This window comes from Dipodomys merriami, unplaced genomic scaffold (genome assembly GCF_024711535.1).
Source record: "Dipodomys merriami isolate MVZ:Mamm:240054 unplaced genomic scaffold, mDipMer1.0.p SCAF_1043, whole genome shotgun sequence".
NCBI classification, from domain to species: domain Eukaryota; kingdom Metazoa; phylum Chordata; class Mammalia; order Rodentia; family Heteromyidae; genus Dipodomys; species Dipodomys merriami.
The window spans coordinates 141,879-286,057 of record NW_027202320.1 but is presented as its reverse complement, the minus strand read 5'-3'; the positions used below and the strand labels follow the sequence as shown (position 1 = coordinate 286,057).

The 144,179-nt window shown below is 42.7% G+C and overlaps 1 long non-coding RNA gene across 1 annotated transcript; it reads right to left on the bottom strand.

Annotated features, from left to right (window-relative positions):
• Positions 1-33,265: 33,265 nt before the first annotated feature.
• Positions 33,266-104,562, bottom strand: LOC138811172 (uncharacterized). The gene is made up of 13 exons (XR_011367328.1): positions 104,337-104,562; positions 99,343-99,496; positions 96,320-96,486; positions 90,078-90,157; positions 88,917-89,382; positions 87,260-87,402; positions 81,590-81,785; positions 63,029-63,183; positions 61,040-61,161; positions 59,504-59,542; positions 52,677-52,761; positions 43,415-43,632; positions 33,266-34,249 (listed from the first exon to the last, which is right to left on the bottom strand). It is a non-coding gene; the product is annotated as an uncharacterized lncRNA (long non-coding RNA).
• Between the last annotated feature and the right edge of the window lie 39,617 nt (positions 104,563-144,179).

Below are 144,179 nucleotides of genomic sequence, written 5' to 3'. Positions count from 1 at the left end.
GAAGTGGCACTGTGGCCAAGTGATAGAGGGCTCACCTTCAGTAAAAGAAGCTCAGAGATAGCACCCAGGCCCAGAGTTCAAGCCCCAAGACTGGCTAATTGTGTATATATATACTACATATATATGTGTATATATGTATACACACATATATACATGCACATACATATATACATTTATATAGATATGTATATGTATATAGAGAGAAACATAGACATATATACAAAAGCATATAGGAAGCTATGGGCTCATTAATAGGAATTATGTGGAGGAAGAGCTTTTTTGGCCTATGGTTCCAATGTATACTGAACCAAGACTGTTGCTGGTGGCTCATGTCTGTAATCCTAGCTATTCAGGAGGCAGAGATTTGAGGGTAGAAGTTCAAAGTCAGACTGAGGAGAAAAAGCTATGAGAAATCTCAAATTAACCAGCAGAAGTCCTGAACGTGGAGCTGTGGTTCAACTGATAGAGTGCTAGACTTAAGGAAAAAAGCTCCAGGACAGTGCCCAGGCCTTGAGTTCAAGCCCTAGTACTGGCATGAAAACCAAACCAAACCACACAGAATAATCATAGGGCTTCTATCACAGGCAGCTCACCTCTATACTCCATGAGCAGCCAGAAGAAATCTCCAAATTATCAAAGCCACCATATTGGATAATCTTTTTTCCTAAACAATTAACTTTATGTAATCCAAGACTTCAGTCAAACAAGAATCTCACTTAAAGTGAGATATATTCCCAAAGTAATCAGAAGGTAAGCTAGCTAGAAAGGATTTCTCAGTAGTGGGAAGTTAAGAAAGAGAAGAAAAAGTGACACTCGGAGTTCTCTTACTAGTCTTCACAGCTCATGATGTGTGAAAAGAATCACTTGAAGTTATGTGTAACAAGGAAATACAGTGTGGTTAATTTCCAGAAGGCCAATTAATGAGATTTCTGAACCAGGAGCTCAACCTGAAATCCTAGCTATTAAGGAGACTGAGATTAGAGGATTGTGATTCAAAGCCAGCCTAAGTAGGAAAATCTGTGAAAGTCTTATTTCCAATTAACCACTATAAAGCCAGTAGTGGATCTGTGGCTTAAGTAGTAGAGGGACAGCCTTGAGAAAAAAACTAAGGGAGAGTATAAGACCCTGAGTTGAAGCCATACTACTGACAAAATAAAGGAAGGGAAGAAGGGAATGAGGGAGAGGAAGTTAGGGAAGCAAAGGAAAGAAGGAAGGAGAGTAAAATTGAATCACTGATGATAATTACTCTTAGTGATTCAGGAGTTCTGGGTTGTAATGACTTTTCTGTCACTAGAGGACAGTGTTGAGTTTCCTAATGCAGGAATTACCAGGGCAAAATTGTGAGATCCTATAGAGAGCTCATCAGAACTAGATCCTAATTTTGGCTCCACTAATTGCTCATTGCTGCTTTGCATCATTTTGAACGAAGTCTTTCTATGTAAAATGTGGTTCATATTTATACATAGTTACAGGCAACAACAACAACAAAAGACCTATGAAAGTCTCTTCAAATAGGAACTTAGATGGCCTTATTGAGTGGGGGATAATAAAGCAAGGTTTTGTTATTATCTAGGGAAATAGAGGACAAGCATGATTAAGATTGAGATTGTGTAATATGAATTCGGCTTCCATCAATGTCTAAGTGTGATCTTTCATGATAAAGGCTGGCTTATGTTCCTCTTCCATATCACATGTTCCATGGTCATCATTCTCTCATCCTGACTGGGCAGGGATGTTTTCTTTGTTCCAAACCAAGTGAGAGTCAGTTCATTAACATGAACTCCTTACAATGACACAGATCTTGAATTTTTCTACCTTTCTATCATCAATATCTAATTCTAAAATAGAATGAGTATGTGGTGTTTTGCTTGTTTTTGTTTTTTAGTTTAGGCTGGACATCAGTGGCTCACACCTGTAATCCTAGCTACTCAGGAGGCTGAGATCTGAGGATCATAATTCAAAGCTAGCCAGGACAGGAAAGTCCATGAGACTCTTTATTTTATTTTATTTTATTTTATTTTATTTGAGAACATACTGTACAGAGGGGTTACAATTACATGGGCAGGATAATGCATACATTTCTTACCAAGCATTGCAGCCTCCTCCTTTGTTTACCCTTCACCTCCCTTCCCAGCCTCCCCCCTCCCCCCACCCAATTATACCCCCTCCACACCGACATTGTAAAGCTGGTTTTGACATGACATTTTGTACTTCTCATTGTTGCAACAGGTCCACCTGAATCCTTAAACGACTTGTTTGTCCCCATCTCCTCCACATGTTATACTGACATCAAATATAGTGAAAGCGGGGGTTACACTGTGGGGGAGGGACATACAAAGCAACAAAGAAATAATCTTATAAATGCGTTAGAAACACATGCATGAAAGAAACGAAAACATTAAAATACATATTTAAGGGTTCATTTTCCTAACATCACATTATCTGACCTTTTCCGCTTGACTCATACCTATACTATATATTGCAAATAAGGGAAACCATGGGACCTATGCTTCTTTGGGCCTGGCTTACTTCACTTAATATAATTTTTTCCAAACCTTTCCATTTCCTAACAAATGGGGAAATGTCATTCTTTCTGATGGAGGCATAGAATAGTCCATGAGACTCTTATCTCCAATTAGCCATCAGAAAAGCCAGAAATGACTTTGCTTTTACTTTGGTTCAAGTGGTAGATCATTAACCTTGAGTAAGAAAACTTAAGGACAGCACCCAGGCCCTGAGTTCTAGCCATAGGATTGGCACACACACAAAACAGTGTTCAATGTTTTCAGAAGTGGTGAGGTGTGACTCAAAGTAGTAGAGAGCTAGCTAGTAGAAGCTCAGGGATAGCACCCAGTTCAACAACAAATATCACACATATACATTGAAGCCAGCTCAAGATTTTTGTCTTCAGCTTTATTAGTATATAACTGTCTCTTCTAGTGCATAGACAGTAAGATCTCTGCTTAATGTCTTCAGCTTCACAGATGTTTTAGTCTGTGAACCCTGGGGCTTCCCACTGTGTGACATTCACATGCAGAGGGAAGGCCTCCCTTTCCTGCAGCTTCCTGTATGTTATGTTCCAGCAGCTTCTGTCACCTTCTTGCAGCTCAGGCAGGCTCTCCCCCCAGCCCCCCCAACCCCTTGGTCCCCACCCCCCTACTCCAGCCTTATCCTTTCAGGTCTCCTGCCTGGGACTCTCTGAATTATGTCCAGTCAGAGTCCTGCAGATTAAGTGATGCCTTGGGTAGGATTAAATCCAGAAAAGTTCCTTCTCCCATAGTCTAACTACTTCTCTCTTTAAAAAAATATCATTTTGGCCATTTCTAAGGTCTTCATAAGTCCTTTGTGGCTGAATGCTGGTGGCTCACACCTATAATCCCAGCTACTCAGAAGGCTGAGGTCTAAGGATCTTAATTCAAAGCCAACCCAGGCAGGAAAGTCTATGAGACTTTTCTCTCCAGTTGACCACCAAAAAGCTGGAAATGGAGCTGTGGTAGAGGACCAACCTTGAGTGAAAAAAGTGAAAAAATTAAGAGACAGTGCCCAGGTTCAAGCCCCGGTATGGGAACAAAAATTAAAATCTTTTTTTTCTTTTTTTTTTTTTTTTTGGTCCGGTCGTGGGGCCTGAACTCTGGGCCTGGGCGCTGTCCCTCAGCTCTTCAGCTCAAGGCTAGCGCTCTGCCACTTGAGCCACAGTGCCACTTCCGGCTTTTTTCTTTTTTTGCTTATATGGTGCTGAGGAATCGAACCCAGAGCCTCAGGCATGCAAGGCAAGCGCTCTACCTCTGAGCCATCTTCCCAGCCCCAAATTAAAATCTTTTATCCTCTATTTGGCTCAGTGTTTAAATACTGTCTGTGGGAAGGGTAAATTTGTTAGAATCTTTATTATAAAGATTAGAACATCACTCAGTTGGTATTCCTAGGTTGTAAAATGAGCTGAACTAAACAGAAATAGTGGCTTAGAGATACCATGTCTCATTAGATTTTATCTAAACCTTCTAGCACCTTTTTGTAAATTTGAAAAGATACATAGAAAAATAATTTCAGTAGACTATTTTCTTCAACTCAACTGATTGCAAGTGTTACTATTTCTAGAAATTACCAGTACAACATTAAGATGCTTTTCATTATTTTTACAATAAACCTGCAGTACGGATAATGGATTTTCAGCAGCCTAATTTAGGTGCTAAATCTTCAACAGTTTAAAAGAAATAATGTACTATGAAAACCATAGCTAAGTTCAATAAAAATCTTTAGATTGGTTCTATTTTAGTTGGACTTCAACACAGGGCCTAGGTACTGTCTCTTAGCTCTTTCACTCAAGGCTAATGTTCTACCACTTTTGACACACAGCTGTACTTCTGGTTTTCTGGTTAATTGGGGATACGAGTTGTATGGACTTTCCTGTTCAGACTGGTTGTGAACCACAATCCTCAGATATAATCCTCCTGGGTAGCTAGGACTACTAATAGGCATGAGAAACTAGCTCCGGGCTTGTTTAAAACTTTTTTTTTTTTTTGGGTACAGTCGTGGGGCCTGAACTCTGGGTCTAGGTGCTGTCCCTCAGCTCTTCAGCTCAAGGTTAGCGCTCTACCACTTGAGCCACAGCGCCACTTCCGGCTTTTTTTTTCTTTTTGCTTATGTGGTGCTGAGGAATCGAACCCAGGGCCTCAAGCATGCAAGGCAAGCGCTCTACCACTGAGCCACTTTCCCAGCCCTTGTTTAAAACTTTTAAGGTAAATCAACAGAAAATAAAATAAAATTCAGTCACATGTTAAATGTCCCCAGGTATTTGTGACTATTGGCTACCATATTGGACAAACTAGGCTTGGATGACAAGAAAGGATTTTTTTTATTTTTATTTTTGCTAAGCAAAGGAGCTTTTCTTTATTTTTTCTTTATTTTTTTATTTTATTTTATTTGAGAACATACTGTACAGAGGGGTTACAATTACATGGGCAGGATAATGTGTACATTTCTTACCAAGCATTGCAGCCTCCTCCTTTGTTTACCCTTCACCTCCCTTCCCAGCCTCCCCCCTCCCCCCACCCAATCATACCCCCCTCCCCCCCCCCACACCGACATTGTAAAGCTGGTTTTGACATGACATTTTGTACTTCTCATTGTTGCAACAGGTCCACCTGAATCCTTAAACGACTTGTTTGTCCCCATCTCCTCCACATGTTATACTGACATCAAATATAGTGAAAGCGGGGGTTACACTGTGGGGGAGGGACATACAAAGCAACAAAGAAATAATCTTATAAATGCGTTAGAAACACATGCATGAAAGAAACGAAAACATTAAAATACATATTTAAGGGTTCATTTTCCTAATATCACATTATCTGACCTTTTCCGCTTGACTCATACCTATACTAGATATTGCAAATAAGGGAAACCATGGGACCTATGCTTCTTTGGGCCTGGCTTACTTCACTTAATATAATTTTTTCCAAACCTTTCCATTTCCTAACAAATGGGGCAATGTCATTCTTTCTGATGGAGGCATAGAATTCCATTGTGTATATATACCACATTTTCTTGATACATTCATCTACTGAGGGGCATCTGGGTTGGTTCCATATCTTAGCTATGGTAAATAATGCTGCAATAACCATAGTTGTGCTGGTAGCTTTAGTGTGGTCTTGTTTGTAAACATTTGGGTAAATGCCCAAAAGTGGGATTGCTGGATCATAGGGGAGATCTATGTGAAGTCTTTTGAGGAACCTCCATACTGCTTTCCAAAGTGGTTGAACAAGTTTACATTCCCACCAACAATGAAGTAAGGTTCCTTTCTGTCCACATCCCCTCCAGCATCTGTTGTTGTTAGAGTTCTTGATTTTGCTGTTCTAACTGGAGTGAGGTGATATCTGAATGTTGTTTTGATTTGCATTTCTTTGATGGCTAGGGATGTTGAACATTTCTTCATGTGTCTATTGGCCATCCTTCTTTCTTCTTCAGAGAAGCTTCTCTTTAAGTCTTTCGCCCACTTATTTATTGGGCAGTTGTTTCTTTGAGGATTTGTTGTTGGGTGATTTAATTTTTTGAGTTCCAAGTATATTTTAGATATGAGACCCTTGTCCATTGTATGGCTAGTAAAGATCTTCTTCCAATCGGTGGGCTTTCTATTGATCTTGCTAGCTATGTCATTTGCCCTGCAGAAGCTCTGCAACCTTATGCAATCCCATTTGTCCAACCTTTCTTTGATTTGTTGTGTTTCCGGGTCTCTATTCAGAAAATTTCGGCCTGAGCCAAGGAGACCTAGGGTTTCTCCTATTCCATCCTGTAATGTTTTCAGAGTGTCTGCTTTGAGTTCAAGGTCTTTGATCCATTTGGAGTTGATTCTGGTGCAGGGTGATATATAAGGATCTAGCTTTAGTTTTCTACATGTAGTTAACCAATTTTGCCAGCACCATATACTGAAGAGGCTGTCTTTCTTCCATTCTATTGTTTTACCTTCCTTATCGAAGATTAGATGGCTATAGGTCTGTAGGTTCATTTCTGGGTTTGCAATTCTATTCCATTGGTCCTGAGGTCTGTTCTTATGCCAATACCAAGCTGTTTTGATTACTATGGCTTTATAGTAGAGTTTGAAATTTGGTATTGATATTCCTCCAGCAGTGTTCTTTCCGTTGAGGAGCGTTTTTGCTATTCGGGGTCTTTTATTGTTCCATATGAATTTTGGGATTGCCTCTTCTATTTCCTTGAAGAATGAGGGTGGAATTTTGATAGGTATCGCGTTGAATTTGTAGATAGCCTTGGGAAGTATTGCCATTTTCACGATGTTAATCTTGCCAATCCAGGAGCATGGGAGGTCTTGCCATTTTTTAAGTTCTGTGTTGATTTCCTTTTTCAAGATTTTAAAGTTTTCATCGTAGAGGTCCTTCACTTCTTTAGTTAAATTAATTCCTAGGTATTTTATTTTTTGTGGGGCTATTACAAATGGAGTTGCTTTCCTAATTTCAGCCACACTTTTCTCATTGTTGGCATACAGAAAAGCCATTGATTTTTGGGGGTTAATTTTATAACCTGCTACTTTGCCAAAGTTTTGAATCAGCTTGAGTAATTTGGGAGTGGAGTCTATGGGATTCTTTAAATACAAGATCATGTCATCTGCAAAGAGGGAGAGTTTTATTTCTTCTTTCCCTATTTGGATCCCCTTTATGTCTGCATCTTGTCTTATTGCTGTAGCTAGGCATTCTAATACTAGATTGAAGAGAAGTGGAGAGAGTGGGCATCCTTGTCTTGTTCCTGAGTTAAGAGGAAATGGCTTTAGTTTTTCACCATTGAGTATAATGCTGGCTGTAGGTTTGTCATATACAGCCTTTATTGTATTGAGGAATGATCCATGGATTCCTAATTTTTCCAGAACCTTCATCATAAAGGGGTGTTGGATCTTGTCAAATGCTTTTTCTGCATCTATTGAGATTACCATGTGGTTCTTATTCTTGCTCCTGTTGATGTGATGAATAATATTAATTGATTTGCGTACATTGAACCAGCTTTGCATCCCTGAAATGAATCCTGTTTGATCATGGTGTATGATTTTTTGGATGAATTGTTGAAGTCGATTGGCCAAAATTTTGTTGAGAAGTTTTGCATCAATGTTCATCAAAGAAATGGGTCTATAGTTCTCTTTCTTTGATGAGTCCCTGCCTGGTTTTGGGATGAGGGTTATGATGGCTTCATAGAATGTGTTCTGTAGTGAGCTTTCTCTTTCAATTTCATTGAAGAGTTGGAGGAGTATTGGTGTGAGCTCTGCTTTGAAGGCCTTGTAAAATTCCGCTGTAAAACCATCTGGTCCTGGACTTTTCTCAGCTGGGAGGTCTCTTATTGCTGTTTCTATTTCAATGCTTGATATGGGCCTGTTAAGCTGGTTTAACTCATCTTGGTTCAGTTTTGGCATGTCAATATTTGCTAGGAAAAGGTCCATTTCTGTCAAGTTCTCAAACTTATTAGCATAAAGTTTTGAGAATTATTCCCTTATAATGTTCTGAATCTTGGTTGTTTCCGTGGTGATGTTTCCATTCTCATCTCTGAGTTTATTAATTTGGGTGTGTTCTCTCCTTTTGCAAAGGAGCTTTTCTAGAAGACTTGAAGTATAATGTTACAGAAATTAACATCTAATATGCCTGTAATCACTTTTAGGAAATGCAAGAAATAAATTGCGTCTTTAAATATTTTAATATCTATGGGGCAGAAAAAGTTCCCTATGTGGGAGGCTGAGTATGGGAGGATTGTGATTTGAGGACAACTTAAGCAGAAGCTGCATGTGGTGGCACACAGCTGATGATAGCTAAAAGTAGGCATATCTGTCTATGGATCATGCCAGGGTGGAAAGTGAGACCCAATGCTTCACAGCAACCAGTAGGAAATCTGGGCAGGCAGGTTGGGTAGTATCATGCCAGTCTAGGAAATACAAAACCCTGAGTTCAAACTCTATTATGGAAAAAACAAATATTCCCCCATTTTACAAAAATCTTTTTCTAACACCAAAGCCAAATTAGTTTGCATAATGTACATCATTTGTGTGCAGAATATGTCAACAAATTACTGTTGTTTTAATACAACATATGTTCCTCCTTCTATGAATTTGCCCTTTTGGGATTCACATTTAATAATATCCTGGCTATAAAAGCCCACTGTGAAAGTGTGCCTTTTGTTATTGTTGACTGAATAATTAGAATGATGATGTTGACTGTTTAAAAAATGACCTTTTGGTATGGTGGTTATAATTGCCTTTACTCCTGAGACAGAAGAGTGCTTGAATTGGCTGAGGTGAAATTCCAGCTTAGTGAAATAACTCTAATAAATGGTATTTGACTGTGGGAACTAACATGTAGTTACAATTCAAATTTAAATAGATAAAATGTTTTCTTTTTCCAATTTGAAAAAGGACCATAGGGGAACTATCTGTTCCTGAATCAGAGTAGGAAACCCAAGGAGGACTTTCTGCTTTCTACCACCCAGGGAATGTGGGAGGAATTCTTAGTAACTATAGCAGAGGAGGGGATCATGACTGGGAAGATTTTTTTTTAGAGGAGAATCTGTGCATGTGTAAGATTGTTATCCCATAATGTAAGTATATGAATGAGATGTGACCTGTGTGCATGAGGCCCTAGTAGGACTTTATTGCCCAAAGGTCAAGCTAAAGGCACAAGGGGTTCCACTACACACATACCTCAATTTCCATTAGAACTGGCCTAGAATTGTAAGCACTCCCTGACCACAAAGGAAGTGGCATGGGAGGTACTGGGGAAGAGGAAGAGCTCAAGGTGTCTAGGCACCCATGACTAGGAGAGGGGTGTTGATCTGTGCATTCTTTCTCTGGGATGTGGGAGTATTAACATTTAGATTAATTTCTCAAGTTGTGCTATCGGATTTCTCTCTCTGGCCAGCTCACTTTAAATGGCTGTAACGCCTAAGGTCTCCTGTGAACTCCAGAAGTAGAAATGTTTGGGGAGAAGGGATTGAATCCATTCCGTCTTCCCTCAGCACCTCTGCACAGACCTTCTCTGTGTTCAGAATGGCAATGCATTTGTAAAGGTGTAAGCCTTTACATTCCCAGGACCTTAAAAGGGCAGTTTCTCCAGGTCTCTGAATGGGGCAATTGCTTGGCCAGGTCAGAGATAGAACCTCCTCCCTCCTCCTCCTCTACCTCCTCCTCCTCTACCTATTCCTCCATTCCCTCCTCCTCCTTCCCTCCTCCTCCTTCTCTCCTTCTTCATCCTCCTCCTCCTCCCCTCCTCCTCCTCCTCCTCCTCCTCCTCCTCCTCCTCCTCCTCCTCCTCCTCCTCCTCCTCTTCCTCCTCCTCCTCCTCCTCCTCCTCCTCTTCTTCTTCTTCTTCTTCTTCTTCTTCTTCTTCTTCTTCTTCTTCTTCTTCTTCTTCTTCTTCTTCTTCTTCTTCTTCTTCTTCTTCTTCTTCTTCTTCTTCTTCTATTCTTCTTCTTCTTCCTCCTCTTTTTCTTCTTCTATTCTTCTTCTATTCTTCTTCTCTCCTTTCCTCCTTCCCTTCCCTGAAAGTATTCCAGCCACCCCATATTTGGGAAGTAAGTCTAAATTTATTGATAATGCTAAGTTTGGTGTCTGTATATGCTTTGTAAAATAAAACAAAAAAAGTCTTATGCATTGCTTGCCAAAAAAGATGTGTTTTTTCTCTTTGAAAGACTTAACTCTGAGATGTCTCAGGACAGCACAATTTCAGACATATATACTCCTGTGCATCTGTTGGTCTGCCGAGGTGACAATAAAGACTCCTATAATTTGGCTCAGCCTCCTAAGTAGCTACGATTACTGGTGGGAGCCACTGCATTTCTGTTCACATCAAATAAGCATGCAACTGTTTCAAGTCAAGTACACTGAAGGGAGAGATTGGGAGAAGAAATCTGGGGTTTGCAGGGTGGCTATCAGATGAATGATTCTAAATTACAGAGCGGAGACTGATTTATATGTAATCAATTTGGATTTGGTTTCCCATCTTTAAGTGTAAGAACCAGCCAGGCAGTTCATGTCTCTGCAACCAACTGAATTCAGTTCTGAGTCTCAATTTTCAAGTTGACAAGTGTTGGGGTCTCCCTCTCCTTGTCTCAAGAGGTAACGCTGATCAAAACGTATTGTATTTACTTATTAAATGGAAGCTCCTATGCATAACTACCTAAAGATTATTCTTTAAAAAGAAATTTTTTTTAAAAGAGGAAAAAACTTTAGCAATGTGGCTTCAGTAGTTAATGTAACTAAAAAGGAAAAAATTTAAAGCCATAAAAGCTGGCCAAAGCAGGAACCTGTAACAGGATGTAACTAATACAAGGAGATAGGACTTAATTAAAATAGCTTTTTATTTCAAAGGTTATGCAAAGTTGTATGAGAGAAAGAAACCAAATTTTGACCAAAGATTGTAACTCTTTTTTTTGTCCTAGGACTTGAACTCAGGGCCTGGGCATTGTCCCTTCCTCAAGATTAGCATTCTAGTACTTTGAACCACAGGTCAACTCCTCATTTGGGGGTGGGTAATTGTACATAAAAGTCTCACAGACTTTCCTGCCGGGGCTGGTCTCAACCCTTGATCTTCAGATCTCAGCCTCCTGAATAGCCAGGATTACAGATATGAGGTACCAGGATATAGCTTGAAGACTGTAGTTCTCATATCCCCTTCCCCCAGTTATGTATTCAAAGCTACTGATCCTGTCTATATTTCTGAAGAAGGGCTGAAGTGCTGTCTTCCCCCCTGTCTACAAGGTAATAAATTTCCTTTCTCTCATCTTCACTGTGTGTCTTTATTTGGTTTATAGGGACAAGAGGCTGGAGCTGGTTTGTGGAATAGCTGGAAATTGGACCTAGGGTCTCCTATGCAGTAGTACACCAGCAATTCGTTCTACCATCAGGCTGTAACTTGAATGATATACCTGAGGGACAACCACATATGTCAAATGTCAGGTTTCTGAATAGAAGATTATTTTGAATTTTCTTTTGCAGGTTTTGTTTGTGGAGATGGCTGTAGTGGCATGCATGACCAGTTAAATTTCCTAGAGGACAAATGGGTAAGAGTGAATGGGGGAGGGGAGACAAGGAAGAGATGGAGGTCACTGGATTCTATTATATGGGAATAGTTTGCAAGATACAGAGAAGCCACATCTTGAGAGGTCAAATTGGGAATCTTTTTTTTTTTTCTTTTGGTCAGTTGTGGGGCTTGAACTCTGGACCTGAGCACTGTCCCTCAGCTCTTCAACTTAAGATGAGTGCTCTACCACTTGAGCCACAGTGACAGTGTCACGGAATTTCCTGCCTGGGCTAGCTTTGAACTGTGATCTTCAGATCTCAGCCTCCTTAGTAGCTAAGATTATAGGTGTGAGCCATCAGCGCTTGGCTGGGAGTCTTCAGTAAAATGTCGGTGACTACAGGTAGACTCCTGTCCCAAAGACCTGCAGCCCAGAACAGAGCTTGCACAAAGCTTTTAAAGGCAAAAACCATGTTGTGGGTGGGGACAAAGCTCACCACAAGCTAACCATATAAGATAACAATCAGAGGTGAGCATTCTCTATAGCAAAACTTTCCTGGGGCTAAACAGGATGACATGTATGCAACCCAAAAAATGGCCTGTCTCACCTCAAGGCTTTTCAAGAAGGTTCCCCTAACAAGTTCTCTTTTGGTTGTTGTTGTTGTTGTTGCCACTCATGGGTGCTGTCCCTTGAGCTTTTTTGCTCAAGGGTAGCACTCTACCTCTTTTGGGTTTTTTTGGTCGGGTCATGCGGCCTGAACTCTGGGCCTGGCACTGTCCCTCAGCTCTTCAGCTCAAGGCTAGCACTCTACCACTTGAGCCACAACACCACTTCTGGCTTTTTTTCTTTTTGCTTATATGGTGTTGAGGAATCGAACCCAGGGCCTCATGCATGCAAGGCAAGTGCTCTACCACTGAGCCACCTTCCCAGCCCCCACTCTACCTCTTTGATTCAGTTTTTCTGATTGTTAATTCGAGATGATATAAATCTCACAGACTTTCCTGTCCAGTCTGGCTTTGAAACACAGTTCCCAGATCTCAGCCTCTTGAGTAGCTACATTTACAGGTGTGAGTCACCAGTGCCCAGCTTGTATCTAACTCTTGAGTGTTTTTTGTCATCTGCTTGTCACTGTATGCTCAAATCAGCTATCAAAATTGAAAACAATAGCATTAGGTGTGCTCAGAAAAAGAGCCTGTTCTCCTGTGAGTGATTTCATGACTTTCCCCAGGGGTGGCCAGACCTGTACTCAGTCCACAGAGACACCATGGCCTTCTTCTGATGGACTCTAAAGCTTGAAGAGGGAGCCCCATCACCAGCTGCACTTTGTGGACATTATTGCCCATGCGTCCAGAGTCACATAGGATACCCTGCTCCCTGGGAAAGAAAGGGAGGGAAACTCCAACACTTGGCAACTAGAAAATTGAGACTCAGAACTGCATTTAGTTGGATATAGAGCAATGAACTGCTTTGCTATTTCTTACACTTAAAGATGGGGAACCAAATCCATATTGATTACACACAAACTAGTCTCTACTCTGTAGTTCAGAATCATTCATCGGATAGCCACACTGCAAGCCCCAAGATTTATTCTCCCAATTCTCTCTTCAGAGGCCTTGATTGGAAACAGTTCCATGCATATTTGATGTGAACAGAAAGGCAGTGGCTCCCACCTGTAATCCTAGCTACTCAGGAGGCTGAGGTCTAAGTATACTGGTTTGAAGCCAGCCCAGATAGAAAAATCTATGGGATTCTTATCTCCAACTAATGAGCAAAAAGCTAAAAGTAGAGTTTACTCAAGTGGTAAAATGCTAGCCTTGGGGAAAAAAAAAACTAAAGGACAGCCAGACCTTGGAGTTTAGTCTCTGTACTAGAATAAAAAGAAAAGGAAGGAAGGACAGGGAGGAAGGAAGGAAGTAAAGAAGAGGGAGGAAGTAAAGAAGAGGGAGGAAGGAAGAAGGACAAAGAAAAAGGGTCGGAGGAAAGAAGAGGGGGTTAGAGGGAGAGAAGAAGGGAAGGAAACCTAGTCTCATATGTATCACTATGGTTCTATCTCTAGCCAAGTAATTGCTTCGTTCAGAGACCTGGAGGAAGTTAATACTCTTTAAAGGTCCTGGGAATGTAAACGCTTACACCTTTACAAATGCACTTCCATTCTGCTGAAGAGAAAGGGTCTGTGCAGGAGCTCTGAAGGTAGATGGAATGGATGCAGTCCTTCTCTGCAAACATCATTTCTACTTTGAGGTTCACTGGAGACCTCAGTAGTTACAGCCATTTAAAGTGAGTTGGCAAAGAGAGAAATCCAATAACACAACTGGCATGAGAAATTAATCTACAGGTTAATACTTTCACATCCCAGACTCCTCTGGGCCCAGGGTTTGAAAGAACTGTAGCCGACTGCAATGTTAGCAGAGGGAATTGCTAGTCAAGGGCACCCTGAGAAGAGATGAAGATCTCGTTCCTGATAGGATGGAATTCAATTAGAAACTGGTCACACCCCACCCAAGTTTTTCAAAGCAAACCAGCCTATGGCCTTTCCCTGATGCCTATGCCCAACGTCCAACAGAGACAGACATGTGGCATTTTCTGTTTCTTTTTGGAGTCCCAGGTTGGGAAAAGCATGTACTCAGATAGGACAATGGGAGAACTGAGCATCTACATCAGGATACCACCAAAAAAAAATGTATACCAAAAACTAATGGACAACAAATCAAAAGAGCTGCTTTTACTAGTACTCTGCTGCTGCTGCTGCTGCTGCTGTTCTGTTTTGTTCTGTTGCTCTAGCTACTGAGCCAGTATGGTGGAGTGGGGATTTTGCTGATTGGCTGTCTCCCTTTTCATGGACCCTGTTGATGGGTTGTCTCTATTACAGACCATGGTTGGAAAGTTGCATACATGGGGAATATCTTGGGAGCATCTTCCACTTAGTCCCTTTCTTGCCCTTTCTTGCTCTTGGTGCACCTGGTCATTTTCTCCTGGCTATTGTGATTTCTCTGTCCACCATGTTTCCTTAAATGGGATCTCCACACTGGCTTCCATCTGACAGCTATAGAAACACATGTTCCTCAATTGGGAATGTTTTCCTAAGTCTACCTGTCCATCAATGGGAACCAGTGAACCTGGTTAGCTCTGAAAGTGAGTCGAAGGAATCTGTACTCAAATACTCATGGCAATGAGAGGAGTTGTTACCATTTGGGAGTGAATTTCATACGTGCAATTGCAAAACCCTGTTTTCCCTAACTTCAAGAAACTTGTTTAAGCATGATTGCAAATGAGAAACAGTTGTAGTGAAAATAAAATTCAAGAACATATGTTGCTTTTTTTTAGTCAAATGTTATTTTATTTAAAGATATAAGTAAAGCAGGTGTTAGTACAATGTCAAGGACACTGAAGACACAGTAGTTTAAAAAGATCCCTTATGAACCCCACACTATGGTGAAAAGATGAATATTAATCAAATTGTACTAATGAAACTGCACTGAGGGTTCTTCAAAAAATAGCCATCTCATTCCTGTCATCCTAGCTAAACAGGAGGCTGAGATCTAAGGATCATGGTTCAAAGCCAGCTACAGCAGGGAAATCTATAATGTTCCTATCTCCAATCAACCAGGAAAGAGCTAGAAGTGGTTCAAGTGACAGAGTACTAGCCTTGAGTAAAAAATGCTAAGAGATAGCACCCGGCCCTGAGTTCAAATCTTAGTACCAGCAAAAAAGAAAAGAAAAGAAATGGAGAGAGGGATTGGAGAAAGGAGAAGGAGTGTGGGGAAGGAGGGATGGAGAAAAAAGAGAGAGCAGAGCTTTGTTGTGTTTGAGTGATATGTGACCTAAAATGACACATGATAGGAAAGTAGCCCTGAGAAAGGAAGGGAGGGAAAGGGGAGGGGTGTAATAAAGAGTTTTGCGGGACTGGGAAAGTGGCTCAGTGTTAGAGTGCTTGCCTTGCATGCATGAAGCCCTGGGTTCGATTCCCCAGCACCACTTAAGCAAAAAGAAAAAGCCGGAAGTGGCACTGTGGCTCAAGTGGTAGAGTGCTAGCCTTGAGCTGAAGAGCTGAGGGACAGCACCCAGGCCCAGAGTTCAGGCCCCATGACCAGACCAAAAAAAAAAAAAAGAGTTTTGCTGTATTTGAGCCATGTAAATGACCTAGTAATGACCTGGTCAAAGGCCCTTGAAATGGGACAGGAAAAGCAAATGCTTTGTTCTCTGCAGCAGTGGCAGCTAGCTGGACCTAAAGCTATTCTATGAGGTCATAAAAGGACTATAGGCCAGGTGTTTGGTGGCTCATGCCTGTAATCCTACCTACTCTGAAGGCTGAGATCTGAGGATCAAAGCCAGCTTGCACAGGAAAGTCCTTTAAGACTCTTATCTCCAATAAACTGCTCAGAAAAACCAGGATTTGTGCTGTGGTTCAAGTGGCAGAGCACTAGCGTTGAGCATAAAGAAGCTTAGGGTCAGAGCCCAGGTCCTGAGTTCAAGCCCCGGGACTGAAAAAAAAAAAAAAACTATACACAGTGGAAACATTTCTCAAAGGGAGGCAATAACAGCCTAAACAACCTTGCCTGGAAACAGGGGATAGAACTGGGTGGGCCCAAGTGTATGTTTCTAGAAAATTCTGACACATGATAAACTCAAAGTAAGAGCAATTGCTATTTCAAGAGGGAAATATGCAAGGTACCATAAACATCAAGAAGTTCTCATAGAAGTTTTTTAACCTTAGACTTAAAGCTACAAGGCCAGTTCTAGCCACGTGAATATTGACAGCTTAGAACACTGACTTTTCTTACCTGCTGTTTCCTTCATAGCCAGAGAGGCCCAATTATGTCACCGCCTTCAGCCCAGCAACAAACCATGCCTGCTAATGCTTTCACCCCACCAGTGGCCACCACTAGAGCTGCAGCAGATCCTGATCTTGCTGTGTCACTGCCTGGAGAACTCAAGGAATGAAATCCACAGCAAGGAGTAAGTGTTAAAAGTTTTCAATTTATGCATGTGAGAAGAGGAGAGAGAAAGCGTTCTTGCTGGGTGAGAGGGGTCATGATAGCGGTTTGCCAACTAACTGGTTTAATCTATGGTGGGTTCTTTTCTTTTAATGTATATAGGTGTCATTTAACTTTTATGCTAATGATTTGCTGGAAGGTGACTTGCTCATTGGTCACGACCCATGATATTTTTAATTGGTCATTCCCTTTTAGCTCTTGGGGCATGGAATTACCTAAAGACATTTAAGACTATCCTACTTTCATTTTATCCAACCTATCTGGGTCAAAGGGAAGTTAGAATGCTTGGGAAGTTTTCTCAGATCATCCTCTCTCTCTCTCTCTCTCTCTCTCTCTCTCTCTTTTATTTATTTTTTTGTTGGTTGTGGGGCCTAACTCTGGGCCTGGGTGCTATCCCTCAGCTCTTCAGCTCAAGAGTAGCACTCTACCACTTGAGCCACAGTACCACTTCTGGCCTTTTCTGCTTATGGGTGTTGAGGAATCAAACCCAGGATCTCATGCATGCAAGGCAAGCACTCTACCACTAAGCCACCTTCCCAGCCCTATTTTTCTTTTTTTTTTTTTTTAAGAGAAATCTTGCAGGCTTATTCCTGATTTCTTCTGCCTGACTAATCTACCTATTCCAAGATATCTCTTTCTTTCTTTCTTTCTTTTTCTTTTTCATTTTTGTCAGTCCTGGGGCTTGAACTCAGGGCCTCAGGGTTGTCCTTGAGCTCTTTTGCTCAATATGAGTGCTCTACACTTAGAGCGACAGTGCCACTTCCAGTTTTCCGGTGGTTAAATGGAGATAAGCGTCTCACAGAACTGAGCTGGCTTGGAGCATTGATCCTTAGATCTCAATTTCCTGAGTAGCTATGATTACAGGCGTACCAGCTCCCAATACTACAGTTCTTTACATCCACAGCACTTGTGTGAATGTAACATACTACATACAGTATAGTCTATGTGCTTTCTATTCCTGGGCATAAAGCCTGCTAATGGATTCACTACCTGTGGAAATGGCCTACGGTAGACTTTTTTGATTGAATGTTAGGCCCATTTCTCACAAATCCATTTTCTTCCCTTCTTTTTTCAAATATGTAAGCAGCACCAAGTTTTTATTTTCTCACATGTTGCTCATCCAGTACGGGCTTTGTAGGTGCCTCCTCTAGTCACCTTCTCCTTTCCCCAGTACATCTGAACATCACCCCTGAAAGCTATAAGGTCTGGAAGGAGCAGCTGGCTGCTCCTTTATATTTGAGCTTAAGTGAATTAGAATGATCCCATCTCTGATCAGTCAATTCCAGGCGAGGCCTAATGTGGAAATAAGAGCCTTCCTCCGGGATTTATTTATTTATCTATCTTTAAGTAGTTGTACAAAGAGGTTTCAATTCAACACATCAGTTTAGAAGCGCAGGGCATCTTTTGAAAAAAAAATTTGGTTTTTGGTTTGAACTCAGAGCCTAGTCGCTGTCCCTGAGCTTCTTTACCCAAGGCTAGCCCTCTGCCACTTTGAGCTACAGCTCCCCTGCTGGTTTTCTTGTAGTTATTTGGAGATAATCTCATGGAATTTCCTGCTCAGGCCAGTTTGGAACCTTTATCCTCAAATCTCAGCCTCCTGAGTAGCTAGGATTATGGGCAAGAGCCATCAGCTATCAGCTGTACAATGCATCTTGATCCACGCCATTCCTTCCATCATTCTTCCCATCTCTCAACCCCACCCAAGTTACCTAGTTCCATTTTCACAGATGTACATTGAATATGATGATTGCATTCTCCAACCCTTCCTCTCTCCATCCCTCCACATCGTACCACCTCATCCACCTACCCCCCACCTCAAGTTCCAGCTTCCTGTTATCCATTTTGTTATAGTTTTTCAAAGAATTCTCCCCTGAATATACCATGTTATTTCCGTTAATGATATACCATATACTTTAGTTAATTCTTTTGTAGTATGTATCTCTGTGTGTGTGTGTGTGTGTGTGTGTGTGTGTGTGTGTGTGTGTGTGTGTGTGTGTGTATATATATATATATATGCACATGACTCAGTGTGTGCTTATATATATTTATAAATGAGGTCTGTCTTCCATCTATGAGAAAGAACATGTGATCTTTTGTCTTTCTGGACCAGAGTTACTTCCTTTAACATAATTTTTTAGCCTGACACCAGTGGCTTACACCTGTAATCCTAGCTACTTAGGAGGCTGAGATCTGAGGATCACGGCCCAAAGCCAGCCTAGGCAGGAGGGTCCATGAGACTCTTATCCTCAATGAACCACCAGAAAACTGTAAGTGTCACTATGGCTCAAAGGCTAGCCTTGAGCAGAAAAAGCTCAGGAACAGCACTCAGACCCAAGTTCAAGCCCTCCATCCAACAGAAACAAAAACAACTATAATTTTCCCCAGGCCCATTCATTTCTAGAGAGCTTCCTTTTCTCCCTGTATAGGCATTTGCAATTGCTGGCTACAGAAAAAGCTATTTTAACTCAAAAAAGTCTGGTACCGCACAGGGCTAAGGGGAGAGGTGAAATGATATAGACAGATCCTTCATGATATTATTAAAATGCAGAATCCTGCTAGCCTTGAAATTCATTTAAATGCTATACTTGCCAGTTCTATGAGCCTATAAATCCCCTTTATTGTTTAAATCAATTTGAACTGTACTTTTTTCTTATTTGTAACTCTAATGCGCCCCAAATGCTATTGACCATTCCATTAAGGATAGCAATTTGACATGTTCAAAAGTCTGAAAAGTGTGTATTACCCTCCAAGTCAGTACTTCCTCATCTCAGAATTTATCCTAGGTAAACAGTTGAGTGGCTATGAAGATATTTACATGCTTAAGCCCATACATAATGTTTCTCAGAACAGCTAAATACTGAAAGTTATGTAAATTGAAATATAAAGACACTGCCAAACACTGTCCAGCTCATGGATTATGCTAAATGAAATAACTACACATAGTTGACAGTGAAAGCTAGACCTCACTGATTAACTGGTTTTAATAATCTACTCTTATTTAAAAATATAGAACAACGATGATGTATTAAAAAAAAAACCTTTTAAGTATCAAGGTCATTACTTCAAAGCTTCTCATCCCTGTCTATATATTAATTATCTAGGAAAACCACTTAAAATTGGGCTCTCTGGTGATATGCATTTGAGTGGTTCAAGTGTACAGTGAAAAGTAAAAATTATTATTTTTTTAACCAGTAACTGGGCTTGAATTTGCTGCTTATGGCTAAGTGCACTACTGTATGAACCATTTCTCCAGCCTTGCTTTTTGTTGGTTATTTTGGTGATGGATTTTTGCAGACATTTTTGCCCAGTCAGGCCTCAAACTACAATCCTCTCAGTCTTAGTCTCTTGAATAGCTAGGATTTCAGACACAAGCCATTAGTGCCCACCTTACTACTTCTTTAATCCTCAGTTTTGCAGTTTTGACAATTCTTCTAAATATTACTAGTGTCACCTGCCTTGTGTGGATGATCAGATCTCAGATAACTTGTTAGTGGCTTGTGATATAGAAGGGTCTAGACTGTATGCAGAGAAATTTGATTTTAAAAGCCATCATGTTGACAGTAACATTGAATTGTCTTTTAGTGCATGAGGATCAACATGAGAGGAATTCTGGAGCAAAGAAAAAAGACTGAAGCCAGGTACCAGTGGTTCATGCCTGTAATCTTAGCTACTCAGGAGGCTGAGATTTGAAGATTGCAGTTCAAAACAGAAAAGTCAGAAAAGTTCAGAGCAGAAAAGTCCATGAGACTCTGATCTCCAATAAACTACTCAGAAATTGCCAGAAATGGTTCTGTAGCTCAAGAGGTAGAGCACTACCTTTCATCAGAAAAAGCTTTATTTATTCAAGGATGTGGGCTGAATGTTGAGCTAGCCAGCAAGAATTAGATTGACTACAGAAGGAAAGTAAGGTAGTTCAGAACCATTAACGGTAGGAGGATCAACTAGCTTCTAGGTATGGTTACATTTAGAACTCGTGTTTCTTACTGGTCATCATATGGAAAACTCTAGAAAGTGTCAGACAGAAGGTGGTGTTCTGTCTTTGTGTGAAACCCTGAAGAGCCTTAGAAGGAGATGGAATACTTGTGTATGCTTGTGTGTGTGTACGCGCATGTGCGCATACATGAACAGACCTAGGGTTTGAACTCTCGGCCTCGATGCAGTGTCTGAGCTTTTTTTTTTTTTTTTTTTTGCTCAAGGCTGGCACTCTACCACTTGAGCCACAGCTCCATTTCTGCCTTTTTTTCTTGGTAGTTATTTGGAGATGAGAATCTCAGAGGCTTTCCTGCTTGGGCTGACTTTGAACCACAATCCTACCACTACTCAGCCTCCTGAGTAGCTTGGGTGACAGTTGTGAGCCGCTGGCAGCTGGCAAAGGATTGTTTTGAATAGTCTAGAACTTTGGTTGGGAGAGGGGAAATGGTGGTAATTATTGGCTGCAAATACTTGGAGAACTAAGATATGAAAATAGAATAGATACTTTTATGTGCAGCAGAGAAGATAAAACCAGAACCAGTGCAAAACTGGGAACTGGTGACTCACACCTATAATCCCAGCTACTCAGTAGGCTGATATCTGAAGAGAGTGGTTTGTAGACAGCCCAGGTAGGAAAGTCTGTGAGACTCATCTCCAATTAACCAACAAAAAGCTAGAAGTAGTGCTGTGGCTCAAGTGGTTGAGCACCAACATTGAGAAAAAAATTTAAAAAATCAAAAGCTAGGGGACAGTGTCCAGGCCCTGAGTTCTAGCATAATTCCAGTATGCATGTGCACGTGCTGTGTGTGTGTGTGTGTGTGTGTGTGTGTGTGTGTGTGTGTGTGTGTGGTGTGGTGTGCTGTGCGCGTGCGTGCACACACACATGCATATAGACACAATTTTTTAAAAAAGATCAATGCACAATTAAAGAAAAAAAGATCAAGAAACAGCTTTTAGCTTAATTTAGGTTGGTCCCAAATAGAATGCATACACTTGTATAGAAGGAGGTTGTCCAGTCCTGGGAATGTTCATGTTATTCTGTTTCATAGGCTAGAATGCTTTCTAAATGGATTATCTAATTTGATCTCCCTAGGGGGGAAAATATATTTAGTCCCATTTCGTGGATGAGTGTCCAGACCTCAGGAATCCTACTTTCTCTGCCCAAAACAAAACAGTGGTGTGTGGGTCACAGTCACACACACACTCCTTTTCCAGGTTTTTCATTCATCTTGTTGCTACAGAGATGGGGGATAGGTAGATTCCAGTTTCTTTCTGAGTTTTCTCTTTTCTGAGAGTCCAGGGTATAGCATCTCTGCTTTTCACTTCCAGCGTCTACACATGTAGTGCAGTGACTGACGGCCTGCTTCCTCCTGAGTCTTAGGTGACTAATCTAAGTTTTTGAAAGGCCAATTATACAGTGTGTATACCTGGAAAATTTCAACTTTGTATTTCCTTCCAGTCTACTAGAATCTTCTCTTTCTCCTCCTCCTCCTCTTCCTTCTTTTGTACCAATCCTGGGGCTTAAACTTAGGGCCATGGTGCTGTTCTCGAGCTTTCTGGGGCAAGGCTAGTACTCTAAAACTTGAGCTGCACTTCTGACTTTTTTATTTAGTCGTTTATTGGAGATAAGAGTCTCATAGGCTTTCCTGTTCAGGCTGGTTTTGAACCTTGATCCTTAGATCTTAGCTCCTAAGTAGGTAGGATTATAAGAGTGAGCCACTGGTGCCTGGTTTTATTATTCTCTTTATACACAGTTGTAGTCTGTCTCTCAAGGTGCAGCTCAAATCTCATCACCCCCTAGAGCCTTCTTAGGGAATGAAATTTGGGACTTCTTTGAGCACCTGTAGTATGTATCCTGTGTCCTGTTTGTCTCAAGTCATGGAAATTCTGCTCTCCATGCTTCACATATGCCAGCCATAGCTTCTTGCTTGTGCTGTGGAATCCTCTATGGTGTATTTTCTTCTCCTTTTCTGGGGAACTGCACACCACCCACGGCAAAGCTGGAGTTGACCCAAAAAAAGGTAAGCAACTACTTGATGATTTTTTGTTTATCTCCGTGGTGTTTTGATCTTCTTATTAATAACATCTTACAATATGCCCCAAAACATTATAGAACTTCAACTCCAGCACTCAACCATCTTGTGTTTGACTTGTGGCTCTGCTACTTTCTATAAATGTGATCTTTTTTTGTCAGTCATGGGGTTTTAACTCAGGCTCTGGGTCATGTCCCTGAGCTTTTTTGCTCAAGGGTAGCACTCTACCACTTTGAGTCACAGTTCCACTTCCTGTTTTTTGGGGGTATTCTCATGGGAGGTTGGCATAAGACAAAGAAGTGTACACCCTGGCTAGTTTCTTAGGACTGGGTCACCAGGGCATTTCATTTTCCTTAGAAGATACTGGAGCCTCAGCAGTTTGCTTACTGAGAGGCTAGGATGACAGGCATGAGCCAGTGGCACCTAACAATGACCCTCATCTAAGTGAGGCCCTATGAAATCACATTTCCCATTAATAAATAAGGGTTCAATAGCCATCTTGCAGGCCTGTGAAGTAATGTAGGTAGAGGAAAGGCTGCAACTTGAACTTGAATTCAAGGCCTTAGTGCTGTCCTTTTGATGCTCAGTGCTAGCACTCTACCCTTTGAGCCACAGGTCCAATTCTGTCCTTTTGCTGATTAATTGAAGATGAGTGGCTTTAGAGTTTACTGACTAGACTGGCTTCCAACTGTGATCCTCAGATATTAGCTAGGATTACAGGCATTTACTTTGGACAGATGCATACAAGCCTCTTCACAGAATTTTCACAGTATTGTAGAGACATATCTCATCAGTTTCTCCGTCACTTTTCTACTACCATGTAGGACTTAGCCAGTCCCATAGGTGTCCTCTTAGTTCAGAAAAGGAGAACCATAGAGTTGACTTCCTTCTCTCTTCTTATTGGTACAGATCCCTTCACCATAACTGGGAGGAAGATGAACAAGTAAACCAGTAAGTGGATGTTGACACAAAAAGAAGTTCTGTTCCTGAAAACTGGGTATCTTTGAGGCTTCTGAACCAAAGTGCAAGTTTGTTTGTCTACCACTTATGAGGGTTGAGGCTTGGCACTTCAGTGAATGCCAAATGACACAGTTGTGAATGTGGTTGCAATTGTGGATTCTAGTGGATGACAGGGAAAGCAGTGTGCAGAAAATCAGATCCTGTGCAGAAACAACATTCTCACTGCCTATCACAGGGTGAATTTTGGAGAATTGTCTTTCAGAAGCTCCTGGAAGTATGTTGTGATGATCATTCTGCTCCCAGGAGTCTCCTTCCTTTCTCAACAGGCAAGTCTGCATATGTGATGGACAGCCACAGCATGAGTCCTGGCAGAAAGGGGTTGTGGTAGAAGGCTCAAGATTGGGAGGTCAGGCTCTCACTTTCCTTGTCACCAATCTGCCCACAGCAGCATTTGTTTCATCTTCACTGTGTGGATGGACTTATACAACGATGAATTCTATGAGCGTAAGGACCATGACACACTGAAAGAACTTACACAGTATGGCAAATTCAACTTGCCCTCTTCAGACTGGTCTTCCCCTTACATATTCTTCTTGACAAGTTGGAGGATTGTGTGACCAGTGAGTCCAAGAAAAAGGGAAGAAGTCCTTGTTTAGATGCCTCAAAGCCTGTGAGTAGGGATGGAACCTGGGTGTCTAGGGATGGGCCTGAATGGCCAAGAGCCCCTAGTACTACCTGGCTTGGCAAAATGTTCTTTTATGGATATTCTCTGCCAGGTAATTTTTCTTTTTGAAAATACATGAACATAGCCACTCATCAGTGTTCAGTCCAACTTCAAACTATACTGATCCCCCATTAGATCCTCATGGAAGTTTAGTTGCACCTTAACTTCTAGAGTCCACTCTAAAATCCTGTGCTTATTTCCATTCTCAGGTTAGCATTACTGTAGAGAAGCTTCTCTTGAACTCCAGATAAGGAATCTATTAGTGATGTTGGTGATGGTGACCAATGGAGATCTGGAACCATCCCTGCACTCCAGAAAGCATGTGAACATAGAGGGGTTTGTTCCATTGGTAGCAAAGCCCAAACAGGTTTTGAGCCCTGTGCACATTCCAGTGGTTCTGAACCCCACATGTGATGCAGGTGTACCTGCATGAACCACCAAGGAAGAACATGATCCAGGATGACTTCCATTGATGTTTAGAATCCACCTAGATCAGCTCCAAATTAGTCAAATCAGCACTTGTTTTGTTGTGCAGGATAAAGTATTACCCATGGGGCTAATGGAAAATGCCCCCAGTCTATGTTCAGGGGAATCAATAAGTGCCCAGCCAGTGATATTTGGAAAAATCTGAGTTTCTACAAAATCATATAACGAGGTCCTAGAAAAGTTTTGAAGCCTGACTTAAATGTGACAAGCAAAGAAATTTGCCAGTTTGAGGCAATTTAATATCCTGGGTGGTATTTATTGTCATTTTGGGAGTAGAAATCAGACATTTATGACCTACTAAAGTACTGTTCAATTGTGCTATAGGCTCTGAGTCCAGAGATTCAAATTTCTTTTTTTTTAATTTATTGTGAAAATACTGTACAGAGGGGTTACAATTACATGGGCAAGATTTCTATAACATATTAGCTCTCCATCATCTATACCTCCATTTCCAAGGAACACAAAGTTTTACAGGACTTCTACATTTCTACTTCTGTTTCCACAACTGTTCCATTTATATAATTGTTGGTTTGTAAATCTGGTAGTAGAGCTGCATACTGATAATCAACCACAGCTTTTGAAAAGGCAAATCTGAATGCCATCCCAGGGCAAAAACTGAACACCTCGTCTGAAAATTAACTGAAAACCACCTGCCTATGGCAGGGGTCAAGTAATAGAATACTTGCCTAGTCAACTTAAACTTCTGAGCTCTATGACAGGACAGCTTCTTATTTTTTTCTCTCTCTCAGTGATTCCCAAATTGAGAACACAAAATTCCTTACAACATTGGATATTTTTTCCACAGTGTTTTTGTCCAGGATTAAAACAATCTGAAGATAATTTCTCCTACATCAGAACAAATAATAAAGCCTCTAGCTTCTTGGCTTCAGCATACCTGCTCACTCGGCTTAGTCTTCCAACTCTTCTAAAACTGAATCTTTCAAACTATTATTCCAGCCAGGTGCTTGTGGTTCACACCTGCAGTCGTAGATACCAGGATGAGCTCTGAAGATTACAATTGAAAGCCAGCCTGGGCAGAAATAATCTGCTCTAACCATCCAAAAAAAAGCTGGAAGTGGAGCTGTGGTTTAAGCACTAGAGTGCTTGTCTTGAGCAAAAAAGCTAATGGACGGCACACAGGCATTGAGTACAAGTCCTTGGTCAGAAAAAAACACAAAACCCCATTATTCATAAAAAAATATCTTTTTCTTGTTCAAACTGCTATAATTTTGTTTAAATTTTAATTTCAGATTTTAGTCCTTTATTTTTGTATTATTTCCTTAGCTCCAGTTCTGACTCAATTTTCCTAATTCAGTCTATTTACCCTTGAGTCTGGTTAAGCATCGTCTGGACTAAATACACATTACCAACTTAGGTTATTAATTGTCAGGATTATTTTGGTAATAGAAAATGGTTTTTGTTGCTGTTGTTGCTCTGGTACTGGGATTAGAACTCAAGTCTTGGAGGCTCACAAAATGCTCCCAACTCCATAATTGCAGAGGTCAGCATATATTGCTTTTCTTATAAGATTCTTCTTCGGTTTACAGTATTTTTTTTTTTTTTACAATTTGGCTATTGCTCCATTTCCTGTTTTTGACTGATTAAGCGAATATGATGGAGTTATACAGGCTTTTCTGTCCTGGCTGACTTTGAATCCTAGCATCCTCAGAACTTAGATTACAGGTGAGTCTCCAGCATACATGAAATTGATTTTTTGAAGTTGTCCCTCACTATCATTTCTAAAATAGTTACATTGCATGTCATATCTGTAAAATTTAGGAAAATGAATGATTGATGTCAAGAGGTCCACCAGAAAAGCGGTTGGACAGACTCCAGATGGACAAAAGTAGGGAACTAACAGTGAAATCAGAGGTAATGGCAGGTACAGGGCAGGGAGAGGATAGAAAGGGGGATTAAAATGGAAACATTCAATACAATTCACATTTTAAAGGATATGTATGCCTATGTACATATAGACAGACACATATGTACACACACCTACCCAATGGAACATATACATATATTTCTGCCCTTTTTCTTCCTTTCCATTTCTTTATTATGCTTCTGAGTAACGAACTAAGGGTCTTTTACATACTAAACACATCTGAGCTTCCCTTCTGTCATTAAAGAATGACAAGCCAAATGTTTTCCTTCCATGTCAGTCTTGAGTAGCTAGGAGTACGGGTGTGAGCCACAAGTACCTACTCTGAACAAATTCTGGTATATCAAATTGTTAATGGAGAAGATTCATACACATGAATTTTTTTTTTTAAAAAGGAGATTGCTGATGAATACTTGCTTGTCTGACAGAAGGCATGGATTGAGACTAGAATAGCTGAATTCTAAATTTGTGATTGTTTTCTGTTTGGGTAGAGCTTGTAAGTGTTGATTCCAATATATTAAGTCTCTAAAGATTTTGGGGGAAAAAGGCATGGGTTGTGGAGGTTTGGGTTGTGGAGGTTTTTTTCTTCCCACAAGCTCCCATTCTTCCTTTTTCTATTATTTTGTTTTTATCATCATCCTAGTTGTATATTTTAATTATTGAAACTTTGTAACTCACCAATGTGAATTTTCCAAGCCTTATTATAATAATGTATTTCCTGACAACAGTAAAATAGATTTAGATTTAGATAATTATCGTTGTCTACATGGTTCCATAATTAATCAGGAAGGAAATCCATAATTAAATTAGTTATATGTAAATACATGTTATATTCTTTACACTATATTATATATAATATATTATATAAGATTGAATATGATTTTTTCAAACTATAAGAGCATTTAACATTTTTAGTCTCAGGGGTATTTTTTCACAAACTAGTGTAAAACATTATTGGGGAAAGTGGTGATATAACTTTGATTATAATTATATAAATATATATTTGTGTGTGTAGATATAACACTGTTTATAAATAGATGAATAAATACATGTGTATATACATTTGTGCATCTATCTACAAAGTGAATATAATTAAGTTGACCACATTATGTACCAAAAAAGAGCTATGAGTTGTATGTACAAGGTCCAGGCCTATAACCCTAGTTGTATAGGAAGGTGGGTTCTGAGTTTTAGCCTCTTTTACCATCATGGCATTAGACTTTGAGAGGAAGTCTGGGTCCCTCCAGGATAGCAAAGACACATATGCCGTGGGATCACCCTCCCTGACCCCAGAGAAAAGTCAGTAGAAATAAGGACAAGCTTCTTATCCTATGATAATCTACTCAATTCCTGTACCAAGATGGCCACCTGTAGATGGAAAGATAGCATTCCCTCCAAAAAGGTCTCAAAAGAGCCTTCTGAACTATAGTCTCTGACTATGCTGAATTAAAGATTATTTTTGTTCCCAAGCTGCAAACACATATAAATATGCCAATGGCTCCAGAGATGGACAAAGTCTTACAAATACTCACATAAAATTATATACTATGTTTCAATAATTCTGTGACAAATCATCAAAGGCATGTCTTGAATTTTTCTTTTCTTTGCTTTTTTAAAGAATGGAAACACACTGAGTGCATCAGGGGGCGAGGGATGGTTTGGTTGCTGAACTTTTGAATGTACTCCTGGGCATGGGAGATCCCTGTCTGGGTGACCTTTTATGGGGGTGGGTGTCCTCACAGCTTCACAAAACAATGGCCATAACTTCTATGACATCACAGATACTTTTGCCATGGCAGCAGATAAATTTCAGGCACTGATCTGGCCCTGAGGTGGACTCAGTTACATAGAGAGGCACAAAGCATGAGAGGAAATGACTGCTAGACACCAGGCTACAGCTTGATGAGCTGTCCTGACTGGTAACTAGGATTACTTGAGCTGGGACAGGCTCATTCCCATGCTAAGGCTCCTGAGCACTGTTGCAGGGGTTGGAGAAAAAGAAGTGAATGTGGCTGCCTCCATGCCTATTTCATGCTGAGAAGAAAACCAGAAATCATAATCACAATGTCATTGTGGTATTGTGGGTACAATTTCACAGTGGGGATAGGAAGAGACATCCCTGAGGAGGGGACATTTGATCTGAAAGCAGGGCCATCATCCATGCAATTTTCTGGGGGCAGATGTTCCAGGTAGCAAGAACAGCAAGTACATCCCCAATGGTGGGAACGGACCTGACTTGTTTAAGAAAAGGAAGACAGCACTGACATGCTGAGGTTCATGGAACAAGGAAGGACTGGAACAAGGAAGAAGAAAGAGATCAGAGATGAAGACAGGAATAAATTAGATATTGTGTGCTACTTGTTACAGGAAGAAAAGTTCTGATTTTACTCTAAATCTGACATGACCCACCAGAACCAATGTTCTTAAATTGTAACCAGACACACCGGACTAACCTAGAGAATACTTTTAAAATGTGGTGCTAGCCGGGTACTGGTGGCTCATACCTGGAATCCTAACTACCCCCAAGGCCAATATCTGAGGATGAGGTTTGAAGCAAGCCCAAAGAGGAAATTTGGTAAGACTGACTTTCAATTAACCACCAAAAATCTGGAAGTGATGCTGTGGTTCAAGAGGTAGAACATTAGCCTAGAACAAAAACACTAAGGGACAGTACCCAGGCTCAAAATTTAAATCTTCACAAGACAAACCAACAAACAAAATGTGCCCCGTTGTTCATCATTGGGCAATCTAGTTCAATATATTTGGTCTGAGCCTTGGAAATTATATCCTTAGCAAATGCTCTCCTCTGAAATTCTGCTTCATAGCCAGTTTTCAGAGCTCCAGCATCACCACTGTCTCCTCCCAGTTAGCACAGCAGCCTCTCACTGGAAATTTGAAGAAATCTTTTTAGTAATCATAAGAAATCTGATGATTTGTCCACATACATCAAATCAGTACTTGCCACATTCCACTATTCTGAATGTATTTAATCCCTTTTTGAGTTAATAAGCCTTAAGGATTAAAATCTATAGAATAGTTACTAAATTAATTCAACAATCACCATTCTTCCACCCAATCTTATAAGTTTATAAAAGCAGAGACTGCCGGGCACTCGTGGCTCATGCCTGTAATCCTAGCTACTTAGGAGGCTGAGATCTGGGGATCATGGTTTAAAACCAGCCTGGGAAGGTAACTCCGTGAAACTCTTATCTCCAATAAACCATCAGAAAACTGGAAGTGGTGCTGTAGCTCAAGAGGTGGAGCACTAGCCTTGAGCTGAAGAGCTTAAGGAAAGCGCTTAGGCCCAGAGTTCAAGCCCCATGACTGACCTAAATCAATCAATCAATCAATCAATAAAAAAGCATAGACTATACTGAAGTGTGCATATGATAATTTCTAACTATAATACTCTCATGAAATTGGGTTTTACAGAAACATCTTGATTGTTTGCCAAAGCAAAGAATAAATGATTTAAATAAGCTACCTAACATCTCAGAAGGAAAATGCTACTGGGTTTAGATCAACTTCATATACCCAGTACTGAGGAAATAAGTTTCAGAAATGGCAGAGGCAAAGTATTATAAAAATCACTTTATCATGAGGTACAACCAGGCTGCCTACATCAACCTTGCAGGAAAAATGGGATGAATGAAAAGCAACTAAGGCTTCTAAAATGAGCCAGTTGGTGGTGCTATATGCTTGCAATCCTCAGAAGCCTGAAAGCAGAGGGTCTGGATTCAAAGCCTGCCCAGGAAGAAAACCTTTTTCTCTGCAACCAGCAGATTGGAAACATCAGCTCTGTGCTCACAGCCCAGCTGGATGCCTTCTTCCCACAGAGCTTCAGACAACCAAGACCCCCCATCTGAAATATTGTCAAATATATTAAAATATTATATCCTGTTTGGGAGATAATATTTGAAAGATATATCAAAAACATTTCACTGACTTCTAAAGAAAGAGTGAAAGAGGAAATATGTGCTCACTAAAGGATAAGTTACCTACCAAAATGATATTAATATGGCTAGATGCCCATTTGGAAACTTATCCACTCAGCCATCTTTCCTCACATCTTGTCAGTTAGCCTGAACTGTCAGATTTTTTGATGCAAGGGATGTGTATGAGTATGTAGGTTGTAAAAGTAATAATGAAAAGCTAGACACTGGAGGCTCAGGCCTGTAATCCTAGCTACTCAGAAGGCTGAGATCTTAGGATCCCAGTTCAAAGCCAACCCATGCAAAAAGACCCTTACCTCCAATTAACCAGCAAAAGACAGAAAGCTGAGCTGTGGTTCAAAAGGCAGACTACCAGCCTTGCAACAATAACAAAAGTTAAGGGACAACATCCAGGCCCTGAATCCAAGCCCCGGTAGTGGCGCTCACACACAAAAAATAACCATGATACCACCACAGGATGTGCATATCTTAGGTAAGGATGCAGATGGATGGGATGATGACTGTATTGTAGCCCAGTCTGTGAAAAAACCTAGGTGAAATCTTTCCTCAATACATCTTCATTTCCCTCTACACATTTAAAATCACACACACACACACACACACACACACACACACACACACACACACACACACACACTTACATGGTTATATTTGTCTATATAATTATGTAAAATACATATCATACACACTTGCTTCCGAATTTTGTCCATCTTTTGGTTTTATAGGTAGTACAATATATCCAGGGTTTGGCTCATACTTGTAATTTCAGCTGCTCATGAAGGTGGGATCTGAAGATCACAGTTTGATGCCAACCCAAGGAAACAAATCCTCAAGATTCTTATTTCAATTAAGTAGCAAAAAGCCAGAAGTGGAAATGTGACTTAAATGACACAGTGACTGCATTGAGCAAAATAATCTAAGCAAGATACCAGACCTCCGTTCAAGCCTATGTACTGGCCCTCTAGCACTCCAAAAGCCAAAATCCCCAAAAGACCAAACCAAAAACATGTCAAAATATTTTATAACTTTTGAAGCAAAATCCAATGAGGCAATGTAGTTTGTTGAAGATTTGGTGGTAAAATGCTGAAAAACCCCAAATTCCACATGTGTTTAAATGATGCAACAGACAAGCAACCAAGTAAAAATTTCCCAATAATGTTCCTTAGTATCCACTGGGACCCTTGACAAAGATTTTTTTTCTATGCTTTTCAAAAAATCAGTTAATTTTCAGTAGTATAAATCTTTATTATAAGTTATAGAAGTTTTTTAAAGTTCCAAAGTGAATTGAATGTAAAACAAAAAGCACTTAATATTACCAGTTTCTATGCCTCTGGTAGAAAACCTGTAATACTGTGGCCTTTATGAATGAGGAGAGGGAAGACTGGTCATGAAATGTTGGGAAGAAGAGTTTCCAATTGACTGTTTGAAACCCAATCTTCTGCCCCCCACCCCAACAGGCAGAGGCTTGAACTCAGGGATTAGGTGCTGTCTTGAGCTTCTTCTGCTCAAAGCTAGCATTCTACCACCTGAGCCATGGCACCACTTCTAGCCTTTTCTGAGAAGTTTGTTAGAGTTGAGAGACTTACAAACTTTTATGTTTGGGATTGACTTCACATCTCAGTCTCCTGAGTAGCTAGGATTATAGTTGTTAGCTTCCCATGCCTGGCTTACATTCCACACTATTGAACACATAAAATTTAATTAGGAGGCTAAGATCTGGAGAATGGTGATTCAAAGCCAGGCCAGGCAGAAAAGTCTGCAACTCCATCTTCAACAAGCAAAGAGCTGGACTTGAGCAGTGGTTCAAGTAAGGTGAGTATGAGCCCCTGATTTCAAATACCATTATGGGCAAAAACAAAACAAAATAAAGCAATGCCCCAAATTGAAATAATAAAATTGCTCAATACCAAAATAATGGTCATTAAATAATGGTTTGAAGAGTAGAAAACAAATACACCCCTCCATAAATCCACATATAAAAATCTTCCAGTCAGATACCGGTGGCTCAAGCCTGCAATCCTAGCTACTCAAGAGGTTGAGATCTGAGGATTATGGTTCAAAGCCAGCCCAGGCAGGAAAGTCCCTGAGACTCTTATCTCAATAAACTACTCAGAAAACCAGAAGTGGCACTGTGGCTCAAGTAGTAGAGTGCTAGCCTTGAGCTGAAGAACGAGGGACGGTGCTTAGGCCCAGAATTAAAGTCCCATGACTGACAAAACAAAAAACAAAATCCAAAAAACAAAAAACAATAAACAAAAAAGAAACTTCCACAAAATATTTGAAATGGGTGAATTTTCAATAAGGAAACAACATTTTTCTTTCCTTTTTTTTCTTGCAACAGCAAAAGAGATGGTTTATTGTACATGTGTCACACTTGGCCACAACTATGAACAGAACTAGTCCAGAATGTCACAGGTCTGGGGCACAGGACCATCAGGGGATGCTTGGTTATGAGCAAGGTGTGTCTTTCAGAGATGATCTTGGCAATGAAAGTTCTGGATCCACTGGGAAATCACAGCGGCATGCAGTCCAGCATCTCAGTGTCCCAGCCTATGGCATTCCTTATTCCTCCTGCTCCTCTGGCCTCGATGGGTGCACAGACTGGTTTACTTAGACCTCTGCCTCATCTTTCTTCTTTTGCCCTTCAGCCTGCGCATTCACTTCCTCTACTTGGCTCTCATGGTGCTGTTTTTTCTAGGAAGATGGTGCTAAGGCAAAGAGCAGGAAACAACATTTTTCTACCTAAAGATGTCTATGGGGAGAACAGTGGAAGAAATAGATTTATTCCCAGATATTTAGACCAACATGCCAATTCTGACATATCTATGATGATAGAGACTAGCTTTAGAATGATAAAAATAAACCAAAGGACTACATCCCAAAGTATTGGACAAGGCTAACAAAGCAGAGTAGGGCATCAGGGTATAGGGTAAGAGCTATGTAGAAAAACTAGTTGTTCCTACAATGAAAAGTATTACCAGGCCTAGCAATTCAAGTTTGCCAAACCAAGTAGATTTTGAAAAATAGTCTGTTACTTATTATATTAAAGAAAAATTTAAACTTGTAGGCTCTTCAACTTTATATCAGACAACCTAAACTTTGCTCAGGGGACATGGTACTTAATATTTGGATCATCAAGTGCCAATTGCAAATTTAATTATACAAATAATAACTACTAATAGAGAATGTTAATGGTTTCTTACAGATGGAGCTGAAGGTAAAACTGCTAAGACTTTTCCCACGGAAGAGACTATTCTTATTACACCTCTTCCCATGGTCTTCATTTTTTTTTTTTAACAAAACTCGAATATTTCCACTTTATTCACCCAGATGTCCTTTTAACACTTCAAAGGCTGTTTTTGAGAAATAATAAAATTTTCAAAAGCACAAAAAATGCCGCCCAAGTTAAGAAGTTTTGAGATCAAGCAGATGAAAGGGAAAATTTGAGTAAGGAGCAAGTTTAGTGTCCTAGCCATGACAAAATCCTAAGAGTTAGTGAGTGAACACATGACTTTGCACATATCCACAGAATTGAGGTCACATGATGATTCTGGCTCCTGGTCCTCCTCTTTGCCTTCCTGGTCTGACACACCATTCTCTGGGATGCTGAGCTCTTCTTTAGGCTTTCTTCATTCCCCTCAAGTAACTCCTGCCTTATAGGCTTGCGCAAGATAGGCTTTTTCTTCATTTTGACATTTTGTTTAGGTTGAGAAAGCTATTTTTTTCTCCAATTCAATGCTGTTTGCCTATAAAAAAAATCACAATAAGGGGCTAGGAAGTTGGCTCAGTGGTAGAGCACTTGCCTTGCTTGCATGAGGCCCTGGGTTCGATTCCTCAGCACCACATAAGCAAAAAGAAAAAAACCCGGAAGTGGCGCTGTGGCTCAAGTGGTAGAGCACTAGCCTTGAGCTGAAGAGCTGAGGGACAGCGCTCAGGCCCAGAGTTCAGGCCCCACGACTGGACCCAAAAAAAAAAAATCACAATAAGAAAAACCCAACTAAGACAAGCATCCTTGGTTAAAGGCATTCTAGGTTGTAATCTCTGAACTCTTAGGAGCTACTTTACTCTTGGCTTTGACTGTCTTTTGTCTTCCTTCTCAATCAAACTCCCCCCACCCCCACTCCTAGGGCTTGAACTCAGGGCTTAGAATCTGTTCTTGTTTGCTTTTTTTCCCCCTCAAGGTTAGTGATTTTCCACTTGAGCTGCAGCTCCACTTCCATCTTTTTGGTGATTAATTGGAGATAACTGAACCATGATGCTCAGATCTCAGCCTTCTGAGTAGCTAGGATTACTCAATGAATTTTCAGGAAGAGGCATCATGATGTTATGGGATTTCATGAAGTCATAAATATGATGATACCCAAAACCTTGAACAAGGATATTCTCAACTTCACCCTAGCATAACCATTGAAGTGAGGGATTTTAAACACTTATACATTAGTACTGCTCATCCTCCCCTCAGACTTCAGGATCACACATCACATTTGACTATCAAGCCTCACTGGTTACCTGGAACTCCCAACAACAGTTTCTGCTTTCCTTTTACTTGGAGACCTGAAACTTGAAGATTAGGATTTACTTTGTTCAATTTTGAGTCTCCTCGGTATTTTTCTTTAATTTTTGTTAATCAGTTTTTAACTTGAAGTGATACTCTGCTAAGATCAAGGCAACCTAAGACATAGCATATCATTTTTAATTGTCTCTTTGCTTAGTTTACTTTAATCAAGGGATTAAGAAAGCTATTATAAGGTTTTTGGTGGGGGTAGAATTGTGAGGGGAAGGGCAAATGGACAAATGTGGTGGAAGTACTTTATGTGCTCCTAAAAAAGTAAACAATGAAGGTGGGGGAAAGTGGCTCACAACTTTAATCCTATCTATTCAGAAGGTTGTAAGCAGGAAAAATCAGTGAGTCTTATCTCCAAAAAACTACCAAAAGAAAGGAAATGGGTTGTAGCTCATGTGGTAGCATGCTAAGATTAAGCAAAAGGAGCATAGATATGGTACTCAGGCCCCGAGTTCAAGACCTAGAATAAGCACAAAACAAACTAACAAAACCTGCTGAAATTGCTTTAAGAAGGGTCTATGAGAGAAAAATGGTTAGGGTAGATTTGATTTGGGAACATTTGGTATCTGTCACAGTATATGCGAATAGATCCACTATAGGTTGCTCTGGAAATATTATTCCTTGTTCCATTATGAGCTATTTGGATTCACTATTTCAGTGTGAAGTGATATTTCTTGAGAGAAAATTGTCAGTTTGGAGCCCAGCACTGCTGGATCATGCCTATAGCCTTAGCTGCTCAGGAGGTGGAGATCTGAGGACCAATGTTTGAAGCCAGCCCATGAAAGAAAGTCCATGAGACTCATCTCCAAAAAACTACTAAAACACTCCTGGAAGTGGTGCTGTGACTCAAGTGGCACAGCACTAGTCCTGAGCAAAATTAGCTCAAAGACAGCACCCAAGCCCTCAGTTCTAACCCCAGGATCAGCATATACACAGAAAAAGTTTAGTATGACTTCTGAACGAGGTTTTGTACCATTTTTCCATGAGTTCATTTTCAGACAGCACTATGTCCTGTGGGAGCCTTATGTGTTCTGGCTTACATGGCATTTCTATTAGATGATACACAAAATTCCCTCACTCAAATTATATTCTTCAGTTAACAATCTATTATGGGAAAGAATTGAATTTCCCCATTTGTTTAAATACTCAATGAATTTAACAGTATAAATTTGTAGATTGCTATTTAAGTTATATTCCATTTCTATTAGTTTACTCTCTTAAAGTTCTTATTCTTAGTTTATGTAAGTATGTATGTATGTATGTATTTTGTTGGCCATGGGGTCTGAACAAAGGGCCTGGGAGCTGTCCCTCAGCTTTTCAGCTCAAGGCTAGTGCTCTACCACTTGAGCCACAGTACCACTTTCTGTTTTTCTGCTTATGTGGTTCTGAGGAATTGAACCCAGGGCCTCATGCATGTGAGGCAAGCACTCTACCATTCAGACACCTTCCCAGCCCCTCTTTGTTTAGTTTTAAAGTGCCTTTAATGACCTTTCTTATTATAAGATGATATAATTCTATAACTATATCTAGTTTTTTAATTGGTTGATGATTTCCCATAGATTCACAGCCATCAAAAGATACAAAGTATTTCCTTCACCCTTAAAAGAACAGCCAACTTCTGTTTCCTCAGAAGTTGCACAGAGGTTCTTCCTGCAGAGTATCCCATACTTATATCTAACACCATGTGACAGAACAGACAATAACAATGTCTTGTTATTCTGTTATCCTCAGAAAATAAAATGCTATTCAAAAAGACTTTGGACCTTTGTTTCCTCATGTTATTTATAATTTAAGGGAGCTCAATGCCAGACATTACTATTTTCTGTAGTTGTATGTTACAAGATCTACATTCATTCCCATGGAATGTTTTATTTTTGTTGGGTGTGGTGGTCCTTGTACTAGGGCTTCAACTCAGGACCTGGTAATGTCACTTCAGATTTTTGCTCAAGGCTGGGACTCTTCCACTTGAGCTACCTCACTGCTTCTGGCTTTTTAGTGTTAACTGGAAATAAGACTGGGTAGGTGATGGAGGGGGTATGACTGTGATACATTGTATCCATGTATGGGAACGTCACAACCTCCTTCTTGTACAACCAATACTTGCTAATAAAAAGAAAGATAATTAGAGGTCTAATTGTTCACAGTAAGTTTGTTGTAATTTCCCTTGTAATTTCCCTTCTTATGTCTTTCTCATTTTTTTCATGCTAGCATGTGCTCAGTGCTGACCCTTAGCTCTTTTTCTTATGGCTAGTACTTCAGCCACAGCTCTAGTTCCAGTTTTTGCTAGTTAATTGGAAGAAAGAAACTATCTGATATTTGTGCCTAGGTTGTCTCTGAACCTCAGTACTCAGATCACAGCATCCTGAGTAGCTAGGATTACAGGTGAGAGCTACTCAGATCCTTGTTGTCTCCTAAATTATCCCATGTCCATTTCACAATGGCAGTCCATTTCCATGGTTCCCAGCTTTGCAGCAAGAGCTTAATTATAATCCAACACCAAGTCTAACCTCACCACAGATGCTATGTTTTGTGTCATACTCTGACTATAGACACCCTTCTCCTGGCTGATGCATTGCAACAACCTAGATGGCTCTCATACTAGGCCACAAGGATAGGAAGCCAGGAAACACTAGCTTAGAAGCTGTTAAATCAGAGGAGCAAAAAGATATCGTAGTGCATTCTGCTGTGATCTTATTCTGATTTAAACAGCCTTGTCATCTATTACCAGGAGTAGCTTTGGCATCACATTCTGAGTAGTGACTGGGTGTAAGCTGGTGTGTCCGAGCTGACTATAGTATTGTCTTGAGCCTGTGCAGACTGAAGAGACAAGCCAGTGCCAGTAGCACACACATTGGAATAACAAAGCAACCTATAGTTAGGCATTGCCACTCTTTGTTCTAGAGTAATGAATGAATGACTCTCTAATTTCTTGACAAGAAATTCCTGCAGACCCATATGCAGCTGCCTCATCAGAGCAAGTAAAGAGGCTGGTGCTGCCTGGAGGAAACACTGTGAGAAGCTGCCAGAAAGCATCTGTTTACTGGACTCATGGGGCTCCTCTGTCCTCTAGAATTAATGACAAATGAGGAGCAAACACCTCCCCCTCTAGGCAGACATACACAGGAAGAGCATTGCCACAGCACAACAGGGGACTCCCACGACATACACTTGATCTGTGCTGTCAGAACTGAGAGTTTTATTTTGGGGGGGAGGGTCCGGTTGTGGGGCCTGAACTCTGGGCCTGTGCCCTGTCCCTCAGCTCTTCAGCTCAAGGCTAGTGCTCTACCACTTGAGCCATAGCGCCACTTCCGGCTTTCCATTTTGCTTATGTGGTGCTGAAGAATCGAACCCAGGGCCTCAGGCATGCAAGGCAAGCGCTCTACCACTGAGCCAACTTCCCAGCCCCAGAGCTGAGTTTTTAATGACACTTCATCCCACAGTGCTCCCTAAAACCTTCATCCCAACCCTGCTCCTTTCATGTCCCTGACAATGTTTATAGGCATCCCACATCCAGACTGAAGATGTTCCTTCATGTTTGGAGTAAGTCTGATCAGACTTTATATGGATCCACTGCTCAGTCAGGACTCTCGATCCCTCCCATCCCCATTTTGATACTGTGTGTCTCTTGACCTATTCCTGTCTTCTCTTTTCAAGATTCAGTCAGGGCCGGGTACAGGTGGCTCACACCTGTAATCCTAGCTACTTAGAAGTCTGAGATCTGAGGATCGTGGTTCAAAGCCAGCCCAGGGAGGAAAGTCCGTGAGACGCCTATCTCCAATAAACCACCAGAAAACCAGAAGTGGCTCTGTGGCTCAAGTCATAGAGTGCTAGCCTTGAGTTGAAAAGCTCAGGGACATCACCCAAGCCAAGCCCAGAGATCAAGGCCTATGACTCAAAAAATAAATAAATAAATAAAAGAAAGCAAAAACATACAAAGCTCAGAATGGCAAGCAGCTGAAAACAGGATGGAATAAACCAACATTATCTATGACAGTTTTCAGATTATGCAGAGAAATGCCTGCATTGTTGAAGCCCAAGCCCATCTGATAGCTGAGTTTTAGCTGGCTGGCATGCCCATGATGCCAGGTAATGATATTCACAAGTTTTGTGATATTATTCGATGACACAAATAGGCTTCAAGTTGGGAAGCTGAAAATTTTCTATTGATCTAGAAGGAGAAATATATCAGGACAAGAAATGGGATTAACACAATGCCAAAAGCAAAAGGCCATCCAATCCAAGGAAGACAGAATAACTCTGTCTCTGAAAAGATGATTCTCTCAAAGGAATCCTGAGCTGAGTATGGTGGTCTATGTTTGCAATCTCTGAATTTAGGAGGCTGAGTCAGAAGTTAGGTTGAGACTAGCCTAAGTTCCATGCCAAGAGAAGAACACAAAACCAAACCTCATCTTACAAAATAAAAGAAGGACTGGGAATGTGGCTTAGTAATAGAGTGCTGGCCTAGCACATACCTGAAGTCCTGGGTTTGGTTCCTCAGTACCACATAAAGAGAAAAGGCTGGAAGTGGTACTGAGGCTTGAGTGGCAGAGTGCTAGTCTTGAGCAAAAGAAACTCAAAATGCTTATGAATGTGTCATAAACAATCGCTTGAAAGCAAATAAAAAACTTTCGAATAAAAAAAAAGAAACTCAAAATGAATGGTGTTAGGAAAAATGTAAAATTAATGAAATAACATCTCTCTCCCTCCCCTATATCCCTTCCTGCTTTCCTCCCTCCCTCCTTTTCTCAGTACTAGGGTTTATACAAAGGATTTCATGCTTAGGCAGGTGTTTAACTCTTAATCCACACCACGGCCTTTTTGTACTTTAGTTTTTAAGTTAGGGCATCCTGTTTTCTTCCCATCCCAGGACCAGCCTCCCATCTAGCTGAGATTATTGGAATCAGCCCACCTTGATGATTGTGATCAGATCTCAATTTTTGCCTGGGTTGGTCTTGGATTGCAGTCCTCTCAATCTATGCCTCCCAAGTAGATGGTACTACAGGAGTGATCTATTATGCTTAGCCTTTAAAATGATCACTTAGAGCTGGGCACAAGTGGCTCCTGCCTGTAATCCTAGCCACTCAGGAACCTGAGATCTGAGGATCGAGATTCAAAGCCAACCAGTGCAGAAAAGACCATGAGACTCTTATCTCCAATAAACCACCAGAAAACCTAAGTGGTCCTGTGGCTCAAGTGGTAGAGTGCTAGCCTTTAGCTGAAGAGCTAAGGGACAGTAGTACCCAGGCCCAGAGTTCAAGTCCCAAGACAGACAAAAAAAAATCACTTAGGAAGATAAAAGAAAAACTCCTGAATTCTCACATTTATTTAAATAGCGGCTGCCAGTCCTATTTTATAAAGCACTTATGGGGCCCATGAAGTCTTTTATTTTTAAAATACAATAAAATAGTACTAGAGCAGTTGGGATATTGTTCTGCCAGTAACACAACTATAAGAGCCTCGGAGGGAGCAAGCAAGCCAGCTACAGGCCAGCGCCGCCGCCGCTTCTTCTGAGCGGCAGTGAGAAGCAGCAAGCAGCCATGGCTGGGGCACAGGCTCCTCAGGCCAGACCCTGCAGACTGGGAAGCCCCTCCAAATCCCTCCAGCGGCTGACCTCAGGCCTCAAAGGCTCCAGCGCCGAGCTTCCTGGGCTCATCCCTAGGCTGGAGGTGCAGTGTGAAACAGCAAAGGAGCCAGCGAGACTCCTCCAGTGTCAGGGCAACCAGGCAGGAGTGGAGCCAAATGGCCAAACTTGCAGCAGCGACTGCAGCAGTTGTTGCTGCCTCGTGCAGCATGGGCCAGGGCTCCTGCAGCTGCTCAGGCACAGCCAGAGGCGGAGAAAAACTCCAGGACTGACACAGCCCCCTTCCACCCAATCTGCCTAAGATCTGGGAGTTGGAGTGGGAGCAGAAGGAGAGGGGTTCATATGGGTGTTGGAGGCATAGGCCTGCAAAACCCCATCTGAGCACCTTTGTGCCCTGAGGGTGCATACAGGCATGCATCCCTTCCTTCCAATTTATTTATTTGTGTTGGTTGTGGGGCTTGAACTCTGGGCCTGGACGCTGTCCCTCAGCTCTTCAGCTGAAAGCAAGTGCCCTACCACCTGAGCCACAGGACCACTTCCAATTCTTCTCAGGGAGGAAGGGACACCCTTTCCTCCATGCTGGGCAAAGGTTCTGCCCCGGTGCAAGACTCAGGTAATGGTTTGCTCAAAGTACCATTCCTGCTTCATCTACTTAACCACGTAGAACAATGCGTGGAGACCCCCCCCCCCAATGTGTAATCACCTGTGCTTTACCTACTTTTACAACCTTGATTAGTGGAACTGCTCCACATTTGTTGACAAGGATTAGCTTTTTCTGTTTAAACTCTCATTGTCTGTGCTCCCATAAAACTGTTTAACTCTCTGCCCCTGACTGAAGATTTACTTCTCCTGCTTGTGTGCTGTATATAAGCATGTGATGTTTCAATAAATTTTGTCTATACCCACATGGTGTAGTCCCTTCTTGCCTATACCACACATCGTGTTCCCAGATCCCGCTGTGGAAACAGCAACAGATGGGGTTATGCCGGTTGATGCCTCTGACATCTCCCCCCTTTTTTGTTTGTTTAAGTACAACCGTAAGCAAGAGATCCTTTGCAGAAGGGATTTGCAGAAACTATTTTGGAATGTAGACAGCAATATCTTGACAAGACATAATGCAATCAATCCTGTAGAAACACTATGGGTAAAACTGTGCCACCAGGTATGAGGGTCCAATTGGTTTAGCACAGATGCAATTCCTCAGCCAGACCTTCATATCCCACCCCAGGGAGTTGTGCCAAGAAAGTCTCAATGACTTCCTGCTGTAACTAGTGGATGTCCCAAGTCAAATTTCCTTGCAAGACCGGCAGGTGGTAGTGAAGTCCCTGCCAAGTAATGTTAGAAGTGTTGAATCAAGTAGGAGTGATGCACAGTTTATTGAGCTCTAATCACACTTGAAGGTTAGCTGTTTCTGCAGATCAATTATCTGGTCTCCCATCCACTGCACCGTGTGTTGCAGGGTGTTCAGACGGGAATCAATGTCCTGTTTAATATTGTGCTGATGAGTCCATAGCTGGTGACAGTCCAGCCACTTCTCTACAAAGTCCTTGGTTTGGATGGAGGAATGCAGGGCCACTCCGGCAGTTGCAGCAGTCATGATGATAGCAGTCATTTCAAGGATCACAGCTATACTCAGACTCAGGAATCTCCTAGTTCTCTTCAGCAGTTGCTGGAAGACTCCTGTCAACAAACCAACAGTGGGGCTCTCCTGCCAAGGTCGGGTGAGGTTAACAGGCACCCAGACCCCTAAGCGAAATCTTAATATCAGGAGAGACTGAGAAGGCATATTAAAAGAAATAGTATGATTTAAGCATGTAAAGAGTCCAGGCTGCGTGGGTTCTCATTGATTGACACTGTCCCTGTGGGCTAGTACATAGGAAAGTTTAATACAACCCTGTACAGTAGAAGAATGGTTCCTGTAAAATGTATAATTTGCCTCATGGGCCCTAGTAAAGTGACCAATCCAATTCTGGGTTGTATAAAATTGGGTGGCAAGTTTTATAAATGCCACTGCTCAGGCCCTAAGTGTCCCCTGAAATTCATATGTGGCCTACGAGGCACAAGGCCTCCATCATGTCAGGTGAGCAAGCCAATGGGTTCTACATGATTTATAACTCCATTGTATAGACGTCACCATCAGAAGAATTATTAGTATACCAATCACCAACATGCTTTTCAGAATAATTGGCAATGAAACATCCATGAGGACCTCAATCTATAAATGAGATGTTATCATTATGCTGTATAATCTTTCCTCTAGGGTTTTGACACTGAGACCACTGAATAGAAACATAAACAAAATTCAATAATTAATGTCCTGGCATACTAGGTTAGGTGGTCGCCCAGTCTTATTTGTATAAGAATGATCCTTACCAATAAAATTTAAGGAAATTGTGCTGAATAGCCCCATATGATTGTTGATTTTATCATCAGGCAAGATGTATGCCCATACCTGTCTTCTGGTTGGTAAGCAAGGTGATGTCCCTAAACACAGTGGTAAAGACTCAAATCCTAAGGAAATAATATAAGGTATTCCTTCCTCACCTGGATGAGTAGGGTCTGCATGATCCCATGGTGGAGGAAAATACGTGCTGTCATTTGTATACACCACCGGACCTTGGTCTAGCTAATCCACTAATTTTAACAATGGTCGGTGAGGGACATAGGCCCAATATGCATGTTCACTACTCACTGCAGAAGTATTCACAAGCAGTGCAATCATGGCCAAAACAGATATTCAGGTATTCTAGGGGTTTTTGTACTGACCAGGGTGGCTTCGGTCTTGTGTCAACACCTTATTCTGACCCCATGTTGGTGGGGTCAAGCTGGTTTTCTTAAGATAAGGATGATGGCTTCCTCGGGACTTCAAGCTTAGGTCTGCAAAGCTGCGTACTAGATCTTCCTCAGGATTGTGTTGTGTTGTTTTTGCTTCTCTGGAGGTCGAATGAGTCAAAAAGGGACCCAGATGTTGCCAGTGGATCCATCTGGAATGATAGAAACACTGTTTTCCCTTATGGGGCATTAGTCTTAGTCTTCATTGATTAAATTTTTTAAACCATATGGGAATAGATAGTGAGGTGGTGCTAGAGGGATAAAATGCTTTTCAGCTTTAGTGAAAGGATCACTTTGAGTGAAATTTTAAACATTTAGAGTAAATAAGGTTAAGGCAAAAGTTTCCCTTGGGGATTCCCCTTTTTTGTTTTTTTAATAATTGAAGCTTAAATGTTTTATGGGTGTGTAAACAGTTGGCATTAGTCTACACAGGTTCATTAAAGAAGTTTTACCTAGGGACTAACTTTAGTAAACTCCCCTAATATTTTTCTGATTGTACACTGGCTTTTAGAATATGGTGTGGGGTAGTTTGTCAAGGTGACAACTTTTTACTAATTACATTTTATTCCAAACTAGAGTTTAGGCATAACTTTTTAACTTTTCATAACTGTATGGACCCTTTGGGGGGGGGGGCTTTAGCAGCATAGCCTGTTTAGTACTTTGGTTTGTAAAAGATTTAAATAGTCTAGGATGTTTAAAGGTAAGATCCATAAGAAGTTCCACTTGTAGGTGTTCAGTGGCAGTTTTGTAATTGACAAACAATTTATAAAAGCAGAACTAACAGTTAGTGATTACAAATTGCATCAAGGCAAATAGGGTGGTTGAGTCCACACAACTGCCTGTAGACATCCTGGTATCTAGGCTGGAGATGGGGGCATTGCACCCAGCTTCCAGGCCTGGAGGTGGGACAAGTCTTACCTTGAAATCCTACGAAAACATTACCTCCCCAAATGGGCAAAAGCATTGTTTAGCTCCTCAAATAGCCTAGGTGGGACAGGCAGGCCATCCTTTGGAATACAGATGTTTAGTGTAGCTCCTGGTGCGTAACTCTCTACTTAAGCCCTTATCTTTGAAAATTTAACATTTGGTCTAAATCCTGATATAAATGATCTTTTTAGTAATTATCAGACCACAATTTTGTTTTATTTTGGTGTTTATACCAATGTTTCTCTGCTTACCTGGGACTTATTTGTCTCAGTTAAATTTGAATTTTCTCCTTCATTGTTCTAATTAATACCCTATCTGTTTACTTTTGATCTGGTCCTAACAATTTCATATTTTATTCTTAAACAAATTTATTTGGTTAGTGTCAGCCCAGAATTTTCTGCCAATTAGGGTTTTAAGCACATACAGAGCAGTTTGGATTTAAGCTATTCCCCACATTTCACAACCTCAGCCTTTTACAGCCAACTATTACAAATGGTTGACAAGTTCTTGCCCAGTTATGTATGCTTATAAAGTAGCTTGCCATGACCTCCAGCTCTGATCAATTTTAGAAGAGCCAAACATTATTGCCAAAGTCCCAGGAGTGCCTCTTTCTATGTTAGGGTAAACGCAACCTTGACATTTCCCTTGGTCACTGGACTTGAACTTAGTGCCTGAGTGCTGTTTTTCAGCTCTCCAGTGCAAGGATTGCACTTTGCCACTTCGGACTCCAAAGCAACTCTGCCCTGCCCGCTTTTTTGGCACTCTGCTGGCTAGTTAGAGATGATAATCTTTCTCTGCCTGGACTGGCTTTGAACTGCAGTTTGTAGATCGCTCACCTTTGGTCCTCAGCTCCACCCTCATCTGGGCCCCCTCTCATTTCTGGAGTTCCCTCCATACAACTGGCCTCTCCCTCTCTCCACCCAGACCCACCTGAACTCCCATCTACCTCACTTCCTTTTCTCTCAGATACTTTTGCTACCAGGATGATGATGGAGGTCATGTGCTCCCTCTTGGGGGAAATATGGCTCCTCTAATAAACCTTGTAATAATCTTTCTCCTTTGCCTGCCTGCCTCTGCATGGTCCCATAGGATGGATGTGTCTGATCCTCTTTCACTGGTGGCTCCATACTGGGATAGGTTCCCCAGTGCATTTGCTCCCCCTGCACTTCAGAAGGGAGTTCAAACAGCTGCCCTGGGACCTATTCTGAGATCCTTCACTCCAGTCACCAGAGGACCATCAAGGTAACTTTCTCCTGACTGAGTGCTCTACCAGCCCATCCAGCCCCACTAATTAATTCCCACTCCAGGGTAAGTGACAAGTTTGTCCGAGGTCGGGGTTTCTGATTCCAATATCAGTGGTAAGGCCACCTGAGCCTTTCTGGGCTAACTGAGCCCCACCCTCACCATCTGACCAAAAACTTGGCCAAGTGCTGGAATTAGCCACTAGGGGCCTACCATGGCCCAAGGACCCACCTTGGACCAACATAAGGACAGTCTCCACTGGTGGGGCCACCACCTATTTAGGAGCCAACCTGCACTGCAGAGGACACTCTACTCTAGGCACATGGCTTCAGATCACTTACCATGGGAAGGACACTAAATTTCTTTACATTAAGGCCACCTGGACTTGGAGGGCTGTTGAGTCCCCATCAGTTAAATTTGGCCCCACATTTAAAACTCCACTTCTGAGAGTGCTTGAGCAAGTAGCTCTCTCTCTCTCTCTCCCCCTCCCCTTAAACTCTGCCTCTTGCCAAAATTACCTGCTTGTAACCTCTTTCACAAGTATTTCATATGCTAAACGCTTTGGTTAAGCCCTGGAAGAATGTAACCAGTAATTGCTTGTTTCTACTCATTAGATAGAAAATGGGTGAGTTTAAGTCTAAACTCCCCGAAATAAAGGCCAACAAGTTTGGATATTACCAAAAGTGTATTAATCTTCTCTCTAGCATTGAGCAAGTGGTGGATGTGCCAAATTGGCCTCTTGGTACTTCAGCTTGGTACTACCCTTTCCCCCTCCCCTGTCCTGTGGTGCCATTATGCTAGGCCAAGTGTATGTTCCTATTGCCTCCTGTTCACTAGGTTTCTTGTTGGCAAAGTTTTGTATTTTAAACTGACCACATGGTTCCATCATAATTAGAAAAGTAGCTCCACTAAAATTTCAAAACTTTAAAAGTCTATTTTAAAATCTAAGCACGCTCTATAATCTGTGCACAAACATGTCTGTCTGTGTCTTATTCGACTATATGTAAGTGATTATGGTTTCAAGGTTACTCTGCCTACTAAAAATCTTTGTCAATGGAAGCTGTGAATTAATCTAAATTGCTTTAAAACTTTGTGACCTGACTAAGCCAAAGAAAAAACAGGCAGTTTTAAAAGACCTTGGAAAAGGACTTAAAAAAGACAATGTCCTTTACAAAGTAAATGAAATTGGTAACTAAGTTGGCTGTGAATTATGTCATTCCTATGTCCATCTATGCTAAGAGTTAACTATTGTACACTGACCATGGCTAGTAAACTAAAGCTAAGGGTTTCATTCTCTGTTTTCTCCCCTGTGTGCTGATCAACTTCAATTAAGATCAAGGGACCAGAGTAACTATGCTCAGGCACAGCTGCCTAAACCAGTGGCACCAGCCTGCAAAAGCCAGTGTAAACCAGGTCTCTAACCAGTATATGTAGAAATATTGCAGGTTACCAACAGGAGGTGCAACAGTCTATACATGCTGGGAGATGCCACAGTCTCTCTCAGACTCTGGCCTTGCATCTCACATGACCAAAAGCCTGTTAATTAAGGGTAAAACACAAGCCACATTAGATATTTGGTTCTGTAAATGTTCATCACCAGAAGTTAGACCATACGGGGTGTATGAGCAAAGGATAGAAATTGATTTCTATACTATTTTACAATTGGAGGTAAATTCCTAAAGGTAACTCAGACTGCAGAAAAAAAAATGGCCACTCTTTCTATTCACTGCCCACAGGACAGCCTACAGGCAAAGAATATACAGCCCAGTGTTTCAATGATGCATTTAAATGCAAATTAAAATAACTTTACAAAATGGATTTAAAATGACATCCCCCTTGTAAAAATTTGAGAAGTTGTGGAGAGTGGCTGGCCTCCCAGACAAGTTTAAAAGATAAAATTTTCCTAAAGGTTTATTTCAAAGTAAAAAAAAAAAATAGGATTATTCTAGTTTGCCCCTAAAATTTTTTGTAACAGTTGCCGGAAGGCCCACAGTAAAAGATAGGACAAGTTTGTCAAATGTAATTTAATAAGTAAAACCATGCTTATAAAACTACTTCCAATGACCATCTTTGTTGCTTTTAGTTGGAGTAAAAGTGACTGTTTGTAAAAAAAAAAAAACAAAAAAACTCACTGATCTGCAGTTCGAAGCCAGTCCAGGCACAGGCAGACTAAAGTCCCTGTGAGATTGTCATCTCTAATCTGCCAACAGAGTGCTCAAAGCTGAGTTGTTTTGGAGTTTAAAGTGGCCAAGTGCTAGTCCTGAGCTGGAGAGCTGAGGGACAGCACTCAAACCCTGAGTTCAAGTCCAGCGACTGACCAAGGAAAATGCCAAAGATGTATTTATCCCAACATAAGAAAGGCACTCCAGGGACCCTGATATTGTTAAAATATCCAGAGGCAATTGCAAACAAATGTTTGGATGACAAAAGTGGTATCAGGTCCTGAGTTACTTGAGCTTGGTCCTCCAAAAAATTGATCAAGCCAGAAGGTCATGGAAAGATAAGTTTGTAAACATGCCTATCACCCATGTTGGTCTAACTGGGCAAAACTTTCCAGAGATCTGTGATAGTGGGTAGTAAAAGCTAAGATTGTAGAATGTAAATCTCCAAACCCCTGTATCTGCTCAAAGTCCTAATTGGCAGTAACTTTTGAGCTGGTTAAATTCATCTGTTGAAAAGCTTGTAGAGCTGAGATTATGTTCCTATTGAGATCTGTCTAAAGGCCTACATAAGTAGGCATTCCTCTGCCAGACAGAAAATGCTTTTATAAACCAGGGTGTTAAACAGGCTATGCTGCTGTAGCCCAAGAAAAGGCCTGTACATTTGTTATAGGTTAAATGTTGTCTATAAGCCACTTTAAACAGGCTACCCAGAGGCAGTGGGCCGTACTTAGAGTGCCAATCAGTCTCAGGTTAAAAGCATCTACTGGGCTTTCTTTTAAAAATCTCTGACAAGTAATTGTTAGTCAATTGTGAACAAGTTATAGGTAAGCTCCATCTCATTGATCTCCTTGTTGCTTTAACTGGAAATAAAAAGAGCTTTTGTAAGAAAGTTCAAAGCCATCCTGGGCACAAAAAAAAAAAATCCTTCTAAAACTCCATCTCCCTACTAATCAGCACAGAACCAGGACTATCCAGCCAAAGGCTGAAAGTGGCATTGTGACTCTAAGTAGTAGAGCATTAGCCTGGAACAGAAGGACTCAGGGACAGTGCCCAGGCCTTGAGTCCAAACTGTAAATGCCAACCGGGACAAGCTATCCCAGCAATGGATGTTGAGACAATGGCCAGGACAAAGTCAGTCCTGACCATGGAAAACCATGGAAAAGAGTAAGAGATGATACCCTAAATGGAGTCACTTTATGCTTTATGCATTGTTTCTGGCAAAACTGGAGCTTCAGCTTCCACCCCCACTACAAAGGCAGAGGAGGGGTCCCGCAGAGCAGTGAGGACCTCACAGATGAAGTCCTTCAGGGGAGGGGGCCTCACAGAAAAGGCTGCAAAAAGGGGTGTACCTCACTGGGAGGCCGCAGAAGTGAGGGTGCCTTGTGGGGGAGGCCACAAAAGAGGGGAGCGCCTCACAGGGGAGACTGCAGGGGAGGGGAAACTGCAAAGGCAGAACACAGAGGAGGAGTTTAAACTTAAACTCATCCATACTTTTACCTTCAGTTACAAGGGAGAGGGAAAGAGGGAGAGGGAAAGAGGAAGAGGGAGAGGGAGAGAGGAAGAGAGGGAGAGAGGGAGAGAGGGAGAGCCAGAGCTATCTGCCCAAGCACTCACAGAAGTGGAGTTTTAAATTTGGGGCAAAATTTGATTGCAGGGGCTCAGCAGCCCTCCAAGGCCCAGGTGGCCTTAATGTAAAGAAATTTAGTGTCCTTCCCATGGTAAGGGACCTGATGCCATGGGCCTATATTAGAGTGTTCTCCACAGTACAGGTTGGCTCCTAAAGGGGGTGGTGGCCCTGACAGTGGAGAATGTCTTCATGTTTGTCCATTTGTATTCCTTGGGCCATGGAGGATGGGTCATTGGGCCAAGGTAGGCCCCTGGCACTTGGCCAAGGTTTGGCTCTGATGAGGGGAAGGGGGGCTCAGTAAGTCACAGAGGCCCAGGTGGCCTTACACTGAGATATCAGAATCAGAAACCCAGACCTCAGATAAACTGGTCACTTAGCCTGGAATGGGACTTAATTAGCAGTGTTGGATGGGCTGGTAGAGCGCTCAGTCAGGAGAAAGTTACCTTGGTGGTCCTCTGGTGACTGGCGTATAGGATCTCAGGAAAGGTCCCAGGGAAGCTGGTTGAACCTCCTTCCGAAGTGGAGGGAGGATCAAACCCACTGGGGAGCCTATACCCACAGGGGCGACCAATGTAAGAGGATTAGACAAAAATCGATGCAAGGGGACCATGCAGAAGCAGGAAGGCAAAGGAGAAAGATTATTACAAGGTTTATTAGAGAAGCCATATTTCCCCCAAGAGGGAGCACATGACCTCCATCACTATCCTGGTAGCAGGAGGATCTGAGGGAAAAGGAAGTGAGGTAGATGGGAGTCCAGGTGGGTCTGGGCAGAGAGAGGGAGGGGCCAGTTGTATGGAGGGAACTCCAGAAATGGGAGGGGACCCGGTGTAGGTGCTCATACTTCGAGCTCACGACTCTACCTGATTCTGGGGCCTGGATGAGTTGCCTTGATCTCTTCTAAGTCATTTACCACATGAGGCTTTTCTGAACTCATACATCACTGCAAATTGCTAACATTCCTCCCTAGCACATCACTCAATATATTTTTTCCATCATATATTTAAACATATTTATGTGTATACATTCCCTACCCTCCCCCAACCCCACACACAAAGGCATAGACCTTCAAAACAAAGCTTTTCTTTTTTTCCTTGCTACAGTGTCTAGAACCTAATAAACTCAATAGATACAAAAGAGTGAGCTGGGTACTAGTGTCACACCTGTAATGCTAGCTATTCAGGAAACTGAGATCTAGAATCACTTTTTCCATTTAGTTCCCATTTTGATTAAAATTTAAGCGTTAAAGGAACTTTTAAAGAGAATCAAGACTTCCTTTTTTCTGGAGGTTTCCTTCACTCCCTTTCACCTAGTCCAGCTCAACCTATGTCCCCCTGGGAGCTTTGGCATCCCAGAAAATCCACAGTCCCCCAGACCCCAGTTAAATTAGACAGAATCCAGCATTGCCTTTAGTCATGTGGTGGGCAGAGCAGAAAGCATCCACCACGTGTGCTACCCAACACCTCTAATCCACACCAGTGCCACTTCCATACTCCTAGCCACATGAGCAGCATTGTGTCACCGTCGCTTGCACTGGCATAGGCTTCCGTGGTCATCAGGACAGATGTCCTGAGAGTTATTTCATCTGCATAAGGTGACATTTCCTGGGTCCAGGTATATTGCTGATCTGGGAAATCACTGCCATTGGAGCAAGCCAGGGCTGCTGCAACCGCACTGTAGGATGCATCTCTCTGCAGCAAAACCTGAGGCCCTTCCTTCCTAGACACAATGGAGATCCTAGAAAATTCCCTGCTTGTCCCTAGATAAGTCCATGAATATATCTACAGCCCTCATCTGTCAGAAATGAACAAAGAGTACAGAATTGTTCAAGTCATTTTCCTTCTTCACAGAAGGGTGCACTATCATCCTGGCCCCCCAGAGCGAGACAGCACACCAAATGGGGGGATCCACTTGGTTTTCATCCCAACCTAGGAATGATATTGTCCCTTCTCATGTTGCTAAGGTGTCAGGATCACATCTTTGTAAACAATCGGTTACCAGGGTAATAGGGTCATAGAAGGAAGACAAGTCATTCTAACCATCAGTGGACCATCCCTAGTCAGGAGGCAGTGTACTTTGGGAGGCTATTGCTCCAAAACAAACATCCTTTTTACCTGTTAATGAAACTGCAACTCCACTGCACCTCACCTTTGTCATTACAACAACAACAACAAAAAGAAAAAGAAAAGGGTGTTTTGGATTTTCTTGTCAGGACTGGCTTGAAACCACAATCCTCAGATTTCAACCTCCTGAGTAGTGCCAAGGTTTTTTATGAGACAATTCTCTCAAATTAACCACCAAGAAAGAAGCAAAAAGGAATAAAGTCCAGGACTTGAGCTGAGGCTCAACTGGAAGATCATGGACAGCACCCATGCCCTGATTTCAAACCTATGACCAGCACATCATCATCATCATCATCATCATCATCATCATCATCATCATCATCATCATCATCATCATCATCATCATGTGAATAAAAAGACTGTAAGAGCCTATTAAGAATATTAAAATTGAGGGCTGGGATGGTGGCTCAGTGGTAGAGCTCTTGCCTTGCATGCATGAGGCCCTGGGTTTGATTCCTCAGCACCATATAGCAAAAAAGAAAAAAGCCGGAAGTGGCGCTGTGGCTCAAGTGGTAGAGCACTAGCCTTGAGCTGAAGAGCTGAGGGATAGCGCCCAGGCCCAGAGTTCAAGCCCCATGACCAACCAAAAACAAATATTAAAATTGAGTGAGCCAGGCACTTTTTGGTGGCTGACATGTAATGCCAGTTAGGAGCATGAAATCTCAGGATGGTGGTTAAAAGCCCACCTGGGCAGGAAATTCCATGAGGCTCTGATCTCCAACTAACCAGCAAAAATGCCAGAAGTAGAGCTGTGGTTCAAGTGGTAAAGCAACAGCCTTGAATGAAAAAGCAAAATAACAGTGACTAGGCCCAGGTAGGACTACTACTAATTAATCAATTAAATACAAATACACAAATAAAAATCAGAGTGGAAGATGAGCACAAAAGCCAAGAGAATTGCTGGTTTATACCTGGAGCTCAAGCTACACAAAAGACAGAACTTGAAGATCTGGGTTCCAAGGCAACCCAGGCAGAAAAGTCCCTTAGGAATTTGTGAGTATGTATCAGGTGTGGGTGTTGAACCCAGGGGTTGAAATAGAATTTTTTTTTCTTAAAGGTAGCATTCTACCACTTCCTTTCTTTGGGGGATGAAATGGAGATAAGTTTTATGGACTTACCTGCCTGGGCTTTCAACCCCAATCCTCAGATTTCAGGTGCTGATACAGTACTCTTATCTTCTATGAGATTTTTATCTTCCATGAACTGCCAAAAAAGTAAAAGAAGCCAGAAGTTGATCTGTGTGGCTCAAGCCACAGAGACTGCTTGCTTTGAGGGAAAATGAACAACAAAAACCCTCATACACAGTGGCCCTGCCCTGGTTTCAAACCCAGGAAGTGACCAGGCCCTATGTTCAAGCCCTAGGACCACCACCACCAGCAACAAAAGAATGACTCAGGGACAAGGACTAGGCCCTGAATACAAAGCCTAGAAACAGCATTAAAAATAAAAGAAAAACAAATTCAGAGACTGTGGCTAGGCTCCAGAGTTCAAGGGTCTAGAACCAGCACCAGGACGGACACACACACACACACACACACACACACACACACACACACACACATACACACACACACACACACACACACACACACACACACACACACACACACACACAAAAAGAAGAAGAGAGAAGTCAATGAAATATTTTTAAGTAGTGGCTCATGCCTATAATCCTAGCTACTGTGGAAGCTGAAATTTTAGGATTGTGGTTCATAGTCAACCTGGGCAGGAAGCTCCATGACACTTGGTTTTATGTGTGCTAGTCCTGGGGCCTGAACTTGTGCTGTTTTGCACAAGACTAGAACTATTCTACTTCCAAGCTCTTGGTGATTAATTGGAGATGAGAGTCTCAACAACTTTCCTGCCCTGGCTGGCTTTGAACCACCATCCTCTGATTTTAGAGCCTGGCTAATGTCCCTGTCTTCCCATGAGAATCTTTCTTTTTTTGGGGTTGGTCATGGGGCTTGAACTCGGCCTGCACACTGTCCCTAAGCTCTTCAGCTCAAGGCTAGTGCTCTACCACTTGAGCCACAGGGCCACTTCTGGTTTTCTGGTGATTTAGTGGAGATAATTGTCTCATGGACTTTCCTTCCCAGTCTGGCTTTGAACTGCAATCCTCAGATCTCACCCTCCTGAGTAGCTAGGATTACAGGCGTAAGCCACTGGCACTCAGCTTTTTTTTTCTTTTCTTTTTTCTGTTTTATGGGTTGTGGGGCCTGAACTCCAGCTCTGGATGGTGTCCCTTAGCTCTTCAGCTCAAGGCAAGCACTTTACCACTGAGCCATTTCCCAGCTCCTCCATAAGAAACTTATCCCTTATGAATCACCAAATTTGTTTTACAAAGCCAGATGTTAAAATGTGGCTTAAGTTTTAGAGCCTGCCAGCCTTGCTCAGGACATGGGAGAGACTCCAGCACAGTGACCTTGCCCTGATTTCAGGTTTAGGAACAGTCACCACTTCCTGTGTTCCAGCCCTAGGACCAGAACCAAATAAATAAATAACTCCCCCATTTTCACTGTATTTGATGTTGGCGTAATTTGTGAAGGTGAAGGGAAAAAACAAATTGTTTAAATAGGGATACAGCTAGACCTATTGCAACAATGAGATGTACAAGAAATTATTTCAAAAAATGAACTTTACAACTTTTGCCTGGTGGGGGTGGTAGAGAACATTATATAAACAAAGCCATTCATGCAGCTGTTGCTCAAGCTGTTAAAGTATGCTAGCCTTGAGAACAAACAATACAAAAAATGCTTCATTCACAGTGGCCCTGCCCTGACTTCAAGCCTCAGAAGAGTGGCCATGTCATGAGTTGAAGCCCTAGCAACAAAAATGAAAATAAATAAATAAATAAAGCCAGAACTTTATCTGTGGCTCAAGCCATAGAGACTGCTAGTCTTGAGAAAGAAAAGGGAAAAACCTCAGACACAGTGGCTCTGCCCTGATTTTATGACTAGCAAAAGTTCAGGCCCTATGTTCAAGCCCTTGGACCAGCAATGAAGAAAAAAAAAATACAGCAACAACAAAAACTCGGCAAAAATGCCCAAGTCCTGAGTACAAGCCATAAGAGCATCACCTAAAATAAATGCAGAAAGAAAGAAAAATACATAAAGAGCCACAATTTGAACTGTCTTGAGGTGGGAAGCCTACTAGTCTTGAGAAAAAATTAGGAATAATGACCAGGCCTGGAGTTCAAGTACTATAAAAAGCTCAAAAAAAAAGAATCTGTTGGGAGCCAAAAGGAGTCTCTCAACATGAAGATAGGCTTGACTATCTCACTGGAACATCTTGTGGCTGAGTTTACAGAACCACTCTCAGAAATCCGACGCTTTCATCCTGCCTTATGCAAATATCCTGCAGCTGCTAATGACCACCCTTTCACCCTGCCCTATGCAAACATCCTGCAGCTGCTATGGCCAATGAAAAAGCTTCCTTAATGGCCAATTTAAAAGCTTCCTTATTCCAAGCATATAAATACCCCTGTGTGAAAAATAAAAATTTGCAGCTTGATCAGAATCCCTGTCTTGCTGTCATTCTTCATGTCTCTTGTCCCTTCATTCCTTCTCATTTAGGTTCATCGCCCTCGTTGACATCCTGCAGGTTGGGACAAAAATCCACAAAAAAAACTTCAAAACAAAAACCCAGAAAGAGTGGCCAGCCCTAATAATAAGCTGGATGACCCAAACTTGCGAAAAAGAGAAAAAGAATAATAAATTAAGTGAAAAGAAGGACAAAAATATTAGAGCCAATTCAAGATTTTAAAAATATGGTTCACACCTATAATCCTACCTCCTCAAATAGCTGAAATCTGAGCATTTGTGGTTTGAATCCAGCCTGGGCAGGAAAGTAAATGAGAATTCTTTTCATTTATGCTGCTCCTGGGCTAAAACTTGAGTTTTACTCAAGGGTAGAGCTCTACTGCTTCCTACCTGTTGCTGGTTAATTGGTGAAAAACGTCTCATTGATTTTCATGCCTAGGATGGCTTTGAACCTTGGCTCTCAACTTTCTTTTTTTTTTCTTTCTTTCTTTCTTTTATTTTATTTTTATTTTTTGTGAACACACTGTACAGAGGGGTTACAATTACATGGGCAGGTTAATGCGTACATTTCTTATCAAGCATTGCAGCCTCCTCTTTGTTTACATTACACATCCCTTCCCAGCCCCCCCCCCCCCGCAACCGCCCACCCAATCCTCCCGGCTTGCCCCCCCACCAACATTGTAAAGCTCATTTTCCACATGACAACTTGTACTTCTCATTGTTGCAACAGGTCTACCTGTATCCTTAAACGACTTGTTTTTTCCCATCTCCTACACAAGTTATACTGACATCAAATATAGTGAAAGCAGGGTTATACTGTGGGGGAGGGACATACAAAGCTACAAAGAGATAATCTTATAAATGCGTTAGAAACAAATGCATGAAAGGAAAAAAACATTAAAATACATATCTAAGGATTCATTTTCATAACATCACATTATCTGACCTATTCCGCTTGACTCATATATATATACTAGATATTGCAAATAAGGGAAACCATGGGACCTATGTTTCTTTGGGCCTGGCTTACTTCACTTAATATAATGTTTTCCACGTTTTTCCATTTCCTAACAAATGGGGCAATGTCATCTTTCTGATGGAGGCATAGAATTCCATTGTGTATATATACCACATTTTCTTGATCCATTCATCTACTGAGGGCCATCTGGGTTGGTTCCATATCTTAGCTATGGTAAATAATGCTGCAATAAACATAGTTGTGCTGGTAGCTTTAGTGTGGTCTTGTTTGTAAACATTTGGGTAAATGTCCAAAAGTGGGATTGCTGGGTCATAGGGGAGTTCTATCTGAAGTCTTTTGAGGAACCTCCATACTGCTTTCCAAAGTGGTTGAACAAGTTTACATTCCCACCAACAATGAAGTAAGGTTCCTTTCTGTCCACATCCCCTCCAGCATCTGTTGTTGTTAGAGTTCTTGATTTTTGCCATTCTAACTGGAGTGAGGTGGTATCTCAATGTTGTTTTGGTTTGCAATTCTTTTATGGCTAGGGAGGCTGAGCATTTCTTCATGTGTCTGTTGGTCATCCTTCTTTCTTCTTCAGAGAAGTTTCTCTTTAAGTCTTTAGCCCACTTGTTTATTGGGCAGTTTTTTCTTTGCAGATTTGTTGTTGGGGGATTTAATTTTTTGAGTTCCAAGTATATTTTAGATATGAGACCCTTGTCTGTTGTATGGCTAGTGAAGATCTTCTCCCAATCCGTGGGCTTTCTATTGATCTTGCTAGCTATGTCCTTTGCCATGCAGAAGCTCTGCAATTTCATGCAATCCCATTTGTCCCACCTTTCTTTGATTTGTTGTGTTTCCGGGTCTCTATTCAGAAAATTTCGGCCTGAGCCAAGGAGACCTAGGGTTTCTCCTATTCCATCCTGTAATGTTTTCAAAGTGTCTGCTTTGACTTCGAGGTCTTTGACCCATTTGGAGTTGATTCTGGTGCAAGGTGATATATAAGGATCTAGCTTTAGTTTTCTACAAGTAGTTAACCAATTTTACCAGCACCATTTACTGAAGAGGCTGTCGTTCTTCCATTCTATTGTTTTAGCTCCCTTATCGAAGATTAGATGGCTATAGGTCTGTAGGTTCATTTCTGGGTTTTCAATTCTATTCCATTGGTCCTGATGTCTGTTCTTATGCCAATACCAAGCTGTCTGGATAGTCATCTTGGCTTCCGGTAGTACTTTTTTCCTTTCTGTATTTTTTGACAGTTGTGGGGCTTGAACTCAGGACTTGTGTGCTGTCCCTGAGCCTCTTGTACTCAAGCCTTGTGCTCTACCATTTGTGCCATAGCACCACTTCTGGGTTTTGAGTGGTTAATTGGACATAAGAGTCTCACAAGGACTTTTCTGTCTGGGCTGGCTTCCAACTGAGGTCCTCAGATCTCAGCCTCCTGAGTAGTTACAGCCATAGGACACTTATCTCACTTGTTAGGTTTTAAAAAAAGAGATAGCCTAGTAAGAACAGCACCATGCACGTGCTATTCAGGTAAGGGATAGTAGACCTGCTGGGACCAGGCAAGGTTGGAACTCCACATGGCTGGGAAAGGCCTTGGAATGAGGGAGAGCTGGGAAAGAGAGGAAAGACAGAGGAAAGAGCTAGAAAAGAGCAGAGAGAGCAGAGAGAGAGCAGAGAGAGAGTGTCTGGGCCTGGGCTAGGCCTTATCTAGGGTACGGGCAGAGAAAGGTGTGGCCACATCAAATTCAGATATGACCTCAGTGGATGCAAATGTGACTTCTTCCAGGTGTCCCAGTTGCCTAGGTAATGCAGTTACTGGGTGGAGACTTTGCTGTGAGGAGGGTGGAGTATGCTCGCCATCCAGGAGCAGACCTTACAATATTAACCAACAACAACAACAAAAAAAAAATCAAATGAGGTTTAGAGATATCAGTGGCAAGCACACGGCCAGTTCAAAGAAGTAAACAGAGAGCCATCTTTAAAAGCACTAATATTTGGGAAATTTTCATCTGGCAGCTCTCAAACATGCTAGTCTCAGGACCTCTTAATACTCTTAAATTTTGAGAGCTCCCAAAGAGCTAATTAAAAAGGTAAGGTGGCTCAGTGGTAGAGTGCTTGCCTTGCATACATGAGGTCCTGGGTTCGATTCCTCGGCACCACATAAGTAGAAAAAGCCAGAGGTGGCACTGTGGCTCAAGTGATAGAGCGCTAGCCTTGAGCTGAAGAGCTGAGGGACAGTGCCCAGACCCAGAGTTTAGGCCCCACAACCGACAAAAAAAAATGTTAGTAGAGCCAGGAACTGGTGGCTGTCACCAGTAATCCTAGCTACACACTCAGGAGACTGAGATCTATAGATTGCTATTAAAAGCTAGCTGGAGCAGGAAAGTCAATGAGATTCTTATCTCCAATAAACTACTTAGAAAACAAAACAAAACAAAACAAAAAAAACCCAGAAGTAAAACTATAACTCAAGTGGTAGACTACAGCTCAGGATCAATGCCTAAGTGCTGAATTCAAGCCCCAGGACTGGCACAAAAATAAATAAATTAAATAAAAAATAGGGGATACACATGCATTTGCATGTGCACGCACACACACACACGAGAGAAACAGACAGATATGTTAAAAAGTAGAACTCAGCTAATGAGCAAAGCATCAGGTATTGAGTCCTAGTTTCACAACCCAAACAAAAGAAAATTTAGAACTCAAGTGCTTATGGTAGTTTTGTAAACTTAAGAACAAAAACACTGGGGATGGGAAGGTGGCTTAGTGGTAGAGTGTCTTGTATGCATGAGGCCTTGAGTTCAATTACTGAGCACCACATAAGCAGAAAAAGTTGTAAGTGGTGCTGTGGCTCAAGTGGTAGGATACTAGCACTGAGCTAAAGAGCTGAGGGTCAGCACCCAAGCCCAAAGTTTACTCCATACAACTCACCAAAAAGAAAAAAAAAGAAAGAAAAGAAACACTACTTATTAATATACACTTATTGAAAAAAAACTGTATTTTCCAAAAAAGGTAAAATTTCAGCAGAATAGTCCCATTGTTTTACATCTTTAATAAATCTCTTCATCCTTTAGCCTAATGAAAGACACCTGTATTCTCTCATCTGCTTTTATACTGTCTGTTGGGTTATGTTGTTTCAAGTATATGCAGAAAATCTACCTTACAAAGTCACTTAGTTAGAAAAGGAAGAAGTATTTTAGTTGCCTTCTCAGATTATCAATAAAGCTAATGCTGGCATACTCCTTAATATTACACTAAAACTCAACTAGTGGTCATCTCTTAAAATTTAGTTGTAATGAGATACATAGCAATGAGCCTGAAGCTATACCATAAGATTTTCTGCTTGGATGTATTAAATTAAAATCAGTTAGTCTTTTCTTTTCTTTTGCCTGTACATGATTTGCTAACATCACACATTAAATAATGGGAAAATACTCACACTGAGTCACACAAATCTTCCAAATGCTGACCAACTGTCCTGAAATCAATGAATATAGCTGTTATTATCAACACAGATTTCATCAGCATAGTCTGTAAACAGCACTGGGAAGCTACAAAGCTCAACAGAGCAATAAATACATTCTACAAAATTGAAACTTAGTTTCAATGTGTATCATGACTCATACATCGTTGCTTTTCTCGTGGTAAAGGCTCATTTCATTCACTTTTAAGAAATGTTCACCAAATAAAATTCTAGTCTCTATGACCACTTGTATACTTCAGAGTGAAAATGTCATTCCATGGCAAAGTAAATAGTTCATTTAAACACTACAAATGGGCTAGGCACTGGTGGCTCATGCTTGTAATCCTAGCTACTCAGGAAATTAAGATCTAAGGATCATGGTTCAAAGCCAGCCCAGGCAGAAAAGTCTGTGAGATTCTTATCTCCAATGAACTATTCAGAAGAAGCCAGAAGTGGTGCAGTGGTTCAAGTGGTAGAGCACTACCCATGAGCAAAAAAGCTTAGGGCAACATCCAAGCCCTGAGTTCAAGTCCTAGGACCAGCTTAAAAAAATAAGACAAAACTGAATTCATTGGATTCCACTTTCTTAAAATAGCCAATTAGCAGATAATATGTCTTAGAAATATATCTAATTAAATGTTAAAATAAAACAACCTTAAGATTCATTTGTCCAGAAATTACATTTTATACTAACTGCCACATTACCTAATTAGTATAAAAAATGAGCAGCTTCAACATTCATATTTTCTAAGAGATACAGGCTTTAAATTGTGGAGGCAGGGAGGGGGAAGATTGTCACTCATGTTTTAGGTACTACCACCTTTTCTGCCTCAATTCAAGATGGGATTAAGGATCCCACAAGTCACAAGGCACAGATGAAGTATCCAGAGATATAAAGAAACATCAGCCAAACTGAGGACAAACTCTGAAAAGAGCAATCTTTAACTGTAATCACTGGCAGGGGTGTATGAACAATATCAGTATGAGGGATGCTAAGAGGAGTCTGACAGGGAACAAAAAAAGAAGACATAAGCAAGAGGCTGACGTGTCTGAACACCTAGATGGGGGAAAGTTGCAAAAAGAATTCTACATGAAAATTCTCACTGCAAAAAAGAGAGAGATGCAGGGTGCCAGTGGCTATCCTTGTCAGACTGCTACTCAGGCAGCTGAGATCTCGGGATCACAGTTGGAAGCCAGCCTAGGAAGAAAACTCCATGAGACTCCTATCTCTAATCACAAAAAATAAGCTGGAAGTAGAGGTGTGGCTCAAGTCCTTAAAGGTCTAACTTTAAGCAAAGAAGGTCAGGGACAGCAAGCAGACCTTGAGTTCAAGCCCCAGGACCAGCACAGGCATTGTGCGTGCACACACACAAACACACAAATTACTCTAGTAATAATAAATAATCTAGTAATAATATTAATAATAACATTAAATACCCTAGTAATAATAAATACTCTAGTAATAATAAATACATTGCATCTTCCCACTCCGATTCTGAATTTTCATATTACCTTTTTTCTCTTCTTCCTCTTCCTCATAAAATTCTGCTAGGGAAAATGCTTCTGAGTTGTTCTAATTCAAATATTAGAGCCTCTAATTCTTCTCCACTCAGAGAATTAAGGAAAGATTTCACCTGAATGAAAATAATAAAATATTGTGTAAATATTAATGAAAAAAATCTCATAAGGAGAAAAGACTGAAGAGCTCATGCCAGCACAGCTCTGTGTGTGTGTGTGTGTGTGTGTGTGTGTGTGTGTGTGTGTGTGTGTGTGTGTGTGTGTGTGTGTGTGTGTGTTTGTGTTGGTCCTAGGGCTTGAACTCAAGGCCTGGGGGCGTAGCTTTTGTGCTCAAGTCTAGCACTGCATTATTTGAACCACAGCACAACTTCCAGCTTTTTGGTGGTTAATTGGAGATAAAAGTCTCACAGACACTCTTATCTGAGCTGGCTTCCCACCATAATCATCAGATTTCATTCTCCTAAATAGCTAGGATTGCAGTACCCAGTAGTAATTTTTTTTTTTCAGATCCTGGAGCTTGACCCGGGAGCTATCCCTGAGGCTCTTTGTTCTCAAGGATAGCGGATATACACTTGGAGCTACAGCACTACTTCCAGCTTTCTGAGTTGTTTATCAAAAATAACCTGTCTGGTGTGGCTTTCAATTAACCTCAGATCTCAGCCTCCTGAGCTAGGATTAGAGCCAGAACTAATTTTTTTAATAACCGTAACACTAAAGGGTAGATATTATAGGAAAATAGACAGAATTTGTATTTCCAAAAGTAATATAGGCCAAAAGATAAATGAAAATTATCAGTGCTTAAGCATGACTTCGAAGCCCAGGCAGGAAAAGCCATGAAACTCTTATCTCCAATAAACCACCAGAATAAATACTGAAAGTGTTGCTGTGGCTCAAGTGGTAAGTGCCTGCCTTGGGCTGAAGAGCTGAGGCACAGCACTCAGGGCCAGAGTATAAGCCCCAAGACCAACGAAGAAGAAGGAGAAGAAGGAGAAGAAGGAGAAGAAGGAGAAGAAGGAGAAGGAGAAGGAGGAGGAGGAGGAGGAGGAGGAGGAGGAGGAGGAGGAGGAGGAGGAGGAGGAGGAGGAGGAGGAGGAGGAGAAGGAGGAGAAGGAGGAGAAGGAGGAGAAGGAGAAGAAGGAGAAGAAGGAGAAGGAGAAGAAGAAGGAGAAGGAGAAGAAGAAGGAGAAGGAGGAGAAGAAGGAGAAGAAGGAGAAGAAGGAGAAGAAGGAGAAGGAGAAGAAGGAGGAGAAGAAGAAGAAGGAGAAGGAGAAGAAGAAGAAGAAGGAGAAGGAGAAGGAGAAGGAGAAGGAGAAGGAGAAGGAGGAGAAGGAGAAGGAGGAGAAGGAGAAGGAGAAGGAGAAGGAGAAGAAGGAGAAGAAGGAGAAGAAGGAGAAGAAGGAGAAGAAGAAGAAGAAGAAGAAGAAGAAGAAGAAGAAGAAGAAGAAGAAGAAGAAGAAGAAGAAGAAGAAGAAGAAGAAGAAGAAGAAGAAGAAGAAGAAGAAGAAGAAAGATTGGCTTAGATTATCAGAGGAGATGAACTAACAGGAAATTATATACAAATTAGCAGCTATAACAGGCTTTTTGACACCTAAAAACCCATGACACTGGAGAAAAAACAGAAAATGAAAGACTAAAGTGAAAGAAAAGGATATCTTATACTAAGACCTCTGTTCTTTTTGTTTTTGCTTATGTGGTGCTGAGGAATCGAACCCAGGGCCTCAGGCATGCAAGGCAAGCGCTCTACCACTGAGCCACCTTCCCAGCCCTGTTCTTTTTCTATAATTTTAAGAGAAATATTTGACTTATTCACTATTTCTAACAATTAAACAGTAGGGGATATTTTTCTTCTATTATAATATTTCCAGCAACCCACATCTCCTTCAGAGACACATTTCATCTTCCAAATATACAAAGTGAAAAGAAACCATGCAACGTTTTTTCTTTGAAGACTCTTTTCAGCTGGGAGTTTGGGATTGGAATTACCTTTATTTCACTTTCTTGGGAAAGCATCGCCAGAACTTCTAGATGTTCTTGAAGTTCATCAAAGGGTAGCTCACAATGAGTTTTCTTGTCTATTTCCATGGCTACCTCATTGGAGGTCTTAGCTCTTCTTTTTCCTTGGCCTCTTACTGTAAAACCTAAAAAGAGATGGAAGCATAGATGCAGCAAATAATAAGAGCTCAAGGGAAAGTTTTTAAGAGTGGAAAGAAGCAAAGCTAAGTTCTAGTATAAGTTCTAGTATAAAGTACTACCCTTCATTCAGCAAGTCAAATTCACTAAGGATCAGGAGCTGCATAGAAATAAAAAAGAAGCTAAACAAAATTTGATGCTAGACAGCAGCACCTAAGGAGCCACATGCATTTCCAAAAGTGGTTTCAACAGTAACCTAATAAGTAATCTTGACAGTGCTCAGGATTTTGTACTGCACTGACAGAGGCGACTGCAGAAAGAAAAGAGCTGGCTGTTTGTCTAAGCATTAGACAAACCCATAAAAAAAATCCAGCCCATAAAAAATGCCTTAATTTTATAATGCATTGATAATTCTTTACAAGAAAACACACTAACAAAGTCCCAAGGTAACAAAGGGAAAAATTCAAATTAAAAAAAAAAAAAAACACACACACAAACAACAGAAAACAGCAATCAAACCAGTAAAGGTAACAGTACCTGAGACAGTGCAGAATTCCGGTTCATCAAACCCTTAGTCATTTTAAATACAGGATCCCGTTCTGCTATTACATCCATTGTCTTCTTCCCAATGAATTCTAAGGCATCTAAACCCCCGCTAATAATGTCCTTTCCCTAGATAGCAACATCAATGTCATTACTACTATACTGGGAAAATACATTTGCATATATTGTGGGGGGTTTGTAGCAGTCCAGGGACTTAAAACTCAGGGCCTAGGTGATGTCTATGAGCTGTTTTCCTCAAGGATAGTACTCTACCACTTGGGGAACAGCTCCACTTCCTACTTTGTTTGCTGGTTCATTAGAGAGAAGAGTCTTGCAGATTTTCCTGCCTGGGCTGTCTTTGAACCACAACCCCAGGTCTCAACTTCCTGAAGAGCTAGGTTTACAAGCATGAACCACCAGTGCCCAACCATTTATATGTTTCAATTCTTTAAGAGTGACTTACAATACTAAGTACTGGGAAGAATGTGGAACAGCAAGGGAAATAAATACACACCACATGTGGAACCATAGTAGGTTCTCCTCTTTGGAAAACTGGCCAGTATCTACTATGCTACATATGTGTAGTGGTTCATCAGAAGACAGCTTAATTGTACAGTGCTTGCCTAGCATGCATGAATCCCTGAGAACAATTCCTCAGTACAACAGGAAATAGCACTGTGACTCAAGTGGTAGAGTGATAGCCTTGAGCAAAAGAAGCTCAGGGACAGTGCCTGGGCCCTGAGTTCAAGCCCCAGTATTGGCCAAAAAAAAGACATAAACAAAAATATTCAGAGCAGCCGTATTTGTGATAGCTACAACACGGAAACTATTTCAATGCTTAACAACTGTGGGATAAATAAAATATAACATAGTGACAAAATGGAATACCACATCCAAAATACAACATGGTCAAATAATACAAAAATGTTGTGGAAGAAGCTAGATACAAAATGTACTATAAGTATGTAAAGTATAAAAGCAAACAAAATTAATCTAAGATAAAAGTCAGGACTATAGTTATCTTCCTAGAAGGGGCATACAGTCTCTTAAAGATTCTGAACAATGCTGGGCGCTGGTGGCTCACACCTGTAATCCTAGCTACTCAGGAGGCCGAGATCTGAGGATCGCGGTTCAAAGCCAGCCCAGGCAGGAAAGACCGATAGACTCCTATCTCCAATAAACCACGAGAAAACCGGAAGTGGCGCTGTAGCTCAAGTGGTAGAGCGCTCGCCTTGAGCTGAAGAGCTGAGGGACAAAGCCCAGGCCTAGAGTTCAAGCCCCATGACCGACAAAAAAAAAAAAAAAAAAAGATTCTGAACAAGTTCACATTATGAAAATTCACTGTTTTAATTTTCAGTATGAAAATTAAGAAAAAATATAAAGCATAAAGCTAAAGTATAACCAAATATTGTAGTGTAGTGCATGCCTATAATGCCAATACTCTAGAGACTAAGATATGAGTATTGTGAGTCTGAGGCGAGCCTAAGCTACATTCATATCCATTCAAGGATGCTCGGGCTACAGAGTGAAAAGAATAAAAAGAGAATCCAAAGACACAGTGTATGCCTATAATCACAGCTGCTTACAAAGTAGAGGCAGAATTGTAGTCCAAAGCCAGCACAAGCAAAACCGATGATCAGAACCAAAAACAAACTAGCTATTTCTGCTTTCTAGTTGCCATCGTATGATTGATTCTGCTTTGCCATGCCCTCCCTGCCATTTTGAACTGACATCTCTGAGAATATAGAGCAAAATAATAACTACTCCCTGTAGATAGATAGATAGATAGATAGATAGATAGACAGACAGACAGACAGACAGACAGACAGACAGACAGACAGACAGACAGACAGACAGACAGACAGATAGATAGATAGATAGATAGATAGATAGATAGATAGATAGACAGACAGATAGATAGACAGGTAAATAGGTAGATAGATAGAGGCATGCAGAAGAAAGGACTAAGGATGTGGCTCAAGTGGTACTTCATATTGCCAAAAGAAAGAAAGAAAGGTTCCAATAGCCAGGCAATGGTGGTCTGCTGACTCGTGCCTGCAATCTTAGCTTCTCAGCTACTCTGAAGACTGAGAGCTGAAGATCATATTCGAAGCCACCCAGACAGGAAAGTCCATGAGATTCTTATTTTCAAATGACTTCTCAAAAAATTTAGGAAATAGTGCTGTGGCTCAAGTGGTAGAGTGCTAGCCTTAAGTACAGAAAGGGTCAGGGACAACACTCAAATCCTGAGTTCAAGCCCCAGGACTGGCAAAAGAAAAAAAAAATATTGATCTGCACATAGTAAACATTTTTCTAAACAAGGGGAAACTATAGTCAGAAACAGATCAATGGTTGGCAAATGCTGTGAACAGACAGAAAGGTGTGGCTACAAACTGGCATGAAGGAACTCCCTCAGATAATGAAAATATTCTTATATCTCAGTGAGCCATACAAATACAGAAAATATTCTGTATCTGTGCATCACAATATACTGTGATTATACAGTATTAACATAACCATTATTTCTCAACACAAAGGCATATTGCAGAAAAAAAGTTTTACTGTATGAAAATTATAGCTCAACTTTGTCCTAAAAGACTATGCTGATTCTTAGTATGGGAATCAATATACATTACAAAGATGAGTATGTTTCAAGAATAATTAGTTCTGTTTACCTTTAAAAATCTTATACTAGATCAACTAGTACACCAAGTAATTTAACTATATTATATCAAACACTCTATTATGGAGAGAACTTTTGCTTTCAAGTTCTACACTTGCCTTCCTATACAGCAACTAGAAAACCAGACAAAATAGAAGAAAGAACTATTTTTAGATACTACACAAAAAGACAAAAAAAACCCACTTTGGTCCAGGAGAAAAGAGAAACAAAGTCAACCCCACAGCTGGGCTTTCTGCCTAGAGAAAAGTTCCAAACCCCAACACACAGAGGAGAACCTACAGACAACAGAACACTCACAGGCAATGTAAGTCAGGGATAAAGTCTGGTATCAGGTAAGGCTGAAGCAGCTACCACTTTAAAGTCAAAAAACTTCAGAGGATACAGCTATATAAGTAAAATTTTCCAAGAATCTACAGATGTGCTGATTTGTCTTTATCTGAGTAATACACTGTTCAAACACTAGGTAACGTCACACAGTTGGGAGAAGAACTAGCATAAGTAGTAAGCAACACAATCCCCATAGCTCAAGCTATGCTGAAACATCTGGTTTTTAAACAACCAAAGTGAACAGATTTCACTGAAAACCTGAGGAATAAGAGTAAATTCAGAGGAATCAGGGCGCAGCAGTAAAGATAAACTAGTCCTTAAGATTGAAGGCTAAAAGGCATACAATGGAAGAAACAAAGCCTCTTCAACCACTGGTGTTGGGAAAAGTGGGCGGCCACATGCAGAAAAGTAAAAGTGGACCCCAGCCTATCACCATGCACCAACATCAACTCAAAATGAATTAAAGATCTTAACATTAAACCTGAATCTCTGAAACTACTGCAGGACAGAGTAGGAGAGACACTTGAACTTATAGGCACAAGAAGAAACTTCCTGAACAGAGTCCCAGAGTCACAACAAATTAGGAGAGTGACTCGACAAATGGGACTACCTTAAAATAAAAAGCTTCTGCACAGCTAAAGCTATCGCAACCAAGCTAAAAAGACAACCAACTAATTGGGAAAAATATTTACCAGCAATATATCAAACAAGGGGTTAATATCCAGTATATACAGGGAACTCAAGAAACTAATCCCAGGGGAAGGGGAAAAACAAGTCGTTTAAATGAGGATACAGGAGGACCCGTTGCAACAATGAGAAGTACAAATTGTTATGTCAAAAAAGAACTTTACAACTTTGGGGGGGGCGGGGAGATTTGGTGATGGGGCCGGGGGGAGGATGGGAAGGGATGGGTAGGGGAAACAAAGGAGGAGGCTACAATGCTTGATAAGAAATGTACTCATTATCTTGCCCATGTAATTTTAACCCCTCTGTACAGTATTTTCACAATAAAAAATAAATTTAAAAAAAAAAGAAACTAATCCCTCTCAAACCTAACAAACCAATTACTAAATGGACAAGGGAATTAAAGAGAGACTTCTCAGATGAAGAGATAAAAAATAGCAAAGAAACACATGAGGGAATGTTCACCATCCCTGGTGGTGAAGGAAATGCAAATAAAGACAACCATGAGATACCACCTCACCCCAGTCAGAATGTCCCACATCCACAAATCAGCCAATGACAAATGCTGGAGGGGACGTGGAGAAAGAGGAACCCTATTACACTGCTGGTGGGCATGTACACTTATACAACCACTTTGGAAAGCAGTCTGGAGGGTCCTCAAAAAGCTAAATATTGACCTCCCTTATGACCCAGTCATACCACTTCTAGGCATCTATCCTGAACAACAGGAACCAGTATACAAGGACACATGCACCTCCACTTTACTGCAGCACTGTTCACAATAGCTAGGATATGGAAACAAACCAGATGCCCCACCACAGATGAATGGATCCAAAAATTGTGGTATCTATACACAATGGCATATTATGTAGCCATTAGAAATGACAAAATAATGACATTTGCAGGGAAATGGATGGAGCTAGAAGAAATCATGTTGAGCGAGGTAAGCCAAAAGCAAAGAGACAAATGGTGTATGGTCTCCCTGATAAGTGGATGTTAAATCCAAAATGTTAGGTGATACAACAAAATTAACAAGACTTAAGAAACAAAGAACTGGAGAGGTTCCGGGAAGATGGCGGAGGAGAAGCTGGAATCTGAACAAGCTCTCGCATAGAAAGCAGTTTTAGAGTTCCAGTGAACAGGACTAAGCCAGAGAATCACACCAAGTGTGCCATCACAGGACAGAGAGTTAGACAACAGAGGGGAAGCCAAGGAAACACATCAGCTGCAGCTGCGGAGGCAGGGTCGCGGCGGCGACCACTGCTGCGGGGTCATACCTGAGACACAGAGAGTCCGGGACGAAGGAGCCGGACGCAGCGGACGAGCGGATTCTACTCAACACCAACAAGAACCGACAAGGAGCGGACATCTTCATCCTGCTGTTTGCAGACCAGAGACGACCCAGGATCCAAGACTCGGCGTGAGTACAAGCCCGACGTCCTCACTCCTCAGGGAGCAGAGGAGGGAAGGCCACCCCTCCCCCCCCAGCACCGGTGATCTCCATCTTGGATACCGACAAAGCTCGGAGGAGCTGCTAGCTCCAGCTCAGGCCTTGGAATAAAACGAGTCATTTAGCAGGTCACAAGAACTTAACGGCGAAGTGACCTGCCAGACTCAGCTCCATCCAGGGAAAAGTCACCCAGCTCAGGCGCCAGCCATTGGAGTGCCTTGACTCACAGGGTAACCAGAGCCAGAGGCTGCCCCTCCCTCTAGCAGCCACCACAATCAATTGAAAAACAGAAACCCTGAGAATGGCTCCAGGCTGGGCGCTGTGAGCTTTATCACAAAATAGCCCCAGGGAAAAGCTACTGTGTGTTGAAAGGCCTCAACTCTACCCAGAACCTAGCCTCATCACCACATCCCCCTCTTTTGTGATTCTCAAAGCAGATCACCCTCCCAGAAAACTAACCTGGGAGGGGGATCTCAAAATCTTGGGTAAAGCAGAGCATTTTTCTGCCTCTTCCAACCAACCGACTTAAGAAACCAATCAAGCCACAGGACCTCAAGCTGACCAGAGACTCCAACAAGAGACTGGTTACAGACAAAAGGGAGATACAGGATTCTTCCCACTCCTCCCCCCCCCAAAAAAAAATCAAAAGACTTTTTTTTCTTTTTTTCTTTTTTTTTCTTCTTCTTCTTTTCTTTTTTTTGCTTGTTTTTTGTTTTTTGTTACCATATATATATATATATATATATATATATATATATATATATATATATATATATAAATTTTTTCCCTTCTAAAACTTTTATTAATCTTTAATTTTTGCCTCTTCTGAAAAAATAATTGTTTTCCAGTAACTTTTTTTTTCTCATCTTATAATTTTTATTTTAGGAATATGTGAATGAGCGTTTTCCTTTCTTTTCTTGTCTTCTTTCTCTTTTTCTTTCTTTCTTAATTATCTTTTTGTTTTTTGTCTAGCTCTACTGAACTTCTGATCTTTTCTTCTCCCTTTCCCATCCTTAAAGTTTTTCACATCTCCTCTATGTCCCTCCCCTTCTCTGAACATATTCACATTCCTCTCTAAATAGACGGTTTTTAACCTCTATAATAACATTAATTTTTATGTTTCTATTTTTTTCTGGTCTCTCTTCATTCCCCTTTCCATCTCTTCTTTTTCTCTCTCTCTCTACTTGCATCCTACCCAACCCATTTCCTGCATTGTGATTAGGACATAGTTAACTCTCCCTGTGCCTCCCCACACCAATCTATTCCTATTTTTTACCCACATCTCTCCCTAATCCTAATAATTTCTGGTTTTCCAAATTCTTTTCTGTGGTTCGAAGTCTAACATATAGTTGTTTGATGTTGAATAGATGTATCTGTTGAACTAGATTGTACCTGTAGACTATTGACTGTACAAAGGCAAACTTTGGTTGATGGTTGCCTTAAGATAGTGTTCTAGCACAAAACTGGTGCAATCTTCATCTCAAATGGGCCGAGTAAGCCGGAAAAACACAAGAAAAATGGCAAATTCGGGTATCTCAATTCCCAATCTTGATAATCAGGGATTAGAACAGATAAAGAATAATCCAGAGGAGAGTTCCCAAATAGCTCTACAAACACTAATAGCAAACATGATAAATGAGAAGTTTGACAATGTACAAAGGACTCTGTATGAGCGTGATAGGGAGAGAGAGGAGGCATCCCAGAAGTTTATACAGGAATATCATAAGCGTGAGGATGGTACTCAAAAACTGATACAGGATTTGCGTGAACAACTTGAGAATACTCAAAGAGAAAGGGAGGAATGGCGTGAGCAGGCAGAGAACACTCAAAGAGAACTGCAGGAATCCCACGAATGGGAGGAAAGAGAACTGCAGGAATCCCACAGACGGGAGGAAGCTAATCAAAGAGTAATTCAGGAATTGAGAGACCAGGTAGAGAATACACAAAGATCACTAAAGGCATTCATGGAATCCATTAACAAAGAGCTGAAGGAAGTCACGGAGACCACAAAGGGAATGCTGAATGGAACCCAACAGAAGGAATGGGAGTCCAAAGAAACCATAACCAATCAACTAAGTGATTTGAGAACAAACACTGAACACCAAATTAAGGAAGTAAAGAAATTCATACAAGACCTAAAACAGAGCTTCAACAAAGAACTTGAAGCCATCAAAGCTGACCAATTAGAAGGAAAAGAGATAAAAAACAAAGTAGAGAGTCTTGACAGCAGGTTAGACCATGCAGAAGATCGAATCTCAGGGATTGAAGACAGCCTAGATATTATAGAGAAAGAACATACAACCATCCAAGACAAGTCCAAGAAATATGATAGGTCTATCCAACACCTGGAAGACACCATCAGAAGGCCCAATCTAAGGATAATGGGTGTAGAGGAGCACCTAGAAACAGAAGTTAATGGTCTAGGAAATTTGTTTATCAGGATCCTAGCAGAGAACTTCCCAAATATACAAAAAGATAGGCCTATTCAGATACAAGAAGCTTTTAGAACCCCAAATAGACCAGACCAGAATAGGACATCCCACCGTCACATTATAATCCACACAGGATCAACCCAGACCAAGGAAAAGATCCTTAAAGCTGTCAAGGAGAAAAGGGTAATCACCTATAAAGGGAAACCAATTAGAATTACCTCAGATTTCTCAGCAGAGACAATCAAAGCAAGAAGAGCCTGGAATGACGTATGCCATGCCCTAAAAACAAACAACTATCAACCAAGAATACTGTACCCAGCTAAACTCTCCTTCATAACTGAAGGCCAAATAAAAACCTTCCAGAGCAAAGAAAAATTGAAACAATACATCTCCACCAAACCAACCCTACAAAAGATTCTTAAAGATGTCCTACACATAGAAAACCAACAAGACCTCAACAAAGGCCAAGAAACTGCACCCAAACTGAGAATCCAAGAACCTTAGGAAGAACCCAGTTTTCGCAGCCCCCAAGAAGGTGGATAACATGACAGGAACTCCCAAATACCTCTCAGTCCTATCTCTTAACGTTAACGGACTGAACTCTCCAATTAAGCGACATAGACTGTCTAGTTGGATTAAAAAACAAGACCCTTCTATCTGCTGCCTGCAGGAGTCACATCTTGCCCGTAAAAACAAACACATTTTCAATGTTAAAGGCTGGAACAAAATCTACCAAGCAAACGGTCCTCATAAACAGGCGGGAGTTGCAATCCTAATATCAGATAAAATAGACTTCAAATTAAAATTCGTGAGAAGAGATAAAGAAGGTCGCTACATACTAATTAAAGGATCTCTCCTTCAGGAGGATATTACAATTCTAAATATCTATTCGCCAAACAATGGAGCACCCAAATTTATCAAAGAAACACTACTTTCCCTCAAATCCCATATAGATCCAAAGACATTAATTGTTGGGGATTTTAACACACCACTCTCCCCACTAGATAGATCAACTCGGCAAAAACTCAACAGAGAAACCGCAGATCTAAACAGCTGCATAGATCAACTAGACTTAACAGACATTTACCGAACATTTCACCCAGCAGCATCAGAATACACGTTCTTCTCAGCAGCACATGGAACGTTTTCTAAAATAGACCACATTTTAGGCCACAAAGCAAACGTCTAAATTCAGAAACATTGAAGTTATACCTTGCATTCTCTCTGACCACAAGGGAATAAAATTAGAACTCAACACCAAAAGCCACCAAAGAAAGTCCGGTATCACATGGAGGCTGAACAACACACTGCTGAATCATGAGTGGGTCATGGAAGAGATTAGAAAGGAAATTCAAATGTTCATGCTATTCAACAAAAATGAACACACAAATTACCAGCTCCTCTGGGACACAGCAAAGGCAGTACTCAGAGGCAAGTTTATAGCTCTGAGCTCCTACATCAACAAATTGGAGAGATCTGAAACTAACAATTTAATGACACATCTAAACCTCCTTGAAAAAGAGCAGCAAGATAAACCCCAATCCAGTAGACGGAAAGAAATAATCAAAATTAAATCAGAATTAAATGAATTAGAATCCAAAAAAACTATAGAAAGAATCAACAAAACAAAGAGTTGGTTCTTCGAAAAACTTAACAAAATTGACAGACCCTTAGCAAACCTTATCAGAAAAAGGAGAGAACACACCCAAATTAATAAACTCAGAGATGAGAATGGAAACATCACCACGGAAACAACCAAGATTCAGAACATTATAAGGGAATAATTCTCAAAACTTTATGCTAGTAAGTTTGAGAACTTGACAGAAATGGACCTTTTCCTAGCAAATATTGACATGCTAAAACTGAACCAAGATGAGTTAAACCAGCTTAACAGGCCCATATCAAGCATTGAAATAGAAAGAGCAATAAGAGACCTCCCAGCTAAGAAAAGTCCAGGACCAGATGGTTTTACAGCGGAATTTTACAAGGCCTTCAAAGCAGAGCTCACACCAATACTCCTCCAACTCTTCAATGAAATTGAAAGAGAAAGCTCACTACAGAACACATTCTATGAAGCCATCATAACCCTCATCCCAAAACCAGGCAGGGACTCATCAAAGAAAGAGAACTATAGACCCATTTCTTTGATGAACATTGATGCAAAACTTCTCAACAAAATTTTGGCCAATCGACTTCAACAATTCATCCAAAAAATCATACACCATGATCAAATAGGATTCATTTCAGGGATGCAAAGCTGGTTCAATGTACGCAAATCAATTAATATTATTCATCACATCAACAGGAGCAAGAATAAGAACCACATGGTAATCTCAATAGATGCAGAAAAAGCATTTGACAAGATCCAACACCCCTTTATGATGAAGGTTCTGGAAAAATTAGGAATCCATGGATCATTCCTCAATACAATAAAGGCTGTATATGACAAACCTACAGCCAGCATTATACTCAATGGTGAAAAACTAAAGCCATTTCCTCTTAACTCAGGAACAAGACAAGGATGCCCACTCTCTCCACTTCTCTTCAATCTAGTATTAGAATGCCTAGCTACAGCAATAAGACAAGATGCAGACATAAAGGGGATCCAAATAGGGAAAGAAGAAATAAAACTCTCCCTCTTTGCAGATGACATGATCTTGTATTTAAAGAATCCCATAGACTCCACTCCCAAATTACTCAAGCTGATTCAAAACTTTGGCAAAGTAGCAGAGTATAAAATTAACCCCCAAAAATCAATGGCTTTTCTATATGCCAACAATGAGAAAAGTGTGGCTGAAATTAGGAAAGCAACTCCATTTGTAATAGCCCCACAAAAAATAAAATACCTAGGAATTAACTTAACCAAAGAAGTGAAAGACCTCTATGATGAAAACTTTAAAATCTTGAAAAAGGAAATCAACACAGAACTTAAAAAATGGCAAAACCTCCCATGCTCCTGGATTGGCAAGATTAACATCGTGAAAATGGCAATACTTCCCAAGGCTATCTACAAATTCAACGCGATACCTATCAAAATTCCACCCTCATTCTTCAAGGAAATAGAAGAGGCAATCCCAAAATTCATATGGAACAATAAAAGACCCCGAATAGCAAAAACGCTCCTCAACTGAAAGAACACTGCTGGAGGAATATCAATACCAAATTTCAAACTCTACTATAAAGCCATAGTAATCAAAACAGCTTGGTATTGGCATAAGAACAGACCTCAGGACCAATGGAATAGAATTGAAAACCCAGAAATGAACCTACAGACCTATAGCCATCTAATCTTCGATAAGGAAGCTAAAACAATAGAATGGAAGAAAGACAGCCTCTTCAGTAAATGGTGCTGGCAAAATTGGTTAACTACATGTAGAAAACTAAAGCTAGATCCTTATATATCACCCTGCACCAGAATCAACTCCAAATGGATCAAAGACCTTGAACTCAAAGCAGACACTCTGAAAACATTACAGGATGGAATAGGAGAAACCCTAGGACTCCTTGGCTCAGGCCGAAATTTTCTGAATAGAGACCCGGAAGCACAACAAATCAAAGAAAGGTTGGACAAATGGGATTGCATAAGGTTGCAGAGCTTCTGCAGGGCAAATGACATAGCTAGCAAGATCAATAGAAAGCCCACCGATTGGGAGAAGATCTTTACTAGCCATACAACAGACAAGGGTCTCATATCTAAAATATACTTGGAACTCAAAAAATTAAACCACCCAACAACAAATCCTCAAAGAAACAACTGCCCAATAAATAAGTGGGTGAAAGACTTAAAGAGAAACTTCTCTGAAGAAGAAAGAAGGATGGCCAATAGACACATGAAGAAATGTTCAACATCCCTAGCCATCAAAGAAATGCAAATCAAAACAACATTGAGATATCACCTCACACCAGTTAGAAAAGCAAAAATCAAGAACTCTAACAACAACAGATGCTGGAGGGGATGTGGACAGAAAGGAACCTTACTTCATTGTTGGTGGGAATGTAAACTTGTTCAACCACTTTGGAAAGCAGTATGGAGGTTCCTCAAAAGACTTCACATAGATCTCCCCTATGATCCAGCAATCCCACTTTTGGGCATTTACCCAAATGTATACAAACAAGACCACACTAAAGTTACCAGCACAACTATGTTTATTGCAGCATTATTTACCATAGCTAAGATATGGAACCAAGCCAGATGCCCCTCAGTAGATGAATGGATCGAGAAAATGTGCTATATATACACAAAGGAATTCTATGCCTCCATCAGAAAGAATGACATTTCCCCATTTGTTAGGAAATGGAAAGGTTTGGAAAAAATTATATTAAGTGAAGTAAGCCAGGCCCAAAGAAGCATAGGTCCCATGGTTTCCCTTATTTGCAATATCTAGTATAGGTATGAGTCAAGCGGAAAAGGTCAGATAATGTGATATTAGGAAAATGAACCCTTAAATATGTATTTTAATGTTTTCGTTTCTTTCATGCATGTGTTTGTAATGCATTTATAAGATTATTTCTTTGTTGCTTTGTATGTCCCTCCCCCACAGTGTAACCCCCGCTTTCACTATATTTGATGTCAATATAACATGTGGAGGAGATGGGGATAAACAAGTCGTTTAAGGATTCAGGTGGACCTGTTGCAACAATGAGAAGTACAAAATGTCATGTCAAAACCAACTTTACAATGTCGGTGTGGGGGAGGGGTGGGGGGTATCATTGGGGGGGGAGGGGGGAGGCTGGGAAGGGAGGTGAAGGGTAAACAAAGGAGGAGGCTGCAATGCTTGGTAAGAAATGTATGCATTATCCTGCCCATGTAATTGTAGCCCCTCTGTACAGTATGTTATCAAATAAAATAAAATTAAATTAAAAAAAAAAAAGAAACAAAGAACTTCCACTCATCTGGTCAAACCACTACTAAATAACTCCATGCTGCTGATCACATGTATGGTATATATGTGTACACCAGAGGAGAACCAGGAAGATGACACAGAACTAGAGGGAATCAGGGAAAAACATACAACAGCGGGACCCATCAGCTGCACAGGACATTGACCAAAATGAACTAAGCAACTTAATGGCAATTATGGGAGGGTGGAAACAAATGGGAAAGAGGGAACAGCTAATACTATGCAAAACAAAAGAAATGTACATACCACCCAATGCGGAAGAAATGACTGTATCACAAAGCTCATAGAACTCATAAATGTTATACCGTAATAGACGATTTGTTCCAGGAAAGTTAGAATGTGTTTGTGACTTTAACAGCATCACTATCCCACAATACTGTGAAATTGGGGAAATTATGTAATCAATCACAATAAAAAAATAAAAATTAAAAAAAAAGATTGAAGTCCACACTAGACTCCCTCTAAACAAGCTTAACAGAGAAGGAAATGGTGACACTGTCCAAAAAGAAATGTACTCTTAGCAGGGCACCAGTGGCTCACACCTGTAATCCTAGCTACTCAGGAAGCTGAGATCCGAGGATTGTGCTTCAATGCCAGTCTGTGAGACTCTTATCTCCAATAAACCATCAGAAAACTACAAGTGGCATTGTGGCTCAAGTAGTAGAGCACTAACTAGCCTTGAGCTCTAGAGGTGAGAGGCAGCGCCCAGGCCCAGAGTTCATGTCCATGACTGATAAAAAAGAAATGAACTCTTTACCCACCTTATATAACTGTAACCCGTATCTTTTAGTAACAGTTAAAAAGTTTTTAAGTATGAATCTGAATTGGGAAAGCAGGACAGGGTCACTGGTGACTCATGCCTATGGTCCTAGCTACTCTGGGCTGAGATCTAAAGATCACAATGGAAAGCCACCAGGGCAGAAGAGTCTGTGAGACTTTCATCTCCATTTATTTATCCGGCAAAAACGAGAGGCAGGGTTCAAGTGCCAGCTGTGGAGGAGGGAGACAAGGTAGACTGTGAAGACGGAATTCAAGCTCCAGTGCCAGAACATACACATTAAAAAAGAAAGAGGCTGGGCACCGGTAGCTCACAACCATAATCCTAGCTCATAACCATAATCCTAGCTACTCAGCCTTGAGCAAAAAGGTCAGGAACAGCACCCAGGCCCTGACTTCAAGCTCCAGGAACATCACACACACAGACACACAGACACAGACACAGACACACACACACACACACACACACACACACACACACACACACACACACACACACACACAGCAGAAGACAACATCCTTAAAGGAACATGACAAAATTGCAAAAAAGATACCAAGTGATTTCATTGGTATCTTTTATCTCAAACTTCTAAAAAAAACCCATCTCCGGTATACTTTCTTTCACAGTGAAATTAATGCTTAGAAATTTTAGATGGGAAAGACGTTAGGATGAAAAAGCCACCCATTCTATTCTGGTACACTTAATATTCAACTAAAATCTAAGTCCATAAAACTTCCACTGAGTAGTGGGAGTTCTCTACTCATGAGACACAAGTAAACACAACCTAAATTCTGTTCTCCATGCTAGTCTTCAAAGGTATAAAAAAAGGTGTATTCTCCCTATCTCCTTTCCTTAGATTTTCATATTCATGATCCATTAACTCTCTAACTTTTTAAGACATTAATACTAGCCACTCTTCCCAGGGTTCTCCATGATTTTTATTCCCCTTCTAAAACATGGCTCTGAATGACAAATATCCTTCAAGTCTTATGAAATCACTGCTGTTTACTATCCAAACATACTTCTAACTCCTGTTTTCCTTGTCCACTAAAAGCAATTCCTGATAAAAATTTCTGAAAATGCCAACACTTTAATCTTCCAACATCTCAAAGCATCAGAGTTAGACATTAAACCATTCTAGCTGCTGGGAGCATGAGGAGAAATGAAACTTCCTGTCTCTGTAACTCCTGAATTTGAGCTTATCTGTTTGAGAATACCATACCTGCACTCACAGCATGATCTGACAACAATTACAAAATCATAAAGAACCCAACAAATAAAAGTGAAGATACCAGGCCCCTACATTCGCCAAAATAACATGCAATACTCTATTTGTAGAGTTCTTCAGGGAGAAAAATAAATTCATTTTTAAACACATAGTGTGTTAGTCACAGACAAAGTAGCCTCACTTATGCAAGCATCATTAAGAACAGTGCCTCATATATGGAGTAATTTGCCATGTCCCATGAAGTTATCTCTTCATTCTACTGACCCATGCACTATGGACCCGAAAGTAGGTCAATCCAGTTCTCTCTTAGGTATTCACAAGTAGTGATAGTGGAACCTATTAGTATCTGATAGGTATGTATGCCAAGACACAATATAACTCTGAAGATGGAGAAAGACAGGTAGAATAAATCTCCTTCCAGAGAAAAATGATAGAGATGAGCACAGAGTATTAAATGAGAAACAATAAGGGCTATGAGAGATGAAGAAAACAAACTGGTTTTTCAAAACTTTTCCATATGGATTAGAAGTGCAGGTTTCCTTTTGATCAATACAAACTTTCAAGACTAAACCTTGGCACAGGCCAAATTTTTCTTAAAAGAGACCCAGAAACACAACAAATCAAAGAAAGATTGGACAAATGGGATTGCATGAAATTGCAGAGCTTCTTGCATGGCAAAGGACATAGTTAGCAAGATCAATAGAAAGCCCATGGATGGGGAGAAGTACTTCACTAGCCATACAACAGACAAGGGTCTCATATCTAAAATATACCTGGAACTCAAAAAATCAAATCCTCCAAAAATAAATCCTCAAAGAAACAACTACCCAATAAATAAGTGGGTTAAAGACTTAAAGAGAAACTTCTCTGAAGAGGAAATAAGAATGGCCAATAGACACATCAAGAAATGCTCAACCACCCTAGCCATAAAAAAATGGCAAATCAAAACAACATTGAGATACCACCTCACCCCAGTTAGAATGGCTAGAATCAAGAACTCTAATAACAACAGATGCTGGAGGGGATATGTACAGAACCCTACTGCATTTTAGTGGGAGTGTAAACTTGTTCAACCACTTTGGAAAGTAGTATAGAGGTTCCTCAAAAGACTACATAGAGCTCCCCTATTACCCAGCAATCCTATTTTTGGACATATACCCAAATGATCACAAACAAGACCATCCTAAAGCTATCAGCACAACTATGTTTACTGCAGCATTATTTACCATAGCTAAGATATGGAACCAACTCAGATGCCCCTCAGTAGATCAAGAAAATGCAAAAAAAGAAAATAGAAAAAAGGCTAGAATGTACCTCAGCTCAATGGCAAAACCTTGTCTAGCTAGTGCAACAACGTGGGTTCAATGCCCAGTTATCAAAAAACAAAAGGCAGAAAAACAATCAAACAAACAAAGAACAAAAGGCAAAAAAATAGCCCTAAATGAACAAAAATACTTTTTGGTCCTGACAGATTTAAATTCACCTAGCCCTGGTTGCCAAACAAAGTGCTAAGCAATTCTTATATTCAACATATATGACAATATAATTTTAATACATAGAAGTCCTTGAAATTACTTCAGAGGCAGAGTAGAGGGATATGAGCAGTTCCAAGACACAGATCTCTAACTGGCAGCTGGATTCACAAGACAACACACCACACCAGTAGAATGTCCCCATGTCCTTAGTATCAAAATTGCACAAGCTAGCTACTGAATCCAAAGTATCCTAGGACTTAATGTTTCCATATATAGACCTCCAGCATGTTTGACTTCAGCTGAAATCTCACTGGGACTAGGGATCCCAAGGGAAGTCTCTGCCTTTTCAATGATATTTGAAGTATCTTGTCCTAAAGAAAAATCAAAATGCGTTGCTCTTTATTACCCAAACTAAACAAACTAAATTTCAAAAATGTAATATCAAAGTCCATGTGTCTAAAATCATGATAGCTATAAGACAGTTTATTTTTAACAATTAGGGTTATTAATCCTTGGAAATATCTCCTTAGTATAACATTTTTTATACAAAAACTCTGATACAACATCACTAAAGAACAGACATTTATAGCAATTCCTAGACTTCATTCTAATAAGAAAATGCTAACAATTCTACATGCGATGTCTATCATCTATCTCATGATCACTTGTCTTCAAACAATAAATCCCTTGAACAAATGTAGAAGGAGATTTATTAACAAAGTCCCTTGTAACAATGTAAACGAACACAGACAGTCATGAAGTGACTGATGATCTTACACACAGTGGCTAATGTAGCTGAGCCTGAGGAGAGCAAGGACTTGTTCCAGGTGCCCCAATATCCCCATCTGGCCTGGGATATATCTTTGGAAAGTTTCCTACTGTCCCAGTAAATGAGCGGGGGAGGGAAGACACAAGAAAGTATGAAAGGGCTGGGAAGGTGGCTCAGTGGTAGAGCGCTTGCCTTGCATGCCTGAGGCCCTGGGTTCGATTCCTCAGCACCACATAAGCAAAAAGGAAAAAACTGGAAGTGGCGCTGTGGCTCAAGTGGTAGACTGCTAGCCTTGAGCTGAAGAGCTGAGGGACAGCGCCCAGGCCCAAGAGTTCAGGCCCCACGACCGGACCCAAAAAAAAAAAAAAAAAGAAAGAAAGTATGAAAAATTAGAGAGCAATAGTATAATATACGTAAGTTATCTAATTATTAGCCAAAGTATGGGGAACCAAATAATATTTGCTTAATGCACTGCTTGACTGACAGACACTTGCATGTTTTCATCATGTAGGCACCATGCAGCAAAGGTAATTACTGCTGATGGCATTTATAGAACTGAAAAACTATTATTTATGGTTGTAAAAACAAGTAAAGAAGTTCAATCCTAAATTAGCATTGAGCTCGAGTCTCTTAACCTCAACTTCTTTTTCCTTGTACCAGGGCCTCACACGTTTGGTTTGCTTGCTCGTGACTGGCACTCTACCACTTGAGCCATACCTCTAGTGTAGCATTTTGCTGAAATTTAGTTGGAAATTGAATCTGCATTTCATCTGGACCTAAGCATCCTCAGGAGCTAGGATTACTGGTGTGAGCCAGGGGTACCAGGTTAACCCCAATATTTTTAAATCCCAATATTTTATAGAGATTCTAGCTGGGCACCAGAAGCTCACACCTGTTTTCCTAGCTACTCAGGAGGCTGAGTATCTGAGATCTGAAGATCACAGTTCAAAGCCAGCCCAGGCAGGAAAGTTCATGAGACTCTTATCTCCAATAAACCATTAGAAAACCAGAAGTGGTGCTGTGGTTTAAGTGGTAGAGTGCTCACCTTAAGTTGAAAAGCACAGGGACAGCACCCAAGCGCAGAGCTCAAAGCCCCATGACCCACAAAAAAATAGAGATTCTAGTCAGTGGCTGTCTGTAATACCTGAAAAGGGAGAACTTCTGAAGTCTCAGGGTCCCTGGAAGACCCAACATCTGGTCTTTTCAACTGGGCACTACAGCTTCCATTAACTTTCTTGATTGGCATGTTGGTCAACAGATTCATTAGTCTTCACAGACTCAGAATTCTCCACTGACTCCCAGTTTCCATCTTCAGTTATCACTGGAGTCTCAAGGATCATCTTTATCAGAAAGCCCAAGGGAAAAAAGTGATTGAGGTCAGCTTTTTTAGTATACATTATTTGTCTAAATCTTTTGACACTTTCACAGAGTCACAGGCAGGAACATTAGTAAATTAATACAGACAAGATCCCACAGATCTTCCCCCACGTTCTCCTAATAACAGCTTCCATAACTGAAGCATAATTCATTGTGGCAGAATCCACCAATCTTCAGATTTCAACAGATTTCAACTGAAACTCTTTCACTTCAAGAAGTATAGATGAAATTACATAGCATGCCACTTGTTAAGAATTTTTTACACAGCATTTAAGTCCCTCCAGACCAACTTCTATTGTATTAAGACTTTTTTTATTGTTTCTGAATAGTCCATGCTATAAATGTACTTTGGGACTATCACAGAAATAAGATGATTCAGAAACCTTATGTATAGGTGTTTATGGGAACCAAAGCTTTCTCTTGGGCTACTCAGTTTAGTTTTAAATGTTACTGTTAGGCTGGGCATGTGCCTTAGCAGTAGAAAGCTTGCCTAGCATGCATGAAGCCCTGGGTTTGATTCCTCAGTAACATATGAACAGAAACTGGCACTGTGGGTCAAGTGGTAGAGCACTAGACTTGAGCAAAATGCTCAGGGATAGTGCCATGGCACTGAGCTCAATCCACAGTACTGTCTCAAAACAAGGTATTTTTCTATTCTTTTCCCAAGTAAACTATCACTTCATTTTCCTAGTGGCAATGTATGAATAATCAAGTTCCCCTGAATTCTGATCAACCTTGTGTTGTCACTATTTTGATTGAACCATTCAAATAGGTATGTAGTGGTACCTCACTGAGCCTTTTAAATTGCATTCCTCTAACGGCTGGGACAAAGGCATCCTTTTATGTGCTTATTTGCTGAATATATATTCTTCAGTGAAACATTTATTTGTATCTTTTGGTCATTATCCAATCATTGTGTTTTGGTTTTTATCATTATGTACTACAGAGACTTGAGAACACTGTTTATTGGAGATTTAATTCCTCTACTATATGGCTTGCAAATATTTCACGCTAGTTTATAGTTTATCTTTTTCCTTTCTTCCTAGAGTCTTTCCCTGAGCAAGTTTTTCATTGTGAGGAGGTTCATTATCTATTTTCCCTTTTACTGACTATCCTTTAAAATCTTTAGTAATCACTTCCTACTAAAACTCTTCCAGAGATTTAATCTATCCAAAAATATTTCTGTCAGAACAGTTTTTTAGGGTTTTGTTTCCTATTTATGTGGTGGCCCTAGGGAACAAAAGATGTCCCTAATCCTTTTGCTTTTGTTTTTTAGAAAAGGTTTCCCAAATTTGTCTAGGCAAGCCTCAGACCATGAATTTCTTACCTCTGCCTCTCAAGTACCTGAGATTACAGGCATACACTACCATGCTTGCTATCTCTGAAACACTAACTTTTTGTTTGGTCTGCTCTTAAACCTTAATCCTCCTATCTCCTTCTCTGGAGTGTCTAGGATTATAAGTATAAAACACTATTCTGGGCCTTTTGCTATTATTAAAAATATTCATCATAAATATACCAAAATTCTGTTAGTATTGGAACATTTGATGTGACAAAAGAGATGACGATTGACTTATATTTTACACTTACTTTTTTTTTTACAGTGCTAGTGATAGAACTTAAGACCCCACACATACCAGGGAAGAGCTCCACCATTTGGCTATATCCATTGAATTCCTACTTTAACATTTTTTTTGCCAGTCCTGGAACTGGAACTCAAGGCCTAGGCACTGTCCTGGAGCTTTGTTTGCTCAAGGCTAGCACTCTAACCCTTGAGAGACAGCCTCACTTCTGGATTTTTCTGTGTATGTAGTATTGAGGAACTGAACAACGGGCCTCATGCATGGTAGGCAAGCACTATTACTAAACCACATTCCCTGCACCTCAGATCAACTTTTAAGCAACAATTCAATTACCCAATCTAATTCCTTCCAGAAGAAGAGAAGGAGAATCAAATACCATGAGAGAATAAATGTATTTCCTCCTCTTTCCTTCACTCTTCTCTTGTGCTCTCTCTCTTTCTCTTTCACCCTCCTTCACCCATACACACAGGTATGTATAAACTATTTTATAGAGAGATGGATTACATGTAGGAAAGAGCCAATATATGACAACAAATGTTTCAAACAGATTTAAAAAACTGATTAACAACTAAGGCAGAAAGACCAGCACACTACTATAATTAAGATACATACCAAAAATGCTAACAGAAAGGAAAACACCCATTTGAATCAGGAGACATGATTCATACACAAAGAACCAAACACAAGTCTAGAGCTTGGAGTGTCAAATCTAGCCTAGAGATGTTTTTAATTTATCTATATAGTGCCTAAACTTTTAAATGAGTTCCATGTTTAAAAACCAGTCTTCATACAAAAGTGCAAGTGTCCAATTTCCCTTGAAAACTGAAAGATCTAGCAACAAAGGCTATATAGTGACTGGTTAATAACTACTTCATGCCAAATAGCTACTGGTCCTTTTAGGCAATGCTCCTGCACCTCAAAATTGGCACTCGAATTCAATTCACTCATTTATGTTAACTGATTAGCCCTATAGTCATCTGCAAATACCTGCCATGAGACATACATCAGACTGTGACAGGTGAAAATGCCAGAGAGAGTGTTCAAAGGTATAAAAACAATCCATGAGAAAGCTCAAAGGTATACATGATACCAGTTGCCTGGAGCCATTAAAATACCAGAGAGAAAAAGAATCACGAGGCATGAAATCAGAAGGCAACTTTAAGATACCTTGGAGCTAAGCTGTAGGTGTGTGTGTGTGTGTGTGTTTGTGTGTATGTGTGTGTTGTATACTATGTGTAATGCATGCACTATATAATACATACAAAATATATCATTGTAGAAATGTAATTCATTTAACTTCATATGATATTAAGACATACTCTGAAATAGGAAACAATGGAAATCTCTATACTTTGGTCATCACCATCTAAATTTGAATCTACATGATTAAAAATCATTTAGAGGGGCTGGCCAGGTGGCTCAGTGGTACAGTACTTGCCTTGCATGCATGAGGCCCTGGGTTCAATTCCTCAGTACCACGTAAGCAGAAAAAGCCCGAAGTGGCACTGTGGTTCAAGTGGTAGAGTGCTAGCCCTAAGCTGAAGACTTGAGGGACAGCACCCAAGACCAGAGTTCAGGCCCCAGGACCAACCAAAAAAGAAAATAAAAGATCATCTAGAATGTGTTAGGATGGAAGACAAAGAGTTTATATTGTTTATACTGTTAATATTATTAGTAGAAGGAATGTAGATACTCTACTCTCAATAAATTCATCATCTCTCAGCAAACATAAATAAATAACAGGTAGGTGAAAGTGCAATTGCATTATTTAATGGTTTCCTAAGTTTTCTGGGTATTTTATGATGAATTGGAAAAGAGAAATATGCCAGTAAATTAAGAAAAAATAAGCCAAAGGGATTCATATTTTTAAGGAACCAAAATGCATATGCTTTGTATCTCTCACTCCTACCATCAGGCTGCCTTTTCCCTCCTTTACCCTTCTCAGCAATCAAGGCTTACCAGCAACTTGCTCCTGCCAACCTCAACTTGGGGAGTACCATGCACCCAGCCAGCACATAGCCACTCCTGATGCCTACAAAGTGTGCTCCCAATGCCTGGGAAATACTTCCCCCTGTGGGGTGGGTCTGGCCAGGTATATTTCTGGGTCCGGGTTTTTCTTTGGTCTGAAGTGGTTGGGCTCTGGTTCATTGAGTTTGGGCACCAACTGGGTGGTTTAAAGTTTGGCTGACCATAGTCACTGGAGTGATGTCAGCTGGGAAAAGGAGACTGGGGGTGTCCATCTGCATTTGTGTTTTTGAAGATCTGACCCTCCAACAGGTACTGAGCGCTAAGTAGCCTCCCAACTATCCCGAGGTCAGGGATTACCCAAGCCACTGATTGGCAAGGCCCAAATGGGCAGAACAGGGCTGTCCAGGCCAGTAGCAAAGTGTTTGCAAGGACGTTTAGTTATATGAATTGGGCAGGAGAAGGTGAGGGAGGACTAACTAGCAAATGCAAAGGCCTTAACAAATTTTAATAATCCAAGAAAAGAAAAACAAAAAAATGCTGCAAAAAAACGGGTCAAGGGGATTGTAATGTGGCTTAGTGATAGAGGCTTGCCTGGCATGCATGAAGCCCTGGGTTCAATCCCTCAGTACCACATACACAGAAAAGGCCAGAAGTGATGCTGTGGCTCAAATTGTAGAGCACTAATCTTGAGCAAAAGAAGCACAATGTCAGTGCCCAGATGCTGAGTTTAAGCCCTAGGACTGGCACAAAAAAATGAGGGGGAGGAGGTTTGCAAAAAGGAGGTCTGGGACTTGAACACCATGGCTCGTCGAGCTTATGAGATGGGATAAAGTTGTTTCTCTCTCTCTCTCTCTCTCTCTCTCTCTCTCTCTCTCTCTCTCTCTCTCTCTCTCTCTCTCTCTCTCTATCTCTCTCTCTCTCTCTGTGTGTGTGTGTGTGTGTGTGTGGTTAATTGGAGATGAATCTCAGATTTTCTGGCCCCCAAAACATTAGACTCCTGAGTAGCTAGGATTACAGGCATTAGCCACCTATGCCCAGCTCAGGATAGTTTTAACTCTTAATATGGAACTTAATGGGAAAAGGCAGTAGGTTTCTAAGCAGACTAGTAAGATGCTTTGATTTGTGGTTTTTAAGATGAGTCCCCCTTCCCTCATTAAAAAAGATGCATCTCATTATTTATCCTTCAGTAGTGTAAATGTGTGAAGTCTGGAGTTGTGGAGCTAGAAAGGTATAAGTTTATAAATATAAGGAAAATGGAACTTTTCAGAGGTAAAGAGATTGGATTTTTTTTTTGGGCAGTCTTGAGGCTTGAACTCTGGGGCTGGGCACTGTCCCTGAGCAATTCAGCTCAAGGCTAGCACTCTACCATTTGAGCTACAGCGCCACTTGCGGTTTTCTGGTGGTTTATTGGAGATAAGAGTTTTACAGGTTTTCCTGACAGGGCTGGCTTTGAACCCTGATTCTTGGATCTCAGCTTCTTGAGTAGCTAGGATTACAGGCATGAGCCACCGGCACCTGGAGAGAATTGGATTATGTAAAAATCCAAACATGTGGCTGGGTATCAAACACAGTGGTTAGATGTCTAGCCTAGCATGTGCTAGGAGAGAAAGGAAGCAGAGAGAAAGAAGAAAAAAAGAACAAGAATAAGGGAGACAGGAGAGAAAAAAAGAGAATCTATGTTTTCTACTGCTTCAGTGGTTTCAGTAGAGCCATCATTCTAAATAAACCTTCCCCAGATAAGTCTCCGATTTGTCTGCCTGGGCTGGCTTCAAATCTGGATCCTCAGATCTCAACTTCCTTAGGTAGTTATAATCGTAGGCTTGAGCCACTCTAGCTCTGGCCTCTTAACCTTCTGTTTTATCTAGTAGCTGCTAATTTCCTCTTACCTCATTTCTGGGGCTTGAACCCAAGGCCTGGGCATTGCTCTTGAGCTTTTTTGTTCTAACCTAGGGCCTAGCCACTTGAACCACAGCTCCACTTCCAGATTTTTTTTGGTGTTTCACTGAAGATGAGTGTCACAGGTGAAAATCTATTTAAAGAGAACAGTAAAAACAATGTAGTTAAACAATTGTGTCAGAACAGGAGCTCAAAGGATCATACTTTGAAGAAAAGGTGCTGGATTCATGGACACAGACTATGACTTTCACCGTCCTTAGATTTAACATAGTAGTAGATACACAGAGACACTAAATAAATGCTGCTTGATACCAGTTCCATTTTGTGTTGCTTATATTAAACCTAACTCACTTTGTGAATGTCAGTTTGGAAGGAAACTATCTTGCAGAAAAGCTTATAGGCAAATCTCCAACATCAGGCTAGGTTCTCAAACAGAACTTGAGGCACTTCACAAGCTGGGCCATTTAGAGATGAGGCAGAAGATCTTGCTGGAATACCAACCTGGCCCATGTCCATCTCAAGCAAAGCATCTGGTTCCCATCTGTTTCCTAAGCTAAACCTGCACAGAGATACTCTTTGAAGAAAATCTCTTTACAATTGAACTATAGACTCATGTTATTTGCCAATTATCATGTAAGAAACAATGGCCTCATCCTGAAAAATACTGGCAAGGATCACCTTAAGTAGATGACCAAAGATACATCCAGGCAATGAGACACCAGAAATTGATATGACATAACTGAGCTTTCTCATTCAGTTATAAAATTAGGCACAAACAAACAAGGAAACCAATATATGCCTAGCTGGGTTCCAGTGGCTCACCCATGGAATTCTAGCCAATAAGGAGGCTCAGATCTGAGGATGTTGGTCCAAAGCCAGCCCAGAGAGAAAAGTCTGTGACATTCATATCTCCAGTGAACACCAGAAAACTGGAAGTGGGTGCTGTAGCTCCAAGTGGTAGAGTGATAGCCTATAACTAGCTCAAAGAGAGCACCCAGGCCCCGAGTTCAAGCCCCAGGACCAGCCAAAGTAAAAAAAAACCCACCCAAGTCACACTGGGAGGCTTCCCACAGGATCAGTAGCTGCCCTTTTCAAAAGTGTCAAGCTCATACTAAAGAAAAGACAGTGGAAATGTCACAGACTGGAGGAGGCAGAGGAGGTCTGACAGATCAAGGGAAAGCAGGATCCTGGATGGATCCTGAGTGGGAGTGCCAGTTCTGAGGCTTGAACTCAAGACCTGGGCACTGTCTCTTAGCTGTTTTGCTCAAGGCTGGCACTCTACCACTTGAGTCACCACTTTACTTCAGGCTTTTTGATGGTTTGTTGGAGAGAAGAGGCTCACAGACTTTCCTGCCCAAGCTAGCTTTGAAACTTAATCCTAAAATCTCAGCCTGCTGATGAGTTAGGATTACAAGTGCCAGCTATATTTTCTGTTTTATCTTGCAATAAAAATAAAAAGATTGGGGGGGAGGGGGGAGGCTGGGAAGGGATGTGAAGGGTAAACAAAGGAGGAGGCTGCAATGCTTGGTAAGAAATGTACGCATTATCCTGCCCACGTAATTGTAACTCCTCTGTACAGTATGTTCACAAATAAAATTAAATTAAATTAAAAAAATAAAATAAAAAGATTGTTTTCAAAATACATACTTGGGAGGGAACAAGGGAGAGGCTCTGCTAGTACTGTTGACTCTAGCCGTTTTTGTCTTATGCTACAGCTGCAGGGCAGGCCACATGGGCAGGGTGTGGTTCAGGCACAGGCTCAGCCTGCCTAGAACAAGGAGGTAAAAATGAGGTGTACATAGTTCTGACAATAGCTAGTGGTCTTGTTTGGCCTTCTAGTGTAGAGAGCAGAAGGAAATAAAATGAGGAAATAATAGTTGAGGGCACAGTATGTAATCTCATTATGCCATGACAAGATATTTGTTCTTAACCTGTCAAGCAAAAGAGAAAAGGTATATGTTTCTCATCAAGGATAGATACCACCTCAGTGGTCACTTCTCAGTCCTCTTTGCAAACAAATCCCAATTTTGTCTCATCATCCATTCTGTTGGTTTCTGTGTTTACATGGGATGTCTGGTGCTGCAACAGCCAACTTGGGATGATGAGCTTTAGCCTGTGGAGAATATACCCAGTATGGTCAATTCAAAAGATGGTAGGAATATAAATATAAGAAGACAGACTAGGTGCCAGTGGCTTAGGCCTGTAATCCTATCTACTCAGGAAGCTGAGATCTGAGGATCATGGTTCAAAGCCAGCCCAGGCAGGAAAACCTGCGAAACTCTTATCTCCAATAAACCACCAGAAAATCAGAAGTGGCCCTGTGGCTAAAGTGGTAGAGTGCTAGCCTTGAGCTGAGTTGCTCAGGGACAAAGCCCAGGCCCAGAGTTCAAGCCCCATGGCTCACAAAACAAAAGACAAAAAAAGAAGACAGTACTGAGCCACTGAATTAATGAATTCTACCGTCTCCCTTGTGCTATGGTTATTATTTTTTTCTTTTTTTTTCCAGGGCTGAGGACTGAACCCAGGGCCTTGCACACGTGCCAGGCGTGCGCCCTTCCCCTGGATAACCCCCCAGCCCCACTGTGGTTATTATTATGTGAAATAATAAATCTTCCTCTCACTGAAATGAGTTAGGCCTTCTATAATTACACCTAAAAGCAACCAAAATTATGCTTGAGTCCTAAGGGAAAATAAAAGGCATTTAGAAGTAATACAAGAAAAAAAATATAGGTGAAAAATAAAAATAAAGGCTAAAATGCATTAGGTGCATAGGGCTCTGAAAAATCTCCCAGGCCTGAAGAAACTCACCTGGAGTTTCAGAAGCCAGCTCCAATTTACATTTAACCATCTAAGTCTAGTTGCTATCAAGTTCTTATAGGCAGTGATCCCTGAGAAGAGGAAGAAAAATGAAAGGGAAATAAAATTAAACAACTGCCAGTGGAGAAACCAGCTTTACATGATCAATTTCCTTCCAGGGAATCTCTATTTGTCTGAAGAGAATTTCTTCATCAGATCCCTGGCCCCAAGTCAGAGACAGGTATATGAGGAGGAGACAGGACAGGGCAGCCTAAGATGGACAGTGACTCATCTGGAATGGAAGAAAGAGCTAGCATGTGGCAGAGACTGAGCCCAAAGCTAAGCCTGACTCGATCCAGAACCTTCCCAATGCACTGTCATGCCAGAAATGAAAGCCAAGCTGCAAAGCCACCAAGAGCTGCTTCTAAGCCATTCTGAAAAGTGCCCACATTCACCCAGGCGTCTCACCAGAGACCCCAGGTATAGTCCAGCAGAGCACTTGAAAGCAGAAACCCAAGAAGCAAAGCAGGTGGCCTGCATCCAAATTCAAGAAATGTAACTCACTCAATTGTCACTGTGGCCCGGCCTGAGATTTCCAGTCAGTCCCCTACACTCTAGCCTGAGGATGAGACCATATAATAAGACACGGATGAAGGCCCTGTCTGACTGCCACTGCCATTAAGAACAGCATTATAGATGGGTGCCCATGGCGCATGCCTGTAATCCTAATCAGGATGCTGAGATCTGAGGACCATGCTTTGAAGCCAGCCTAGGCAGAAAAGTCAATGAGGCTCTTTATCTCCAATAAAGCAACAAAAAAGCCAGAAGTGGAGCTATGACTCAAGTAGCAGAGTGCTAACCTTGAGCAAAAAGCTGAGGGACAACTTCTAGGATGGTGGTGTGGGGAAAGACTAATACCACAAGCCCCTTTAGGACAGGTGCTCTCACTTATGCCCATTTCCTTCAGAGCATTGCATAGCCCTCACCTTACTGACTTGCCTCTCCCTGTTTTAACACAGGATATTCACTTGGCCAGTCTATCTTGCAGCATCCCTAGCAAAGCAGCTTTTTCTCTGGGGTTTAACCAAGGAGCCAATACTGTCTGTGATTGGTTAACTGTGCACAGTCCAGAATCAATGATACCTGGGGTCCATCTGGCTTGGCCATCTACTGTTGTAGCTTACAGCGTATTGTTCAACACTTCTGTTTTCTTATAATAGTTCTTGCTCATGGGTCCTAATGGTCACAATAGAATAACTAATAGGGTTACTTGTGTACACACACACACACACACCACTGCAACAGTACTACAAGGGAAACAAGGCAACTCAACAGGGAGCTTCAGGATTCAAACATCTACCACATCCTAAGTATTTCCTGTTCCTTCTTAAGTAATTATTAATATTATTCCTATTTTGGTGCAAGTACTGGAGAGTGAACTCAGAGCTGGGACACTGAGCCCCACTCAACTGGGGACTGAACTATCCCTAAGCTTTTTTGTTTTTGTTTTTTGTTTTGGGTCTGGTCATGGGGCCTGAACTCTGGGCCTGTGCACTGTCCCTTAGCTCTTCAGATCAAGGCTAGCACTCTACCACTTGAGCCACAGCACCACTTCTGGCTTTTTTCTTTTATTACTTATGTGGTGCTGAGGAATGGAACTAGGGCCTCATGCATGCAAGACAAGCGCTCTACCACTGAGCCACCTTCCTAGCCCTTCCTTAAGCTTTTTCTGCTCGAGGCTAGTGCTATACCATTTGAGCCATACCTCCAGTTCTGGCTTTTTGCAGGTTAATTGGAGATAAAGAGCCTCACAGACTTTTCTTTCCAGGTTGGCTTCAAACCAGGACCCTCAGATCTCAGACTCTTGAATTGCTAGGATTACAGTGGTGAGCCACCCGCACCTGGGTACAATCTGTTTTTTTAATGTTTTTTTGAATGTTTTTTATATCTATTAGATATGGAGATTAGGAATCTCTGCTGCTCTCTTTTTTTCTTAGCTGTATTTTCTTTTTCTTAGCCCCTTCCTTAAATGATTCTTTATTTTTTATTTATTTATTTATTTTTATTTATTTATTTTTTGGTCAGGGGTCCTGAACTCTGAGCTTGGGCACTATCCCGCAGCTCTTCAGCTCAAGGCAAGTGCTCTACTGCTTGAGTCACAGTGCCACTTCTGGGTTTCTAGTGGTTTATTGGAGATGAGAGCATCATGGACTTTCCTTCCTGGGCTGGCTTTGAACCATGATCCTCAGATCTCAGCCTCCTGAGTAGCTAGGATTACAGGTATGAGCCACTGGCGCCCAGCCCTTAAACAATTGATTCCCTATCTGGTAAGAGGAACAATGATTTCACCTCCTAATGAGTAGGTTGTCACAGATAGCAGTCTGTGAGCATGAGACCTGTCATATAATAACTACTTACTGAAACAGGCATGACCTGTAAGGGCAGAAAGAAAAGGAGCTAATGAAGGGGACTCCAGGAGGACAAGGCAGCTCTTCTCTGATAACACTAAGAGCTCCCAGAGGTCAGGGATAGTATCCTCAGATCTATGACCCCACATGGACAATAGGCTGATTCTCTACATATCTGATGTCACAGCAATCTTAGTACCAAGAGTGGCTCCTTTGTGCCAGGACAGGAAGGAAGGAAGAGGACAGGGGGGCCCATAGACAGGCAGCTCCTGAAACAGATCACCAGGTGACAAAATGAAGACAAGAGTATAATCAGGAGACCATCACATCCTCTGCAAGCTTCTCCACCAGAGGCCAGCAGCAGAGGAAGACAGACAGCCCACTGTGGGTGAACATGAGCACCACACTGGGAAGGCCCAGAATGGTGAACCAAAGAAATATAGGAAGGGGAGAGCTTTGGAGATGTATATCAGCTCTGACTTTTACCAATCTTGAGATTGCTCCTCATGGTCCTCAATTTCCTTATCTGTACAAGGTGGAAAATTATCATCTTGATCAAATACAAGGACAGGGGAGCCCTTGTTCCAAAGAGAGACATAAATGGTAGTCATGTTATGGAGATTTTTTTTCTGAAGGTAAAAACTAACCTCCTAGCCAGATACTAGTGGCTAATACCTGAAATCCTAGCTACTCAGGAGGCTAAGATCTGAGGATCATGGTTTTCAGCCAGCTCAGAAAGAAAGGTAAGTCTTTGAGACACATAGCTCCAAATAACCACCAAAAAGCCAGATGTGGAGCTGGGACTCAAGTGGTAGAACACCAGCCTTGAGGAAAAACAAACAAAAAACAAACAAACAAAATCTCCTGGCCTTGCATTTAAGACCTAGCCCTGCATTCAAGCCCTAGGATCCGCAAGAAGGAAAAAAGGAGGAAAAAAAAAAAACTCTCCTCAAACAAGAATACAAGCTAAGAGGTTTTCAGCTGAATGCAACTAAAATAAAAATGGGAGAGCCCGTTGTTTCCTGAGGATGACTATTTATGAGGCCAATTTCATTTTCAAGTGCTAATGAGTCCCCAAAGCAGACCCATGTACAGCCTGGAGTCCAGAAGAGTGGGAAGACACCCAACCCAAACTTTGTGGAAGCTCCAAGGACACTTGTGGCGCTCAATCAGAGTGTAATGATCAGAGCAATAATCTAAATAATGAACAAGATAAAGTGTGGTGGAGGGGAGGAGAGAGAAGATACAGGTGGAAAGGAATAGTACTTAAGTTTTTTGTATTTCCTCAAGACAAACTTCTGTCTGGAATAGATTAATTCCATCTATATATTAATGTGGATTACTAATTAATGAGTTAAAAATGCTTTCAACACAAGAAGTGCTAAGAAAATGCTTAAAAATAATGAGTCTCTGGGTATGTCTCCAAAAGAAATATGCTAGCTTCTGTAATTTTCTCTCTCTCTTGTAACATTTAAAATGTTATGGTTTGCCAGGCATTGGTGGCTCCTGCCTGTAATCCCAGCTACTCAGGAGGCTGAGATCTGAGAACCGAGGTTCAAAGCCATCCCAGGAAGGAAAGTCCGTGTGACTACTATCTCCAATAAACCACTAGAAAACCAGAAGTGGCACTGTGGCTCAAGCAGTAGAGTTCTCGCCTTGAGCTGAAGAGCACAAGGACAGTGTCCCAGCCCAGAGTTCAAGCCCCACAACCAACCAAAAAAAAATATTATGGTTTGAAGGAAATGGAAGGGAATCATGGAAATTCATTTAAAGCACAAAATCAGGAAATTGGAAAGCCTGGTCAGGTAACTAACTTCCTTGAAGTCCTATGAACACTATCAATGCACATTCCCCAGTGCGCTGAGAGCGCTGTTGCACACATCTGAGCTGCAGTTCATTCTTGGGATACTTGAGCACAGATGATGTCTTGAGTGTCTTCATAGCCCTGCCACACAACACTTTACCAGGTGCACAGCAAACAGTCAATAATATGTTACATCACCAGGTCTTCTCAAAAGAGATGGGCATGCCTAACTATGCAGGAAGCTGAGATCTAAGGATAGAAGTTCAAATCCAACACAAACAGAAACATCAAAGAGACCCTTACCTCTAATTCATCAGCAAAACCCTAAATTGGAGGTATGGCTTAAGTGGTAGAGTACCAGCCTTGAATGAAAAAGCTAAAGGACAGCACCCAGGCATTGAGTTTAAGCTCTAGTACTGACACAGAAAGAGATAGATTGGGAGGTGGGGGGGGGAGTAAAGTTTAAAAAAGGAAGAAAAAGATTTTTGGCATTGGAGAACTATGAAGGCCCACGGACTAGGTGATCAAGGTCAAATTGACAGTGAAAATACATCAACTTTGTGCTAAGAATGGCATTTACTTCTCTGGTTTTCTCCTCCCAAATCCATGAACTTCAATCTAAAATCAAAAACACATGAGATGAATCCCAACAGATTCTAAAGCATGTCTGACTAGGGCTCCTCAAAACCATCCAAGCTGCCCCCAAACAAGGGCAGTGTCAGAAGCTGTCACAGCCAAGAGGAGCCCAAGAAGCCATAGCAACTCAATGTGAAGAGGTTTCCTGGAAGGATTTTACAGAAGTAGAAACAAGCCTGAGAAGACCCAGAGCCCAGCTAAAGTCTCACAGACAGAGTAGGAACCCCAACCTTCCCTCATATCCACTTGGTGAAAAGATTCTCACTGACAAGCTGATGATGCTTTCTTTACATGTACAGTGACAAGACCTTTGTAAATTTGTCACTGAAATGCAATGCTCAGAAGTGGTGCTGTGGCTCAAGAGGTAGAGCGCTGACCTTAAGTTGAAGAGCACAGGGACAGCGCTCAGGCAAAGAGTTTAAGCTTCACGACCACCACCAAAACAACAAAAAAACAACTAATAATCCTAAAATGCAATTCTCCTTCTCTGGAAACCCCAACTTCTCTTGAACACAAGTCCTGTATAATTTGGCACTGAAGCACCTCATGGACCTCAGAGCATCATGTAGCGAGAGTCAAAACTGAGGCCCAAAGTGGGAGCCAGTGTTTTCCCAATTTCTAGTTTAGGATCTGGTGCTCTACTTGGGCTGATGCTTCAACACTGGCCAGATCCAAAACTCTCCCTTCTATCCTGCACACACCAAGAACCAGTTTAGGACTCTGGGATAAATTCAAAGACCAGCTTCTGGTCTTTGCTAGCATTGTGGCTGGTGTGGTGCAAGGACATATGTGTGGAAAGTGGTTTGGTATTTAGCTACATGTCCTTTTGCCATGGGACACTATGCCAGAGCCACACAGAAAGTCCATCCCTGGCAGGGTAAGGATCCAGACATAAACACACAGCTTTCAAGGGGCTAGGAAGGTGGCTCAGTAATAGAGTGCTTGCCTCACATGCATGAGAACTTGGGTTCAATTCCTCAGCACCACATAAACAGAAAAAGCTGGAAGCAGCAAGTGGTAGAGTGCTGGCCTTGAGCTGAAGAGCTAAGGGATAGCACCCAGGTCCAGGGTTCAAATACCAAGACTGGAAAAAAAAACACAAAAACAAACAACCACCACCACAACAAACAAAAACAGCTTCCAACTAGGGTGTGTGGAAAAGGCAAAGTTCTGCAGGCTGGCGAGGTGGCTGCATTTCCTTCCCCTGTGTGGGCCCCATCCATCAGCCTCCCTGAGGGATCTCAGCTACTTGTAGGGCACATTTTCTAAATGTGAACCTGTTTTTCTTATGAGAATCAAAGTGCTCCAACTAACTGCAAGATCATAAATACTCAAAAGTGACTGTTAATAGCAGTGGCAGTTTGCAAAATACCAAATGGCAGCAAGAAGTGGATGTCATAACTTACCTTCTTTGCTTTCCCATGTTCACAGAGGTGTTATGCAGGGTGTTTTTTTTTTTTCCTGGTGGTTCTCTTTTTTGTTTTGTTTTTTAAGTGATGAGATCTTCTTTCAAGTAGGTTCACAGGGGCTCCCTGGGACTTCAGGCAGTACCTTGAAAATTACTTAACAGATACTAAAAAGAAAACCAAAGAAGCCTACAATTCCAAGCCTAAAAGCTAATTTTAAAAATATGCCTAATATCCCAATGCTAGTGGCTCATACCTGTAATCCTAGCTACTCAGGAGGCTAAGATCATTAAATTATGGTTCATGGCCAATGCAGGCAGGAAAATCTATGAGACTCTTATCTCTAATTAACTAGAAAGAAATGTAGGAAGTAGAGGTAAAGCTTTCGTGGTATAGCACCAGCCCTGCATGAAAGAAGCTAAGTTTACCATTCTTTTACACATGAAAAAAATCAGGTCCCAAAAGGTCATTTGTCCAGGCCACTCAGCTACAGGACAAATTGGGAGATGTGAACAGAAGGTATCTAACTTTAGAACTCAGGGCTTGGCTCTCACCCTGCTACATTCCCAGTCAAAGCAGACCAGAGAAGGATGGAGGACCTCAGCAAAAACCATCCCTGTGGCCATGTATTGTGGTACTCAGGAAACAGAGGCAAGAAGAACACTAAGAGTATGAGGTAAACATGGGCTACATGGACAGATCCTGTCTTAGAAAAACAATCCTTGTGCACAGGAGCAGCCTAGGGACTATGTGAGTATCACATTATGGGAACCTGTCATTATTAGCTCAATGAACAAAAGGATAAACTTTTAGAAAATAGCCAAGATCCCTATATGAAATGGTGGACATAGAGGCCTAGTTTTGCCACCCACTGTCTTTTTGGCCTTTGTTCCTTTATCACTTAAATGGTGCAAATACCACCTTCTCATTGTTGACAATTTTGGTGAGCTCACATATGTGAAAAGTTCTTTGAAAAACACAAAGTGCTGTATAAATTGTGTTATTAATGAAAATCTCTAAAAATTGAGTCAAGTTGCTAAAATTCATTCTCTCAGATCCCTTTTCCAGAGGCAGAAAGTGAGGGGAAAAGAGATGAAAATAACTTGCCTAAAGTTCCAACATTGAGAAGGAATGTCACATACATGGCAGGAGGTCTGGAGTGTCATTTGTTCTTCCTGCCCTCCAGTCCATCCTGTTTACCAATGCACACACACATGCAAATACACACACACACACACTCCCCTCTTTAGCAAACAAAGGTGCTGGGCAAGTAATTGCTAGGCCTCAGAAGGAGGACACTAGCACTTCTAGTGTCACTGCTGTGACCTTTGACCAAGAGGAGAACTTTCAGCACTAGAACAGAGCTTCTCCCATACAGATAACATTGGGGAGAGCAGAGGGTCAGCAGCCCAGTACTACTGCCAACAGTAAGGAAATAACTCCAAGTTCCTCGTACTTGCAGAATCCTACACACTAGACCATTTTCCTCGGTCCTCATCTCCTCTATTTTCTGACATTCAGTAACATTGTAGAAGGATAAGTTACAGAATCCTACAATCAGGGTTCATAGGAACTCAGATCCTAAGGATTGCCTACTCTAACTCCTCCCATCTGGCATTCCAATTTCCTCCAGTTTCAACTTTGAATTCTTCCAAGGATGGGGAGCTCACTACTTCAGGACCAGCTGACACTCCCCCACACTTACCGAGATTCCATGAAAGAGCAAGCACACAATGTAGCAGGGATGAGGCACATGAACCTTCCTCAGGACTAGCCACAGGGTAGAGGGGCCCAGTACAAAGTGACAACACAGCACCTTTTGTTCAAATATTAATACTTTCCAGATAGCAACAGGAGAAGGTTAAACTAAGAATAAGCCTTTTTCTGCGTCAGCCCTAGAAATTGAACTCAGGGCCTGGCACTGCCCTGGAACTTATTTTGCTCTAGGCTAGCACCCTACCATTGAACCATAGCACCACTTCTAGTGTTTTGTTGTTGTTGGTTGTGGGGCTTGAACTCTGGGCCTGGGCACTATCCCTCAGCTCTTCCGCTCAAGGCAAGCACTCTACCATTTAAGCTACTGTGCCACTTCTGGTTTTCCAGTGGCTTACTGGAGATAGGAGTCTCATGGCCTCTCCTGTCCAGGCTCACTTTGAACCTTGATCCTCAGATGCAGCCTCCTGAGTAGGTAGGATTACAAGTGTGAGCCACCAGCACTTGGCCACTTCCAGCTTTTCCTTGGCTAACTGGAAATAAATGTCTCATGGACTTTCCTGCCTGGGCTGGCTTCAAAACAATGATCTTCAGGTCTCAGTCTCCTCAACAGCTAAGATTACAGGCATGAGAGACTAGCGCCCACCCTAATTACAAGCCTCTGTGCCTCTGCATTGCTTCTGATATTAAATTCAGTGGGCCTGAATTCATCTATTGGCTAATACTACTAGTCATTTACTTAGTTGAGGTAATGATATCAATTTCTGGGGCATAAATAAGTTAACTATTTAGGAATCTTAGAATTCAGAGTAAACACCATTTTTGTGCCTCAAATACTACAAGTTGCATTTTAAGATGTGCAATGAGGGGATGGGAAGGTGGCTCAGTGGTAGAGTGCTGGTTTTGCATGCATAAGGCCCTGGGTTTGATCCTCAGCACCACATAAGAGAAAAAGCCAAAAGGGGCACTGTGGCTCAAATGGCAGAGCACTAGCCTTGAGATGAAGATCTGAGGGATAAGGAGATGTGAGGGGAGGGATGGGAGGGGAAAAACAAAGGAGGAGGCAACAATACTTGATAAGAAATGTACTTATTACCTTGCTCATGTAATTCTAACCCCTCTGTACGGTATTTTCACAATAAAAAATTATTTAAAAAAAAAAAAAAAAAAAAGCAGAGGGATAGTGCCCAGGCCCAGAATTCAGGTTCCATGACCAAAAAAAAAAAAAAAAAAAAGTGCACTGAAATGCATGCTAAAGTTACACACTTAGGTACAGAAAGAGTTTGAGGAGTAAGTAATCTGTACATCACCTCATTCAAAGCTGCAGACTGCTCTTCAGCTGCTGGCTCCTGACACCTCTGCAGACCATGAAGGCACCAGGCAAGAAGAATCACAGCCATCACTGAGGCTGGAGCCAGTTTTGTGGGATCCAGTGTTGAGTTGCTGGAAGGCAGGGAGAGGCTCCTTAAAAAATATGAAATTAAGGCACTGTCAGAATACATCAGTAGCCGGGCGCTGGTGGCTCACGCCTGTAATCCTAGCTACTCAGGAGGCTGAGATCTGAGGATCGCGGTTCAAAGCCAGCCCGGGCAGGAGAGACCGTGAGACTCCTATCTCCAATAAAACCACCAGAAAACCGGAAGTGGCGCTGTAGCTCAAGTGGTAGAGCGCTCGCCTTGAGCTGAAGAGCTAAGGGACAGCGCCCAGGCCCAGAGTTCAGGCCCCACGACCGACAAAAAAAAAAAAAAGAATACATCAGTAAGTGATGACATGTCACCCCATCTGGACTGTCCCATTGCAAGATCCCCAGCACCACCGAAGAGGAGGATCCACCAATATATCAGATGGCCAACTGTTAAGAGATTCTCAGAGTGGAAGGAAGGGGGCTCAGGCCTATGGTGAATATGACACTGGCCACCACCCAAACTCAGTGTGTTAAAAGTTATGGATTAGATTGAATTGGTAAAGAAAGTAGAGCTAGATTGGTACTGGTGACTCACACCTGTCATCCAAGCTAGTCAGGAGGCTGAAGGCTGACAATCATGATTTAAAGGCAGTCTCTTCAGAAAAGTCCATGAGCCTCTTATCTCCAATGAAACAGAAAAAAAGCTGGAAGTGCAGGTGTGGCTCAAGTGGGAGAACATCAGCCTTGAGAAAAAAAGCTTGGTTGACAAAGTGATGCCTGGAGTTCTAGTCTCAACTCCTGAAGGGGAAAAAAAGGAAGGAAGGAAATGGGAAGGGGAGAGGGGGCAAGGGGATGAGGGAAGAGGAGGGAAAGAAGGAAGGAAGGAAGGAAGGAAGGGAGGAAGGGAGGAAGGGAGGAAGGGAGGAAGGGAGGAAGGGAAGAAGGGAGGAAGGGAGGAAGGGAGGAAGGGAGGAAGGGAAGAAGGGAGGGAGTGAGGGAAGAGGAATCCAGGACACAAGAACTATCCTGGGATATGGAAGGGGCTAGTGTGGATATGAGACATTGAAGAGTTAAAAGTGGCTTCGTTTAGAAGCAGCCTTCTGCTGCTCATATTAACCTTGGGCCCACCTGAATTTCAGAAACCGTCTTGTTTGTGCTGAAACTGCTAAACCATAGATTACTTGAACAAAGCTACTTTGAAGTCAGGCCCCACTTTGTACTATAGCTGGCCTTGGGTCCCCACAAACTTCAGGAGATGACCAAGCTGGCCCAAGATAAACAGACCCTGTGAACAAACCCAGACCACCAATTATCCCAGCTACAGCTTATCAGAACCCAACTAGCCAGGAAACTCCCTGCTAAGCTTTAACTGCTCTGGAATGCCCTTTAAGACCCAGCCAGTTTGATAACTCCCTACAACCCCTTATTGCCTTGGAATGCCCTGCTGACACCTCTTGTTGCCTTAAATTTGTCAGTCTGTGATTTCTTTTTTTTTCTTCTCCTTTTATCCCTTTGTAGTTTTTGCCTTTATAAACACTGTGAAATTTCAGCTCGGGGCTTCCTCCTAAGTTCTGCTGAGTCAGTGTGTGGGACAAAGCCAGAGCTGCAGCCCACCTGAATAAAGCCTTGCTTTTGAAGTGATCTTCTTGGTGGGGGTCCTGCAACAGGCATACAACCACATGAGTTTGAGTTCCAGCCAAGCCTGGGTGGGAGAAGCTACTCTGCCTGCAACCTTTTTCTCACCAATGCCCCAAGCACTATTGCTTCTCCATATATTTGCTTATACTTGCTTTCTCTAGTTCTGAAGACAGAAATCAAACCCAACTCAGCTTAGCACCTGCTAGCTAGGAGCTTCAATTGTATTCTCCCCAATGTATCCTGGGGAGTATTTCCATCAGGTCTTGCCATTCTGGTCCACTGTAACAGCCCAGCCTTGATGCCTAGCCCTGAGGGCAGAGATGGGGGAACACCCTGACATCTTGATTGTCCTTTTCAGAAACATGGCAGGCACTTGACCAGTCACAGATTGATGAGTGACTGCTACACAATGCCAGAGGTGAAGAAGGGCTGGGGTACAAAGACTGACTGGAGTAGCATTCTGAAAAAGCCATAATCTCTGGGAAGTAGAAGTGTGGCTCCAGTAGGAGAGAACTAGTAATGTGCAAAAAGCTAAGTGGGAAGCCCTGAGTTCAAGCCCCAGTACCAGCACCAATCAATCAATGAGAAAAGAGCTACAATGTGCTCTCAGTGCCATTGGTGATGTGCAGGATAACCCAGCACCAGGGCTTTGGTGCCACACACTGTCTCTAAGAAGCCAGCAGAGATAGCAGACACCATGTCCTTTTTGCTGAGCTTCCTGTAACACAGACTCTTGCAGGAGCAGCCTAAATTCATTTCTTTTTCATTTCCTTGGAACACCACTGCTGCTAAACTAGGACAAATCCTAGAACAGGCCACCCACCTGCCCACCCACCTGTAAGGCAACATGGATTTAACCTGACACCAGAAGATCTCATCTGAGAGCATCCAATTATCAAAGCCAATTATCAAAGCCAAAAAAAGTTAAAAAAAAAAAAAAAAAAAAGCCCAGGACACAAAGGATAAATCTGGAGTGAAGATGTGCTCCTTCTTGCCAGGCCCAAAGAAACATAGGTCCCATGGTTTCCTTACTTACAATAACTAGTATATGTCAGGGACAAGCAGAAAAGGTCAAAAGCTATGTACATATGACCAAATAAGATGATGTCAAGCGAAATGAACCCCAAGATAGGGACACAAGTTTTGTCTTTTTCTTTCTTGCTATGGTTTCTAACGTATTTATAATGTACCATGTGATTTTTTTTTGTTTCTTTGTATGTTCTTCCCCCAAGGTATACCCCCTGTTTTCACTGTATTTGATGTCAATGCCCTGTATCTTGTATATACAGTTTTCTAATTTGGGGAGGGAAAGGGAAAAAACAAAATATTTAAATAGGGATACAGGTTGATCCATTGTAACAATGAGATGTACAAGACACTATGTTGAAAAATGAACTTTACAATTTAGGCATGGGTAGGGGGTGTGGGGGTTATGGAGCGTATTTGTGGAGGTGGGAAGGAAGGGATGGTAGGGGAAAAGCAAAAGAGGAGGCAGCAATGCTTGATAAGAAATGTACGCATTACCTTACTCATGTAACTCAACCCCTCTGTACAGCATTTGTACAATAAAAAATGTATTAAAAAAAAGATGTGCTCCTTCTCATCAATAATGCTCTTAAGCATTTAGGTGTTTTCATATCTATTACTTCAACTATTCTTATAAAATTTTCCTGAAAATACTCCAAATTATAGAGCTCAGAGATAATTGTCCTCATTTTACAGATAAGGGCATTGAGGTTCAGAAAGGCTCAGAAAGTGGGCTGGTGCAGGGTTCAAGTAGTAGAGCAACTGAATAGTAAGCAGCAGGCTCTGACTTCAAATGCTAGTACAACCAAAAAAGAGACAGAGGAAGGAAGGCATGGAGGGAAGGGGAGGGAAGGAGGGAAGGGGTCAGGGCTGACATGAAAGGAGGGTAATGAATGATCCCACACTCTAACCACTCTACAATATTCTCTATTCTGCATTCTAAAGAAGTTTGAAAGAGGGGCTGGGAAGATGGCTCAGTGGTAGAGTGCTTGCCTTGCATGCCTGAGGCCCTGGGTTCGATTCCTCAGCACCACATAAGCAAAAAGAAAAAAGCCAGAAGTGGTGCTGTGGCTCAAGTGGTAGAGTGCTAGCCTTGAGCTGAAGAGCTGAGGGACAGCGCCCAGGCCCAGAGTTCAGGCCCCACAACCGGACCCAAAAAAAAAAAGAAGTTTGAAAGAATGGTTTGATAGTACCTACTACAGTTTCAACTGTCAAGGGCCTTTGTTTGCTAGGCTGGTACTCTACCAAAGACTGGTACACTACCTCTTGAACCATACTTCCAATACTGCCTTTTCCTGTTTTTTTCAAGACAGGAGTCTATTCACATCTTTTTTTAAAAAAAATTGATACTGGTACTTGGGCTTGGACTTAAGGCCTTGTGCTCTCACTTGTCATTTTTCCTCAACTCTGCTGTTCTTGAACCACACCTCCACTTCTGGCTTTTTAATAGTTAAACAGAGAGAAAAGTCTCACAGATTTTTCTGCCTGGGCTGGTTTCACACTGTGATCCTCAGATCTCAGCCTCCACATTAGCTAAGATTATAGGCATGAGCTACCAATGTCCACCTTTTATCTATTTTTCTAGAGCAGCTCCAGGGACTCCTTGAGATTTATCTGCCAAGTAAGAAAGTTTTATTCCTAGGAAAATTCTGTCCCCATGTTCTCAGAGCCTGTCACTACCTCCCCCACAGCCTATGGGAACCTTGTCCCAGACTCCCTATGTTAGCAAAATGAGCTCCCTCCCCATAGTTTAATACACTCCTTCTCCTCTCCACAGCTGAGCATGCTCCCTTCTTAGGCAACACTAGGCCCATTTAAAAACACAGTAAATAATCAGCCTCCACAAACTTAAGATGGCATTTCTCTGGAGCAGCTACAACCATATAAGGCAACAAGAGCCCCTTAGTGTGACCTTCAGGTCTGGGCAGATGCAGGGCCTCTTATCTATTATTTGGACAGCAGCCTAGTCTGCCATGATGAAGCCCCTGGCCCTCACCAGGGTCACTACCTCCTAGTCACTTGTATCACCTCTTAATCCTCCTAGGTTATACAGGTCACCTCAGAAAATACCAGATGATTCTTCTCACTGCTACCCTGTGAGAAGGGGTCTTGCCAGCCCCCCTCCCAGCAATAAACCTACCTTTGTTCTCTGTACCTACCTGTCTCGTGGTTCTCTGACAAAGTGCAAATACTGCTCTTTTTACCTAAAAATCATTTACCATCCCTCTAAATTACCTATACTCCCCAACTCCATGGTGCAGAGCATAGGTGAAGTGATTTCTGTTTTTAAATCTCACTGGATTGTGGGTTGATCACCTCCTATGGTTCTTCCAACTACAAAATAGGATGAATATATCTTTGTCTCCAGTTGGTTGATCTCAGCAGACTTAAACCTTTGGAAAGAAAAAGGGTTTCTCTTCACCTTATGTGCTTTTCAGAGACCACTTACTATCAGTCTGTTTAGTTCCTTAACAGTATTCTTAATTGTTGGGTGCCAGTGGTTCACACCTGGAATCCTAGCTACTCAGGAGGCTGAGATGTGAGGATGGCAGTTTGAAAACAACCTGAGACGTCTGTGAGACCTTACCTCCAATTAACCACCAAAAGTCAGAAATAGAGATGGGCCTCAAATGGTAGAGCATCAACCTTTAAGCAGAACTAAGCAAAAATACTCTGGCTCTGTGATCACACCCCAGTACTGGCACAAAACAACAACAACAAAAAGTCCGCAGCTGGGCGCTGGTGGCTCACGCCTGTAATCCTAGCTACTCAGGAGGCTGAGATCTGAGGATCGCGGTTCAAAGCCAGCCCGGGCAGGAGAGACAGTGAGACTCCTATCTCCAATAAAACCACCAGAAAACCGGAAGTGGTGCTGTAGCTAAAGTGGTAGAGCGCTCGCTTTGAGCTGAAGAGCTGAGGGACAGCGCCCAGGGCCAGAGTTTAAGCCCCACGACCGACAAAAAAAAACAAAAAACAAAAAACAAAAAGTCCACAGTTCCAATAACCACTGTCATATTTATTAATTTGCTTGTTTACCACCTAGGTGTCTCTTCCACAAGAATGTAAGGCACATATCTTGCTGGTTACATAGTTGGTACAACAATAAATGTACTGAATGAATGAATGAATGAATGAATGAATGAATGAATGAATGAATGACTCGATCCATCAAACAACCAATGAATCAATCTTATTTGCATTTGACCACTGTCTAAAGCCCACAATATCTCAATTGCAATAACCAAATTAGGTACAATAGTCAAATAACCTCATGAAGTAGGATAGATAATAGCTTTCTATTTTTCTTCAGCATAAAAATAAAATTAGTGCACAGAAATGGAGGGACAAAGGATGAACAAAAAGCAGTGGTAAGCCTGACACCAGTGGTTCACACCTGTAAGCCTAGCTATTCAGAAGGCTGAGATCTGAGGATCACGGTTCAAAGCCAGCCCGGCCAGAAAAGTCCATGAGACTCTGATCTCCAATAAACCATTAGAAAACTGGAAGTGGTGCTGTGGCTCTAGCTGCAGAATGCTTGCCTTTATCTGAAGAGCACAGGGATAGCGCCCAGGTCCAGAGTTCAAGCCTCACACCGACAAAAAATAAATAAATAAATAAAACAGAGGAGAAAGCTGCAAATACATGAAGGCAGGAGCCAGCTCCTCCCTAGAGCCTCCCTCTGCTACCATCCATTCTGCTTTCCACTTTCTCAGACCTCTCTAAGAAGTCTGTCTCCCTTCTCATGATCAGTCATGGAGCAGAGCATAACTTTTCTGGCAGATGTAAACTTCTAGAGTGTACATCAGGGGCTGCACCTTGGATCCCTTGTGCCATTCATGATGTCAAGCACACAACAGGCTCTCAAATGGCCTCCAATTCTGTCACACTCCTCCCCTGAAGAGCTGGAGTCTGGTTCTCTTCCTGTACAGAGGCAGCATTTCAGATATTATTTCTGACTTAATGAATAGAGCTTCTGCCCCGGCCCGCGGGGTCGGTCAACAAGGGCTCGAAGAGGAACTGACCTGAATGAGAGACAAACCAGACACGAGGAAGGAGACCAAGACAGGGTTCTGATCAAGGTCTCAAACTTTATTTTTTACACAGCAGTATATATAGCACGCTGAGCAGGGTAATTAGCATTAGCAGGTCAATAGGGTTGCTAGGCACCAAAACTGCAAAGTATATCTTGCAAAAGGTCATAGGTGGGGAATCTTCAGAAGGTGCCAATCAATGTTGTCATAGGTAAGTGGCTTAGTGGCTCTTCTTTTTTTGGGTCCAGTCGTGGGGCCTGAACTCTGGGCCTGGGCGCTGTCCCTTAGCTCTTCATCTCAAGGCTAGTGCTCTACCACTTGAGCCACAGCGCCACTTCTGGCTTTTTTCTTTTTGCTTATGTGGTGCTGAGGAATCAAACCCAGGGCCTCAGGCATGCAAGGCAAGCGCTCTACCACTGAGCCACCTTCCCAGCCCAAGGCTTAGTGGCTCTTATGTAAAGTGGTGGAGGTTCTTATGCAAAGTGGTGGTGCCAAGCAATGTTTTCAAACAGGGTATCAATAGGCTCCAAGGCTTAACAGCTCTTATCAAAGGTAGTAGCTGTGTTTTCTAGCAAACAGCACTTGGTTCCCAGCAAGCTTCAAGTATCATGGACATGTTCAGAGACTACATTTAGGTCAAAGAGGGAATAGAGCTGTCAGCTTGATCTTTTCCTCCTTCCTGAATCATTTGGTCTAGGGAAATCAAGCTACAACACAACACTGTGAGCAGACCACCCAGCTCCAGTTGAGACCCCAGAAGGGTGAAGAGCTAGATATCATGACTACAATCTCACACGAACCAGACCACTTCATACAGCAAAGTGCAAATCCCTGACCCACAGAAACTATGAGGTGTTTGTTCTATAAGTCACCAGATTCTAGAATTTGTTAGGAAAAGTGAGGAGAGGAGCAGAAGGGAGGGAAGGGAGGGAAGGGGAGAGAAGGGAAGAGGGAGGGAAGTGGGGGAGGCCTCTAGCAAAGGCTAAATCACACAGCCCAGACATACTCTGCTCCAGCCAACTCTGCTGGAAACTAGTTTCACCTCTTGCTCTTTCTTTTCCAGCCCCAAAGCCCCTGGCAACCACACAGCCCTCCTGGAACTATGCTCTTCCTGCCCTTTTACATTTGCTTTTTCCTGGGGGAGTGAGGAACGGGGAGGGTCCTTTTGCTCTTCCTAACATCCCTTTTCCATTTTATTTGTTCTATTCAATGCATTTTAAATTTTGTATTTTTCACAGCCTTTATATATATTGGCTGTGACCATTCCCCACATTCATTTGATCATTCCCTCCCCCCACCCCGCCTCATCTATCTACATTTAATGTTTTGAACCATATGGACCAATTCGAAGTTTGTACGTGGGCTGGGAATATGGCTTAGTGGTTGAGTGCTTGCCTAGCACACATGAAGCCCTGGGTTCAATTCCCCTGTACCACATAAACAGAAAAATAAGAAGTTTGTGTATATATGTGTGTGTGTGAGTGTATATGAAAGAGACAGAGACACTGACAGAGAGAGAGACAGAGGGGGAGAACAAGCATTCCATGTAGTAAGAGGCAGGTGGTTTTCATGCAGTCAATGTGGCTGGGAACAGAGGTGGGGAAGACAGGAGAGGAGGGGACCAGGAGTAGTTTCCTACAGGAGAGCCAGGGGCATTATTCACATTTCCAGAGATCACTATGACTGATAAGTAGAGAAAGTCATAAAAATACCACAGGTCAAGCACATCTTTGCCTCAATTTCAAAATCTAAAACATTAATAACTTCTTAACTCATTTAGCAACAAAATCTGATCTAAAAAGACACGTGTATTAATAGCCTTTATTTATCCAATTCATGTGTTGTCTGAATACATTTTGGCCATGGGGGGAGGGAGGTGCCTGATCACAGGGAACCAAGGCTATTCCACAATACACTGTATGCACTGTGCCAACATTCCTAATTTTAAGAACACTTGTGTGGATGTTGCAGACTGACTGCTTGGGTCCCTTCTGCCAAATTCACCAATGTGCCAGAATTTGGGGTGATTATTTCATGAGGAGGGAGCCCCAAGAGTGGGATTAGTGTCTTCATGAGAAGAAACAGGAGCTCTCCCCTGAACACTGTCTTCACCCCTAATTGTTAATTGCAAAAAAAGCAATTAGCTATAAACTAGCACCTTGACCATGACCTTGACTCTGGCAGCCTTGAGCTCAGACTTTCAGTTTCCCCAACATGAGAAATACAAGATTCTGTAAATCCTCTGTTCAAGTTCTGTTCTCTCAGCTCACACTGACAAAGACCACCAATTATCAATATTTTAATTCTCTGCTGCAACACAACCATCATTGCCCACTATGCAGAATGCGATACAGCCATTCCAGATGTTGACCTTCCAACTACCACAGTGGTGTGAGACCCTTCAGGGGGAGGATGGTGGCCAGGCATGGCCTCTCCAGGTCCAGCTCCTGGCAGAACAACTGCTCTATTTAGCTGTGCACAGGATGGAGATCAACATCATCCAACACCAACATCTCACACCACCAATTTCCTTCCCTATGCCTTAGCAGAGCTTTCAGTAAGTTCTCCGCCACTAGGTAAATAGCATGGCTTTCCCCTCCCCAAGTCCCATTCGGACTCTTTCTTGAGAACTCTGCCACGGCCCTGAGCAGAAGGTGTTTGGAACCACTTCCTCAGCCATGTGATGGCAACTCAGATAGTGGCTGCTCCTACAGCTGATATTCCTATGTCCTTTACAGTTTTTTTTTTTAATTTTGGTGCCAGTCCTGGGGGTTTGAACTGAGGACCTGGGTGCTGTCCCTGAGCTTCTTTGGCTCAAGGCTAACACTCTACCACTTCAGCCATAGCTCTATTTCTGCTGCCCAGACTGTCTTCCAATTGCCATCCTCAAATCTCAGCCTCCTGAGCAGCTAGGATACAGGCTTGACCAACTGGCTCGTTAGCAAATCTCTCATTAGTCTATTCTCTTGTTTTATAGTTAAAAAATCCTCTGTATTAACCTGGTTGAAGCCTGACTCTGAATTCTAAAGTGTGTCCACTACAGAGGGTCTAGGTTAAGAGAACCCACACTGGGCATAACAATGGCATCACTATCACAGTTATTAAGCACCAGGCACTATTCAAAGTGGTGTGTGTGTGTGTGTGTGTGTGTGTGTGTGTGTGTGTGTGTGTGTGTGTGTAAACTCATTTAATCCTAAAACCTATCCCCTGAAGCACTAAGTAGTATAATTATGTCCATTTTATTGGGGAGGGTCAGTGCTAATCAGCCGGGACAGGAAAATCTGTGAGATTCTTTTTTTTTTTTATTTGTCTGTCACGGGGCTTGAACTCTGGGCTTGGGCCACTTGAGCCAAGGTGCCACTTCCAGTTTTCTAGTGGTTTATTGGAGATAAGAGTCTCATGAAAGGTGAGCGCCCCCGTGGCTCACGCCTGTAATCCTAGCTACTCAGGAGGCTGAGATCTGAGGATCCCAGTTCAAAGCCAAGAAAGTCCGTGAAACTCTTATCTCCAATAAACACTCAGAAAACCAGAAGTGGCACTGTAGCTCAAGTGGTAGAGAGCTCGCCTTGAGCTGAAGAGCTGAGGGACAGCACTCAGGCCCAGAGTTCATGTCCTATAATCGACAAAAAAAAAAAAAAAAAAAAAGAGTCTCAAGAACTTTTCTGCGCGGATTGACTTGGAACCATGATTCTCAGATCTCAGATTCCTGAATAGCTAGGATTACAGACTTGAGCCATCAGCCCCCAGTGTCTGTGAGATTCTTATCTCTAATTAACTACCAAAAGAGCCAGAAGTGGAGCTGTGACTCAAGTGGTAGAGCACTAGCCTTGAGCAAAAGAGGTTAGGGACAACACCCAAGCACAAAGCTCAAGTCCCAGGAGAACGTCTCCACTCTCCCTCCCCCCAAAAAATTAAAGAAATGACAAAAGAAAGAGATTAAGAAATGTATTCAGGCTGGGCAGTGATGGCTCACACCTGTTATCTTAGCTATTCAGAAGGCTGAGATCTGAGGATCATGCTTTAAAGCCAGCTTGGGCAGGAAAGACCATGCTAGATTATTAGACTTTCCCAGAAAACCTCACAGACATCCAGGTACAGAGAATAAAGAAAAGTTTATTGCCAGGAAAGGACCCGGCAAGAAACCTTCTCACAGGGGAGAAGTGAGAAGCAGCACCAGCTATGTCTAAGGTGACCTATATAACCTAGGAGGTTTAGGAGGGGCTAGAAAGGACGAGGAGGCAGAGACCCTGGTGTGGAAGTGTGGGCCAGGGGCTTCATAATGGAAGATGAGGATTTATGGCTACTGTCCAAATAGTAGATAAGGGGTCTCTCAACTGCCCAGACCTGAAGATCACTCTAAGAGGCTCTTGTTGCTTACATGGCTTATATGGTGGTAGCTATTCCAGAGAAGAGCCATCCCAAGGTAGAGGGTGTTGGAGGCTGATTATTTACTGCCTTTACCAAGTGGGCCTGGTGTTGCCTAGGAAGGGAACATACTAAGCTGTGGAGAAGGGAAGGAGTGTACTAAGCTATGGGAAGGGAGTTCATTTTGCTAACTGTCCATGAGACTCTTCTCTCCAATTACCCATCAAATTACCCATCCAATTACCCAGACACAAAACTGTGGCTCAAGTGATAAAGCTCTAGCCTGGACCAGAAAGGCTTAGGGAGAGCGCCTATGTTCTGAGTTCAAGTCCAGGACCAGCACCAAATAAATAAATCAATAAATAATGTATCTAAACACATATAACTAAGACAGTGATGTCTGGATCAAACCCAGACAAAACAGAGGTCTTGAAAGGTTGGTATTAAGGCAGAATGAGAATGAGGCAAGGAGACAAGGGGTAGTAAGGAAGGCAGTCTGAAAGGTACCACATGGCCTTTACTGGGCTCTCAAGGTCATGTCTGAAATTCACTGTCTGGCAGCAGTACAACAGGTCTGAAGGTCAGAGACTGGGTCCCTCCCTCTAGGAATATTGGAGTACCAGTCTGGGGTACATTCAGTATTCGGTAAGAAACTGATGGATGACTCACATGTAAATGAAGCAGAACCATAGACTCAGCCAGCAGCCCTCAATCAGGCTGAGACTGCACAGCAAGGCCTGGAACTGGAGTGTACACATCCTTCCCAGGATCATCCTGGGCTTCTCCCTGACTCACCTGGCCCAGCTATAAATGCTTGACAGAGGTAAACAAAACAATTAGTTGGCTGCATGACTTAGCTACTAAACACAGTATTCCATGAACTGCAAGGTAGACTAGGCAGACCCAGCTCTGCCTATGGCCCAGCTTCTCCCAAACCTGGGGACTTTGACTACTCCTTGCTGTTTTCCCAGTCCGGACTGCTGTCTGTGCTGCACCTCTGCCTAGAATCACATGGCTTCCCACCCCTTCCCTAGCCTTTAGGGCCTGGCTGAATCATCACACTCAACTTGAAAAGAATAGTCAGGGCTTCCCTTTTCAGGAGGCCAGGCTCTCCCATGAACTTGCACACACCTGTACTCACAGAAGCCAGAGAGACACACTGCATTCTGGGATTAGGACTTCAGGCTCTGCAGGCCAGTCAGCATTTCAGCAGCCAGCTGTGTGGCCCTGAGTGAAGCATATCTCTTGCCCTATGCTTAGTACCCTCATCTATAAAATGGAGCAATTATGGTCCACATATTATTAGGCTGATGTGATCATGAGCAGGGTACCAGATACTGCAATCCTAGTTAATGAAGAGGCTTGATAAAGAGAGTCACACTTCCAAATCAATCCGGGCAGAAAAGTCTGCAAGATTTCATCTACATGGAAGGCAGTGTGTGCTTGTGATGTCAGGAAGAGCGGCAGTCTAGAATAAATGAATCACATTCAGGTATTCACTCAGGCAGGAAGTGAAATCCTATCATAAAAAAACAATCAGTAAAAAACAGGGCTGCAGACATGGTTCATTTGGCAGAGCACCAGCCTAGCAGAGTCCAAACCTCAGAACCCCCAGCCCCCTAGAGAAAAAGAACAATAATATAGAGAGTACTTAGTACTGCACCAGCAATAACTATTATATATGATGAATATCCTGAGCTCAGATGTTGCAGATTATTTGGCATCTGGATACCTGCAGGTGGGCACAGTAGATGAATGAAAGGATCCATTCTCTTTTAGCATCAGCTGCTGCTCTCCCTGGCTCCATGCTTCCTTCATGTTCCTTCACTTACCTTCTTGAGACATCTGTGCTTCCCTCATCCTAGGCTTACAACTACCCACAGCCACAAGAATCCTGCAAGTGGATTTTACATCTAATATCAGCTTTGGGTTTCAGTTGAAACACTAAATACAACAAGGAAAAGGTGCTTTTCAATTTTAATTTTATTTCTTCTTGTCATTATGGCTTTTTTGTTTTCTGGGTTGGCTAATGGGTCATTGGGAATTCAGTCACTGAAGTTGTTACTTGTTTTGGCTAGAAATGTTATTTATGTAATAAATACCAATATGGGGGATGATTAAAACACACACATTGACACACACACAAAAACAAAACCAAAACAAAACAAAAAACCTTCCCTCACTGCCTCCTGCCTCCCTGCCTCCTGAAGTCCAGCTTCTATAGCCCAGTCATCAAAGCATTGTGACCGGTCCCTTACCCACCACTGCAATTACTCTCTAGCAGATATTAACAGAACTTTCAGTGACTCGGCCTCACCCGTTATAGCTGGAATAGGCCCCCTCTTACCACGTGAGAGGCCCAGTCATACTGCATACACATGACTACAGTCTTGATCTTCTTAAGGACCACCTTAAAATTTACTCACTACTTTAGCCAGGCACAAGTGGCTCATGCCTGTAATCCTAGCTACTTAGTAGGCTGAGATCTGAGGGTCTTGATTCAAAGCCAGCCTTGGCAGGAAAGTCTATGAGACTCTTTTCTCAAATGAACCACCACATAACCAGAAATGAAGCTGTGGCACAGCACCAGCCTTGAGCAAAAAAGTTAAGGGACAGCACTCAGAGCCTACATTCAAACCTCAGTATTTGCATCAAAAACAACAAAAACAAACAAACAAAAAAACATCTTATCACTTGCAGAAGCCTTTTCAGATCTCCACAGCATAATCTCTTCATGGTAAAACATTCCACTGGTCTCCTCTTCCAGAGGGAATTATTCTATGTCCTGCCTTGCATGCTACAGCTCTGTCAACTCATTTGTGTTCCCTGTTACACTGAGAGTGTTTGGGTTTGTTTCTTTCTTTCTTTTTGCCAGTCCTGGGGCTTGATCTTGGCCTAGGTGCTGTCCCTGAGCTTCTTTTGCTTAAGGCTAGCACTCTACCACATGAGTCTCAGCAACACTTCTGGCTCTTTGTCTTTATGTGTACTGAGGAACCCAGGGCTTCATGCATGCTAGGCAAGCACTCTACCACTAAGCCACATTCCCAGCCCTGGGAGTGGTTTTTTATAACTACCACACAGAACTCCCCCAAATTTAGTTTGGATCCAGAACAAAACTGTTGGTATCAATGTAGATGGAACTCAGATCAAACTGAGAGACATTGTAGTGGAGTGACAAAACGCAAGGACCACATATTCAGACAATGATGTTGATGGAAATCTCTTAATCAGGAGAGTGGTTTTAGTTAAAGAACACTTATGGGCAGTGGGATTTGTTAATCCTCCATGGAAGGAAGGATCATTTGTAAGAATTAAAAAAGGAACAGAAGGAGCTAGAAGAGATCAAGACAGTTATCCCTACCTCTGGGATCGCTTGGTGTGCTTTGGCCAAAAGTAGCATAACCCGGGGCTGGGAAGGTGGCTCAGAGGCAGAGCGCTTGCCTTGCATGCATGAGGCCCTGGGTTCAATTCCTCAGCACCACATAAGCAAAAAAAAGAAAAAAGCAGGAAGTGACACTATGGCTCAAGTGGTAGAGCGCTAGCCTTGAGCTGAAGAGCTGAGGGACAGTACCCAGGTCCAGAGTTCAGGCCCCATGACCGGACCCCCCCAAAAAAAGAAGCATAACCCCAATCTCTGACTTCGTCTTTGTAGGGGTAGTCTTTCCAACAAAGTAGCGTAGGATTAAGGCCCCACTCTATTCCAGCAGGAACACCCTTTAACCATGTTAATTACAATCACCCTGTTTCCAACTAAAGTCATATTCTGAGGATTGAGTCTTAGAATTTTAACAGGTTGTTACTGTGTGTGTGTGTGTGTGTGTGTGTGTGTGTGTGTGTGTGTGTGTGTGTGTGTGTGTGTGTGTGTGTGTGTGTGTGTGTCTCGTGCTGCTACTGCAGCTTTAATTCAGGGCCTGGGAGCTGTCCCTTAGTGTTTTCACTCAGACTTTTTGGTGTTAACTGGACACTAACTGGACATTGCTACCTGACCAGGCTTTGAACTGTGATCCTCAGATCTCAGCCTCCTGAGTAACTATGATTGCATGTGTGGGCCACTGGTATAACAGATCTTATTTGAGGAAACAATTCCATCTGTGAATCCGTTTACCCCTTCATGGGGCCTAAGGAAAGACTGAGTCACTGGGATGCAGCCTTTCTCCCTAAGAGACCTACCTCTGGTCCCAAAGGACCCTCACCCTAGCTGCAGCAAACACCTTCCCCCCAACACAGTAAACAGAGGCCCACATTTCCAAGAACAAAATCTTACCCCAAAGAGACTCTTTTGTGCTTAAAAAGACCATCTCAATTATGAAATTGTAACTCTCTATACATCATCTTTATTATGGTGGTAAAAAATGGTTTTATAAGACCATCTGAAGGGAGAGAACTAGACAGATCCTCACTCAGAGACACCACCCACAAAGCCACGTAGGCGAAGGGGATGGACAGATTGATGCTAATGGACAGTTTAAGAGGAAGTCAAAAAAAAAAAAAAAGAGGAAGTCAATCAGTTCAGGCCAGGAACCAGCTGCTCTTCCAGGAAGCTCATCCTACTGAGGTATCTGATCTTACCTGAGGAAATGAAAGCACAAGAATGCAGCCTCCTGAGTGAGAATGTGTACAGTGTCTCCTAGCACCAAGAGCAGAAAGACTTCCAAATGACATACAAGGGAACAGCAGCAGATAAAGAGTCCTGGATGCCCGGCATCCATTGCTCAAGCCTATAACCCTAGCTATTCAAGATGCTGAGATCCGAGGATAGAGATTCAAAACCAGATAGGGAAGACAAGTCCATTAGACTTTTACCTCCAATTAATCACCAAAAAGCCAAAAGTAGAGTATGGCTCAAATGGTAGATTCACAGTCTTAAGCAAGAAATGCTAAAGGCAACCAGGAGCCAGTGGCTCATGCCTGTAATCCTAGCTACTCAGGAGGTTGAGATTTGAGGATCATAATTCAAAGCCAGCCTGGGAAGGAAAGTTTGTAAGACTCTCATCTTCAATTAACCACCAGAAAACCAGAAGTAGCAGTGTGGTTTAAGTGGTAGAGTACTTGCCTTGAGCTGAAGAGCTGAGGGACAGTGCCCAGGCCCAGAGTTCAAGCCCCACGACTTACAAAAAAAGAAAGAAATGCTAAGGACAGTGCCTAGGCCCTGTGTTCAAGCCCCAATACCAATAAACACACACACACACACACACACACACACACACACACACGGAATCTCAGCAGGAACACAACAGTCAGTCAAGATACTGATGCTACTATGTGCTTGTCTTTGGAAGAATCAGTTCATAAGACAGATGAGGTCCTGAATCTTATGGTGCTCACGATCTAATGAAGCAGAAAAACAAACAAGTAAACCAACAAGCAAGCAGATTCTAGTCAGTGGATCATTCACAGATATGTTGCAGAGTGATAAGGGAATTTCTAGATGTCAGCTCTAAGAGATGCCTATCAAAACAGATGCCCGTGGCTTGTTTCTGTAATCCTAGTTACTCAGGAGGCTGCAATCTAAGGGATCACCCAGACAGGAAAAGCCCATGAGGCTCTTATCTTCAATTAACCACCAAAAAAGCCAGCATGGGATTGGTAGTTCAAGTGGAAGAGTACCAGCCTTGAGCAAAAATGTTCAGGACCCAGGATGAAAACAAAAAAAGCTAACAATAACAACACCAAAGGCTGTCGGAGGGGGCTGGGAAGGTGGCTCAGTGGTAGAGCACTTGCCTTGCATGCCTGAGGCCCTGGGTTCAATTCCTCAGCACCGCATAAGCAAAAAGAAAAAAAGCCAGAAGTGGCACTGTGGCTCAAGTGGTACAGCGCTAGCCTTGAGCTGAAGAGCTGAGGGACAGCACCCAGGCCCAGAGTTCAAGCCCCACGACCAAAAAAAAAAAAATGGCTGTCTGAGGTGACACTAGAGCTGAAACCTCAAAGGTGAAGAGAACTAAGTCAAAGTTGTTAGGAAGAGCATTCATTCATTCTCTGAGCAAAAACCTAAGGTAGGAAGTGAGCCCCCTGTGTAAGACAGCCAACAGGCTGGAGTGTGATGGTGAACACAACCAACACACACAAAATGAAGCTGGAGGGGTACAAAAGGGCCAGACAAGGCAGGAGCTTGAACTTGAGCAGTAGCTGCAAGGCACTAATGAATTCTAGAAAAGAGATAGGAGCCTCTGATTTTACTCATAAATGCATTCTCTGGCTGGGTGTTAAAAATGGACTGAGATTCCAGCAGAAGTGGGGAGAAGAGCTAGGAGCGTTGAGCAAGGATCCAGGAAAGCTAGGATAGGGTAAGAGGAGGGAAATGGGCGGAGTCAGAATCAAAGTTTGGGCCAGATTCAGTAGAGAACTCAGAGCTTCACTGAGATCCCAGGGCTAAAGCAGGAACATTAGAACTCACTCTCCCAAGTCACACAACATACAGATAAGGACACAGAGGCTCTGTCAGGTCAAGGGTCTACCCAGAGTCAAATAGTTCAGGATGGCCCCCACCTCACAATGCAGAACTTCTACCAGGAAGAAATCAGAATAGGGGTTGGCAAATAAAGCTTTATTGAAATACAGCATATTCAGGTGATGAATAGACTGTGTGTGGCTATATACATACTACAGTGGCAGAAGCGAGTGGCTATAGTGGAGACTGTATTATCTACAAAACCATATATTAGGCTCTGGACTACATGATCACATACAACACACTGGTTATATTTGGAACTAGAGCTGCCAGAGACAAAAGAAGTGTAAGGTTCAGAGAGTAAATCTTGGGAATCCTCTCTCCCTAGCCATAGGCTCACTCTAGGGGCTGTCCTGCTGAGAGGACTCCTTCAACATTACTTCACTCCTGGGAAGGCCTTAGGAAAATGACAAACCCACCATAACATCCATGCCACTATGCTGTACAAATTACATTCTATAAACATTTCCAAAAGACATAGATGAATTCTACCTGCCAGGAAAGATACAGAAGGAGACAAAAATGATGAAGATCCTCTAAGTCACTATGGGCCACAGCAGATTACCTAAGCCCTGCTGAGCTAAACTGAGTGAGATCCCCCCACTGGGGTGTATTCAAGTCAAAGATTGCTGCCCATCTGACAGGGAAAAGGTTAAGAGAGATTTGACAGGGCTGGGAATGTGGCTTTGTGGTAGAGTGCTTGCCTAGCATACATGAAGCCCTAGGTTTGATTCCTCAGTACCACAGAAACAGAAACAGTCAGAAGAGATGTTGTGGCTCGAGTGGTAGAGTGCTAGTCTTGAACAAAAGGAAGCTCAGGGACAGTGCCAAGACCCTGAGTTCAAGTCCCAGGACTGGCACAAAGAGGAGAGGGAGGAGGGTGGAAGGGAGAAGGAGGGACAGGACAAGGAATGCAGCAATTGTGGGTTCTAAAATGGTGTCTTAGGGGCTGGGAAGGTGGCTCAGTGGTAGAGCTCTTGCCTTGCATGCATTAGGCCCTGGGTTTGATTCCTCAGCACCACATAAGCAGGAAAAAAAAGCTGGAAGTGGTGCTGTGGCTTAAGTGGTAGAGTGCTAGCCTTGAGCTGAAGAGCTGAGGGACAGCACCCAGGCCCAGAGTTCAGGCTCCATGACCGGACCCCAAAATGGTGTCTGATAGCCACCACACACAACCACACATACACACAGCCCAACACCAATTGGGAATGACACAGAGAGATGAGATTATTGAAAGCAGGGTTGGGGTCAAAGAGGCACATTAACACCACAAGGAGAACCCCATAAGGCTGGGGGAAGAAATCCATACCTGGACTTTCCTGCCCTTTATCTGCTACAGAGAGAAAGAGTACAAAACCTGATGATTCACATTAAAAGTCATCAAATGTCCCTTTAATACCTCTGGCATGGTGCCTGGCAGCCCTTCTTAATGTGGACTATTGTTCCCTGACAGTGCTTTGGTGGCAGAAGCAGTCACCTGCCTTGCCCACTGCCAGGGGAAAGCAGAGAGCAGAGGGAGGAGACTGCATGAAGGAGGGAGAAACAGGCAGGAGTACCCAGACCCATGGAACGACACCTCTGGAAGACCCTCTTCCTACAGCTCACCGCAGATAAAGGATGACTCACCCCTTGCCACAGCACGTGACAGCTGCCCCAAGGAAGGCCAGGTGGAAAGAGATATGGGTCAAAAAATGAACCAGCCCCGCCCTATTCTTTTTTTCCTATGATAATCCTGGGGCTTGAACACAGGGGCTTGCCTGGGCCCTGGCCCAGAGTTTTTGTGCTCAAGGATAGTGCTCTATTACTTAAGCCACAGCTCCACATCTAGCTTTTTGGTGGTTCATTGGAGATAATAGTCTCCCAGATTTTGAACCATATCCTCAGATCTCAGCCTCCTGAGTAACTAGGATTACAGGCATGAGTCATTGGCTTCTGGCTCTGACAAGCCCCATTTTAGCTGTATTCTGCTGGCATGGGAGACAGGTAAAGCTCTATTTACAGGCCAGGAAACAGAGGGTCCAGGGAGGATAAATGCCTGGCCTCCTGAACTCAGTCAAACACGGCAACCATACAAGCCAGGCACAGTGGCTCATGCCTATAATCCTAGCTACTCAGGAAGCTGAGATCTGAGGATCATGGTTCAAATCCAGCCAGGGCAGGAAAGCCTGTGAGACTCTTACCTCCAATTAACCACCAGAAATCAGAAAGTGGGCTGTGGATCAACTGGTAGAGCACTAGCCTTGAGCTGAAGAGATGAGGGACAGTGCCCAGGCCCAGAGTTCAAGCCCCACCACTGACCAAAAAAAAAACAAAAAACAAAAGTAATGGGCTAAATGAATGGCAGCCAGTTATTACTACATATATCCTCCTCATTAAGATTCTTACAAGTAGTATTTTATGTTGTGTCTTCCATCATCTAAGGAAGCTGAGGAAAATTCAGCATTCACAGCTTCAACTTCTTAAAAACCCAAGAACAAGAAAAACTGGGGCTGCTTTTTGTTTCCCCCTTCCTTCTCCTATCTCTATTCAGCAGAGGGCAGCAAACAGGAAGCATGGATAGATCAAAGAGTGAGAAAGAGAGCCACATGCAGAACCAGCTACACATGCATAAATACACCCCCCCCACACACAGCAAGTGGAATTGTTTAGCTTCCTCTAGCTTCCAAAGTATGAACAATCTACCTCCTCATGCTAGGAACAGCAGGGGAAGTTGGAGAGACAGAAGCTCTTTTTCAGCTCAAGAGATTTTCAGTGAGCTGACTTTGCATGCACATGAGAGAGGAGCAGCTCTCAGAGCAGGGAGAGGAAAGCAGCCACAGAACTGACAAGAAAATTCTCAATGAAGACAGCTTTCAACTAATCATCTTGAGGCAACAAGGCTGGCAATCCTAACACCCAAGCTCTCCCCAGTGAGAAACTGAGGCCCATGCCATTAGCACCTCAGCCCAGCGGTGTCAGAGAGTGCTGATCTACAAGATACAGGTTCAGTGCTCCACAAAGACAGGGCTAGAGTGGCAAAGTGGTGGCATTTTGAGGGTCAAGTTTAGTCCCCACGATGTCAGCAGGGCTCTGACATGGACATCTGTCAGCCTCTTCTCAACTATCTTTCCCACCACCACAACCAGGAGTAGCCAGCTTCTTCTCTGTGTAAATGCTCTTTCCATATGACTGAGGTGGCCCAATCCCATCCCTAGCTCTAAGTAGGATAAGTCACCCAGCACAGCCCATCTTCTTGACTAGTGATTATGAATGAATCCTATCATAATAAACACATCAGATCCAAAGTGGACCAATAAGTTTGTACAAGATGTTATGTCAAAAAATGAACTTTACAACTTTGGCGTGGGGGGATGGCGGAGCGGGGGGAGATGGGAAGGGATGGGAAGGAGAAACAAAGGAGGAGGCAAGAAAGCTTGGTAATAAATGTACTCATTACCTTGCCCATGTAATTGTAACCCCTCTGTAGTATTTTCACAATAAAAATAAAATAAAAGATTTAAACAGATCATGCTAAGATGTCTTTTCTATAGAGGCAACAGAGATAGATTCTCTCCTCTAGGGTCTGGGTATGGATATAAGGTCAAAAAGTGTTATCATATTTTACCACCAAGGTATGGAGGGGCATGGGGAGTACAGAGTGTTCAGTCTAATATAAAGGCAGAACCAAGAGAACTTAGAGAGAAGAAGCCCATGCCCTGACAGTACTACAAACTTCCAGATCATACCATACCTAAAGCCAACTAGACCTTGTGTGTCTTCTTACTCATTTAAGCCTGCCTGGCTCAATTCACTAGTTGCACCTGATAGTGAAGTGGCCCTACTTTCCATGCATAGCAGCAACAGTGCCACATGGCACGTGTGATTTACTTTCTCTACTTTCCTCTTGAATCCCTTCAGGTTATTCTAACTTCAGGTTATTTTACTTTCCCTTACTTTAAAAGTAATCCAGGCAAGGTGATTCAGGCCTGTAATCCTAGCAACTGAGGAGGTAAAGACTGAAGGATCAGAGTCTGAGGCCAGCCTCAGTCAAAAAACCAACACAAGAAATCTGAGAGACTTCATCTCAACTAATGATTTGAAGCAGTGGGCATGCTTGATATCTCAGCCATGGAAGAATCACAATGGCACATATCTATCTTTCCCAATGACATAGGAAGCAGCAGGTTCACAGCGCAGGCATAAAATGAGATCCTACCTTAAGAATAACCAATACAAAATAAGGCTAGAGGCATGGAGTAAGTGCTAAGTTCCTACCTAGCAAGGGCAAAGCCCCAAGTTTAATCCTCAATATAACCAATTTTTTTAAAAATTACAGGCCAAGTGCCTATAATTCTAGCAACTCAGGTGACTAAGAGTAGGAGGATCGCAGTTTAAGGCTAGCAAGGGTAGAAACACTCATGAACCCTCATTTCAGAAAATAACCAGCAAACAGCACAACTATGTTTATCACAGCATTATTTCCATAGCTAAAATATGGAACCAACACAGATGCCCCTCAGTAGATGAGTGGATCAAGAAAATGTGATGTGTATGTGTGTGTGTGTGTGTGTGTGTGTGTGTGTGTGTGTGTGTACACACACAATGGAATTCTATGTCTCCATCAGAAAGAATGACATTGCCCCCATTTGTTAGGAAATGGAAGACTTGGAAAAAATTTATTAAGTGAGGTAATTCATTAAGTGAGGTAATCCAGGCCCAAAGATACATAGGTCCTATGGTTTCCCTTATTTGCAATAACTAGTATATGTCTAGAACAAGCAGAAAAGGTCAAAAGCTATGTACATATGACCATATAAGAGGATGTTAAGTGAAAGGAACCCCAAGATAGGGACACAGTGGTTTGTCCTTTCTTGCTATTGTTTTTAATATATTTATAATGTACTGTTTTTTGTTCTCCCCCCCCCCCGCCATTTTCACTGTATTTGATTCCAGTGCCCTGCATTTTGTATATACATTTTTGTAATTTGGGAAGGTAAGGGAAATAAGAAAATGCTTAAATAAGGATACAGGTTGACCCATTGTAACAATGAGATGTAAAAGACACTTAACAACTCCGTTGGGGGGAGTAGAGGAAGATGGGGGGTAGCTGAGGGAGGTGGGGAGGGAAGGGATGGCAGGGGATAAACAAAGGAGGAGGTAACAACAATACTGGATAGGAAATGTACTCATTACCTTTATGTAACTGTAATCCCCCTATACAGTATTTTAATAATAAAATACATATAAAAGTAACCAGAGAGAAAGAGAAAAGGATTGAGCGAGCGAGTGAGAGAGCAAACGAGAGAGAGAGAGAGAGAGAGAGAGAGAGAGAGAGAGAGAGAGAGAGAGACTGCAAGCTGGAGGCGTGGATGAAGCAAGCAAGTGAGCAAATGCATGGCACTGAATTCAAACCTCAGTACCATCAAAAATAATATTAAGTAAAAGACTGGAAAGAAAATTTACAAAAATGGATGTGCAAAAATAGTCAGGTATCACTAGCTACTCAGGAGGCTAAGATCTCATGATCATTAAAAAAAAAAATCTCATGATCATGCATGGTTTAAGGCCAGCCCATGCAAGAAGACCATGAAACTCTGATGCCCAATTAAGTACCAAAGGGGGGAGGGAACCCAGTGGGAAACAGAGATGTGGCTCATATGGTACACCACTGGCCTTGAGCGAAACAGCTCAGGGACAGGTGTGTGTGTGTGTGTGTGTGTGTGTGTGTGTGTGTGTGTGTGTGTGTGTGTGTGTGTGTGTGTGTGTGTGTGTTGGGTGGGGAGGTTCTAGCAGCCAAATGGTGTAATTACGTACTGGCTGGGGTGTTTGTTTGTGTGTGTGTGTGTGTGTGTGTGTATGTGTGTGTGTGTGTGTGTGTGTGTGTTGTGTGTGTGTTGTGTGTTGGGTGGGGAGGTTCTAGCAGCCAAATGGTGTAATTAGGTACTGGCTACCAAAACTGAGGCATGCTAATTTGACTCATGAGGGAAATAACAGTAGACATGGATCTAGTATGTGGAGGGAAGAAAGTCTTTGCAGCAGAACACAGAGGACTTGGAGAGCACTGTGTTCATGTCTGCATTCCTCCTGTGAGAACTCGAGTATGTGATGTCCCTTTTGCTGCCTATTTCCATAATGGACTAGTGACTTCTCAAGCACCTCCCTCTCACTTTAACACTCACTCAGCAAAAATCCAGTTTTCCAAGTGCCACACCATGTGCTATGTACTCAAAGAACACAGTGTCAACACATCTCCACCTACTGAGGCCATGATGCACTTCTTAGCCACAGGAACCGCAACAGGCTACATCCTTTCCCCATTGAATTGTACATGCTACAAAGGCTAGATAAGCTACCTCCATTCCCCATGCCATTGTGGTTGTTGGAGAAGCAAAAGTCTCATTTAAGTCTTTCTCTTTCTGACTATGACCCAAATATAAGATGCAAAGGTCAGGTATACGTAAAATACATAAGACACACACACAACTGGCTCACACAACTCAAATATCATTAGGGAAAATTAGGTGGTACAGGACATATTTCCAGCTGCCAAGTTCACCTCCAGGTATTTCTTTACACAGTGATGACATTCTTGATGCCATCTCAATATAACAGCTGACTGTGGACAAGAAATAATTAAATGGTTACCTAATCATTGCTGCATGGTTATCGTTTCAATAAGCCTTTGCTTTTGCATTATTGAATCCCTTATCTGTTATCTCTCACCAGAGCCAACAGATTAAAGGCTGAAAAACTTTAGACCAAAACCTGAGAGATGGTATTACAATATGAACAAACTCTCAAGTTAGGGCCTCCTCAAAGATTACATTCGAAGTCTTAAAGTCCAAAGCTTTCCAATATGTGCTGCTAAACTCAGAACCACAGGACCTTAGAAAGTCCTAACAGCCGGGCGCTGGTGGCTCATGCCTGTAATCCTAGCTACTCAGGAGGCTGAGATCTGAGGATCGCGGTTCAAAGCCAGCCCGGGCAGGAGAGACCGTGAGACTCCTATCTCCAATAAACCACCAGAAAACCGGAAGTGGCGCTGTAGCTCAAGTAGTAGAGTGCTCGCCTTGAGCTGAAGAGCTAAGGAACAACGCCCAGGCCCAGAGTTCAAGCCCCACGACCCACAAAAAAAAAAAAAGAGCAGAGAGAGGGCATCTGGGCCTGGGGTAGGCCTTATCTAGGGTATGGGTAGAGAAAGGTGTGGCCACAACAAATTCAGATGTGACCATTATGTGTCCTTTATAAATCAGATGTCCTGCCTAGCTCCAGAGTCACACTCAGGATGAACTAGGTGGCAGTTCTGTGACTTACATTCTAGCAAATGACAGCTAAGTGCTCTTTTAATCTTCAGTGGAAGAATCAAAGAGTTAAAGAGGACTGTTCAAATAGTGGGTTCATTGCCCTCAGATAAACTTCTCTCAAATCCACAAGGAACCTAATTTTTTTTGGACAAAAGTCCTGTCAAGACTTCCCTCCAGAGCCTCTGTGGTTACTTCTACGAGGAAGATCAATGAGGAGGTATTGTGGGAAGGTTCTCAACAATTACCAGAGTGACAGACTGAGCTTAGAACCAACTGGTCAACCCTTCATAACAGCGCAGAGTGCTTCAGATAGCAGATTTCCCAGACAGCAGCCTGATGCGCTGCATGCATGCGCAGGGATAGTGTGGAATGAAGACTGGAAGAAAGTCAGCCTCTTCCTTCAAGGCCAACTGCCATTCAAACAAGGAACTAACTGGGAAGGCCAAGCCCAGGGCTCTTCCTCTGCAAAGAGAGTAGAACACAAAAGGGCTGTGTGGAAATTTGGCAGGATCTTCCTGAAAGGCAGCAGCTGAATGCTGAACCTTATAGCACCTAGAAAAGCCTATCATTGCAAAAGAGCTCTTCTGCTGCACCCAGGAAGGAGAAATTTTCTGTAAAGGAAGAACAGCCAGTTGACAACCCTTGAAACACCAATCCCATTCCCCACTTCCTCCTCCTCCTCCTCTTTATGCTATTCCAGAGAAAAAGAAATTAAACAGGCATTAAACCTGCCCCCTGAGCTCTCCACACACTGCAGGTGTGTTCCAAGGAACATCCATCCAGCTGTTGCTCTCCTCTCTTTCTGCCCCAAAGGCTGCTTTATTCAATCAATACCTTCTTGTACATGTGAGTACTTTTCTTTGAAAGCTCAGGCCAAACTGGCAGTTAACTTTGACCTTCTCTCTACACATCTAAGTCTATAGGAAATGAAAATCAGAACTTCTTTGGCACCTGCCTCAACTGAAATATGACAGCTTTCTTTAGGAAAAGGCAGACTGTCAAGAGCTCTTTTAGACCTGGTCACAGCTATTCCACAGGAGACGTGCACTTGGGCAGGACACACCCCCTTTGCCTGGGGCTTTGCCAATATAGAACCCCTGAACCTAGGGACGCTGTCAGGGACAATACTACAGGAAAAAGCAGTAGCCCTGTGTCCACTCACTGATCACATCACAGAATGCTGGCAACTCAACCAAGAGAAGGAGTTGGTGGATGATAAGCACATACAGCAAGTTAATGACAAAGCCAAACACAGCCCTGGCCTCTTCTCCCTGATACTGGTACAGGATAGGAATTGAAGGAGATTTCAAGAAAGGAAAACATACAAGACACAGAATTTAAGGGGGAAAAGGCTAGGCAGGCTATCAGGGTTTGAACTCAGGGTTTAGGAAAGGACCTTGCTAACTTTCCTTAGTTTCTGAACAGTTAAAATGTACCAGAAAGACCTATTAAAATCCCAATAACGTACATCACTGAAATACAGAAAACAGTCCAAAAATTCATATGGAACACCAAAGACCTACAATAGCCAAAACAATTCTAGGGGATAAAGACAATATGGGAGGGCTATCCATGCCGAACTTCAAACTCTACTACAGAGCTATAATAACAAAGACAGCATGGTACTCGCACAAAAACAGACCCGAAGACCAATGGAACAGAATAGAAGATCCAGAAATAAATCCACAGGCCTACAGCCAGCTGATATTCGACAAAGGAGCCAAAGACATACAATGGAAGAAACACAGCCTCTTCAACCGCTGGTGCTGGGAAAACTGGGCAGCCACATGCAGAAAACTAAAAGTGGACCCCAGCCTATCACCATGCACCAACATCAACTCAAAATGGATTAAAGACCTTAACATTAAACCTGAATCTCTGAAACTACTGCAGGACAGAGTAGGAGAGACACTTGAACTAATAGGCACAGGAAGAAACTTCCTGAACAGAGTCCCAGGGTCACAACAAATTGGAGAGAGACTCGACAAATGGGACTACCTTAAAATAAAAAGCTTCTGTACAGATAAAGCTATTGCAACCAAGCTATAAAGACAACCAACTAATTGGGAAAAAATATTTACCAGCAATATATCAGGCAAGGGGTTAACATCCTGTATATACAGGGAACTCAAGAAACTAATCCCTCCCAAACCCAACAAACCAATTACTAAATGGGCAAGGGAACTAAAGAGGGACTTCTCAAATGAAGAAATAAAAATGGCAAAGAAACACATGAGGAAATGTTCATCATCCCTGGTGGTGAAGGAAATGCAAATAAAGACAACCCTGTGATACCACCTTACCCCAGTCAGAATGTCCCACATCCACAAATCAGCCAACAACAAATGCTGGAGGGGATGTAGAGAACGAGGAACGCTATTACACTGCTGGTGGGAATGTACACTCATACAACCACTTTGGAAAGCAGTCTGGAGGGTCCTTAGAAAGCTAAAGATTGACCTCCCTTACGACCCAGTCATACCACTTCTAGGCATCTACCCTGAACAACAGGAACCAATATACAAGGACACGTGCACCTCCATGTTTATTGCAGCACTGTTCGCAATAGCTAGGATATGGAAACAACCTAGATGCCCCACCACAGATGAATGGATCCAAAAATTGTGGTATCTATACACAATGGAATATTATGCAGCCATTAGAAATGACAAAATAATGGCATTTGCAGGAAAATGGATGGAGCTAGAAGGAATCATGTTGAGCGAGGTAAGCCAAGAACGAAGAGACAAACAGTACATGGTCTCCCTGATAAGTGGATGATAAATCCAAAATGTTAGGTGATATGACAAAACTAACAGGACTTAAGAAACAAAGAACTCCCACTCATATGGTTGAACCACTACCAAATATCCCCATGCTGCTGATCACATATATGGTATATAACATGTGAGCACCGTTATATATTACAGACTGTGATAGACAATTTGCTCCAGGAAAGTTAGAATGAACTTGTGACTTTAAATGAGCATCATTATTCCACAATACTGTGAATTTCCGGAAATTAAGTAATCACTTAATCACAATCAAAAAAAAAAAAAAAAAGAACCTTGGGGAAGGGAGGGAGGGAGGGGATGGTAGGGAGAAAACAATGGAGGGGGTAACAATGTTCAAGAGGAAGTGTACTCATTACCTCACTCATGTAACTGTAACCCTCTGTATAGTATCTTTACAATAAAAAAATTAAAAAAAAATGTACCAGAAAGATCAAGCCAACTCCTCTTGGATGGTTTGCAACAATTAACTAGGATAATTGCTAAGCTCCAATTGATCCGCCCTGTGGCAAAGAACTGTCTGCACTCAAGCTACCAGAACGGCCAGGCAATGGCCTGACACTGAGGAGAAAGGAAAACCCATCAACCTCAAAAAGTCAGCCTCTTCCCTTGAGGGCAGCCAACAGTCAATTCTGACCCTGATATGAACATTATCCACTTCCCATGGGACCACAAAAATCCCCTAAGCAAATCTGAAATGTCCCAATATACAAAGCAATTCAAGCATGCATAGATTTGCCAGGAGGTGAGAAAGGTAGAGTGATGTGATTGTGCAGGAAAATGTAAATCCAAGCCAGGAGCTGGTAACTCACACCTGTAATTCTAGCTACTCAGGAAGCTGAGATCTAAGAATTCTAGTTCTAAGCCAGCCCACCCAAGAAAGTCTGCAGGACTCTTATCTTTAATGAACCACCAAAAAGCCAGAAGTGGAGCTGTGGATTAGGTGGTAGAATACCAGCCATGAGTGAAAAACAACTAAAGGACAACACCCAGGGCCTGAGTTCAAGAGCCACGATCTGAACATGCACACACATGTACATGAAGAAAAATCATCATTTATTCCATATGCAGGTACACATACGTGAGACATGAGTGAGTTTCAAAGAGGCAAAAACAATTATTATCACAGTTTGGGCTGCAAGAAATAGCACGTCCTATCAGAAAGAAGTAGAGAAGGAATGTATGTGGCATTCTGCCCTCAGTGGACAGCGCTCTGGGAAATTTTGGGGATCCCTCTACCTGGACACCTCTATACTCCTAGAGGATCAAAGGTGGCAAGTTCCTCAAGAACCAGAAATTGACCTTTCACCCCATCCAAGGGACCAGAAGCTCCAAGAGGATCTTTGCACTCACTCCCCAAGGAATTCACAGGGTCTGAGACAGAAATAGGACAGGTAAAGAATAGGGAAAAGGGTCAGGGAGTTCCAGGGGTCCCTGTGCAAATGGCAAAACATGAAAGGGACTGACCTGAGTAAAAACAGCAGGATCAGCAGGTGGGGGTGAGGGAGGGGAGCAGAAGTGATGAGGGAACCGGTCCTACAGAAAGAATCACACCCTGGGGATACAGGCTTGTGCAAACAGGGTACTACCCAGAAAGAGAACAAGGTCAGAGGACAGGAGAGGGCAATGGAAAGGCAAGCAAACTGTAAAGTATGGAAAATAGAAATAAGAGTTTCATAATGGGCACTAAGGGCCCTGGGTTCTAATTCTGACTGCTTAGTGGACAAATCCCTGTCCTTGGAGCCTCAATTTACCCCATCTGGGTGGGGGAGGAATGGAAAAAAGTGCAGAGTCTTCAGGGGCTGCCTCTGAGGACACCGACAGGAGGAGGAGGAGAGAGAAGGAGCCAAAGGTTTGAAGTGAAACCAGATCGCCCCACCTAGCCCCACCATACCCAAGGCACTCACCTGTCCCACCGGGGAGACCATGCTGCTCCCGACCTCCCTCCCGGGCATGCCTTTTGGCTGCCGCACGTGGTACAAAGCCAACAGCCTCATGTTCGGCAGGAAGACCAGGGCCACCAGTACCAGAGTCACCGCCTGCAGAAGCCGCTTCTCCTTATGCCTCATCGGGACAGTCAGCTGCGCCCTACCGGTTCCACCCACTCCAGGCTCCGCGCCCGTCCACGTGAACGCCTGGCGGCTTCGGCAGCAGCTCTGCAAGAACAAGCGGCTGCAGCACTGGCCCCAACATTCGCCAACCAGGGAACCGGATGCTACCACTAAGTCACCGCCATGGGGGGGGGGTCTTTTCCGCCAACACCGATGTCGGGCACCGTGGAGCAGCCAGGCCTGCAACACCCTTTTACAGACTTTCTAGCAAACACCTGTAGACGTCGATCTCCATCTTCTCGTGAAGGGTTTCAGTCTACCCGGGGTGACCCTGACATCCGATGTTAGGGCTCCCCACTCCTGAGTCGCAATGGTGCAGCCCGCTCCGCCCCGGCTCCCTACCTGGAGAAGCAGTAAGAAAGTGCCAGAGTTGGGTTGTTGGGCTCTGACTGGTGCACACTGAGTGGTGGTGCACCGGGTGCATTTTGTGCGGTTCCTGTGCACCCCAGGATCTGATCCTGGCCTCAAGTCTGCTGGGCAAGGTTCGGTCCAGGGATTTGAGCTCCTCCTGCTTTGCTTCTATTGCTGGAGCCCTGCCGATGCACAGCAGGGGTTTGGGGCTCTCCACTTGCCTTGGCCCAGGCCTGAAAACACCAAGACCTGCTTTGACCCTGGGATCTTAGTGTCCTCAGCCATGGAATGTGGTCCACACTGTGATCTGTGTGCACTGTTCCACGAACTCTGGGTTTCTTCCTATCAAAGACCCCAGATGTTGGGTGAGTGTACACTTATGTTTAGAACTGAGTTCAGTCAGTGCCCTCTGCCCTGTGACACCTGCCTGCTCTCCCTACCAAAGTGGTGGGGAGGTGACCCGAACCTGTACTTCGGCCCCTTCCACATGCAGGTCCAGTACCACGCATCCTCTGGACACTCAGCCTGTGCATGGAGCCCTTCTCCAAACTTTCGGTTCAGGGTTTGTCTCCATTCAGCCCTATTTGGCAAAGCATCAGCTGGCACTCATATGCCAGACCCTGTACCAGGCTCCAGGAGGACGTGCAGGAACCCCAAGCCCTGGGAGTTAAAATGACTGGGCTGAAATACTAAACAAACATGCAGTCACCCAAGACTGCTAATGGGTGCATCACAATGCTGAGGGATCTGAAGAAAGACTTCCTGGACCACAGAGAATCTGGACTCCTTGCTCCAGTGCTAATCCCTTAACTGCTTCTTCCCTGATACCCTATTCTCTGCCACACTCCACACATGCCCTCTTGATGTTCTGCTTTTCCAGCTCGGCCACTGACCCTAGTGACTTACCACCCCCAGCTCTAGACCAGTCTGTCAGCTTTGTCTGCCCAGGCTGACTTTGAACAGGGATCTTCAGATCTCAGCCTCCTGAGTAGCTAGAATTACACTCAGAAGCCATCAAGCATCCAGGTTCACCCAAAGGTTTAGATAGAGGAAGAAGTTTCTAGAGAAGAGAAGAGCAAATTTGCAAAAGCTACTCAGGAGGCTGAGATCTGAACATCCCTGTTCAGAGTCAGCCTGGGCAGACAAAGCTGACAGACTCCTATCTGCAATCAACTAGCAAAAAAGCTCCAAGTGAAGGTTTAGCCCAAGTGGTAGAGCATCTGCCTGAGGAAAAAGCCAAGCAAGGGCATAAGATCCTAAGTTCAAGCCCCAGCACTAGCACATGTGTGCACACATACACACTCACACACACACACATGTACAACTAAACCTTTGTGTGGCTCTCTCCATCTTCTCAGGGAGTAGATCAGTGGTTCTGCCTCAGCAAGCTTTACCCCAGCCGGTTGATCTAAATAAAATATGAACTTCTTTCCTCTCCAGTTACTTGATTTTTCCTCAGAGGAGCTCTCAGTTTGAGCCTCCTTTACAGTGTGTGAACTACAAGCTCACACTCTATTCTATTACACCCTTATCTCTAGCAGCCCCTGCTTCCTTTTATTGAAAATCAGAAACCTGGCTCTGCTTCTGGGCACAGGAGTTTGCAAAAGGGTCCTCCCTCTTCCCTGGGCCAAGCAGCCCAAGTAGAGCTGAGACCTGAGGATTTTAGCTCATACACTCCTCAACCATGGGAAGGTAAACGGAGGACCTTCCTAGGAAAGGCACATTTTAACTACTACATTCAGTAATTACTGCTTGAGCAAAGTATAGCAATGAAGGTCATAACAAGAAGGAAACAATTTGGAGTCTCCTCTTCCGCTCTCCTCCTCTAGCTCCCTAGAGGACTCCAAAGGAAATTGGATTTGAGGTGTTTTGTCTTATTTTTTTATTTATTTATTTATTTATTTTATTTTCCCTCAGTCACTTGATCAAAGCTGCACACACCAGCCCAGTCTTCCCACCATAGAGACTTTGCTCTAAGAATCCAGCTTTAATCTTGGACCTCTTTCATCACTTTTACAATATAGGTTGCACCAGCAGAGGGAGGGCCTTCTGGGCCTTTATCTTCCTCCCAGTGACAAGACTACTCCCAGGGGGGAAAAACCAGAGGTAACCACTGACTGAAACTGAACCAGAACTGGTACTTTCAGGACTGAGCTCTCCTATCGGGACTGTCGTGGGCATTAAATGAGATAATATATAATAAAGTGTTATCTAGCCCTGATGACTGTTAGCTACTCAGGAAGCTGAAGTGTGAGGACTGGGGCTTGAACTCAGTGCTTTGGGCCCTGTCCTTGAGCTCAAGGCTAGTGCTACACCTTTAGCCACAACATCACTTCCAGCTTTTTCTTGAGAGTTTATTGGAGATAAGAGTCTCATGGACTTTCATGCCCAGGCTGGCTTTGAACCTTGATCCTCAGATCTCAGCCTCCTGAGTAGCTAGAATTATAGGCATGAACCACCAGGGTTTGGCTGCCCCCCAAGTTTCTGATGTCACCTCCCCTCATTCTCTTTCTCACTCAGAACCAGCCACACACCTCTTCCTCCTGGTCCTGAGTTCACTGCAGCCCAGAAACTTTCACCTTAGCTATTGCCTCTGACTGGTGTTTTTTTTTTGTTTTGTTTTTTTTCCATACTGCCCCCAAGGCTGGCTCCCTGTCATCCTACAGGTCTTGGCTTCAATGCCACCTCTTCACAGAGACCCTGTGTGTGTGTGTGTGTGTGTGTGTGTGTGTGTGTGTGTGTGTGTGTGTGTGTGTGTTTCTGGGATTTGAACTCAGGACCTGGGCACTGTTGCTTAGCTTTTTTCCCCCTCAAGGCTGGCATTCTACCACTTGAGCCATAGCTGACACTTATAACTTATTGCTAGGTAATTTGAGATAAGAAGTTCACAGATGTTGGGGCTGGGAAGGTGGCTCAGTGGTAGAGTGCTTGCCTTGCACGCATGAGGCCCTGGGTTCGATTCCTCAGCACCACATAAGCAGAAAAAGCTGGAAGTGGTGCTGTGGCTCAAGTGGTAGAGCACTAGCCTTGAGCTGAAGAGCTGAGGGACAGTGCCCAGGCCCAGAGTTCAGGCACCATGACTGGCAAAAAAAAAAAAAAAGAATTTCACAGACGTTTTTGTCTAGGCTGACTTGGAATCATGATCCTCAGATCTCAGCCTCCTGAATAGTTATATTTGGAGGCGTGAACCACCAGTGCTGGATTCACAAGGACTCTTTTAAGCACCCTGACCTGCACTTTTTATCTTACTATGGTTGCTTCATATATTTGTGCATTTACTTGATTGTCATTGGGCTTTCCAAAACAGATGATTGGTTTTGCCGTGGGTGGGTGCCTTGTCTGCTCCTAGCCTACACTGTGGACTGTTCACACCTGACATATACCTGATAAATGGTGAATCTCTCTCTCCTCCCACTGTCTCCTTGCTACCCCATTTTTAATTATTTTTTGTTTGGTTCTGGGACTTGGACTCAGGGTCTGGGTGCTGTCCTGTCCCTGAGTTTTTTGCTCAAAACTGTCACTCTATCACTTGAGCCACAGCTACACTTTGAGCTACCTATTGTTGGTGGCTCACACCTGTAATCCTAGTTACTTAGGAGGCTAAGATCTAAGGAACTCAGTTCAAAGTCAGCCAGAGCAGAAAAGTCTGTGAGACTCTTATCTCCAGTTTATCACAGAAAAAAAACTGGAAGTGGTGCTGTAGCTCAAGTGGTAGAGTGCTATCCTGGAGCAAAAGGAACTTAGGGACAGCACCCAGGCTCAGAGTTCAAAACTGGCAAAAATAAAAAAAAAAAATAAAAAATAAATCTGGCTTCTAATAGTGGTCCTCAGATCTCAGTCTCCTGAGTAGCTAGGATTACAGGCATGAGCCACCAGGGTCCAGGTCCCTTTTTATTTATTTATTTTAACAAACTGCTTATACATGGACTGTGTTTCCAGTTTTCCATCTTGTTATTAGTAACTGGAAATGTCACCCAGAGGAGAAGTAACAGGTGCAGGTCTTCAAAACCTTCCTGGTGAGGATACAAAACCTTTCCTACTATCTGTCCTTACCTTGGAATTTTTAGGGATCTTCAATGCTAATGCCATTCATCATGGGACCTCAAGCTAATGAGGCTAAAGCCTTGAGCCAAGGGTTGTGAAAGAAGAATGGATCCACCAGGCTAAAGGCACTTGTATATGGGTCAAAATGATTGATTGATTGATTGTGTTTATGTGTGTGCTGGTACTAGGGCTTGCTCTCTTGCTTAGTTTTCTGCTCAACCACTTAGCCACACCTTCATTTCTGGCTTTTCATTGTAGTTGTTATTTAACTGGTTAATTGAAGATAAGGTTTTTTGCCCAGACTGACTTTGAACCACAATCCTCAGATCTCAGCCTCCTGAGTCGCTTTGATGACAGGCATGAGTCACCAGTGCATGGCTTGTTTTTAATATTGTTTAACGAACTGCTTATTCACAGACTGTGTCTCCAGTTTCCCACCTAATCATCAGAAATCTTTAGCCCCCATTTCCTTATCTACTAAATCAGGAGGAGTGTAATGGTGTGATTTCCAGGCTGGAAACTGAGAGATCTGCTTAGCCAAAAGCAAGCCTGAAAAAATGTGTGTCTCTGGATCTCCAGTGAGTCCTTCTCCTCTCTTGGGGCTCACCAAGCTCAACTAACACATTCCTGGAGAATCCTGATCTCCTTGGACAAAAGAAAATAATCTCCCCTCCCACACTTCTTATGTTGTGTGTGTGTGTGTGTGTGTGTGTATGTGCATATGTGCATGCATGCACTTACAGCTAGCTCTTTATTACTTGAGCCACAGCTCCATTTCTGGTGAGTGTGTGTGTGTGTGTGTGTGTGTGTGTGTGTGTGTGTGTGTGTGTGTGTATGTGCATATGTGCATGCACACACTTACAGCTAGCTCTCTATTACTTGAGCCACAGCTCCATTTCTGGTGTGTGTTTGTGAGTGTGTGTATGTATGCTTATTTGGAGATAAGAGTGTCTTGGACTTTCTTGTCTAGGCCAGGTTCAAACCAAGATCCACCAACCAGAGGCTCCTGAGTAGTTAGGATTACAGGCATGAGCCACCACACCCTGCTGTGTGTACTTTTAACTTTGGCTTCCTTACTCAAGGACACACCATTAATGGTTGCTGTTAAACACTTGACATTGGGCTTTCCCATTGAGCTGTAAGCCTCAAGAGGAGGACCATGTGCACATTTTGCTATTTCTTGTTTGGTTTTAGTAGCCTTTATTTTTTAGAACAATTTTAAGTTCCCAACCAAATGGAGCAGAAGGTACTTAGATGTTTTGTATTCCTTTACACCTCCTCCCACACACACTCATGAAAGCATGCATACTAATATTGATGAAAGTCACTTCCCGCCTTTTCTGTGATCAATTGAAGAGACTCACTGACTTTTCTGCTCTGGAAGGCTTTGAACCCTGATCCTCTGATCTCGGCCTCCTGAGTAGCTAAGATTACAGGCTTGAGTCACTAACACTGGGTGTCTGTGAGATTCTTATCTTACTACATTATTAACTACACTACTTAACAAGTTATTATCCAGAGCTTATAGTGAACATTCGGGTTCACACTTAGTGTTGTGCATTCATTGGCTCTGGACAATTGTGTAATGACATGTTCACCATTGCAGAATTGTATAGAGTTTCACTGCCCTAAAAGAAAAATTCTTTACAGACAGGTGGTGGTGGCTCTCGCTTATAATTCCCAGTGGGAGTGGCTTACACACCTGTAATCCCAGCTACTAGTCCAAAGCCAGCCCAGTCAGAAAAGTTTGTAAGACAGGTATCTCCAATTAACCACCAAAAAACCAGACAGAGCTCTGAGTTCAAGCCCCATGATCAACAACAACAACAAAAAATCCTTTCTATTCTCCCCTCTTTATTCCTCTTCCTCTTTCCCCAACCCTACTTGTGGCAAGCACTGATCTTTTTATGGGGTATATAACTTTTGTGCTGGCTATATAATTTTCCTTTTATAGCATGTCATATAATTGGTAACCTTTTAAGAATTAGTATCATTTATTTACAAATTGCATTTAGGGTTCTGCTTTGGGGTGTGTGTGTGTGTGTGTGTGTGTGTGTGTGTGAGTGTGTGTGAGTGTGTGTGTATACAGGTGTGCGCGTGCATGTCCACCAGTCCTGGAGCTTGAACTCAGGTTCAAGCTCAGGTCTTTGAGGTTTTTTGTTCAAGGCTATCACTCTATTATACCACTTGAGCCACAGCTCCATTTCTGGTGTTTTTGGTGGTTAATTGGTTATAAGCATCTCCCATACTTCCTGTTTAGGCTGGCCTCAAACCATGATCCTTAGATCTCAGCCTTTTGAGTAGCTAGTTACAGGCATGAGCTGCCAGGTCCCAGCTCTTTCAAGTCTTTTTTTTTTTTTTTTTTTGGCCAGTCCTGGGGCTTAAAATTGGGGCCTGGGCTGTCCCTGAGCCTCTCTGTGCTCAAGGCTAGTGCTCTACCACTTGAGCTATATAGCACCACTTCTGGCCTTTCCTATATGTATGGTACTGAGGAATTGAACCCAGGGCTTCATGCACACCAGGCAGGCACTCTACCACTGAGCCACATTCGTAGCCCTCTTTCAAATCCTTTTATTTAAACTTCTGGGGCACAGTCTTGCAAAGCAGGATGGGAGTAAAAGGGTCAGACAGAGAACACCACTCTAGAGTCTGTATTTAGTGGAATTTTAGCTCCTACTTTGAATAAAAATAAGAGACTTTCAGGGTATGTATTTGAAATGACCGTTAGTTAGGGAATTGCCTCTCTGTGTCCTGGAGTCCACTTTGTCATTTCCAAAATACAATGCCAATTAAATCAACCAAACCTGCCAACTGTAAAGGGAAATTATTCAATCAAGACACTGCAAGAGGGGCTGGGAAGGTGGCTCATAGTAGAGTGCTTGCCTTGCATTTATGAGGCTCTGGGTTCGATTCCTCAATACGACATAAGCAGAAAAAGCTGGAAGTGGCACTGCTCAAGTGGTAGAGCACTAGCCTTGAGCTGAAGAACTGAGGGACAGTGCCCAGGCTCAGAGTTCAGGCCCCATGAATGACCAAGAAAAAAAGATACTGTAAGATGCCTCAAGGAGGCTAGTCTCTGAAAAAGCAAACGGAGAAGGCTACAAATCTCAAATAAATATACTGTGTCATTTGGTAGTACATTATTGAGAGCCCTGCAGGGAGTCTCTCTGCATGATAAGCTTGACTATCTCGCTGGAACATCTCTCGAGGCTATTTACAGAATCTGGTCTTTGCATCCTGCCCCAAACAAAGACCAGGTAGCTGCTATTGACCACCTTTTCACACTGCCCTAAGCAAGCATCCTGCAGCTGCTAGCCCAATGAAAAAGCTTCCTTATTCTAAGCATATAAATACCCCAGTGTGAAAAATAAAATTTGGCAGCTTGATCAGAATCCTTGTCTTGCTGTCCTTCTTTGTGTCTCTTGTCCCTTCATTCCTTCTCGCTTAGGTTCACCGCCCTCATTGAAGTCCTGCGGGTCGGGACAACTGGCGCCCAACGTGGGGCTTGAGCCTCTGACTAAGGAAGGAACGCCGTCCTCCGGGAAAACTTGGCCAAGTACAGTCCAAGATCGCGAGATCGCCTCGACAGACCCCACCGAGAGACAGATCCAGGAGGAGAGTGGGGACGGCGCATGGTAAGTGACCCACTATGGGACAAGCAATATCGTCACATGATCTATTTCTGTCAGACCTCAAGGAGGCCTTCAAGACATGGGGAACGCGGGTTAAGAAAAAGGACTTAGAATTATTTTTCTCATTCATAGAGGACTTGTGTCCTTGGTTCTCTGTCACTACCGCCTCGACCAGCAAGGAGACGAGACACCGGACTCTTCTCTCTGCCGTTTATTCAGGACCTTTTTTTTAAATCTTGTGACCCCAACCCCGGGGAGAATTCCCCACAGCCTTAAGTACCCGCTGGGTAGCCAACCCTGATACGCCACGTGGGAACCACCAATAGGTTCAGGTGCGCAGAAGCAAGCCAGATTCTTTGCCTTAGCCATATCAGGAGTTGTTTACCACAGAGAGCACTCGCCATCGGGAAGGCGGAGGGCGGAAGCTGGCACCATCTTCCAGGTGAGGCCTCTCGCAGCTCTCTACAGTTCCCCCTTTTTTGTTTAAAGAACACAGATGAGAACAGAGGTCTGATCCCTGTTGTGCAATTGCAAGGACTGCATACAAGCCTTCTCCCAGAGGGCGCCTTCTCTAGGGATGACTCAGCCTGTCCATTGATTCGTTTTTCACAAGGACGGGAAAAGGCGAATCGAACCCGTGTGCAATCAAACATGCTCTCCTCGAGGGCAAAACTCATGCCTCTCGACTGCAGTACTTTGGCTTTGCAATCTGTGTTCATTGTTTTAGGGTGGCAAGCCACGCTTAGGGGGACTGACCTGCTCCAATGACTGTAAAGGCTTGGATAATCATGGCTGCACTGCGATGCTGAGAACCTCTAATTTGGCAAATGCACCACAGACATACCAAGGAGGCTAACACCAGGATGCCTGTCAGGGCTCCCAAACCCGCCACCTCCTTGAGATGAATCATAGCAGCGGAGATCCATGAAGATAACCCCTCCGCCAATCCGGCATCCACTCAGGTCGAGTTCACCATGACGATGGCAACCCTGAGCTGTTCCATCAGGCTGTCGAACTCCCCAGTTCAATTACCTAAAAGATAACTAAACAACTGTTTAGACAAATTTGCAGCGTTTTTTGAATAGGTTTTTTCCTGGGCCTGAACTCTGGGCCTGGGCGCTGTCCCTCAGCTCTTCAGCTCAAGGCCAGCGCTCTACCACTTGAGTCACAGCGTCACTTCCGGCTTTTTTCATTTATGTGGTGCTGAGGAATTGAACCCAGGGCCTCAGGCATGCAAGGCAAGCACTCTACCACTGAGCCACCTTCCCAGCCCCATTCTTCTGGGTTAATTGCACCACAGCAGCAGCTAATCCAGCATTAGTTAGTGGTCCGCCCAGCTCTCTGCAAACTTTCATCCATGCTTCTAGTCCCCTGTTCTTATATGGGGTTATGGCGGCTCTGCATTCCTTAGTGCACTGCTCGTAAACAAGCTGTTTAATTAATGGCATGGCTGCATCTGGGTCACCAAAAATTCTGCCAGCAGCCTCGACCATACGGGCAACAAAGTCCGAAAACGGCTCCGTAGAGCCCTGCAGGATTTTGGTGAGATTGCCACTCACCTCGCCTTTATTTGGTAAGGCCTTCCATGCCTTTATGCCAATTTTATTGATTTGTTCATAAACTTGAACCGGGTAGCCTATCTGCTGATTGGCGAATCTCCCCTGTCCAAGCAGCATATCTCTGTCCCAAGCTGGGTTTCCCCCAGCCTGATTGGCCGCAGCCTCTTCACTAGCAAATTCAATCAAAAAGGCCTTCCAATCTAAATACTGACCTGGGCTCAAACAAGCTCGTGCGAGCCCACTCCAATCACCGGGTGTCATGCAGTATCTGTTTAGGGCCTCTACCTGGGCTACAGTAAAGGAGGCTGTGATTCCGTATGTCCACACAGACTCAGCTAAAGATTTTATAACCTTAAAATCTAAGGGTTCATGATACCGCTGTCCCTGTGGATCCTGAAATATTGGACAGGCTAGATGTAACTCGGTTCTGACCGCTTTCCACACGCCTGGGCTGAAAGAACAGCCGGGGCTGCCACTTCCAGGGTCCTCAGCATAGAGCGGAGGGGCCGAAGGTGTGGGGCAGTGCACGGAGGGTGTGCATTCGTCTTTATCTGGGTCCTCTCTCTCCTTCCCTTTCCTCCTCTTTCTTATCTTTGTTTTTTCTATTTGTTCTATGAGTGATTGTAGTTCCTCTGAGTCTGTAGACTCAGAGGTCTCTAGTTCGGCAAAATCGGGGTATGACCCCCCCCTGCTCTCCTCCTTTTCGCTGTCTGCCCTTTCTGATCTTTCTTCCTGCAGCATTTCTAAGGCGGCCTGACCATTCTCTACCGCCTCACTGCAACGCTGGTCCTCGAGACAGCCTCTTATCAGTTTCCATATTGGTCTCACTCCGCTCTTAAGCGTTCCTTGTTCAGAGGCAAAATCTAGGTCCCTCCCTAGTTTCTCCCAAGAGGCCACTGTGAGGCTTCCAGAGACAGCAAACCATGGGGCAACGGTGTCACATTCATTCAAAAATCTCTCTAAAGTACTCTTTTTTATTTTTAACTTTTTTGAGTGCAGTAGCTCATTGAGAGCCAAAAAAATTGGGTGCGAAGCTGGTAAACAAACTTTTACTTTCACTTTTGGCTACTCTATTGACTAGCCCCGGGTTCTCACTCTCTATCTACCGAGAAGAGCAAAAATCCCCCCCGCTCTTGTGGCGGATTCCCCTTTTACCTGGGAACTTACTCCCCGCTCTTGTGGCGGATTCCCCTTTTACCTGGGAACTTACTCCCTGCTCTTGTGGCGGATTCCCCATTTACCTGGGAACTTACTCCCCGCTCTTGTGGCGGATTCCCCTTTTACCTGGGGACTTACTCCCCGCTCTTGTGGCGGATTCCCCTTTTACCTGGGGACTTACCCCCGCTTTTGTCGCGGATTCCCCTTTTACCTGGGGACTTACCGGTGCACCACCCTGACCACAGAGAGTTCTGAGTCCTCATTGGGGTTATGGCTGAGTCCCCGTACGGGCCACCACGTGTCGCTACCGCCTCGACCAGCAAGGAGACGAGACACCGGACTCTTCTCTCTGCCGTTTATTCAGGACCTTTTTTTTAAATCTTGTGACCCCAACCCCGGGGAGAATTCCCCACAGCCTTAAGTACCCGCTGGGTAGCCAACCCTGATACGCCACGTGGGAACCACCAATAGGTTCAGGTGCGCAGAAGCAAGCCAGATTCTTTGCCTTAGCCATATCAGGAGTTGTTTACCACAGAGAGCACTCGCCATCGGGAAGGCGGAGGGCGGAAGCTGGCACCATCTTCCAGGTGCGGCCTCTCGCAGCTCTCTACAGTTCTCCTTTGAAGGAATCATAGATGCAAAAAGCTGGCAAAGAGTAGGAGATTGTTTAAAAGATTATTATGAAACCTTTGGTTCAGAAAAGGTTCCTGCTACGGCCTTTTCCTATTGGAATTTGATTAATGACATTTTAAAATGCTCTCTGTTTGATAGTGGAATTTTAAAACTTGTAAAAACGGGAGAGGAGGTTCTCGAACATGCCTCTCGGCCCCCCGTGGCTCGCCCACGGTTGTATTAGATCTTGAAACTCCTTCTCAAAAGGTAGACGAACATTATTATCCTGTACCCCAGGCTGCCCATTCCCCTCAGAATAATTTAAATCCCGAGGAGGAGGCCACCCTGGAAGAGGAGGCGGCCCAATATCGTCAGCCTGATTGGCCCCCCTTCTCAGTCACCCCCTACCTCAGACTAAACCCTCTACCTCAAATATTCCGCATTCCTCCTATGCACCCCCTCCCTTTTGTGACCCGGCCTTCCAAGGGCCCACTGCCCCTCCAGATCCAGATGTTTTTTCTCCCCCCCCCCTTTACCTAACCTGGCACCTTTACGTGAGACTCTTCAACATAGGCGAGAACACCTTCAACTTTTAAAAGAACTGAGGTCCCTTGATTATGAACTCCGCACACTGGCCTTGGCCAATACGCCAAAACCGCCTGATAAAATTAAGGTTAGATCAGGCCATCAATCAGTTCTCGCCTTTCCAGTAACTCGGAGCCAGACAGATAGGACCTCAGAGGGTGAGGAGGACGAATCAGAAGAGGAGGAAAAAGAGGATGAGGAACAGGATACTGGGGATGAAGAGGAACAACCCACCCAGGGAAAAGGCCAACAAGAGTATAAGAGGCTTAGCCTCCGGTTTGTTGAAAAGCTTAAAAATGCATGTGCCCAATATGGCCCGACTGCCCCTTATACTTTAGCCTTATTAGAAAACCAAAGTGTGCGCTGGCTCACCCCTAATGATTGGAAGTTCCTGGCCCGCGCCACCCTTAGTGCGGGTGATTTTGTTTTATGTAATGCGGACTTTAAGGAACAATGTAGAGAGACCGCACAAAAAAATTTGGCTAAAACATCTTCAGAAACCTGGACCTATACTAAACTTTTGGGTAATGCGCCCTTCGATACCAATGCTAAACAGGCGCGCTTTCCTACCGGACTTTTGGCACAAATTCAAAACGCTGGCCTTTATGCTTGGAAGCGTCTCCCTCAAAAGGGATCGGCTACTACTTCCCTGGCAAAGGTTAGACAGGGGCCAGAGGAACCCTACAGTGACTTTGTCTCACGGCTTAACTTGGCTGCAGAAAGGCTTCTTGGGCCTAGTGAAAGTGAAAGTGCCTTTGTTAAACATCTTGCCTTTGAAAATGCTAACCCGGCATGTCAAGATGTCCTCCGGCCACGTAAAAACAAGGGTGACCTCTCTGAGTTTGTCTTTGTGCTGGAGTAGGGACTGCTCACATCATAGGCGCTGCTTTTACCAAGGCATTTCAAAGTTCAGTCCAGGGCTTGCTCGCTTACTTGCTTTAATTGTAAACAACCTGGTCACTTTGCACATGAATGTCCCTTCAGCAAACAAAGACAAGGGGCAATGCCCTCCCAAGCTACAGGTAGACCACTCCCTGACACTCTTTGTCTTTGTCAAGAACAAGCAGCCCCAAGGTGGCTGCCAGAACGCTTGAAAACAGGTTAATGGCTTACCACAACCCAGGGGAAACCTTCCCCCTGAGGATGATTCCTTTTCTCTTGCAGATGCAGCTAGAACTCCAGACATGGACCATCCTGTTTGAATTTATTAAATAACAGATTAATCTCTTGGTTTCTAAGCCCATACAGGTTCATCACCATACACATTGCCTTGATATGGCAGACTGCGGCATTGAGATCTAGGATTTACCCCAGGCTTTTAATTAGTGTTTTGCCATGAGCTTGTTCCAGTGGGAAACAGCCCCCCTTCTTTTTCTTATTTAGAAAACCCTTCTTATTCGTAACTCCTGACCATTCAATGGGCAAGACCTATTGCCATAAGGGATAGGTTCGCCCCTCCTCCTATAGGCCCCTCCGCTTGGGGGAGGATGCACCTATGGGAGGAAGAAAAAAATGCTCTAATCAAGGGTGCAGGTAAGACTGCAGGGGGATGGATCCGCGAGATCCCAAAACCCAAGACCCAAGAGTGGCAAGCTCTGGTGCATGACGGTTGGCATGCATACCCACAAGCCGTCTCCTCAAAAAACATGCCAGGGCCTGTAAAAATTCCCCTCCCCGAGTGAGGACGCTCGCTCGGAGCAGAGAAAAACCCTGGGCCCTTAGAGGAACAGAGCCTCTGTCACCCCCTCAAAAAGAGCAGGCAACAATTGATGGTCAATTTTCTAAATAAGAAAGGGGGAGATGTTGAGAGCCCTGCAGGGAGTCTCTCTGCATGATAAGCTTAACTATCTCGCTGGAACATCTCTCGAGGCTATTTACAGAATCTGGTCTTTGCATCCTGCCCCAAACAAAGACCAGGTAGCTGCTATTGACCACCTTTTCACACTGCCCTAAGCAAGCATCCTGCAGCTGCTACGCCCAATGAAAAAGCTTCCTTATTCTAAGCATATAAATACCCCAGTGTGAAAAATAAAATTTGGCAGCTTGATCAGAATCCTTGTCTTGCTGTCCTTCTTCGTGTCTCTTGTCCCTTCATTCCTTCTCGCTTAGGTTCACCACCCTCGTTGAAGTCCTGCGGGTCGGGACAGTACATCAGCCAGTAGAGTCAGCTGCAGACATTAGATACATAAAGAGAACCAGCCTCTTGGCCCTATCACAGAATTGTCAGAACTTAGAAAACAGAGTGTTGCCTGTTAAATTACTTTTCATTTCAGTATGAGGAAGAACAAAGTACAAATTAAATTTAGATGTGGAGTGCCAGTCAAAAGGATCTTCCTAGCAATCTGAATTTCTTTAAGGGTGTCTCCCTTCTGTGGGCACCCCTATAAATGAGGGAGTTGGATACTATGCAGGACCCAGTCCTACATGTTAGAATCTGCTAAGGACTTAAAAAACCCTGGAGGGGCTGGGAAGGTGGTTCAGTGGTGTGAGTGCTTGCCTTGCATGCATGAGGCCCTGGGTTCAATTCCTCAGCACCACATAAGCAGAAAAAGCTAGAAGTGGTGCTATGGCTCAAGTGGTAGAGCGCTAGCCTTGAGCTGAAGAGCTGAGGGACAGTGTCCAGGCCCAGAGTTCAGGAACCATGACTGGCAAAAAAAAAAAAAAAAAAAGAAATGTACTTTAAAAACCCTGGATATAGGACTGGGAACCACCTTAGAGTGCTTGCCTAGCATGAATGAAGTCCTGGGTTTGATTCCTTAGTATTATGTAAATAAAGCCAAAAGTGGCACTGTGGTTAAAGTGGTAGAGCACTAGCCTTGAGCAAAAAGAAGCTTGACAGTGCCCAGTCCCTGAGTTCAAGCCCCAGGACTGGCAAAAAAAAAGAGCCAAAAACCCTGGGGCACTGGTGGCTTAACTCATACCTGTAATCCTAGCTACTCAGGGGACAGGGAACTGAGGATGGTGTATCAAAGCTCGGCAGAACAGGGAAATCTCTGAGACTCTTATGTTCACTTAACCAGCGAATAACCAGAAGTGGAGGTGTGGCTCAGATGAGAGAGTGCTAGCCTTGAGCACAAAAGCTAAGGGACAGTGCCTAAGCCCTGAGTTCA